Source organism: Paramormyrops kingsleyae, chromosome 1 (assembly GCF_048594095.1).
Source record: "Paramormyrops kingsleyae isolate MSU_618 chromosome 1, PKINGS_0.4, whole genome shotgun sequence".
NCBI lineage: Eukaryota > Metazoa > Chordata > Actinopteri > Osteoglossiformes > Mormyridae > Paramormyrops > Paramormyrops kingsleyae.
Genome location: NC_132797.1, coordinates 48,662,514 through 48,806,692, shown reverse-complemented (window position 1 = coordinate 48,806,692; position 144,179 = coordinate 48,662,514). Strand labels below are relative to the sequence as shown.

General features: G+C 42.9%; 2 protein-coding genes and 2 long non-coding RNA genes across 11 annotated transcripts; 2 read left to right on the top strand and 2 right to left on the bottom strand.

The window, feature by feature from the left end:
• Positions 1-54,608: 54,608 nt before the first annotated feature.
• On the top strand, positions 54,609-107,788 carry LOC111843181 (SLIT and NTRK-like protein 5). Of its 6 annotated transcripts, none has more exons than XR_011992938.1 (2): positions 54,609-54,745; positions 97,596-107,788. XR_011992938.1 is itself a non-coding variant. In XM_023810538.2 (2 exons), exon 2 carries the CDS (start codon positions 56,584-56,586, stop codon positions 59,182-59,184), a length of 2,601 nt encoding a protein of 866 aa, XP_023666306.1. In that variant the 5' UTR covers positions 54,609-54,745; positions 56,527-56,583; the 3' UTR covers positions 59,185-61,526. The 6 variants fall into 6 exon arrangements, 4 of the variants coding, with proteins under 4 accessions (XP_023666306.1, XP_023666307.1, XP_023666305.1 ...); XR_011992935.1 differs by having other exon boundaries at positions 97,581-107,788; XM_023810538.2 differs by lacking the exon at positions 97,596-107,788 and adding an exon at positions 56,527-61,526.
• On the bottom strand, positions 91,541-93,456 carry LOC140592587 (uncharacterized). Its single transcript, XR_011992929.1, has 2 exons — positions 92,907-93,456; positions 91,541-91,910 (listed from the first exon to the last, which is right to left on the bottom strand). It is a non-coding gene; the product is annotated as an uncharacterized lncRNA (long non-coding RNA).
• A 1,382-nt stretch (positions 107,789-109,170) lies between the features above and the next one.
• On the top strand, positions 109,171-118,161 carry LOC140592590 (uncharacterized). Of its 3 annotated transcripts, none has more exons than XM_072716256.1 (18): positions 109,173-109,456; positions 109,835-109,961; positions 110,563-110,649; positions 110,859-111,066; positions 111,481-111,650; positions 111,747-111,845; positions 112,345-112,577; positions 113,422-113,600; positions 113,692-113,785; positions 113,964-114,308; positions 114,489-114,606; positions 114,682-114,772; positions 114,874-114,991; positions 115,289-115,405; positions 115,920-116,111; positions 116,331-116,483; positions 116,855-117,051; positions 117,640-118,161. In XM_072716256.1, the coding sequence occupies exons 1-12, from the start codon at positions 109,355-109,357 to the stop codon at positions 114,768-114,770; spliced, it is 1,851 nt and encodes a 616-aa protein (XP_072572357.1). In that variant the 5' UTR covers positions 109,173-109,354; the 3' UTR covers positions 114,771-114,772; positions 114,874-114,991; positions 115,289-115,405; positions 115,920-116,111; positions 116,331-116,483; positions 116,855-117,051; positions 117,640-118,161. The 3 variants fall into 3 exon arrangements, with proteins under 3 accessions (XP_072572363.1, XP_072572357.1, XP_072572358.1); XM_072716257.1 differs by having other exon boundaries at positions 116,849-117,051; XM_072716262.1 differs by lacking the exons at positions 113,692-113,785; positions 113,964-114,308; positions 114,489-114,606; ... (5 more) ...; positions 116,855-117,051; positions 117,640-118,161 and adding an exon at positions 113,100-113,133 and having other exon boundaries at positions 109,171-109,456; positions 113,422-113,525.
• Positions 118,162-128,456: 10,295 nt separating this feature from the next.
• Positions 128,457-131,568, bottom strand: LOC140592585 (uncharacterized). The gene is made up of 3 exons (XR_011992927.1): positions 129,905-131,568; positions 129,147-129,308; positions 128,457-128,604 (listed from the first exon to the last, which is right to left on the bottom strand). It is a non-coding gene; the product is annotated as an uncharacterized lncRNA (long non-coding RNA).
• Positions 131,569-144,179: the final 12,611 nt, after the last annotated feature.

Sequence of the window (144,179 nt, the reverse complement as noted above, 5' to 3'; positions counted from 1 at the left end):
TTATGCCACAACAATAAGACTCGGTATTAAACCTCAGGCACCATCACCCAACATCTTAAGACCCCCATCCTGACCCGCACTCGTCCTTCATCCCTCGTTCTCTCACATTGACTTCAATGCATTTCTGTCAAAGTTTCATTATTTGGCCAATACTACTGCCACAGCAACAAGACTAAATAATTAAATCAATAAGTAAAAGCACCAGCTCTTCCAAGGTCAGCGGAATACGCCCATCTCAAAATTTCTTCAGGAATTTTCGTTTCTAGTTATTTATTATTATTATTTATTATTCTTCCGTGATTTTCGGCAATTAATGCGGGTCGTACCGTAGCGTGCAGCCAGGCAAGCTATATGTCAAAAGTGAGTCCTTCATAGTGTGAGGTGTGCTATTACTTTTCTGCGCAGAATATGTTACCATGGCGACGTTATTCACGTTAAAACACACTTAAAATCCCATAGGAATGCATTGAATGCTAACTTTTACCTAGCATTAGCCATGTGAATAGTAGTAAGACGCATCTTTTTTAATGGGAGTGAATGGCCCATTGACTTCAATGCATTTCAGTCAAAGTTGTCCCACTCGGCCAGCGTTCATACCAGAGCAACAAGACTTGGTATTCAACCTTAGGCCTCATCACCCAACACCCCAAGTCCAACATCTTGACCCGCACTCGTCTTTCATCCCTCGTTCTCTCCCATTGACTTCAATGCATTTCAGTCATAGTTTTACCACTCGGCCAGCATTCATACCATAACAACAAGACTCGGTATTCAAGCTTAGGCCTCATCACCCAACACATTAAGACCACCATCTTGACCCGCACTCGTTTTTCATCCCTCGTTCTCTCCCATTGACTTCAATGCATTTCAGTCAAAGTTTTCCCACTGGGCCAGTGTTCATACCACAGCAACAAGGCTCGGAATTCAACCTTAGGCCTCATCACCCAACACCCCAAGTCCAACATCTTGCCCCGCACTCGTCTTTCATCCCTCGTTCTCTCCCATTGGCTTCAATGCATTCCAGTCAAAGTTGTCCCACTCGGCCAGCATTCATACCACAGCAACAAGACTCGGTATTCAACCTTAGGCCTCATCACCCAACACCCCAAGTCCAACATCTTGACCCGCACTCGTCTTTCATCCCTCGTTCTCTCCCATTGACTTCAATGCATTTCAGTCAAAGTTTTCCCACTCGGCCAGCGTTCATGCCACAGCAACAAGACTCGGTATTGAACCTTGGGCCTCATCACCCAACACCCCAAGTCCACCATCCTGACCCGCACTCGTCTTTCATCCCTCGTTCTCTCCCATTGACTTCAATGCATTTCTGTCAAAGTTTCATTATTTGGCCACTACTTCTGCCACAGCTACAAGACTGAATAATTAAATCAATAAGTAAAAGCAACAGCTCTTCCTCGGTCAGCAGAATAGGCCCATCTCAAAATTTCTTCAGGAATTTTCGTTTCTAGTTATGGGCCTATTCATGTAATGAAAGGCCCATATTGTTCTTCACCTAGTAAACTACATTTTGCCAATTTGCGCTGAGCTCGTGAAAGTCACGGAGCTCACTTTGGTGCCAAATCGTAGGGCTTACTTAGCTGCACGGATTGACATATCGTTTGTCTCCGTACTCCTTAAGGATTGCGTGCAGTTGGCTCTCAAAGTGGGAAAAAAAACTTTATTATTATTATTTATTATTATTATTCTTCCGTGATTTTCGGCAATTAATGCGGGTCGTACCGTAGCGTGCAGCCAGGCAAGCTATATATCAAAAGTGAGTCCTTCATGGTGTGAGGTGTGCTATTACTTTTCTGCGCAGAATATGTTACCATGGCAACGTTATTCACATTAAAACACACTTAAAATCCCATAGGAATGCATTGAATGCTAACTTTTACCTAGCATTAGCCTGACTAACCATGTGAATAGTAGTAAGGCGCATCTTTTTTCATGGGAGTTAATGGCCCATTCACTTCCATGCATTTCAGTCAAAGTGGTCCCAATCGACCAGCGTTCATACCACAGCAACAAGACTCGGTATTCAACCTTAGGCCTCATTACCCAACACCCCAAGTCCACCATCTTGACCCGCACTCGTCTTTCATCCCTCGTTCTCTCCCATTGACTTCAATGCATTTCAGTCAAAGTTGTCCCACTCCGCCAGTGTTCATACCACAGCAACAGGACTCGGTATTCAACCTTAGGCCTCATCACCCAACACCCCAAGTCCACCATCTTGACCCGCACTCGTCTTTCATCCCTCGTTCTCTCACATTGACTTCAATGCATTTCAATCAAAGTTTTGCCAACTAGCCAGTGTTAATGCCACAGCAACAAGACTTGGTATTCAACCTTAGGCCTCATCACCCAACACCACAAGTCCACCATCTTCACCCGCACTCGTCTTTCATCCCTCGTTCTCTCCCATTGACTTCAATGCATTTCAGTCAAAGTTTTCCCACTGGGCCAGCGTTCATGCCACAGCAACAAGACTCGGTAATCAACCTTAGGCCTCATCACCCAACACCCCAAGTCCAACATCTTGACCCGCACTCGTCTGTCATCCCTCGTTCTCTCCCATTGACTTCAATGCATTTCAATCAAAGTTTTGCCAATTAGCCAGTGTTAATGCCACAGCAACAAGACTTGGTATTCAACCTCAGGCCTCATCACCAAATACCTAGCAACTGCCTAGCAACCACCTAGCAACACCTTAGCAACTACCTACAATTTCATAGCAACACCTTAGCAACCATCTAGCTATGCCTAGCAACCAGCTACTGAGCCCATAGCAACACCTTCTGACAACATAGCAACCACCTAGAATTGCATAGCAACACCATAGCAACCATCTAGTTATGTGCCTATTCATGTAATGAAAGGCCCATATTACTCTTCACCTAGTAAACTACATTTTGCCAATTTGCACTGAGACCGTGAAAGGCACGGAGCTCACTTTGGTGCCAAATCGTAGGGCTTACTTAGCTGCACGGATTGACATATCGTTTGTCTCCGTACTGCTTACGGATTGCGTGCAATTGCCTCTCAAAGTCGAAAAAAAACTTTATTATTTATTATTATGGGCCTATTCATGTAATGAAAGGCCCATATTGTTCTTCACCTAGTAAACAACATTTTGCCAATTTGCGCTGAGCCCGTGAAAGGCACGGAGCTCACTTTGGTGCCAAATCGTAGGGCTTACTTAGCTGCACGGATTGACATATCGTTTGTCTCCGTACTGCTTACGGATTGCGTGCAATTGCCTCTCAAAGTCAAAAAAAAAACTTTATTATTATGGGCCTATTCATGTAATGAAAGGCCCATATTGTTCTTCACCTAGTAAACTACATTTTGCCAATTTGCGCTGAGCCCGTGAAAGGCACGGAGCTCACTTTGGTGCCAAATCGTAGGGCTTACTTAGCAGCACGGATTGACATATCGGTTGTCTCCGTACTGCTTACGGATTGTGTGCAATTGCCTCTCAAAGTCGAAAAAAAAACTTTATTATTATTATTATGGGCCTATTCATGTAATGAAAGGCCCATATTGTTCTTCACCTAGTAAACTACATTTTGCCAATTTGCGCTGAGCTCGTGAAAGTCACGGAGCTCACTTTGGTGCCAAATCGTAGGGCTTACTTAGCTGCACGGATTGACATATCGTTTGTCTCCGTACTCCTTACGGATTGCGTGCAGTTGGCTCTCAAAGTGGGAAAAAAAACTTTATTATTATTATGGGCCTATTCATGTAATGAAAGGCCCATATTACTCTTCACCTAGTAAATTACATTTTGCCAATTTGCGAGGAGCCCGTGAAAGGCACGGAGCTCACTTTGGTGCCAAATCGTAGGGCTTACCTAGCCGGACGGATTGACATATCGCTTGTCTCCGTCCTCCTTACGGATTGCGTGCAATTGCCTCTCAAAGTCGAAAAAAAACTTTATTATTTATTATTATTATGGGCCTATTCATGTAATGAAAGGCCCATATTGTTCTTCACCTAGTAAACTACATTTTGCCAATTTGCGCTGAGCCCGTGAAAGGCACGGAGCTCACTTTGGTGCCAAATCGTAGGGCTTACTTAGCTGCACGGATTGACATATCGCTTGTCTCCGTCCTCCTTACGGATTTCGTGCAATTCCCTCTCAAAGTCGAAAAAAAACTTTATTATTTATTATGGGCCTATTCATGTAATGAAAGGCCCATATTACTCTTCACCTAGTAAATTACATTTTGCCAATTTGCGCTGAGCCCGTGAAAGGCACGGAGCTCACTTTGGTGCCAAATCGTAGGGCTTACTTAGCTGCACGGATTGACATATCGTTTGTCTCCGTACTGCTTACGGATTGCGTGCAATTGCCTCTCAAAGTCGAAAAAAAAACTTTATTATTATTTATTATGGGCCTATTCATGTAATGAAAGGCCCATATTGTTCTTCACCTAGTAAACTACATTTTGCCAATTTGCGCTGAGCCTGTGAAAGGCACGGAGCTCACTTTGGTGCCAAATCGTAGAGCTTGGTTAGCCGGACGGATTGACATATCTATTGTCTCCGTAATCCTTACGGATTGCGTGCAATTCCCTCTCAAAGTCGAAAAAAAAACTTTATTATTATTTATTTATTTATTATTCTTCCGTGATTTTCGGCAATTAATGCGGGTCGTACCGTAGCGTGCAGCCAGGCAATCTATATATCAAAAGTGAGTCCTTCATGGTGTGAGGTGTGCTATTACTTTTCTGCGCAGAATATGCTACCATGGCAACGTTATTCACATTAAAACACACTTAAAATCCCATAGGAATGCATTGAATGCTAACTTTTACCTAGCATTAGCCTGACTAACCATGTGAATAGTAGTAAGGCGCATCTTTTTTCATGGGAGTTAATGGCCCATTCACTTCCATGCATTTCAGTCAAAGTGGTCCCACTCGACCAGCGTTCATACCACAGCAACAAGACTCGGTATTCAACCTTAGGCCTCATTACCCAACACCCCAAGTCCACCATCTTGACCCACACTCGTCTTTCATCCCTCGTTCTCTCCCATTGACTTCAATGCATTTCAGTCAAAGTTGTCCCACTCCGCCAGTGTTCATACCACAGCAACAGGACTCGGTATTCAACCTTAGGCCTCATCACCCAACACCCCAAGTCCACCATCTTGACCCGCACTCGTCTTTCATCCCTCGTTCTCTCACATTGACTTCAATGCATTTCAATCAAAGTTTTGCCAACTATCCAGTGTTAATGCCACAGCAACAAGACTTGGTATTCAACCTTAGGCCTCATCACTCAACACCTTAAGACCACCATCTTCACCCGCACTCGTCTTTCATCCCTCGTTCTCTCCCATTGACTTCAATGCATTTCAGTCAAAGTTTTCCCACTGGGCCAGCGTTCATGCCACAGCAACAAGACTCGGTAATCAACCTTAGGCCTCATCACCCAACACCCCAAGTCCAACATCTTGACCCGCACTCGTCTGTCATCCCTCGTTCTCTCCCATTGACTTCAATGCATTTCAATCAAAGTTTTGCCAATTAGCCAGTGTTAATGCCACAGCAACAAGACTTGGTATTCAACCTCAGGCCTCATCACCAAACACCTAGCAACTGCCTAGCAACCACCTAGCAACACCTTAGCAACTACCTACAATTTCATAGCAACACCTTAGCAACCATCTAGCTATGCCTAGCAACCAGCTACTGAGCCCATAGCAACACCTTCTGACAACATAGCAACCACCTAGAATTGCATAGCAACACCATAGCAACCATCTAGCTATGCCTAGCAACCAGCTACTGAGACCATAGCAACGCCTTCTGACATCATAGCAACCCATTTCCAGCACCTAGCAACCACCTAGCAACACCTTAGCAACCACCTAAAATTGCATAGCAACACCATAGCAACCATCTAGCTATGCCTAGCAACCAGCTACTGAGACCTTAGCAACGCCTTCTGACATCATAGCAATCCACTTGCAGCACCTACCAACCACCTAGCAACACCTTAGCAACCGCCTAGAATTGCATAGCAACACCATAGCAACCATCTAGCTATGCCTAGCAACCAGCTACTGAGACCTTAGCAACGCCTTCTGACGCCATAGCAAACACCTTGCAGCACCTAGCAACCACCTAGCAACACCATAGCAACCACCTAGCTATGCCTAGCAACCAGCTACTGAGACCTTAGCAACGCCTTCTGACATCTTAGCAACCCACTTGCAGCACCTAGCAACCACCTAGCAACACCATAGCAACCACCTATAATTGCATAGCAACACCATAGCAACCATCTAGCTATGCCTAGCAACCAGCTACTGAGACCATAGCAATGCCTTCAGACGCCATAGCAAACACCTTGCAGCACCTAGCAACCACCATACAACACCATAGCAACCACCTAGCAACACCATAACAACCATGTTGCACCACCTAGCAACCAGCTACCAACACCCTTGCAATGCCTAATAACAACATTGCAACCACCTAGCAATGCCTAGCGGCACTACAGCAACCGCCTAGCAGCGCCATAGCACCAAACTAGCAACATCATAGCAATCACCTAGCAGTGCACAGACCAGCCACTTTATTAGTAGCACAGGCTCTTCCTCGGTCAGCAGAATAGGCCCATCTCAAAATTTCTTCAGGAATTTTCGTTTCTAGTTTATTATTATTATTATTCTTCCGTGATTTTCGGCAATTAATGCGGGTCGTACCGTAGCGTGCAGCCAGGCAATCTATATATCAAAAGTGAGTCCTTCATGGTGTGAGGTGTGCTATTACTTTTCTGCGCAGAATATGTTACCATGGCGACGTTATTCACGTTAAAACACACTTAAAATCCCATAGGAATGCACTGAATGCTAACTTTGACCTAGCATTAGCCATGTGAATAGTAGTAAGGCGCATCTTTTTTCATGGGAGTGAATGGCCCATTGACTTCAATGCATTTCAGTCAAAGTTGTCCCACTCGGCCAGCGTTCATACCAGAGCAACAAGACTCGGTATTCAACCTTAGGCCTCATCAACCAACACCGCAAGTCCAACATCTTGACCCGCACTCGTCTTTCATCCCTCGTTCCCTCCCATTGACTTCAATGCATTTCAGTCAAAGTTTTCCCATTCGTCCAGCGTTCATACCACTGCAACAAGACTTCATATTCACCCTTAGGCCTCATCACCCAACGCCCCAAGTCCACCATCTTGACCCGCACTCGTCTTTCATCCCTCGTTCTCTCCCATTGACTTCAATGCATTTCAGTCAAAGTTTTCCTATTCGGCCAGCGTTCATACCACTGCAACAAGACTAGGTATTCAACCTCAGGCCTCATCACCCAACACCCCAACACCACCATCTTGACCCGCACTCGTCTTTCATCCCTCGTTCCCTCCCATTGACTTCAATGCATTTCAGTCAAAGTTTTCCCATTCGTCCAGCGTTCATACCACTGCAACAAGACTTCATATTCACCCTTAGGCCTCATCACCCAACGCCCCAAGTCCACCATCTTGACCCGCACTCGTCTTTCATCCCTCGTTCCCTCCCATTGACTTCAATGCATTTCAGTCAAAGTTTTCCCACTGGGCCAGCATTCATACCACAGCAACAAGACTCGGTATTCAACCTCAGGCCTCATCACCCAACATCCCAAGTCCACCATGTTGACCCGCACTCGTCTTTCATCCCTCGTTCTATCCCATTGACTTCAATGCATTTCAGTCAAAGTTGTCCCACTGGGCCAGCGTTCATACCACAGCAACAAGACTTCATATTCACCCTTAGGCCTCATCACCCAACGCCCCAAGTCCACCATCTTGACCCGCACTCGTCTTTCATCCCTCGTTCCCTCCCATTGACTTCAATGCATTTCAGTCAAAGTTGTCCCACTCGGCCAGCGTTCATACCACAGCAACAAGACTCGGTATTCAACCTCAGGCCTCATCACCCAACACCCCAACTCCACCATCTTGACCCGCACTCGTCTTTCATCCCTCGTTCTCTCCCATTGACTTCAATGCATTTCAGTCAAAGTTTTCCCACTGGGCCAGTGTTCATACCACAGCAACAAGACTCGGTATTATACCGTAGGCCTCATCACTGAACACCGCAAGTCCAACATCTTGACCCGCACTCGTCTTTCATCCCTCGTTCTCTCCCATTGACTTCAATGCATTTCAGTCAAAGTTTTCCCACTGGGCCAGTATTCATACCACAGCAACAAGACTCGGTATTATACCGTAGGCCTCATCACTGAACACCGCAAGTCCAACATCTTGACCCGCACTCGTCTTTCATCCCTCGTTCTCTCCCATTGACTTCAATGCATTTCAGTCAAAGTTTTCCCACTCGGCCAGCGTTCATGCCACAGCAACAAGACTCGGTATTCAACCTTGGGCCTCATCACCCAACACCCCAAGTCCACCATCCTGACCCGCACTCGTCTTTCATCCCTCGTTCTCTCCCATTGTCTTCAATGCATTTCAGTTAAAGTTTTGCTATTCGGCCAGCGTTCATGCCTCAGCAACAAGACTCGGTATTCGACCTCAGACCTCATCACCCAACACCCCATGACCGCCATCATGACCCGCACTCGTCTTTCATCCCTCGTTCTCTCCCATTGACTTCAATGCATTTCAGTTAAAGTTTTGCTATTCGGCCAGCGTTCATGCCTCAGCAACAAGACTCGGTATTTGACCTCAGGCCTCATCACCCAACACCTCAAGTCCACCATCTTGACCCGCACTCGTCTTTCATCCCTCTTTCTCTCCCATTGACTTCAATGCATTTCAGTCAAAGTTGTCCCACTCGGCCAGCGTTCATACCACAGCAACAAGACTTGGTATTCAACCTCAGGCCTCATCACCAAACACCTAGCAACTGCCTAGCAACCACCTAGCAACACCTTAGCAACTACCTAGAATTGCATAGCAACACCATAGCAACCATCTAGCTATGCCTAGCAACCAGCTACTGAGACCATAGCAACGCCTTCTGACATCATAGCAACCCACTTGCAGCACCTAGCAACCACCTAGCAACTCCTTAGCAACCACCTATAATTGCATAGCAACACCATAGCAACCATCTCGCTATGCCTAGCAACCAGCTACTGAGACCATAGCAACGCCTTCTGACATCATAGCAACCCACTTGCAGCACCTAGCAACCACCTAGCAACTCCTTAGCAACCACCTAGAATTGCATAGCAACACCATAGCAACCATCTAGCTATGCCTAGCAACCAGCTACTGAGACCATAGCAACGCCTTCTGACATCATAGCAACCCGCTTGCAGCACCTAGCAACCACCTAGCAACACCTTAGCAACCACCTAGAATTGCATAGCAACACCATAGCAACCATCTAGCTATGCCTAGCAACCAGCTACTGAGACCATAGCAACGCCTTCTGACATCATAGCAACCAGCTTGCAGCACCTAGCAACCACCTAGCAACACCTTAGCAACCACCTAGAATTGCATAGCAACAGCATAGCAACCATCTAGCTATGCCTAGCAACCAGCAACTGAGACCATAGCAACACCATCTGATATCATAGCAACCCACTTGCAGCACCTAGCAACCACCTAGCAACACCTTAGCAACCACCTAGAATTGCATAGCAACACCATAGCAACCATCTAGCTATGCCTAGCAACCAGCTACTGAGACCTTAGCAACGCCTTCTGACATCATAGCAACCCACTTGCAGCACCTAGCAACCACCTAGCAACACCATAGCAACCACCAAAAAATGCATAGCAACACCATAGCAACCATTTAGCTATGCCTAGCAACCCACTTGCAGCACCTAGCAACCACCTAGCAACACCATAGCAACCACCAAAAAATGCATAGCAACACCATAGCAACCATTTAGCTATGCCTAGCAACCAGACACTGAGACCATAGCAACACCTTCTGAGGCCATAGCAACCACCTTTCAGCAGCTAGTAACCACCTAGCAACACCATAGCAACCACCAAAAAATGCATAGCAACACCATAGCAACCACATAGCAATGCCTAGCAACCAGCTACCAACACACTTGCAATGCCTAATAACAACATTGCAACCACCTAGCGATGCCTAGCGGCACTTCGGTAACCACGTAGCAGCACCGTAGCAACTAACTTGCAAATCTTAGCAATCACCTAGCAGTACACAGACCAGCCATTTTATTAGTAGCACAGGCTCTTCCACGGTCAGCGGAATAGGCCCATCTCAAAATTTCTTCAGGAATTTTCGTTTCTAGTTATTATTATTCTTCCGTGATTTTCGGCAATTAATGCGGGTCGTACCGTAGCGTGCAGCCAGGCAAGCTATATATCAAAAGTGAGTCCTTCATGGTGTGAGGTGTGCTATTACTTTTCTGCGCAGAATATGTTACCATGGCGACGTTATTCACGTTAAAACACACTAAAAATCCCATAGGAATGCATTAAATGCTAACTTTTACCTAGCATTAGCCAAGTGAATAGTAGTAAGGCGCATCTTTTTTCATGGGAGTGAATGGCCCATTGGCTTCAATGCATTTCAGTCAAAGTTGTCCCACTCGGCCAGCGTTCATACCACAGCAACAAGACTCGGTATTCAACCTTAGGCCTCATCACCCAACACCCCAAGTCCAACATCTTGACCCGCACTCGTCTTTCATCCCTCGTTCTCTCCCATTGACTTCAATGCATTTCAGTCAAAGTTGTCCCACTGGGCCAGCGTTCATACCACAGCAACAAGACTCGGTATTCAACCTTAGGCCTCATCACCCAACGCCCCAAGTCCCCCATCTTGACCCGCACTCGTCTTTCATCCCTCGTTCTCTCCCATTGACTTCAATGCATTTCAGTCAAAGTTTTCCCACTCGGCCAGCGTTCATACCACAGCAACAAGACTCGGTATTCAACCTTAGGCCTAATCACCCAACACCCCAAGTCCAACATCTTGCCCCGCACTCGTCTTTCATCCCTCGTTCTCTCCCATTGACTTCAATGCATTTCAGTCTAAGTTGTCCCACTCGGCCAGCTTTCATACCACAGCAATAAGACTCGGTATTCAACCACAGGCATCATCACACAACACCTTAAGACCACCATCCTGACCCGCACTCGTCTTTCATCCCTCGTTCTCTCCCATTGACTTCAATGCATTTCTGTCAAAGTTTCATTATTTGGCCACTACTTCTGCCACAGCTACAAGACTGAATAATTAAATCAATAAGTAAAAGCACCAGCTCTTCCTCGGTCAGCAGAATAGGCCCATCTCAAAATTTCTTCAGGAATTTTCGTTTCTAGTTTATTATTTATTATTCTTCCGTGATTTTCGGCAATTAATGCGGGTCGTACCGTAGCGTGCAGCCAGGCAATCTATATATCAAAAGTGAGTCCTTGGTTGTGTGAGGTGTGCTATTACTTTTCTGCGCAGAATATGTTACTATGGCGACGATATTCACGTTCAAACACACTTAAAATCCCATAGGAATGCATTAAATGCTAACTTTTACCTAGCATTAGCCATGTGAATAGTAGTAAGGCGCATCTTTTTTCATGGGAGTGAATGGCCCATTGGCTTCAATGCATTTCAGTCAAAGTTGTCCCACTCGGCCAGCGTTCATACCACAGCAACAAGACTTGGTATTCAACCTTAGGCCTCATCACCCAACACCCCAAGTCCAACATCTTGACCCGCACTCGTCTTTCATCCCTCGTTCTCTCCCATTGACTTCAATGCATTTCAGTCAAAGTTTTCCCACTGGGCCAGCGTACATACTACAGCAACAAGACTCGGTATTCAACCTCAGGCCTCATCACCCAACGCCCCAAGTCCACCATCTTGACCCGCACTCGTCTTTCATCCCTCGTTCTCTCCCATTGACTTCAATAGATTTTAGTCAAAGTTTTCCTACTCGGCCAGGGTTTATGCCACAACAATAAGACTCGGTATTAAACCTCAGGCACCATCACCCAACACCTTAACACCCCCGTCCTGACCCGCACTCGTCCTTCATCCCTCGTTCTCTCACATTGACTTCAATGCATTTCTGTCAAAGTTTCATTATTAGGCCAATACTACTGCAACAGCAACAAGACTAAATAATTAAATCAATAAGTAAAAGCACCAGCTCTTCCAAGGTCAGCGGAATAGGCCCATCTCAAAATTTCTTCAGAAATTTTCGTTTCTAGTTATTTATTATTATTATTTATTATTCTTCCGTAGATTTTCGGCAATTAATGCGGGTCGTACCGTAGCGTGCAGCCAGGCAAGCTATATGTCAAAAGTGAGTCCTTCATGGTGTGAGGTGTGCTATTACTTTTCTGCGCAGAATATGTTACCATGGCGACGTTATTCACGTTAAAACACACTAAAAATCCCATAGGAATGCATTAAATGCTAACTTTTACCTAGCATTAGCCATGTGAATAGTAGTAAGGCGCATCTTTTTTCATGGGAGTGAATGGCCCATTGGCTTCAATGCATTTCAGTCAAAGTTGTCCCACTCGGCCAGCGTTCATACCAGAGCAACAAGACTCGGTATTCAACCTTAGGCCTCATCACCCAACACCCCAAGTCCAACATCTTGACCCGCACTCGTCTTTCATCCCTCGTTCTCTCCCATTGACTTCAATGCATTTCAGTCAAAGTTTTCCCACTGGGCCAGCGTTCATACCACAGCAACAAGACTCGGTATTCAACCTTAGGCCTCATCACACAACACCTTAAGACCACCATCCTGACCCGTACTCGTCTTTCATCCCTCGTTCTCTCCTATTGACATCAATGCATTTCTGTCAAAGTTGTCCCTCTCGGCCAGCGTTCATACCACAGCAACAAGACTCGGTATTCAACCTTAGGCCTCATCACCCAACACCCCAAGTCCACCATCTTGACCCGCACTCGTCTTTCATCCCTCGTTCTCTCCCATTGACTTCAATGCATTTCAATCAAAGTTTTGCCACTTGGCCAGTATTAATGCCACAGCAACAAGACTTGATATTAAACCTCAGGCCTCATCACCAAACACATAGCAACTGCCTAGCAACCACCTAGCAACAGCTTAGCAACTACCTACAATTTCATAGCAACACCTTAGCAACCATCTAGCTATGCCTAGCAACCAGCTACTGAGACCATAGCAACACCTTCTGACAACATAGCAACCACCTAGCAACACCTTAGCAACCACCTAAAATTGCATAGCAACACCATAGCAACCATCTAGCTATGCCTAGCAACCAGCTACTGAGACCATAGCAACGCCATCTGACAACATAGCAACCACCTACCAACACCTTAGCAACCACCTAAAATTGCATAGCAACACCATAGCAACCATCTAGCTATGCCTAGCAACCAGCTACTGAGACCATAGCAACGCCTTCTGACATCATAGCAACCAGCTTGCAGCACCTAGCAACCACCTACCCACACCTTAGCAACCACCTAGAATTGCATAGCAACACCATAGCAACCATCTAGTTATGGGCCTATTCATGTAATGAAAGGCCCATATTGTTCTTCACCTAGTAAACTACATTTTGCCAATTTGCGCTGAGCCCGTGAAAGGCACGGAGCTCACTTTGGTGCCAAATCGTAGGGCTTACTTAGCTGCACGGATTGACATATCGCTTGTCTCCGTCCTCCTTACGGATTTCGTGCAATTCCCTCTCAAAGTCGAAAAAAAACTTTATTATTTATTATTATGGGCCTATTCATGTAATGAAAGGCCCATATTGTTCTTCACCTAGTAAACTACATTTTGCCAATTTGCGCTGAGCCCGTGAAAGGCACGGAGCTCACTTTGGTGCCAAATCGTAGGGCTTACTTAGCTGCACGGATTGACATATCGTTTGTCTCCGTACTGCTTACGGATTGCGTGCAATTGCCTCTCAAACACGAAAAAAAAACTTTATTATTATTATTCTTCCGTGATTTTCGGCAATTAATGCGGGTCGTACCGTAGCATGCAGCCAGGTAATCTATATATCAAAAGTGAGTCCTTCATGGTGTGAGGTGTGCTATTACTTTTCTGCGCAGAATATGTTACCATGGTGACGTTATTCACGTTAAAACACACTAAAAATCCCATAGGAATGCATTGAATGCTAACTTTTACCTAGCATTAGCCTATACCTAACTAACCATGTGAATAGTAGTAAGGATCGTCTTTTTTCATGGCAGTGAATGGCCCATTGACTTCAATGCATTTCAGTCAAAGTTGTCCCACTCGGCCAGCGTTCATACCACAGCAACAAGACTCGGTATTCAACCTTAGGCCTCATCACCCAACATCCCAAGTCCACCATCTTGAACCGCACTCATCTTTCATCCCTCGTTCTCTCCCATTGACTTCAATGCATTTCAGTCAAAGTTTTCCCACTGGGCCAGCATTCATGCCACAGCAACAACACTCGGAATTCAACCTTAGGCCTCATCACCCAACACCCCAAGTCCACCATCTTCACCCGCACTCGTCTTTCATCCCTCGTTCTCTCCCATTGACTTCAATGCATTTCAGTCAAAGTTTTCCCACTCGGCCAGCGTTCATACTACAGCAACAAGACTCGGTATTCAACCTTAGACCTCATCACCCAACACCCCAAGTCCACCATCTTGACCCGCACTCGTCTTTCATCCCTCGTTCTCTCCCATTGACTTCAATACACTTTAGTCAAAGTTTTCCTACTCGGCCAGTGTTCATACCACAGCAACAAGACTAGAAATTCAACCTCAGGCCTCATCTCTCAACTCCTTAAGACCACCATCTTCACCCGCACTCGTCTTTCATCCCTCGTTCTCTCCCATTGACTTCAATGCATTTCAGTCAAAGTATTCCCACTCGGCCAGCGTTCATACCACAGCAACAACACTCGGTATTCAACCTTAGGCCTCATCACCCAACACCCCAAGTCCACCATCTTCACCCGCACTCGTCTTTCATCCCTCGTTCTCTCCCATTGACTTCAATGCATTTCAGTCAAAGTTGTCCCACTCGGCCAGCGTTCATACCACAGCAACAAGACTCGGTATTCAACCTTAGGCCTCATCACCCATCACCCCAAGTCCAACATCTTGACCCGCACTCGTCTTTCATCCCTCGTTCTCTCCCATTGACTTCAATGCATTTCATTCAAAGTTGCCCAACTCCGCCAGTGTTCATACCACAGCAACAAGGCTCGGTATTCAACCTTAGGCCTCATCACCCAACACCCCAAGTCCAACATCTTGACCCGCACTCGTCTTTCATCCCTCGTTCTCTCCCATTGACTTCAATGCATTTCAGTCAAAGTTGCCCAACTCCGCCAGTGTTCATACCACAGCAACAAGACTTGGAATTCAACCTCAGGCCTCATCACCCAACGCCCCAAGTCCCCCATCTTGACCCGCTCTCTTCTTTCATCCCTCGTTCTCTCCCATTGACTTCAATGCATTTTGGTCAAAGTTTCATTATTTGGCCACTGCTCCTGCCACAGCTACAAGACTGAATAATTAAATCAATAAGTAAAAGCACCAGCTCTTTCCCGGTCAGCAGAATAGGCCCATCTCAAAATTTCTTCAGGAATTTTCGTTTCTAGTTATTATTTATTATTCTTCCGTAGATTTTCGGCAATTAATGCGGGTCGTACCGTAGCGTGCAGCCAGGCAAGCTATATGTCAAAAGTGAGTCCTTCATGGTGTGAGGTGTGCTATTACTTTTCTGCGCAGAATATGTTACCATGGCGACGTTATTCACGTTAAAACACACTTAAAATCCCATAGGAATGCATTAAATGCTAACTTTTACCTAGCATTAGCCTGACTAACCATGTGAATAGTAGTAAGGCGCATCTTTTTACATGGGAGTGAATGGCCCATTGGCTTCAATGCATTTTAGTCAAAGTTGTCCCACTCGGCCAGCGTTCATACCAGAGCAACAAGACTTGGTATTCAACCTTAGGCCTCATCACCCAACACCCCAAGTCCAACATCTTGACCCGCACTCGTCTTTCATCCCTCGTTCTCTCCCATTGACTTCAATGCATTTCAGTCATAGTTTTACCACTCGGCCAGCATTCATACCATAACAACAAGACTCAGTATTCAAGCTTAGGCCTCATCACCCAACACATTAAGACCACCATCTTGACCCGCACTCGTTTTTCATCCCTCGTTCTCTCCCATTGACTTCAATGCATTTCAGTCAAAGTTTTCCCACTGGGCCAGTGTTCATACCACAGCAACAAGGCTCGGAATTCAACCTTAGGCCTCATCACCCAACACCCCAAGTCCAACATCTTGCCCCGCACTCGTCTTTCATCCCTCGTTCTCTCCCATTGGCTTCAATGCATTCCAGTCAAAGTTGTCCCACTCGGCCAGCATTCATACCACAGCAACAAGACTCGGTATTCAACCTTAGGCCTCATCACCCAACACCCCAAGTCCAACATCTTGACCCGCACTCGTCTTTCATCCCTCGTTCTCTCCCATTGACTTCAATGCATTTCAGTCAAAGTTTTCCCACTCGGCCAGCGTTCATGCCACAGCAACAAGACTCGGTATTCAACCTTGGGCCTCATCACCCAACACCCCAAGTCCACCATCCTGACCCGCACTCGTCTTTCATCCCTCGTTCTCTCCCATTGACTTCAATGCATTTCTGTCAAAGTTTCATTATTTGGCCACTACTTCTGCCACAGCTACAAGACTGAATAATTAAATCAATAAGTAAAAGCACCAGCTCTTCCTCGGTCAGCAGAATAGGCCCATCTCAAAATTTCTTCAGGAATTTTCGTTTCTAGTTTATTATTATTATTCTTCCGTGATTTTCGGCAATTAATGCGGGTCGTACCGTAGCGTGCAGCCAGGCAATCTATATATCAAAAGTGAGTCCTTCATGGTGTGAGGTGTGCTATTACTTTTCTGCGCAGAATATGCTACCATGGCAACGTTATTCACATTAAAACACACTTAAAATCCCATAGGAATGCATTGAATGCTAACTTTTACCTAGCATTAGCCTGACTAACCATGTGAATAGTAGTAAGGCGCATCTTTTTTCATGGGAGTTAATGGCCCATTCACTTCCATGCATTTCAGTCAAAGTGGTCCCACTCGACCAGCGTTCATACCACAGCAACAAGACTCGGTATTCAACCTTAGGCCTCATTACCCAACACCCCAAGTCCACCATCTTGACCCGCACTCGTCTTTCATCCCTCGTTCTCTCCCATTGACTTCAATGCATTTCAGTCAAAGTTGTCCCACTCCGCCAGTGTTCATACCACAGCAACAGGACTCGGTATTCAACCTTAGGCCTCATCACCCAACACCCCAAGTCCACCATCTTGACCCGCACTCGTCTTTCATCCCTCGTTCTCTCACATTGACTTCAATGCATTTCAATCAAAGTTTTGCCAACTAGCCAGTGTTAATGCCACAGCAACAAGACTTGGTATTCAACCTTAGGCCTCATCACTCAACACCTTAAGACCACCATCTTCACCCGCACTCGTCTTTCATCCCTCGTTCTCTCCCATTGACTTCAATGCATTTCAGTCAAAGTTTTCCCACTGGGCCAGCGTTCATGCAACAGCAACAAGACTCGGTAATCAACCTTAGGCCTCATCACCCAACACCCCAAGTCCAACATCTTGACCCGCACTCGTCTGTCATCCCTCGTTCTCTCCCATTGACTTCAATGCATTTCAATCAAAGTTTTGCCAATTAGCCAGTGTTAATGCCACAGCAACAAGACTTGGTATTCAACCTCAGGCCTCATCACCAAACACCTAGCAACTGCCTAGCAACCACCTAGCAACACCTTAGCAACTACCTACAATTTCATAGCAACACCTGAGCAACCATCTAGCTATGCCTAGCAACCAGCTACTGAGCCCATAGCAACACCTTCTGACAACATAGCAACCACCTAGAATTGCATAGCAACACCATAGCAACCATCTAGCTATGCCTAGCAACCAGCTACTGAGACCATAGCAACGCCTTCTGACATCATAGCAACCCATTTCCAGCACCTAGCAACCACCTAGCAACACCTTAGCAACCACCTAAAATTGCATAGCAACACCATAGCAACCATCTAGCTATGCCTAGCAACCAGCTACTGAGACCATAGCAACGCCTTGACATCATAGCAACCAGCTTACAGCACCTAGCAACCACCTAGCAACACCTTAGCAACCACCTAGAATTGCATAGCAACACCATAGCAACCATCTAGCTATGCCTAGCAACCAGCTACTGAGACCATAGCAAAGCCATCTGACATCATAGCAACCAACTTGCAGCACCTAGCAACCACCTAGCAACACCTTTGCAACCACCTATAATTCCATAGCAACACCATAGCAACCATCAAGCTATGCCTAGCAACCAGCTACTGAGACCATAGCAACGCCTTCTGACATCACAGCAACCAGCTTACAGCACCTAGCAACCACCTAGCAACACCTTAGCAACCACCTAGAATTGCATAGCAACACCATAGCAACCATCTAGCTATGCCTAGCAACCAGCTACTGAGACCATAGCAACGCCATCTGACATCATAGCAACCCACTTGCAGCACCTAGCAACCACCTAGCAACACCTTAGCAACCACCTATAATTCCATAGCAACACCATAGCAACCATCAAGCTATGCCTAGCAACCAGCTACTGAGACCTTAGCAACGCCTTCTGACATCATAGCAACCCACTTGCAGCACCTAGCAACACCTTAGCAACCACCTATAATTGCATAGCAACACCATAGCAACCATCTAGCTATGCCTAGCAACCAGCTACTGAGACCTTAGCAACGCCTTCTGACATCATAGCAACCGACATGCAGCACCTAGCAACCACCTAGCAACACCATAGCAACCACCAAAAAATGCATACCAACACCATAGCAACCATTTAGCTATGCCTAGCAACCAGCTACTGAGACTATAGCAACACCTTCTGAGGCCATAGCAACCACCTTTCAGCAGCTAGTAACCACCTAGCAACACCATAGCAACCACCAAAAAATGCATAGCAACACCATAGCAACCATTTAGCTATGCCTAGCAACCAGCTGCTGAGACCATAGCAAGGCCTTCTGATGCCATTGCAAACACCTTGCAGCACCTAGCAACCACCATGCAACACCATAACAACCATGTAGCAATGCCTAGCAACCAGCTACCAACACCATTGCAATGCCTAATAACAACATTGCAACCACCTAGCAATGCCTAGCGGCACTACAGCAACCGCCTAGCAGCACCATAGCACCAAACTAGCAACATCATAGCAATCACCTAGCAGAGCACAGACCAGCCACTTTATTAGTAGCACAGGCTCTTCCTCGGTCAGCAGAATAGGCCCATCTCAAAATTTCTTCAGGAATTTTCGTTTCTAGTTTATTATTATTATTCTTCCGTGATTTTCGGCAATTAATGCGGGTCGTACCGTAGCGTGCAGCCAGGCAATCTATATATCAAAAGTGAGTCCTTGGTTGTGTGAGGTGTGCTATTACTTTTCTGCGCAGAATATGTTACCATAGCGACGTTATTCACGTTTAAACACATTAAAAATCCCATAGGAATGCATTAAATGCTAACTTTTACCTAGCATTAGCCTGACTAACCATGTGAATAGTAGTAAGGCGCATCTTTTTTCATGGGAGTGAATGGCCCATTGACTTCAATGCATTTCAGTCAAAGTTGTCCCACTCGGCCAGCGTTCATACCACAGCAACAAGACTCGGTATACAACCTTAGGCCTCATCACCCAACACCGCAAGTCCAACATCTTGACCCGCACTCGTCTTTCATCCCTCGTTCCCTCCCATTGATTTCAATGCATTTCAGTCAAAGTTTTCCCACTCGGCCAGCGTTCATACCACAGCAACAAGACTAGGTATTCAACCTCAGGCCTCATCACCCAACACCCCAAGACCACCATCTTGACCCGCACTCATCTTTCATCCCTCGTTCTCTCCCATTGACTTCAATGCATTTCAGTCAAAATTGTCCCACTCCGCCAGTGTTCATACCACAGCAACAACACTCGGTATTCAACCTTAGGCCTCATCACCCAACACCGCAAGTCCAACATCTTGACCCGCACTCGTCTTTCATCCCTCGTTCTCTCCCATTGACTTCAATGCATTTCAGTCAAAGTTTTCCTATTCGGCCAGTGTTCATACCACAGCAACAAGACTAGGTATTCAACCTCAGGCCTCATCACCCAACACCCCAAGACCACCATCTTGACCCGCACTCGTCTTTCATCCCTCGTTCTCTCCCATTGACTTCAATGCATTTCAGTCAAAGTTGTCCCACTCCGCCAATGCTCATACCACAGCAACAACACTCGGTATTCAACCTTAGGCCTCATCACCCAACACCGCAAGTCCAACATCTTGACCCGCACTCGTCTTTCATCCCTCGTTCTCTCCCATTGACTTCAATGCATTTCAGTCAAAGTTGTCCCACTGGGCCAGCGTTCATACCACAGCAACAAGACTTGGTATTCAACCTTAGGCCTCATCACACAACACCTTAAGACCACCATCCTGACCCGTACTCGTCTTTCATCCCTCGTTCTCTCCTATTGACATCAATGCATTTCTGTCAAAGTTTCCCTATTTGTTCACTGCTCCTCTCACTGCTACAAGACTAAATAAGTAAATCAATAAGTAAAGGCACCTGCTCTTCCTCGGTCAGCAGAATAGGCCCATCTCAAAATTTCTTCAGGAATTTTCGTTTCTAGTTATGGGCCTATTCATGTAATGAAAGGCCCATATTACTCTTCACCTAGTAAATTACATTTTGCCAATTTGCGCTGAGCCCGTGAAAGGCACGGAGCTCACTTTGGTGCCAAATCGTAGGGCTTGATTAGCTGGACGAATTGACATATCGTTTGTTTCCAGGCTCCTTACGGATTGCGTGCAATTCCCTCTCAAAGTGGAAAAAAAAACTTTATTATTATGGGCCTATTCATGTAATGAAAGGCCCATATTACTCTTCACCTAGTAAATTACATTTTGCCAATTTGCGCTGAGCCCGTGAAAGGCACGGAGCTCACTTTGGTGCCAAATCGTAGGGCATGCTTAGCTGGAGGGATTGACATATCGTTTGTCTCCGTACTCCTTACGGATTGCGTGCAATCGCCTCTCAAAGTCGAAAAAAAACTTTATTATATATTTATTATTATTCTTCCGTAGATTTTCGGCAATTAATGCGGGTCGTACCGTAGCGTGCAGCCAGGCAATCTATATATCAAAAGTGAGTCCTTGGTTGTGTGAGGTGTGCTATTACTTTTCTGCGCAGAATATGTTACCATGGCGATGTTATTCACGTTCAAACACACTTAAAATCCCATAGGAATGCATTAAATGCTAACTTTTACCTAGCATTAGCCTGACTAACCATGTGAATAGTAGTAAGGCGCATCTTTTTTCATGGGAGTGAATGGCCCATTGGCTTCAATGCATTTCAGTCAAAGTTGTCCCACTCGGCCAGCGTTCATACCAGAGCAACAAGACTTGGTATTCAACCTTAGGCCTCATCACCCAACACCCCAAGTCCACCATCTTGACCCGCACTCGTCTTTCATCCCTCGTTCTCTCCCATTGACTTCAATGCATTTCAGTCAAAGTTGTCCCACTCGGCCAGCATTCATACCACAGCAACAAGACTCGGTATTCAACCTTAGGCCTCATCACCCAACACCCCAAGTCCACCATCTTGACCCGCACTCGTCTTTCATCCCTCGTTCTCTCCCATTAACTTCAATGCATTTCAGTCAAAGTTTTCCCACTGGGCCAGCGTTCATACCACAGCAACAAGACTCGGTATTATACCGTAGGCCTCATCACTCAACACCCCAAGTCCACCATCTTGACCCGCACTCGTCTTTCATCCCTCGTTCTCTCCCATTGACTTCAATGCATTTTGGTCAAAGTTTTCCCACTGGGCCAGCGTTCATACCACAGCAACAAGACTTGGTATTCAACCTTAGGCCTCATCACCCAACACCCCAAGTCCACCATCTTGACCCGCACTCGTCTTTCATCCCTCGTTCTCTCCCATTAACTTCAATGCATTTCAGTCAAAGTTTTCCCACTGGGCCAGTGTTCATACCACAGCAACAAGACTCGGTATTATACCGTAGGCCTCATCACTCAACACCCCAAGTCCACCATCTTGACCCGCACTCGTCTTTCATCCCTCGTTCTCTCCCATTGACTTCAATGCATTTTGGTCAAAGTTTTCCCACTGGGCCAGCGTTCATACCACAGCAACAAGACTTGGTATTCAACCTCAGGCCTCATCACCCAACGCCCCAAGTCCACCATCTTGACCCGCACTCGTCTTTCATCCCTCGTTCTCTCCCATTGACTTCAATGCATTTCAGTCAAAGTTTTCCCACTGGGCCAACGTTTATGCCACAGCAACAAGACTTGGTATTCAACCTCAGGCCTCACCACCAAACACCTAGCAACTGCCTAGCAACCGCCTAGCAACACCTTAGCAACTACCTACAATTTCATAGCAACGCATTAGCAACCATCTAGCTATGCCTAGCAACCAGCTACTGAGCCCATAGCAACACCTTCTGACAACATAGCAACTACCTAGCAACCCCTTAGCAACCACCTAGAATTGCATAGCAACACCATAGCAACCATCTAGCTATGCCTAGCAACCAGCTACTGAGACCATAGCAACGTCTTCTGACATCATAGCAACCCACTTGCAGCACCTAGCAACCACCTAGCAACACCTTAGCAACCACCTATAATTGCATAGCAACACCATAGCAACCATCTAGCCATGCCTAGCAACCAGCTACTGAGACCATAGCAATGCCCTCTGACATCATAACAACCCACTTGCAGCACCTAGCAACCACCTAGCAACACCTTAGCAACCACCCAGAATTGCATAGCAACACCATAGCAACCATCTAGCTATGCCTAGCAACCAGCTACTGAGACCATAGCAATGCCTTATGACACCATAGCAACCACCTTGCAACAGCTAGCAACCACCTAGGAACACCATAGCAACCACCAAAAAATGCATAGCAACACCATAGCAACCATTTAGTTATGCCTAGCAACCAGCTACTGAGGCCATAGCAACGCCTTCTGATGCCATAGCAAACACCTTGCAGCACCTAGCAACCACCATGCAACACCATAGCAACCACCTATAATTGCATAGCAACAACATAGCAACCACGTAGCAATGCCTAGCAACCAGCTACCAACACACTTGCAATGCCTAATAACAACATTGCAACCACCTAGCAATACCTAGCGGCACTTCGGTAACCACCTAGCAGCACCGTAGCAACTAACTTGCAAATCTTAGCAATCGCCTAGCAGTACACAGACCACCCATTTTATAAGTAGCACAGGCTCTTCCACGGTCAGCGGAATAGGCCCATCTCAAAATTTCTTCAGGAATTTTCGTTTCTAGTTATGGGCCTATTCATGTAATGAAAGGCCCATATTGTTCTTCACCTAGTAAACTACATTTTGCCAATTTGCGCTGAGCCCGTGAAAGGCACGGAGCTCACTTTGGTGCCAAATCGTAGGACTTACTTAGCTGCACGGATTGACATATCGATTGTCTCCGTACTTCTTACGGATTGCGTGCAATTGCCTCTCAAACACGAAAAAAAAACTTTATTATTATTATTCTTCCGTGATTTTCGGCAATTAATGCGGGTCGTACCGTAGCATGCAGCCAGGTAATCTATATATCAAAAGTGAGTCCTTCATGGTGTGAGGTGTGCTATTACTTTTCTGCGCAGAATATGTTACCATGGTGATGTTATTCACGTTAAAACACACTAAAAATCCCATAGGAATGCATTGAATGCTAACTTTTACCTAGCATTAGCCTATACCTAACTAACCATGTGAATAGTAGTAAGGATCGTCTTTTTTCATGGCAGTGAATGGCCCATTGACTTCAATGCATTTCAGTCAAAGTTGTCCCACTCGGCCAGCGTTCATACCACAGCAACAAGACTCGGTATTCAACCTTAGGCCTCACCACCCAACACCCCAAGTCCAACATCTTGACCCGCACTCGTCTTTCATCCCTCGTTCTCTCCCATTGACTTCAATACATTTTGGTCAAAGTTTTCCTACTCGGCCAGCGTTCATACCACAGCAACAAGACTAGGTATTCAACCACAGGCATCATCACACAACACCTTAAGACCACCATCCTGACCCGCACTCGTCTTTCATCCCTCGTTCTCTCCCATTGACTTCAATGCATTTAAGTCAACGTTTTCCCACTGGGCCAGTGTTCATACCACAGCAACAAGACTCGGTATTATACCATAGGCCTCATCACTCAACACCGCAAGTCCAACATCTTGTCCCGCACTCGTCTTTCATCCCTCGTTCTCTCCCATTGACTTCAATGCATTTCAGTCAAAGTTGTCCCACTCGGCCAGCGTTCATACCACAGCAACAAGACTCGGTATTCAACCTCAGGCCTCATCACCCAACGCCCCAAGTCCACCATCTTGACCCGCACTCGTCTTTCATCCCTCGTTCTCTCCCATTGACTTCAATGCATTTCACTCAAAGATTTCCCACTGGGCCAGCATTCATACCACAGCAACAAGACTCGATATTCAACCTCAGGCCTCATCACCCAACACCCCAAGTCCACCATCTTGACCCGCACTCGTCTTTCATCCCTCGTTCTCTCCCATTGACTTCAATGCATTTCACTCAAAGATTTCCCACTGGGCCAGCATTCATACCACAGCAACAAGACTCGATATTCAACCTCAGGCCTCATCACCCAACACCCCAAGTCCACCATCTTGACCCGCACTCGTCTTTCATCCCTCGTTCTCTCCCATTGACTTCAATGCATTTCAGTCAAAGTTGTCCCACTCGGCCAGCGTTCATACCACAGCAACAAGACTCGGTATTCAACCTCAGGCCTCATCACCCAACACCCCAAGTCCACCATCTTGACCCGCACTCGTCTTTCATCCCTCGTTCTCTCCCATTGACTTCAATGCATTTCACTCAAAGTTTTCCCACTAGGCCAGCATTCATACCACAGCAACAAGACTCGGTATTCAACCTCAGGCCTCATCACCCAACATCCCAAGTCCACCATGTTGACCCGCACTCGTCTTTCATCCCTCGTTCTCTCCCATTGACTTCAATGTATTTCAATCAAAGTTTTGCCACTTGGCCAGTGTTAATGCCACAGCAACAAGACTTGGTATTACACCTCAGGCCTCATCACCAAACACCTAGCAACTGCCTAGCAACCACCTAGCAACACCTTAGCAACTACCTACAATTTCATAGCAACACCTTAGCAACCATCTAGCTATGCCTAGCAACCAGCTACTGAGCCCATAGCAAAACGTTCTGACAACATACCAACCACCCAGCAACACCTTAGCAACCACCTAGAATTGCATAGCAACACCATAGCAACCATCTAGCTATGCCTAGCAACCAGCTACTGAGACCATAGCAACGCCTTCTGACATCATAGCAAGCCATTTGCAGCACCTAGCAACCACCTAGCAACACCTTAGCAACCACCTAGAATTGCATAGCAACACCATAGCAACCATCTAGCTATGCCTAGCAACCAGCTACTGAGACCATAGCAACGCCTTCTGACATCATATCAACCACCTTGCAGCAACTTGCAACCACCTAGCAACACCATAGCAACCACCAAAAAATGCATAGCAACACTATAGCAACCATTTTGCTATGCCTAGCAACCAGCTACTGCGACCATAGTAACACCTTCTGACGCCATAGCAAGCACCTTGCAGCAGCTAGCAACCACCCAGCAACACCATAGCAACCACCAAAAAATGCATAGCAACACCATAGCCACCACGTAGCAACGCCTAGCAACCAGCTATCAACATCCTTGCAATGCCTAATAACAACATTGCAACCGCCTTGCAATGCCTAGCGGCAGTTCAGTAACCACCTACCAGCACCGTACCACCTAACTTGCAAATCTTAGCAATCACCTAGCAGTGCACAGACCAGCCACTTTATTAGTAGAACAGGCTCTTCCTCGGTCAGCAGAATAGGCCCATCTCAAAATTTCTTCAGGAATTTTCCTTTCTAGTTATGGGCCTATTCATGTAATGAAAGGCCCATATTGTTCTTCACCTAGTAAACTACATTTTGCCAATTTGCGCTGAGCCCGTGAAAGGCACGGAGCTCACTTTGGTGCCAAATCGTAGGACTTACTTAGCTGCACGGATTGACATATCGATTGTCTCCGTACTTCTTACGGATTGCGTGCAATTGCCTCTCAAACACGAAAAAAAAACTTTATTATTATTATTCTTCCGTGATTTTCGGCAATTAATGCGGGTCGTACCGTAGCATGCAGCCAGGTAATCTATATATCAAAAGTGAGTCCTTCATGGTGTGAGGTGTGCTATTACTTTTCTGCGCAGAATATGTTACCATGGTGACGTTATTCACGTTAAAACACACTAAAAATCCCATAGGAATGCATTGAATGCTAACTTTTACCTAGCATTAGCCTATACCTAACTAACCATGTGAATAGTAGTAAGGATCGTCTTTTTTCATGGCAGTGAATGGCCCATTGACTTCAATGCATTTCAGTCAAAGTTGTCCCACTCGGCCAGCGTTCATACCACAGCAACAAGACTCGGTATTCAACCTTAGGCCTCACCACCCAACACCCCAAGTCCAACATCTTGACCCGCACTCGTCTTTCATCCCTCGTTCTCTCCCATTGACTTCAATACATTTTGGTCAAAGTTTTCCTACTCGGCCAGCGTTCATACCACAGCAACAAGACTAGGTATTCAACCACAGGCATCATCACACAACACCTTAAGACCACCATCCTGACCCGCACTCGTCTTTCATCCCTCGTTCTCTCCCATTGACTTCAATGCATTTAAGTCAACGTTTTCCCACTGGGCCAGTGTTCATACCACAGCAACAAGACTCGGTATTATACCATAGGCCTCATCACTCAACACCGCAAGTCCAACATCTTGTCCCGCACTCGTCTTTCATCCCTCGTTCTCTCCCATTGACTTCAATGCATTTCAGTCAAAGTTGTCCCACTCGGCCAGCGTTCATACCACAGCAACAAGACTCGGTATTCAACCTCAGGCCTCATCACCCAACACCCCAAGTCCACCATCTTGACCCGCACTCGTCTTTCATCCCTCGTTCTCTCCCATTGACTTCAATGCATTTCACTCAAAGATTTCCCACTGGGCCAGCATTCATACCACAGCAACAAGACTCGATATTCAACCTCAGGCCTCATCACCCAACACCCCAAGTCCACCATCTTGACCCGCACTCGTCTTTCATCCCTCGTTCTCTCCCATTGACTTCAATGCATTTCACTCAAAGATTTCCCACTGGGCCAGCATTCATACCACAGCAACAAGACTCGATATTCAACCTCAGGCCTCATCACCCAACACCCCAAGTCCACCATCTTGACCCGCACTCGTCTTTCATCCCTCGTTCTCTCCCATTGACTTCAATGCATTTCAGTCAAAGTTGTCCCACTCGGCCAGCGTTCATACCACAGCAACAAGACTCGGTATTCAACCTCAGGCCTCATCACCCAACACCCCAAGTCCACCATCTTGACCCGCACTCGTCTTTCATCCCTCGTTCTCTCCCATTGACTTCAATGCATTTCACTCAAAGTTTTCCCACTAGGCCAGCATTCATACCACAGCAACAAGACTCGGTATTCAACCTCAGGCCTCATCACCCAACATCCCAAGTCCACCATGTTGACCCGCACTCGTCTTTCATCCCTCGTTCTCTCCCATTGACTTCAATGTATTTCAATCAAAGTTTTGCCACTTGGCCAGTGTTAATGCCACAGCAACAAGACTTGGTATTACACCTCAGGCCTCATCACCAAACACCTAGCAACTGCCTAGCAACCACCTAGCAACACCTTAGCAACTACCTACAATTTCATAGCAACACCTTAGCAACCATCTAGTTTATTATTATTATTCTTCCGTGATTTTCGGCAATTAATGCGGGTCGTACCGTAGCGTGCAGCCAGGCAAGCTACATGTCAAAAGTGAGTCCTTCATGGTGTGAGGTGTGCTATTACTTTTCTGCGCAGAATATGTTACCATGGCGACGTTATTCACGTTAAAACACACTAAAAATCCCATAGGAATGCATTAAATGCTAACTTTTACCTAGCATTAGCCATGTGAATAGTAGTAAGGCGCATCTTTTTACATGGAAGTGAATGGCCCATTGGCTTCAATGCATTTTAGTCAAAGTTGTCCCACTCGGCCAGCGTTCATACCAGAGCAACAAGACTTGTTATTCAACCTTAGGCCTCATCACCCAACACCCCAAGTCCAACATCTTCACCCGCACTCGTCTTTCATCCCTCGTTCTCTCCCATTGACTTCAATGCATTTCAGTCATAGTTTTACCACTCGGCCAGCATTCATACCATAACAACAAGACTCGGTATTCAAGCTTAGGCCTCATCACCCAACACATTAAGACCACCATCTTGACCCGCACTCGTTTTTCATCCCTCGTTCTCTCCCATTGACTTCAATGCATTTCAGTCAAAGTTTTCCCACTGGGCCAGTGTTCATACCACAGCAACAAGGCTCGGTATTATACCGTACGCCTGATCAGTCAACACCGCAAGTCCAACATCTTGACCCGCACTCGTCTTTCATCCCTCGTTCTCTCCCATTGACTTCAATGCATTTCAGTCAATGTTTTCCCACTCGGCCAGTATTCATACCACAGCAACAAGACTCGGTATTCAACCTTAGGCCTCATCACCCAACACCCCAAGTCCAACATCTTGCCCCGCACTCGTCTTTCATCCCTCGTTCTCTCCCATTGACTTCAATGCATTTCTGTCAAAGTTTCATTATTTGGCCACTACTTCTGCCACAGCTACAAGACTGAATAATTAAATCAATAAGTAAAAGCACCAGCTCTTCCTCGGTCGGCAGAATAGGCCCATCTCAAAATTTCTTCAGGAATTTTCGTTTCTAGTTATTATTATTATTCTTCCGTAGATTTTCGGCAATTAATGCGGGTCGTACCGTTACGTGCAGCCAGGCAATCTATATATCAAAAGTGAGTCCTTGGTTGTGTGAGGTGTGCTATTACTTTTCTGCGCAGAATATGTTACCATGGCGACGTTATTCACGTTCAAACACACTTAAAATCCCATAGGAATGCATTAAATGCTAACTTTTACCTAGCATTAGCCATGTGAATAGTAGTAAGGCGCATCTTTTTTCATGGGAGTGAATGGCCCATTGACTTCAATGCATTTCAGTCAAAGTTGTCCCACTCGGCCAGCGTTCATACCACAGCAACAACACTCGGTATTGAACCTTAGGCCTCATCACCCAACACCTCAAGTCCAACATCTTGACCCACACTCGTCTTTCATCCCTCGTTCTCTCCCATTGACTTTAATGCATTTCAGTCAAAGTTTTCCCACTGGGCCAGCGTTCATACCACAGCAACAAGACTCGGTATTCAACCTTAGGCCTCATCACCCAACACCCCAAGTCCAACATCTTGACCCGCACTCGTCTTTCATCCCTCGTTCTCTCCCATTGACTTCAATGCATTTCTGTCAAAGTTTCATTATTTGGCCACTACTTCTGCCACAGCTACAAGACTGAATAATTAAATCAATAAGTAAAAGCACCAGCTCTTCCTCGGTCGGCAGAATAGGCCCATCTCAAAATTTCTTCAGGAATTTTCGTTTCTAGTTATGGGCCTATTCATGTAATGAAAGGCCCATATTACTCTTCACCTAGTAAACTACATTTTGCCAACTTGCGCTGAGCCCGTGAAAGGCACGGAGCTCACTTTGGTGCCAAATCGTAGGGCCTGCTTAGCTGGACGGATTGACATATCTTTTGTCTCTGTACTCCTTACGGATTGCGTGCAATCGCCTCTCAAACACGAAAAAAAAACTTTATTATTATTATTCTTCCGTGATTTTCGGCAATTAATGCGGGTCGTACCGTAGCATGCAGCCAGGTAATCTATATATCAAAAGTGAGTCCTTCATGGTGTGAGGTGTGCTATTACTTTTCTGCGCAGAATATGTTACCATGGTGACGTTATTCATGTTAAAACACACTAAAAATCCCATAGGAATGCATTGAATGCTAACTTTTACCTAGCATTAGCCTATACCTAACTAACCATGTGAATAGTAGTAAGGATCGTCTTATTTCATGGCAGTGAATGGCCCATTGACTTCAATGCATTTCAGTCAAAGTTGTCCCACTCGGCCAGCGTTCATACCACAGCAACAAGACTCGGTATTCAACCTTAGGCCTCATCACCCAACACCCCAAGTCCAACATCTTGACCCGCACTCGTCTTTCATCCCTCGTTCTCTCCCATTGACTTCAATGCATTTCAGTCAATGTTTTCCCACTCGGCCAGTATTCATTCCACAGCAACAAGACTCGGTATTCAACCTTAGGCCTCATCACCCAACACCCCAAGTCCAACATCTTGCCCCGCACTCGTCTTTCATCCCTCGTTCTCTCCTATTGACTTCAATGCATTTCTGTCAAAGTTTTCCTCCTCGGCCAGCGTTCATACCACAGCAATAACACTCGGTATTCAACTTCAGGCCTCATCACCCAACATCCCAAGTCCAACATCTTGCCCCGCACTCGTCTTTCATCCCTCGTTCTCTCCCATTGACTTCAATGCATTTCAGTCAAAGTTTTCCCACTGGGCCAGCGTTCATACCACGGCAACAAGACTCGGTATTTAACCTTAGGCCTCATCACCCCACACCCCAAGTCCAACATCTTGACCCGCACTCGTCTTTCATCCCTCGTTCTCTCCCATTGACTTCAATGCATTTCAGTCAAACTTGTGCTATTCAGCCACTGTTCATGCCACATCATCAACACTTAATATTAAACCTTAGGCCTCATCACCAAACGCCTACCAGCACCGTAGCAACCACCTAGCGATGCCTAGCAACACCATAGCAACCACCTATAATTACATAGCAACTGCATAGCAACCACATAGCAATGCCTAGCTACCAGCTACTGACACCATAGGAACGCCATCGCACAACCTAGCAACCACCTTGCAGCACCTAGCAACCACCTAGCAACACCATAGCAACCACCTACAATTGCATAGCAACACCATAGCAACCACCTAGCTATGCCTAGCAACCACCTAGCAACCAGCTACTGAGACCATAGCAACGCCATCTGACATCATAGCAACCCACTTGCAGCACCTAGCAACCACCTAGCAACACCTTAGCAACTACCTACAATTTCATAGCAACACCTTAGCAACCATCTAGCTATGCCTAGCAACCAGCTACTGAGCCCATAGCAACACCTTCTGACAACATAGCAACCACCTAGCAACACCTTAGCAACCACCTAGAATTGCATAGCAACACCATAGCAACCACCTAGCTATGCCTAGCAACCACCTAGCAACCAGCTACTGAGACCATAGCAACGCCATCTGACATCATAGCAACCCACTTGCAGCACCTAGCAACCACCTAGCAACACCTTAGCAACTACCTACAATTTCATAGCAACACCTTAGCAACCATCTAGCTATGCCTAGCAACCAGCTACTGAGCCCATAGCAACACCTTCTGACAACATAGCAACCACCTAGCAACACCTTAGCAACCACCTAGAATTGCATAGCAACACCATAGCAACCATCTAGCTATGCCTAGCAACCAGCTACTGAGACCATAGCAACGACTTCTGACATCATAGCAACCCATTTGCAGCACCTAGCAACCACCTAGCAACACCTTAGCAACCACCTAGAATTGCATAGCAACACCATAGCAACCATCTAGCTATGCCTAGCAACCAGCTACTGAGACCTTAGCAACGCCTTCTGAAATCATAGCAACCACCTTGCAGCACCTAGCAACCACCTAGCAACACCTTAGCAACCACCTATAATTGCATAGCAACACCATAGCAACCATCTAGCTATGCCTAGCAACCAGCTACTGAGACCATAGCAACGCCTTCTGACATCATAGCAACCCACTTGCAGCACCTAGCAACCACCTAGCAACACCTTAGCAACCACCTAGAATTGCATAGCAACGCCATAGCAACCATCTAGCTATGCCTAGCAACCAGCAACTGAGACCATAGCAACGCCATCTGACATCATAGCAACCCACTTGCAGCACCTAGCAACCACCTAGCCACACCTTAGCAACCACCTATAATTGCATAGCAACACCATAGCAACCATCTAGCTATGCCTAGCAACCAGCTGCTGAGACCATAGCAAGGCCTTCTGATGCCATTGCAAACACCTTGCAGCACCTAGCAACCACCATGCAACACCTTAGCAACCACCTATAATTGCATAGCAACACCATAGCAACCATCTAGCTATGCCTAGGAACCAGCTACTGAGACCATAGCAACGCCTTCTGACATCATAGCAACCCACTTGCAGCACCTAGCAACCAGCTACCAACACCCTTGCAATGCCTAATAACAACATTGCAACCAGTTAGCAATGCCTAGCGGCACTTCGGTAACCACCTAGCAGCACCGTAGCAACTAACTTGCAAATCTTAGCAATCACCTAGCAGTACACAGACCACCCATTTTATTAGTAGCACAGGCTCTGCCACGGTCAGCGGAATAGGCCCATCTCAAAATTTCTTCAGGAATTTTCGTTTCTAGTTATTTATTATTATGGGCCTATTCATGTAATGAAAGGCCCATATTGTTCTTCACCTAGTAAACTACATTTTGCCAATTTGCGCTGAGCCCGTGAAAGGCACGGAACTCACTTTGGTGCCAAATCGTAGGGCTTACTTAGCTGCACGGATTGACATATCGTTTGTCTCCGTACTGCTTACGGATTGCGTGCAGTTGCCTCTCAAAGTCGAAAAAAAAACTTTATTATTATTATTATTATTATTATTCTTCCGTGATTTTCGGCAATTAATGCGGGTCGTGCCGTAGCGTGCAGCCAGGCAAGCTATATATCAAAAGTGAGTCCTTCATGGTGTGAGGTGTGCTATTACTTTTCTGCGCAGAATATGTTACCATGGCGACGTTATTCACGTTAAAACACACTTAAAATCCCATAGGAATGCATTGAATGCTAACTTTTACCTAGCATTAGCCTGACTAACCATGTGAATAGTAGTAAGGCGCATCTTTTTTCATGGGAGTGAATGGCCCATTCACTTCAATGCATTTCAGTCAAAGTTTTCCCACTCGGCCAGCGTTCATAATACAGCAACAAGACTCGGTATTCAACCTTAGGCCTCATCACCCAACACCCCAAGTCCACCATCTTGACCCGCACTCGTCTTTCATCCCTCGTTCTCTCCCATTGACTTCAATACATTTTAGTCAAAGATTTCCTACTCGGCCATTGTTCATACCACAGCAACAAGACTAGGAATTCAACCTTAGTCCTCATCACCAAACACCTTAAGACCACCATCTTCACCCGCACTCGTCTTTCATCCCTCGTTCTCTCCCATTGACTTCAATGCATTTCAGTCAAAGTTTTCCCACTGGGCCAGTGTTCATACCACAGCAACAAGACTCGGTATTATACCGTAGGCCTCATCACTCAACACCGCAAGTCCAACATCTTGACCCGCACTCGTCTTTCATCCCTCGTTCTCTCCCATTGACTTCAATACATTTCAGTCAAAGTACTCCCACTCGGCCAGCGTTCATACCACAGCAATAAGACTCGGTATTAAACCACAGGCATCATCACACAACACCTTAAGACCACCATCCTGACCCGCACTCGTCTTTCATCCCTCGTTCTCTCCCATTGACTTCAATGCATTTCAATCAAAGTTTTGCCAATTAGCCAGTGTTAATGCCACAGCAACAAGACTTGGTATTGAACCTTAGGCCTCATCACCCAACACCTCAAGTCCAACATCTTGACCCACACTCGTCTTTCATCCCTCGTTCTCTCCCATTGACTTCAATGCATTTCAGTCAAAGTTTTCCTACTCGGCCAGTGTTCATGCCACAGCAATAACACTCGGTATTCAACCTCAGGCCTATTCACCCAACACCCCAAGTCAACCAACTTGACCCGCACTCGTCTTTCATCCCTCGTTCTCTCCCATTGACTTCAATGCATTTTAGTCAAAGTTTTCCTACTCGGCCAGCGTTCATACCAGAGCAACAAGACTTGGTATTCAACCTTAGGCCTCATCACGCAACACCCCAAGTCCACTATCTTGACCGGCACTCGTCTTTCATCCCTCGTTCTCTCCCATTGACTTCAATGCATTTCAGTCAAAGTTTTCCCACTGCGCCAGCGTTCATGCCACAGCAACAAGACTCGGTATTCAACCTTAGGCCTCATCACCCAACACCCCAAGTCCACCATCTTGACCCGCACTCGTCTTTCATCCCTCGTTCTCTCCCATTAACTTCAATGCATTTCAGTCAAAGTTTTCCCACTGGGCCAGTGTTCATACCACAGCAACAAGACTCGGTATTATACCGTAGGCCTCATCACTCAACACCCCAAGTCCACCATCTTGACCCGCACTCGTCTTTCATCCCTCGTTCTCTCCCATTGACTTCAATGCATTTCAATCAAAGTTTTGCAAATTAGCCAGTGTTAATGCCACAGCAACAAGACTTGGTATTCAACCTTAGGCCTCATCACCAAACACCTTAAGACCACCATCTTCACCCGCACTCGTCTTTCATCCCTCGTTCTCTCCCATTGACTTCAATGCATTTTAGTCAAAGTTTTCCCACTCGGCCAGCGTTCATACCACAGCAACAAGACTCGGTATTCAACCTTAGGCCTCATCACCCAACACCCCAAGTCCACCATCTTGACCCGCACTCATCTTTCATCCCTCGTTCTCTCCCATTGACTTCAATGTATTTCAGTCAAAGTTTTCCTACTCGGCCAGGGTTTATGCCACAACAATAAGACTCGGTATTAAACCTCAGGCACCATCACCCAACACCTTAAGATCCCCATCCTGTCCCGCACTCGTCTTTCATCCCTCGTTCTCTCCCATTGACTTCAATGCATTTCAGTCAAAGTTTTCCTACTGGCCCAGCGTTCATACCACAGCAACAAGACTCGGTATTCAACCTTAGGCCTCATCACCCAACACCCGAAGTCCACCATCTTGACCCGCACTCGTCTTTCATCCCTCGTTCTCTCCCATTGACTTCAATGCATTTCAGTCAAAGTTGTCCCACTGGGCCAGCGTTCATACCACAGCAACAAGACTTGGTATTCAACCTTAGGCCTCATCACACAACACCTTAAGACCACCATCCTGACCCGTACTCGTCTTTCATCCCTCGTTCTCTCCTATTGACATCAATGCATTTCTGTCAAAGTTTCCCTATTTGTCCACTGCTCCTCTCACTTCTACAAGACTAAATAATTAAATCAATAAGTAAAGGCACCTGCTCTTCCTCGGTCAGCAGAATAGGCCCATCTCAAAATTTCTTCAGGAATTTTCGTTTCTAGTTATTATTTATTATTCTTCCGTAGATTTTCGGCAATTAATGCGGGTCGTACCGTAGCGTGCAGCCAGGCAATCTATATATCAAAAGTGAGTCCTTGGTTGTGTGAGGTGTGCTATTACTTTTCTGCGCAGAATATGTTACCATGGCGACGTTATTTACGTTAAAACACACTAAAAATCCCATAGGAATGCATTAAATGCTAACTTTTACCTAGCATTAGCCATGTGAATAGTAGTAAGGCGCATCTTTTTTCATGGGAGTGAATGGCCCATTGGCTTCAATGCATTTCAGTCAAAGTTGTCCCACTCGGCCAGCGTTCATACCAGAGCAACAAGACTTGGTATTCAACCTTAGGCCTCATCAGCCAACACCCCAAGTCCAACATCTTGACCCGCACTCGTCTTTCATCCCTCGTTCTCTCCCATTGACTTCAATGCATTTCAGTCAAAGTTGTCCCACTCGGCCAGCGTTCATACCACAGCAATAAGACTAGGTATTCAACCTCAGGCCTCATCACCCAACACCCCAAGACCACCATCTTGACCCGCACTCGTCTTTCATCCCTCGTTCTCTCCCATTGACTTCAATGCATTTCAGTCAAAGTTTTCCCACTCGGCCAGCGTTCATACCACAGCAACAAGACTAGGTATTCAACCTCAGGCCTCATCACCCAACACCCCAAGACCACCATCTTGACCCGCACTCGTCTTTCATCCCTCGTTCTCTCCCATTGACTTCAATGCATTTCTGTCAAAGTTTCATTATTTGGCCAATACTTCTGCCACAGCAACAAGACTAAATAATTAAATCAATAAGTAAAAGCACCAGCTCTTCCTCGGTCAGCAGAATAGGCCCATCTCAAAATTTCTTCAGGAATTTTCGTTTCTAGTTATGGGCCTATTCATGTAATGAAAGGCCCATATTACTCTTCACCTAGTAAACTACATTTTGCCAACTTGCGCTGAGCCCGTGAAAGGCACGGAGCTCACTTTGGTGCCAAATCGTAGGGCCTGCTTAGCTGGACGGATTGACATATCTTTTGTCTCTGTACTCCTTACGGATTGCGTGCAATCGCCTCTCAAACACGAAAAAAAAACTTTATTATTATTATTCTTCCGTGATTTTCGGCAATTAATGCTGGTCGTACCGTAGCATGCAGCCAGGTAATCTATATATCAAAAGTGAGTCCTTCATGGTGTGAGGTGTGCTATTACTTTTCTGCGCAGAATATGTTACCATGGTGACGTTATTCATGTTAAAACACACTAAAAATCCCATAGGAATGCATTGAATGCTAACTTTTACCTAGCATTAGCCTATACCTAACTAACCATGTGAATAGTAGTAAGGATCGTCTTATTTCATGGCAGTGAATGGCCCATTGACTTCAATGCATTTCAGTCAAAGTTGTCCCACTCGGCCAGCGTTCATACCACAGCAACAAGACTCGGTATTGAACCTTAGGCCTCATCACCCAACACCTCAAGTCCAACATCTTGACCCACACTCGTCTTTCATCCCTCGTTCTCTCCCATTGACTTCAATGCATTTCAGTCAAAGTTGTCCCACTCGGCCAGCGTTCATGCCACAGCAACAAGACTCGGTATTCAACCTTAGGCCTCATCACCCAACACCCCAAGTCCAACATCTTGACCCGCACTCGTCTTTCATCCCTCGTTCTCTCCCATTGACTTCAATGCATTTCAGTCAAAGTTGTCCCACTCGGCCAGCGTTCATGCCACAGCAACAAGACTCGTTATTCAACCTTAGGCCTCATCACCCAACACTCCAAGTCCAACATCTTGCCCCGCACTAGTCTTTCATCCCTCGTTCTCTCCCATTGACTTCAATGCATTTCAGTCAAAGTTTTCCCACTGGGCCAGCGTTCACACCACAGCAACAAGACTCGGTATTCAACCTTAGGCCTCATCACCCAACACCCCAAGTCCACCATCTTGACCCGCACTCGTCTTTCATCCCTCGTTCTCTCCCATTGACTTCAATGCATTTCAATCAAAGTTTTGCCAATTAGCCAGTTAATGCCACAGCAACAAGACTTGGTATTCAACCTCAGGCCTCATCACCAAACACCTAGCAACTGCCTAGCAACCACCTAGCAACACCTTTGCAACTACCTACAATATAATAGCAACACCTTAGCAACCATCTAGCTATGCCTAGCAACCAGCTACTGAGCCCATAGCAACACCTTCTGACAACATAGCAACCACCTAGCAACACCTTAGCAACCACCTAGAATTGCATAGCAACACCATAGCAACCATCTAGCTATGCCTAGCAACCAGCTACTGAGACCATAGCAACGCCTTCTGACATCATAGCAACCCGCTTGCAGCACCTAGCAACCACCTATAATTGCATAGCAACACCATAGCAACCATCTAGCTATGCCTAGCAACCAGCTACTGAGACCATAGCAACCCCTTCTGACAACATAGCAACCACCTAGCAACACCTTAGCAACCATCTATAATTGCATAGCAACACCATAGCAACCATCTAGATATGCCTAGCAACCAGCTACTGAGACCATAGCAACGCGTTCTGACATCATAGCAACCAACTTGCAGCACCTAGCAACCACCTAGCAACACCTTAGCAACCACCTAGAATTGCATAGCAACACCATAGCAACCATCTAGCTATGCCTAGCAACCAGCTACTGAGACCATAGCAACGCCTTCTGACATCATAGCAACCCGCTTGCAGCACCTAGCAACCACCTAGCAACACCTTAGCAACCAGCTATAATTGCATAGCAAGACCTTAGCAACCATCAAGCTATGCCTAGCAACCAGCTACTGATACCATAGCAACACCTTCTGACAACATAGCAACCACCTAGCAACACCTTAGCAACCATCTATAATTGCATAGCAACACCATAGCAACCATCTAGCTATGCCTAGCAACCAGCTACTGAGACCTTAGCAACGCCTTCTGACATCATAGCAAACCACTTGCAGCACCTAGCAACCACCTAGCAACACCTTAGCAACCACCTAGAATTGCATAGCAACACCATAGCAACCATCTAGCTATGCCTAGCAACCAGCTACTGAGACCTTAGCAACGCCTTCTGACATCATAGCAACCCACTTGCAGCACCTAGCAACAACCTAGCAACACCATAGCAACCACCAAAAAATGCATAGCAACAACATAGCAACCATTTCGCTATGCCTAGCAACCAGCTGCTAAGACCATAGCAAGGCCTTCTGATGCCATTGCAAACACCTTGCAGCACCTAGCAACCACCATGCAACACCATAGCAACCATGTAGCAACGCCTAGCAACCAGCTACCAACACCCTTGCAATGCCTAATAACAACATTGCAACCAGCTAGCAATGCCTAGCGGCACTTCGGTAACCACCTAGCAGCACCGTAGCAACTAACTTGCAAATCTTAGCAATCACCTTGCAGTACACAAACCACCCATTTTATTAGTAGCACAGGCTCTGCCACGGTCAGCGGAATAGGCCCATCTCAAAATTTCTTCAGGAATTTTCGTTTCTAGTTATTATTTATTATTCTTCCGTGATTTTCGGCAATTAATGCGGGTCGTACCGTAGCGTGCAGCCAGGCAATCTATATATCAAAAGTGAGTCCTTGGTTGTGTGAGGTGTGCTATTACTTTTCTGCGCAGAATATGTTACCATGGCGACGTTATTCACGTTAAAACACACTAAAAATCCCATAGGAATGCATTAAATGCTAACTTTTACCTAGCATTAGCCATGTGAATAGTAGTAAGGCGCGTCTTTTTTCATGGGAGTGAATGGCCCATTGGCTTCAATGCATTTCAGTCAAAGTTGTCCCACTCGGCCAGCGTTCATACCAGAGCAACAAGACTTGGTATTCAACCTTAGGCATCATCACCCAACACTCCAAGTCGAACATCTTGACCGGCACTCGTCTTTCATCCCTCGTTCTCTCCCATTGACTTCAATGCATTTCAGTCAAAGTTTTCCCACTCGGCCAGCGTACATACTACAGCAACAAGACTCGGCATTCAACCTTAGGCCTCATCACCCAACGCCCCAAGTCCACCATCTTGACCCGCACTCGTCTTTCATCCCTCGTTCTCTCCCATTGACTTCAATACATTTCAGTCAAAGTTTTCCCACTCGGCCAGCGTTCATACCACAGCAATAAGACTCGGTATTAAACCACAGGCATCATCACACAACACCTTAAGACCACCATCCTGACCCGCACTCGTCTTTCATCCCTCGTTCTCTCCCATTGACTTCAATGCATTTCAGTCAAAGTTTTCCCACTGGGCCAGCGTTCATACCACAGCAACAAGACTCGGTATTCAACCTTAGGCCTCATCACCCAACACCTCAAGTCCAACATCTTGCCCCGCACTCGTCTTTCATCCCTCGTTCTTTCCCATTGACTTCAATGCATTTCTGTCAAAGTTTCATTATTTGGCCAATACTTCTGCCACAGCAACAACACTAAATAATTAAATCAATAAGTAAAAGCACCAGCTCTGCCACGGTCAGCGGAATAGGCCCATCTCAAAATTTCTTCAGGAATTTTCGTTTCTAGTTATTTATTATTCTTCCGTGATTTTCGGCAATTAATGCGGGTCGTACCGTAGCGTGCAGCCAGGCAAGCTATATATCAAAAGTGAGTCCTTCATGGTGTGAGGTGTGCTATTACTTTTCTGCGCAGAATATGTTACCATGGCGACGTTATTCACGTTAAAACACACTAAAAATCCCATAGGAATGCATTAAATGATAACTTTTACCTAGCATTAGCCATGTGAATAGTAGTAAGGCGCATCTATTTTCATGGGAGTGAATGGCCCATTGACTTCAATGCATTTCAGTCAAAGTTGTCCCACTCGGCCAGCGTTCATACCAGAGCAACAAGACTTGGTATTCAACCTTAGGCCTCATCACCCAACACCCCAAGTCCAACATCTTGACCCGCACTCGTCTTTCATCCCTCGTTCTCTCCCATTGACTTCAATGCATTTCAGTCATAGTTTTACCACTCGGGCAGCATTCATACCATAACAACAAGACTCGGTATTCAAGCTTAGGCCTCATCACCCAACACCCCAACTCCACCATCTTGACCCGCACTCGTCTTTCATCCCTCGTTCTCTCCCATTGACTTCAATGCATTTCAGTCATAGTTTTACCACTCGGGCAGCATTCATACCATAACAACAAGACTCGGTATTCAAGCTTAGGCCTCATCCCCCAACACATTAAGACCACCATCTTGACCCGCACTCGTTTTTCATCCCTCGTTCTCTCCCATTGACTTCAATGCATTTCAGTCAAAGTTTTCCCACTGGGCCAGAGTTCATACCACACCAACAAGACTCGGTATTATACCGTAGGCCTCATCACTCAACACCGCAAGTCCAACATCTTGACCCGCACTCGTCTTTCATCCCTCGTTCTCTCCCATTGACTTCAATGCATTTCAGTCAAAGTTTACCCACTCGGCCAGCGTTCATGCCACAGCAACAAGACTCGGTATTCAACCTTAGGCCTCATCACCCAACACCCCAAGTCCACCATCTTGACCCGCACTCATCTTTCATCCCTCGTTCTCTCCCATTGACTTCAATGTATTTCAGTCAAAGTTGTCCCACTCGGCCAGCATTCATACCACAGCAACAAGACTCGGTATTCAACCTCAGGCCTCATCACCCAACACCCCAAGTCCAACATCTTGATCTGCACTCGTCTTTCATCCCTCGTTCTCTCCCATTGACTTCAATGCATTTCAGTCAAAGTTGTCCCAATCGGCCAGCGTTCATACCACAGCAACAAGACTTGGTATTCAACCTCAGGCCTCATCACCAAACACCTAGCAACTGCCTAGCAACCACCTAGCAACACCTTAGCAACTACCTAGAATTGCATAGCAACACCATAGCAACCATCTAGCTATGCCTAGCAACCAGCTACTGAGACCATAGCAATGCCTTCTGACATCATAGCAACCCACTTGCAGCACCTAGCAACCACCTAGCAACTCCTTAGCAACCACCTAGAATTGCATAGCAACACCATAGCAACCATCTAGCTATGCCTAGCAACCAGCTACTGAGACCATAGCAACGCCTTCTGACATCATAGCAACCCACTTGCAGCACCTAGCAACCACCTTAGCAACCACCTAGAATTGCATAGCAACACCATAGCAACCATCTAGCTATGCCTAGCAACCAGCTACTGAGACCATAGCAACGCCTTCTGACATCATAGCAACCCACTTGCAGCACCTAGCAACCACCTAGCAACACCTTAGCAACCATCTATAATTGCATAGCAACACCATAGCAACCATCTTGCTATGCCTAGCAACCAGCTACTGAGACCATAGCAACGCCTTCTGACATCATAGCAACCCACTTGCAGCACCTAGCAACCACCTAGCAACACCATAGCAACCACCTAGAATTGCATAGCAACACCATAGCAACCATCTAGCTATGCCTAGCAACCAGCTACTGAGACCATAGCAACGCCTTCTGATATAGCAACCAGCTTGCAGCACCTAGCAACCACCTAGCAACACCTTAGCAACCACCTATAATTGCATAGCAACACCATAGCAACCATCTAGCTATGCTTAGCAACCAGCTACTGAGACCATAGCAACAACTTCTGATATCATAGCAACGCACTTGCAGCACCTAGCAAACACCTAGCAACACCATAGCAACCACCTAGAATTGCATAGCAACACCATAGCAACCATCTAGCTATGCCTAGCAACCAGCTACTGAGACCATAGCAACGCCTTCTGACATCATAGCAACCAGCTTACAGCACCTAGCAACCACCTAGCAACACCTTAGCAACCACCTAGAATTGCATAGCAACACCATAGCAACCATCTAGCTATGCCTAGCAACCAGCTACTGAGACCATAGCAACGCCATCTGACATCATAGCAACCCACTTGCAGAACCTAGCAACCACCTAGCAACACCTTAGCAACCGCCTATAATTGCATAGCAACACCATTGCAACCATCTAGCTATGCCTAGCAACCAGCTACTGAGACCTTAGCAACGCCTTCTGACATCATAGCAACCGACTTGCAGCACCTAGCAACCACCTAGCAACACCATAGCAACCACCAAAAAATGCATAGCAACACCATAGCAACCATTTAGCTATGCCTAGCAACCAGCTACTGAGACCATAGCAACACCTTCTGAGGCCATAGCAACCACCTTTCAGCAGCTAGTAACCACCTAGCAACACCATAGCAACCACCAAAAAATGCATAGCAACACCATAGCAACCATTTAGCTATGCCTAGCAACCAGCTGCTGAGACCATAGCAAGGCCTTCTGATGCCATTGCAAACACCTTGCAGCACCTAGCAACCACCATGCAACACCATAGCAACCATGTAGCAACGCCTAGCAACCAGCTACCAACACCCTTGCAATGCCTATTAACAACATTGCAACCACCTAGCAATGCCTAGTGGCACTACAGCAACCGCCTAGCAGCACCATAGCACCAAACTAGCAACATCATCGCAATCACCTAGCAGTGCACAGACCAGCCACTTTATTAGTAGCACAGGCTCTTCCTCGGTCAGCAGAATAGGCCCATCTCAAAATTTCTTCAGGAATTTTCGTTTCTAGTTATTATTTATTATTCTTCCGTGATTTTCGGCAATTAATGCGGGTCGTACCGTAGCGTGCAGCCAGGCAAGCTATATATCGAAAGTGAGTCCTTCATGGTGTGAGGTGTGCTATTACTTTTCTGCGCAGAATATGTTACCATGGCGACGTTATTCACGTTAAAACACACTAAAAATCCCATAGGAATGCATTACATGCTAACTTTTACCTAGCATTAGCCATGTGAATAGTAGTAAGGCGCATCTTTTTTCATGGGAGTGAATGGCCCATTGGCTTCAATGCATTTCAGTCAAAGTTGTCCCACTCGGCCAGCGTTCATACCAGAGCAACAAGACTTGGTATTCAACCTTAGGCCACATCACCCAACACCCCAAGTCCAACATCTTGACCCGCACTCGTCTTTCATCCCTCGTTCTCTCCCATTGACTTCAATGCATTTCAGTCAAAGTTGTCCCACTCGGCCAGCATTCATACCACGGCAACAAGACTCGGTATACAACCTTAGGCCTCATCACCCAACACCGCAAGTCCAACATCTTGACCCGCACTCGTCTTTCATCCCTCGTTCCCTCCCATTGACTTCAATGCATTTCAGTCAAAGTTGTCCCACTCGGCCAGCGTTCATACCACAGCAACAAGACTGGGTATTCAACCTTAGGCCTCATCACCCAACACCCCAAGTCCAACATCTTGACCCGCACTCGTCTTTCATCCCTCGTTCTCTCCCATTGGCTTCAATGCATTCCAGTCAAAGTTGTCCCACTCGGCCAGCGTTGATACCTCAGCAACAAGACTCGGTTTTCAACCTTAGACCTCATCACCCCACACCCCAAGTCCAACATCTTGACCCGCACTCGTCTTTCATCCCTCGTTCTCTCCCATTGACTTCAATGCATTTCAGTCAAACTTGTGCTATTCAGCCACTGTTCATGCCACATCATCAACACTTAATATTAAACCTTAGGCCTCATCACCAAACGCCTACCAGCACCGTAGCAACCACCTAGCGATGCCTAGCAACACCATAGCAACCACCTATAATTACATAGCAACTGCATAGCAACCACATAGCAATGCCTAGCTACCAGCTACTGACACCATAGGAACGCCATCGCACAACCTAGCAACCACCTTGCAGCACCTAGCAACCACCTAGCAACACCATAGCAACCACCTACAATTGCATAGCAACACCATAGCAACCACCTAGCTATGCCTAGCAACCACCTAGCAACCAGCTACTGAGACCATAGCAACGCCTTCTGACACCATAGCAACCACCTAGCAACACCATAGCAACCACCGATAATTGCATAGCAACACCATAGCAACCATCTAGCTATGCCTAGCAACCAGCTACTAAGACCATAGCGACGCCTTCTGACATCATAGCAACCACCTTGCAGCAGCTAGCAACCACCTAGCAACACCATAGCAACCACCAATAAATGCATAGCAACACCATAGCAACCATCTAGCTATGCCTAGCAACCAGCTACTGAGACCATAGCAACGCCTTCTGACATCACCACAACCACCTTGAAGCAGCTAGCAACCACCTTGCAACACCATACAACCATGTAGCAACGCCTAGCAACCAGCTACAAACAGCATTGCAATGCCTAATAACAACATTGCAATCACCTAGCAATGCCTAGCGGCACTACAGCAACCGCCTAGCAGCACCATAGCACCAAACTAGCAACATCATAGCAATCACCTAGCAGTGCACAGACCAGCCACTTTATTAGTAGCACAGGCTCTTCCTCGGTCAGCAGAATAGGCCCATCTCAAAATTTCTTCAGGAATTTTCGTTTCTAGTTATTATTTATTATTCTTCCATGATTTTCAGCAATTAATGCGGGTCGTACCGTAGCGTGCAGCCAGGCAATCTATATATCAAAAGTGAGTCCTTCATGGTGTGAGGTGTCCTATTACTTTTCTGCGCAGAATATGTTACCATGGCAACGTTATTCATGTTAAAACACACTAAAAATCACATAGGAATGCATTAAATGCTAACTTTCTCCTAGCATTAGCCTGTATCTAACAAACCATGTGAATAGTAGTAAGGATCGTCTTTTTTCATGGCAGTGAATGGCCCATTGACTTCAATGCATTTCAGTCAAAGTTGTCCCACTCGGCCAGCGTTTATACCACAGCAACAAGACTCGTTATTCAACCTTAGGCCTCATCACCCAACACCCCACGTCAACCAACTTCACCCGCACTCGTCTTTCATCCCTCGTTCTCTCCCATTGACTTCAATGCATTTCAGTCAAAGTTTTCCCACTCGGCCAGCGTTTATACCACAGCAACAAGACTCTGTATTCAACCTTAGGCCTCATCACCCAACACCCCAAGTCCACCATCTTGACCAGCACTCGTCTTTCATGCCTCGTTCTCTCCCATTGACTTCAATGCATTTTAGTCAAAGTTTTCCCACTGGGCCAGTGTCCATTCCAAAGCAACAAGACTCGGTATTCACGCTCAGGCCTCATAACCCAACCCCCCAAGTCCACCATCTTGACTCGCACTCGTCTTTCATCCAACTCTAACTTTTTATGATTCGACCCGATGTTCTGAACGGATTAAATTCAAGTTCTGAGGTCCCACTGTAATAATACTGAGGTGGCGTGCCATAAAGAAGATGTATAGGGGAGAGCGGGGACAGTTGCTCCACTTTTTGCATTTCCTTCAGTATCTCAGAGATCATTTGCAATAGAAAGTCAAAATTTTAATACATTAAACCCACTTCTGTCACCTATCAACCGATACTGCTACAACATGTATAAATATTTTAACTATGGGTGTAAACCACAGCTTTTCTCGCGTTTCAATACAGTATCGATTCCTTAAGCTAATGGTTCGATTTTTTTTGATACCTCAGAAATTCCAACGATATGATGCGATACGATACGATTCGATTCAGTTCAATACTAGGGATAGTAGTCGAAATGATGTCATTTCATACAATCCTTTACATTTCAATGAGTTAAAAAAGGCAAATATAATTAGCATTTTATCAAATTTTATTTGGAACTGTAAACAATATCTAGTGTAGTCAAGTATGACCCATAACTCAAGCAAAATAAAGTACAATAAGGTAAAAATAAAAACTTTAGATGGATGTAGATTAACATGTTGAATAATTGTTATTTTCAATCAAGTCTTCTCCAGACAAATACAAAAGTATAACAAAAAGTAGACCTATGTCCATAACTGTCATGACCTGCTCGTATGACCCTCTTCTGTGCTAAGCCCCTCATTAACTATGCGTGCAATCCCGATTGTTCCCAGCTGTTTCTTATTGTTTCGTCTATTCCTGTGTATTTAAGTCCATGTCCAAGTCAGAATGATCTACTGTTATGATCGCTGGTTGGCGAACAGGTAGGAAGCGGGGAAGGACAAGGCAGGCAGGTAGGCGAGGATGCAGGTAACGGGGTTTTATTAGGGAAAGACAGGGCAGATGGTGACGAACATCAATGACGGATCTGGGGAAACAGCCTCAGATGCGGACTAAATACCCAAGACCAGCCAAAATAACAGGAAACAGGTGATCACAATCAAAGTACGCGTAGGTAATGAGGGGGCGTGGCACACACGAGGATCGGACAAGCAGGTCATGACATCTACCTACTATAAAAATGTAAAACACATATTAATGTATAAAAATATTGAGTATTCTTTAATATTTATTATTACCATTATTATTATTAATTTCCCTTTGGGATAAATAAAGTATTTTTGAATCGAACTGGGATTTTTAGTTCCTTCACCTTTCTATTTCTCAGCTCGCTTTTCGGAGGGAAGTTAATGTCGTAGTTTTTATGAACAGTCCGAAAATGCCACTCCACATTTCCCTTCTTCGGAATAGCAATTGTAGAGTGACAGATGACGCAAATGCACTTCGAATATGACATGGTGAAATAAACCAGTCCTCCTCCCATTCCGTATGGAAGTGGTCTGCTTTTGGCTTCTTAATTGGTCCAGCTCCCTCATTCATTTTTATACCCTTTCTTAAGTTTAGTAGAAATAAATTGGAGGCTAACTAGGCGACTCAGTAGCTTGCAGCAGCTGGCGCGGTTGAACGCGTCATCCATCCTCTATTTTTTATGCCATACAATCTACCCACACTACCTTTGCAATCGACCAGTAGATCGCGATCGACGTATTGGGCACCCCAGGTGTAGACCATGTATACATCGGAGTGGATCATGAAAACAATACTGGAGCAGGCCAGGAAATAAAAACGCATGTATCGATATTTATGGGGTCACATCGATGCATCGGATCGTTTGCCGTTGAATCGATATATCGATACAAATCGATGTATTGTTACACCACATTGAAGTAAATAACATTTTAATGGAGAGAGAGAAACGTTGCAACCGTCCCCACATACGGTGACGGTTGCAACACTTCTGAGGGGCAGTTGCATCACATATTAAAATGTAATAAAAATCATTCTTTACAAACATTATTCACTTTTTTTGTTTAATTTGATCTGACAGTGTTCATTGAGTTCACTGAGTTGATAACAAAGTTGAGAAGGCAATAATTGGTATTTACCATAGGCGTATGTAACATCCTTACAAAAACACAATGATAGACTTCTATTACTTATTAATGAAATTGTGATTTTAAGCAAATGATAATGGGAATCCATTTAACTTCCTAAAAATGACTTTGATCTACACACTACACATATTGATTGACTGAGAATTAGTGTTACATTCAGTAAAATGATGTGAAAACATATTTGGTTTTTTGATACAGCGCAACTGACATTACACTCACAACTCTTGAGTTAGCCTTGAGTTGCATTGTCTCTGCAGCTAAGTTGAGAATGCGTAGAGGGACACCCCTATCTGTTTTTTTCTTCCTGTCTTGTGTCATACTGAAAAAAAACAGGACATATATTTTGGAAAATATTGCAGCTGAGTCTGACTTTTTCAAAGAGCAAGTTATTGCTATACAGGAGGGAACATCTGACTATTGAAATGTATTCATTATCAAGCCAATAAAACCACATTTTATATACAGTAAAACCGGTCTAAGTCGACACCAGCGGGACTAGCTTAAAAGTGATGACTTAGAGAATTGACGAGATACACCTAAGTCGACACTTTGGCGACTTATGTCTATCTCGCCATTTTGTCGACTAGTAAATATAACTCGCCGTTTTGCCGACTTATAAAGTCGACACTTCAGCGACTCATGTCTATCTCGCCGTTTTGCCAACTAGTAAATATAACACCATACCTCTACTCATCACGGCCTCTGCATCCTTTCTTGACCAGTCAGTACATGCAGTATAGGTTCCTATAAAGCCTTCCAAGTCTTTTACAGACTGCCATGATGTTATTTCCCCCCGGTCTGTCCAATTTCATCTGAATGTTGAACACTCAAAACAATCTATTGTGCTCTGTCATGGATTGCTAACGGAAGAACTGACAGGTCTGCTGCATGCATTGGGTGAATCATGCTCTGCCGTTTATTGCATGGAGTGCTATACCTGGATTGGCCTCTGTGTACTTTATGATTTCATACTTCTCTTTATAAGTTTTTGTACTTAATTTACTCTTTGAACCACCACTAGCCATTTTGAATAACAGTGGCAAAGAACTGCACCCTTCCATGTGCTACAGGCCTACTGTGATACTACAACGCACTCTATACATGCGAGACTTAAGACCAGGGAGCAACTAGAGCGATAGGTGGGGATTCCCCATTTCTACATTGCCGTAGTGACAAGCAGGAGGTGTGAAGCAGGCGGCAGGAATGCAGCGATTGAGGTGTCGACTTACAGGTAGGAAAATCCATTCATTTGTGTTGTTCGGGACCGGGATTTAGGTCACGACTAAGGGAATTTGACGACTTACAAGCGGCGATTTACACAAGGATTTTAAAGGAAACATCATTAGGAAAAATCGGGACTTTTGCTTGAGCGTCGACTTGTGCACATTGACGAGTTACAAGCCGGCGTCTTAGACCAGTTTTACTGTATATTTTATCTAATTTTAATTATTATTGTCATGAGGGAGAGTTGCAATACAGTGTGGGGACAGTTGCAACAAAACGTTGCAACTGACCCCACATGGCCAGCCATTTTTAAACTAGCTATACTAGCTTAGCACATTAGCTTTGAAACATGGTAGCTAAGTCTGTTAAAAGCTAAGAAACTGCAGATTCAAATGATACAACTTTACAATACTTCATGCAAACAGTTTAGACACAGAAAAATTCTGATCATAAAAAAATTACTTTCTTAACTTGCTTTTTGGTTCCCCCAGAAGATATTATCAAAATTGGGTGCAATCTTGCAGAAAGATGGAGGGTGCAACTGAGCATTTGCAGTGTGATTGTCATAACTCTAGCTTGTTTCTTATTGGAGAAATCTGCAGTGTTGCAACTGCCACATGTTGCAAATGTCCCCGCTCTCCCCTGTCTGTATGGAGTATAAGATGTATCCTAACTAGTGCTGTCCCAAACAATTATTCTTTAAATGATTAATCTAGCGATTTTTTTTCTTCGATTATTTGACTAATCTAACAACTATTTTTTTCGATTGATCTGATGACAAAAATCTGAAATTCTCATTAACATTTCAATTTATTAAAACATTTCTAAAACAATAGAGCATTATGAACAAAAAAGGCAAATCATATGATTCAACAAGATTTCTATGTTAGACTGAAGTTAATCATCACTGCAATAGTTTTTACTTAATTATTTCAGTACACAAATTTGACTTTAATGATGAAATAGATGCTAAAACATGGAATGATTTCATAACTAGAGAAACATGTTTTTAACAAACACTAGCAAAGGTAGCTTAAAGTTAAGCTACCTTTGGCGGGCGGCAAATTTCCTTTTTGCAGAGTGGTAGGTGATGTGTCATTAATATTTATGAGAGAAATGCTACATGATTTGCCAGTGCATGCCTTACAAAATAGTGCAGCACTGCTGGCACCAATATTAGACAAAACTATATCGGAAGTCAGTCTGTAATTGATATAGTTTTAACGGTGCCAGCAGTGAAACAAGTAGCCAGCTTATTAGTGGAATAACTTTGTATTGTAAATAAAAACCATGCCGCAGGTCCAATAAATAAAATATTGTAGCTCTCGAGTGGTGAAGAGATCATCAGGTGGTGAAGTTCAGTTTTTAGCAGACTGTTTTATTGCACGATTCTTAAAAAGGACAACGTTAACGTGCTCCCAATAATATGTAGTTTTACACAACGCGTCGACACAAAAATTCCACATTAATGCATTTTTATTATCGACATTATCGATTACGTCAAATAATCATTCCAGCCCTAATCCTAACATACTAGTGTTTTTCAGTAGCTTTTTATCAATGTTGGTGTTTTTTGCAATAAAAGCAAGTGGGACCAGATACAGAGTTAACCATTCTCAACCATCAACCATTTAACCTCGGTACTACAGCAGGATTGTTACGTGCTCAGTTTCACATTTAATTACATCCACCAAAGATGTGTCATCTATAATTTGCCCGGTTTCTCAAAACCATTTTAATGCTACATCGTTTGTAAGTTCTACCTCAAGTTGTCTCAACACTCCAACCTGATTCATGAAACATTTTAGTTAAATATATCTTATGTAAGATATTCTTTCTCTCTTAGCTGTCTGTTATCGCTGTAGCCAGCTCATACTGCTAATTTAAAATAACACTAACATTGTTAAGGGTACAGTTTCATAACCAAACAAATTTATTTACATGTAAGTCTAATATATTTTCCCCATATAAACTTTGTAGTCAACACTGAAGCACATAGGACATTCTCGTGTTTAGACAGTAATACAACTTTTCTTTCGGCTATTGTGCCATTGCTCCTCCCGATATCAATGACATGCACACATATTGGTGCACACAGATATTTTATAGAACAAATAAAAATAAAATGGTGATGCCGCAATCTTGGAGAGGCAGGTTCATGCACACAATCAGCAAAAATCATATTTGCAATTAGATGATTCAAGTTGTTAATTTTGTATTTTGTTTTGAGGTTCTCCCCATGTTTGATTAATAATACTTCAAAGCATTCCTACAGTATTATATTTATAAAGAACACCACATTCTCTCATGCAGCAGTCAAGCAATTGCTGCATGGAGGAAATAATCAACCCTTGAGCCATCGAGGTCAACCAATCAGGTGTTCCGGCACCTATTAAGGTCACACTTAAGAAGCTCTCCCTTGAGCAGAACTCCTTAGAGATTGATCAAGAACCATACATAGAAAAACAAATACCTTTCTTAAGATAGATCTCCAGAGTCTTTGGAAGATGCTAAGAGTGATCGTTATCAAGAAACCAGGCCCAAAACTTTTACTAAACATGGTATGTATTAAAACATCCAAAAAGTCTTCATTGTCACACTTTTTCCTGAAGCATTCTCTGGAACTTTGTCAAACACTCCCCACGCCTTGAATCTTTTTTATCACTAGACTAACTAGACAAGTGACAACAGCCATTATAGATGCAGAATGACTTATATTAAAGACATGATTATTCATGTTCTTATTTTCACTAAACCAAAACCAATAATATGTATCATAATATTTATATATGTATTGCGGTTACTTGGTATATCTCTCATTTTAAAGTACCTCTGATTAAGGCTATTCAGAAATTTGCTGTGAAATCATTTGGTATGAACTGCAATAGCAATGTAGCATTTTTCCTTACAATACTTATTACCATTGTTTAAAAATGACAGAGCATGCTGGCTTTGACTGTTTCATTTGTAGTTGCAGACCATGGTGAAAGAACATGGTGGATTTATACAGCTGACATCACGAAACAATATGATACATAAAGTGGTAATTTTTGTGTTATTGAGCTGTAGCCAGGACAGATGTAGTTCCACTGTTCATGAGGCTATAGATAAGCAATTGAAATGTGATGTAAGCAAGAAAACCCATCCTGTGGAGACAGCATGTGATGAAGTGATTACAAAGCTGGACTAGTTCCAAGGATGTAGAACACTACTGTTATATCCTTGAAGAAAGTACAGGACTTGACCTCCTTCAATAAAAATCTCAATGTGGAATTATATAAAGATGTAAAAAAAAACATGTTTAATTTAGGTGCCCGTAAAGGAATAAAATTCCATGCAAAATGCATTTGGATAAAAACAAGTGACATTACACTTGTTCATCATCATCATCATATTATTATTATTATTATTATTATTATGCTGAATATTAAATATATCACCAGTATGTACATATACGATTTTTAATGTTATGTATACTGTATATCACAATGCCATCTATAAGCACGGTCCATCTTAGTTCAATCTCTTAATTAATTAATTATTTGTAAGTTTTTTTTCTGACATGTTGAATTCCCTGTATGTATATATACACACACACACACACATATATATACTGTATATATATATATATATATATATATATATATGTGTGTATATATATATATATATATATATATATATATATATATATATATATATACACACACAGTGGTACCTCAGTTCTCGAACTCATTAGAGCTCGAATTTCTTACAAGTCAAACCAACCAGTTCGGAAAAAAATTACCTAGTACTCGATCTAAATCTCAGAAGTCAAACCGTGAACGCTGACCTAAGATAACTTGTATGCGCAGGGAAATGAGTCACGCGGCACATCTCTCAGCAGAAACAAAGGGTAAGGCTTCAGTCTTAGCCTCGCATTCGCTGTGATAGCATCGTGCATGTTTACACAAGCTGAATAGTGAATGCATATATTTAGACAGTAAAAATACATATAGACAGTAACAGTAATTATTATTATATAATAAAATACATTTAAAAATAAATATTTCTCATAAATTATTTTAATATTAATAATAAACCATTAATTCATTTAATTACAATAATATTGTCGTGCCAAGCGGAGACGGAACGGAGATAAAGGCGCAGACGTCAGGGTATCAGGGAATACGAGGTTTAATTACAGGTAAGGCAGGCAAAAGGCAGACGGACAATACAAGGACCAGACTGGGGAAACAAACTGAAACGCGGACGAAATACAGAGGACTAATGACAACAACCAGAAACAGCTGATCGGGAATTCCACACGGGGTTAACGAGGGGGCGTGGCACACGGAAGGAGCGGACAATCGGGACAGGACATATTGTTTTTTTTAACTTTACACATTGTTTGAATACATTTATTTTCTTACTTTATAAATTACTGTTTTGATAAATGTCCTTAGATGTGTTTAGTACAGTATTTGCTCTTCTTGTTTTATCCGGTTCATTTAGAGTTTAAATGCTTAAAAATAAATATATATATTATATATATATATATATATATATATATATATATATATATATATATATATATATATATATATATATATATACAGGGGCGCCGTAAGGGGGAGAAAAGCTAGGACGAGTGACAGGGGCCCTAAAAAATTAGGAAAATAACTGGAATTGTTTGGACTGGGGGGCCTAATATGATATGCTGTGTGTATATATATGTGTGTGTATATATATGTGTGTGTGTGTATGTATATATATATATATATATATATATATATATATATATATATATATATATATATATATATATATATATATATATATGTATATTTAGGTGTAATTTCTTTGGGGCCGGGAACCATTTCCATTACCTTTTATGGGGAAAATTCGATCAGAATCCGAACTTTTTAGGATTTCATCCGGAGTTCTGAACGGATTACGTTCGAGTTCTGAGGTACCACTGTATATATATATATATATATATATATATATATATATATATATATATATATATATATATATATATAAAACCAATATTCATATTAAAGGTATTTCTCTGTCTCTTCAAGTCGAATCACTACTTTCCTGACAGTGTGATCTAATTGCATTATTTATAACGAGCTGGGGTGCTTAATCATTTTTATGTATAATCGAAACGCACGTTGCAATTAATGAATGCCTTCTCGTGGTGTTAAACTTACAAAAATTCATACAACAGCACTGTCGACCTTTGTCCTTAAAAAAATAAAATTAAGAATTCAGGAAGATCTGTTTGCAACGCAGCACAAATAAGCCATACCACTGGAAAGATGTTGGGGGTTCCATGCTTTCTTTTACCGTTTCATCTTTGTGTTCTACGGCAAAATAAGCCTTACCTTCATGCAACCGATGCTTTTTGTGATTTTGCGAGTATTTATAGCGCTCTTTTAATGTATACCCTTGATAAACTGCTTGTTTAAAATTGCTGTGTGGAGGTCAGATCTTTACTGAGAAACGCTGTAACCTGCTTTGTCCGCTTGACCGTCACGTTGCAGGCGTGAATGAGGCAATTCAACGCCTGGTGCACGGAGCATAGAAAGCTCGGAGGCTCCACTTGAAGGATTTGACAGTCAGGAAAAACGAGAGAGCAGAGAAGTAAATGTCAATCTGAGCGGTACGGGTGGAAACTGCTCCTATTGTAATGGTTTGGCATTCAGAGAGTCCGACCGGGTAAGAAATTCGAAATTTCATCCGAAGTAATTACCGGTTTCCCTTTGATCTTACCAAAACCAGAATAAGCTCTGTCTATGGTCCTGAAATGCAATCTGTCTCTGATTCTGTGCGCTTTGCAAAATTATATTATGTTACGATAGATTTTCCAGGTTTAGTTGGAATACACACATACAGATTTTTCTTTTGCCAAAGCAATGAAGACAATTGAATTGAGCCATTATTACTTCGTATTATACCATATACATGGATCACTACATGGTCAAACGGGGTTTAATATATGAAAAAGGTTTTTATATAGAAGTACTTGTACATCTCTCTTGGTGATAATGGAATTCTCACGATCTCAAAAACAACAAGAGAAAACCCTAGCACGTAAGAAATGAGTGGTTCGGTCGCACAATTTTGATAGTCTAATATGTAAACAGCCGAAGAAATTAATGTGCAGAGAAACAGTGAATAGGGATACCAGATTAAACGAATGGCTTTTGAAGGATACGAAAATGTTTCGGCTCTAAACTGTTATGCATGATGGAGACAGCCAGGAGCAATGGTCAGGTTTAACAGGGACTCTGGATTTAGTAGGGGAACTCGCACACACACACACACACACACACACACACACAAACACACAATATATATATATAAATATAAAATAAATAAATTCACTAGTTATTGTGTGTGCATCGCCCTGTGTGAACGAGCGTGTGAAGATATGTGCGTGCGTGCGAGCGCGTGTGTGTGTGACACGGAGACAGAGAGAGAGAGACATGAGGGAGTGGGTTTGTGTGTAAATCAAGAGGTTCTTCGGCCAAATCGGCACAAGAAAAACAGGTTTAATATTGTATTATTTCTGCCTGATCGAGGTGAAATGCTGCGTATTAAGACAATGACGTAGTATTTCCGTTTGTGCTTTTTAATGAACTCCGCTCTTTTTTTCTGGGGAGCTGTGACTGTCGTCGCTGTTATAATCAGCATTTCTTGCCCTTGTGAGATCGGCGATGCACATTTCTCTTGATAAATACCCTGATCTGCATGCTTTTCGTGGGCCCGTTTTACGACACGTTAAACTAAATAGTTTGCAATCGGAATAATGCAATGCCACTTTTAAGTCGTTGGATATGCATGGTGAGTGCGGCGAATGCATCTGGAAAAGGCTGCATTATCGAGGTTAAGTATACTTTCATCTGTAAGAATCACGTACGAATCGGAAAATTATTGATTTGCACGATAACGAAAAAATGTCGGGGGTTACCTGTGAGTTTTTGCATTTTTAACTAGTTGTTTCAAAAGATTATTCTAATAAGACAACTCACATTTTTCACGCCGGCTGTACATATTGTATAGCCACAGACCGCGTTGTAAAGCCATCAGTGTAGCATGCATTTGTTTCATTAGAATCGTGATGCTATATTCATTTATTTGGAATTTCATTTTATTACATGGGTGAATGTGTCGAAAATATTTATACTTATTTATGGCTAGTAGTCTAAAAATCTCGAATGCCTCCTTGCCATTTTATGCAGTAATAAGATAAAGAAAAATAATGTAAATATTCAAATTGTCGTTAAGGTTAAAGTTAATATTTATCAGGAATATTTTAACGTACTTTTATTTGTTTTATTGTGTTTGTGTTAATTGCAGAATCCTGACAGTCTTGTATTGCAAGGGTTTATATATAGGATATACTTGTTATGTTTCACTGTTTGCATTTTTATTATTATTATTATTATTATTATTATTATTGTTATTATGTTCATTGATTTATTTTTATTTTTTAGATGATGTTACGTACTGCTACTGCACTACAGTAAATCTGGCCGTCTATTTCTGTGAAAATGCCTATCTGGATATGGAAATTCACCCTGCTTGTTACCACATCTCTCAGCTTCGTGGAGATGTATGATGGTTATGGGGAGATTTGTAGAAATCTTTGTACATGCGAGGAGAAGGACGGGATTCTGACAGTGAGCTGTGAGAACAGAGGAATCGTCCGGCTGTCGGAAATTAGCCCTGTGCGTTTTCCCATGTACCATCTCCTACTGACTGGAAATCTCCTAAAGAGGCTATCTCCAAATGACTTCATCAATTACACGGCGGTTACTATTTTACATTTAGGGAACAATGACATATCTGAGGTTGAAACGGGTGCATTCAATGGACTTCAGGGATTAAGGCGGTTGCATCTCAACAATAACAAAATCGATGCCCTGAGGGATGATACTTTTGTGGGCCTTGAGAGATTGGAGTACCTGCAGATTGATTACAATTACATCACCCACATAGAACCCAATGCCTTTGGTAAACTTCACCACCTGGAAGTGCTGATTCTGAATGACAACTTGCTATCGGCTCTGCCTACCAATATTTTCCGACATGTTCCCCTGACTCACCTTGATCTGAGGGGCAATCGGCTGAAAATGTTCCCATATGTGGGCCTTCTGGAACACATGGATAAAGTAGTGGAATTACAGTTAGAGGAGAACCCATGGAATTGTTCTTGCGAACTCATTACTCTGAAGGCCTGGCTGGAGAGCATCTCCTACACTGCCTTAGTGGGGGAGGTTGTTTGTGAAACGCCTTTTCGGCTGCATGGGAGAGACCTGGATGAGGTTTCCAAGCAGGAATTATGCCCCAGGAGAGCCATTTCAGAGTATGAAATGCGGCCACAGCCACCTCTGAGCACGATTGGATACTTCCAGACCATGCCTGCAGTGGTGACAGTATCGGCTACATCATCCGCAGTTTTACGGTCTTCTTCAAGGCCAACAAAGGGCACTGGTCAATTGAGCAGGTCAAAGACCAAACCCACATCTCGCATCCCCTCTAATATCCCATACAACTATGGTCCCATAATTGCTTATCAAACTAAATCTCCTGTGCCTTTGGACTGCCCAGCGGCTTGCACGTGCAATTTACAAATCTCTGACCTTGGCCTGAATGTTAATTGTCAAGAAAGAAAAATAGAAAACATCTCTGATTTAAAGCCTAAACCATACAATCCAAAAAAGATGTACCTTACAGGAAATTATATTTCAGTTGTTCGAAGATCTGATTTCATTGAGGCCACTGGATTAGATCTGCTTCACCTTGGAAACAACCGAATAGCTATCATTCATGATAGAGCCTTTGGGGACTTAGCACATTTGCGTAGGTTGTATTTGAATGGCAATTTGATTGAGCGCCTCACAATAGATATGTTTTATGGCCTCCAAAGTCTGCAATACTTGTACTTAGAATACAATGTAATCAGAGAAATAGTGTCAGGAACCTTTCAATATCTACCCAATCTCCAGTTACTTTTCCTAAACAACAATGTTCTGAAAACCCTGCCTGGTGGCGTATTTTCTGGCTTGACACTAGCCAGACTTAACCTCTGCAGTAACCATTTCCAGAATCTCCCAGTAAATGGTGTCTTAGATCACCTGAAATCTCTTGTGCAGATAGACCTACATGAGAACCCATGGGATTGTTCCTGCGATGTGGTGGGCATGAAAATGTGGTTGGAGCTGCTTAATGCCGGCACAGTGGTGAATGGTGTGCTGTGTGAAACGCCAAAAAAGCTCACTGGGCAGGATGTGCGTTCTGTCAGTTCTGATCAGCTGTGTACAGACTATTCTGATGTGATTGTCTCAACACTGTCTCCAACTGAAGAGTCTTTATCAGAGAGCCCAACTACTATAGAAAGCTCCTTGAGATACACACCCTCCAGCACAGTCCCGCTGTCTGTGTTGATTTTGAGCCTCCTTTTGGTGTTTATAATGTCGGTTTTTGTTGCTGCGGGACTGTTCGTGGTCGTGATGAAACGACGTAAAAAGTCTCAAAATGAACGTACCAGCACAAATAACTCTGATGTGAGCTCATTCAACTTGCACTATAGTCTTTATAGTAACAGGTCAGTCCCAAAAGTTAAACCCCCTGCGGGACATGTTTATGAGTATATTCCACACTCGCTGGGTCACATGTGCAAAAATCCCATTTATAGGTCTAGAGAAGGCAATGCAGTGGAGGATTATAGAGACCTGCATGAGCTAAAGGTGTCGTACAGGAACAACACTGATGAAGAGAGGGACAGTGGTCTCAGGAGTCCCACATACAGTGTGAGTACTATAGAACCACGTGATGATCCCTCCCCTGTGCAAGATGCTGAGCACTTCTTCAGAGCCATTCTTGAGCCTGACAAACAGTCGCCCTCTGGACACAGTTACGAATATAAGTACAGTGGCCCTGCTTCTTATACCTATACACCGAACTATGATGTCAGGCGCCAGTTCTTGCATCCCGAGAGGATACGAGAGACTGTGTTGTACAGCACAACACCAAGTACTATTTACATTGAGCCCACCAGGAATGAATATTTGGAATTAAAAGCTAAACTTCAAGTGGAGCCGGACTACCTTGAAGTTCTTGAGAAGCAGACAACGTTTAGTCAATTTTGAACTGCTTGACTATACATTTAAATATATAAACATGAATTTCTATAAGTTGGAAGGTGCTTTGGCACTAGGGAACCATCGTTAAGGAAGATAAACCTGGGGTGTGCCGGACTATGTTATTCTTATTTTTAGAACCGCATTACATGACTGACATCAGATGCCATCAAAACGAAAATGGATGGATATAAAAGGTTGTGATTCATATCTGTCGATGCAAAATATATTTTTTTTACTTTTAAGATTACATACATATTAATGTAGATGTACAGGTAAATTTACCGAAATGAAGCTTAACAAGTATAATCATACATACAGTATATTGTGAATAACAAATGTTTATTATTCATCCTCTGATTTAAAGAAAAAGAAAAAAAAACATGCAAAATAACGGTGCACATTTTATTCTGTAGGACATTTCTGCTCTTGTCTGGTACTATTTATTGGTATATGCTCTTGAAATTCATCATGTTAACAGTTGATTCTTCCTTTATATTTCATAAGTTCTGTTTTATTGTCACACGTAAAGCCTCTGTGTTGTTTTGGATCATTTACAGTAGCTTGCATAGTCAGGTTGGCTTTATTTAAAGTTGGCACACCCCAATGTCAAATCAGACATTGTGTCAAAAAAGTGTCTTTGTATGCTTTCTGCACTTTTTGGAAGAGGTGGGGGGAGTGGTCTTCACAATATCTCAAAAGAAAACATAAGCCTATTATATATTAATAATGAATATCTGTATTCATTCTTAATATGTATTTTTAGTTGTATTTAAAACCCATAAATAATATTAAAGTAATAATTATGTTGTAGTACTGATATTTTAACATAACATCTATTTTTTATACAGGCATTGGAAACCTGTCCCTTACTGCTTTAGGTTTTGTTTGCTTTCATTTGCTTTGCACATATTGCACTACTTATATTGACCAAAATGTGTTTATATCAACAATAAATATGATATCAGGTTTTCATACATGCATACTATTTGAAACATTTCCACAAAAAAAATCTGAGGCAGCTATTGGAATTTAAGGTAGAAGAATTTTTGGTGTAATGGATATTTAATTTATGAATGACTGGTTCGGTGCAATTATTTTTCTACATTTTATTTGATTTGGCAATACATGTAAACATTTTCAGTGTACCATGAAATTACAACTGGCCAGACAGAAGCCGCTGATGTGTTTGATTCTTTAAGACTCAGTTAGAATGGGGTTGCTGAAGGTGTGTTCTCAGTGATATATTTGGGGTGACATAACATTAGGAAATACACAGTATATAGGAAATTCAGAATATTTGTAAAGATATTATTATTATTATTATAGTTATTATTATAAAAAATAATTAAAAAATTAATGATGGTGAAGGGGTAGATTAAACAATTGATATAAGATGGGCAAGAAAAAACAAAACAAAATATATTTGATTGATACTCTTACACCTTTCAGAAACATTTCATTTTTCACCTTTTCAGTGTCCGCTGTATATAGGCTCTGGCAGTGTGCATTTGTGTTTGATATGTGCACATTTTCCTGCTTAAGTTACTTGGTCTACTTTGGAGATATGTAGCACCAGCTAATTCCCTTCTTGCTTATTCTCTCAAGGATGTCACGTGATGGGTTCACAAAATTAACAATTCACTCTTGAATTGTAGAGGGTGCACATATCTGTATATTAACAGTTATATAGAAGTCATCTGAGCAATAACTCATCTTAACACCAGTAGGAGTTACAGGTGTTTTAATACAAAATAGCAATGTGCGTGTGACTGTTTATGTGTGTGGGGGCCCAAGAGACAATGTTTTCTGTTTATTATTAAAAATAATAAAAACCTTAATTTTTTGTAGCGGACACATATTTCCAGCTTCCTAACTGAATAAAAAAAAAAAGAAAAAAAGGATAGCATTTTTAAAAAGTCTGTAATTGCCTGTAGCTAATCCATCCATTTCAGGGCTTTGGCTAGCACTCTGGGGGAGGTTCAGACAACACTGAAAACCTGACCAGAATAACAGGAATACAAATATGTTAATGGAATCCAGGTTGGGCATTTTTTATCTTCACTTCTGAAATCAGAAACAGTACCTTTATCAAGCTGTGGCCTCTATAATTCTGTTGGCTGACAAAATGTAAAAAAATTTCATTTAAATATCTAGCTTAAGCCAGTGTGGAAGACATTGCAACCATTTTTTATTCTAAATCAATTTTAAAGCAAACAATGTGTATGAGAAACAGCAACAAGTTTATTTTTTTATTTTTTAAGAGTTAAAGGCATGAAAACAATTTGTTCATCTATAAAGTTGTCTTTTGTCTTTAATACTATGTAATTATAATTTTATAATTATTATTATTATTTTTTTCCAGATAAAATTGCAGTATCCATGTTTATTTCTATGTATGTACAATAATGTTCTGCTCTGTTTATTCTTACAATACAGTTATTTTGTAATTGAGCAATGGAAATGCAACCTTTTTAGGTATATTTAAAAAGAAAAACAAAAAAACAAATGTTTTCTGCTAATTTTATTTGCCGTCTTTTATTCCCTCACAAATTTTTTTTTCTTTATCCAATTACTAGACAGATAGGTATTATCTACTCTTTCTAGGAATATATATGTGAATGTACATTTTCTACTTTTACAAATTATATCTAACATAAAACAGAACTTGAAAGGGGGGAAGGGCTGAATTATCAGTAAAGTCTTTGGAATCAGCTGACTTTTTACTGAGTAGTCCTGTATAACGGGTTGTACCATTTACAAACCTAAATTGTCCCATAAGTTTGGCATGTCCCTGTGAGTGATTTTTCTTGTGGTGTTACTCTTGCAGATCCAATGCCATGGTGTCCCTGATTTTGATGAATTCCAGTCACAATGTTACTGACTCTCTAGGCATACCTCAGGATGTTTGCCCAAAAACAGGAAGCTGATTAATTGTTTCCACCATCGTGTCAATAATTTAACTAATGTTTTTTCACTATATTTTAAGAGCATCCCTTTTTCAGTGGGAGCTAAGTAGATTTGATTAAAAATGATGAGTGCCAGTGGCAGTAAGAATCAATGTTTTCAGGAGTCTCAAGCAGATATGTATGTAGATTGTGTACATACAAAATATTGTATGCCAATTGGCAGGTGGACGGGATGGTAGTATAAGATGGTTGGTGATTTGCCATAATCCGTAGTTCCATCCTGTTCAGTTTGGCTATGGGGAAAGGGAAATGAAGGCATGATTTTGTTTTTAGTTAATTAACCTTACATATCAAGATATTCTGCTAGCTTCTGCGCACACACCTAGCGGTGATTTTGCCAGGGCTATTTTTTATTACAGGGTGATAAAGGTATGTTTACTGCCACTATTTCTGTATTTCAACATGTGACACTGTGACAAATGGATTCAGTATCTGTGTTTTTGTGTGTTGATAAATATGAGCAGATGTGCTGAAATTAAAATTAGCTTCATTAGGAAATTCCTTGCAGCCTAAGATGCAATAAGGCTTGTAAAAGGAAGTGTCCTTTGATTGGTCTGATGGTGGACTGGAAGGAGGGACAAAATTAATTTTCTGCTTTTCCGTGGGGGATTTACTATTATTCTTGCATTATTTTGCAAGGAATTCTGTAAAAAAAAAAAAGGATATTTTTTATGTGTGCACTCACATATGGCACTATTGTTTTTCAGCAAATGGACATTATTTGGTTCCCTAGCAGACACTAATCAAAAGTAATCTGTCCGGCTGACTATTTCACTCTACAGAAAAAAAGGAAAGGCACACACTGCACTAAAGGTCAATAATTCACACCGTACACTTTTACATGATAATTATTTGACCAGATGAATGGTGACTGAATAAAAGTGTGACTCCTAATTTAATACCTTGCTTTGACCATTGATTTGTCACTGAATGCAGCAGTTGCAGATAAATTAGCAACAATAACAATGGATACTTTTTTTATTGATCCCTGTGGGGAAATTGTCTTTTTATGTTTCCCTTGACTTGCTCTTTGCAGAGTAAGCTGTCTGTGAAGGGCAGCCACCTGTTGGGGCACCCAGGGAGCAGGGGGTTAAGGGCTTTGCTCAAGGACCCACAGACATGCTGAGGCTGGGTTTGAACCAATGACCTTCTGACTACAGATGTACAGGCTTAGCCCACAGAGCCACACACTACCCCCAGCCCTTACTTATACTGTATGAGTAAGCTGAGCTTTAGCAAACATTCATTGCAAGGTAACAAGATGACTAATTCAGTACTTAAAACATAATGCTAAATTCAGACTACAGAAGTTTTAAATGTTGTGTTTTAAAAAAAGTGCATTCCAAATATATTGGGTTATGTTTAAAATTTATGTTATATATATTTTTGTATGATCCTTATACTATTTTCAAAATATATCATCACATTATAGAATATGCATTGCACTACAATTTATGTTTGGATTACAGTGTTATTCTAACTTTCAGGTGGTTTACAGTGCTATACCTTATATTTTGTGTAACTAATTATGAATCAACTGGGCTGTGATTACATATTTATGTCTGTGTGAGATTTTAATTTTTACAGGGGTTTGATATTGTAAAAGCTGATGCCCCACAAATATCTTATTGCATTTTTTTTGTTTGTTTTTGAATTTGGACTGGATTCTTAAGAAGAAACATAGGCTACGTTCACACTGCCATGCTGAAGTGACTCAAATCGGATTTTTTGCCTTAATGTGACACTGTTATGATCGCAGAGATCGAGCAGGCAGGAAGCGGCGATGGACGAGACAAGCAGGCAGGATTGCGAGGAACGAGGGTTTATTCGGGGAGACAGGGCAGACAGCGATGCACACAACTGGGGACTGGAGCAGGGACCGGGACAGGTTGAGACTGGGCAGGGATTTCAGGCGAGGGTGGACCCAGGACAGCAGGCGTAGCTGCGGGCTACGGGCGAGACGGGCAGGACAGGCGGAACTGCGGGCAGAGCGGCGGCCTCAGGCAGGGCCGCGGGCAGAGCGACAGTGGCAGTAGGCACCTCGGGCAGAGCGGCGGCGGCAGCAGGCACCTCGGGCAGAGCGGTGACAGCAGCAGGCACCTCGGGCGTGCGGCCAGCAGGGGGCGCCTCAGCAGGCACCTCGGGCGTAGCTACCCGGGGAGGTGGGGCTGCAGGCAGGACTGCAGCAGGAACCCCAGGCGTGTGGCCAGCAGGAGGCGCCTTAGCAGGCACCTCGGGCGTGTGGCCAGCAGGGGGCGCCTCAGCAGGCACCTCCGGCACGCAGCCAGCAGGAGGCGCCGCAGCAGCAACTGCTCCAGCAGGAGCCTCGTGCACGGCAGCAGGAGGCGCAGCAGCAGGGGCCTCGTTGGGCGGTACGACAGTCGCCGGAACAAGCGAGACAGGCAGATCAGGAACGATGGGCAGATCAGGAACGACGGGCACATCAGGTATAGGTGCCAGGGTTGGTGCCGGGAGAGCAGGCGCTGCCCCTTTAAGGGCCTTGGGGATCCGGGGAATTGCGTCCCAGACGGCCCTGGCCCCTTTAAGGGCTAGACGCGTTCCCCGGAAGGGGGAAGCTGCCTGCGAAGGTACCTTCGCGGTGGTGGTGATGTCCGGGGCGATCAGGGCTTCCCCCGATGACTGGCAGGGAAAGAAGCTGGGGAGAGAGAGGCAGCTCCCAGGAAGATTGTCAGGTCCTCCTTCTGTCTCTGCTCTCTCTTTTTCTTCTTCCTCCGGCTTGTGGTGATGGAAGGAAGCTGAGCCGTCTCTGTAGGGACAGGAGGCGGTACAGCAGCCCCAGCGCAGCACAGCGCGACTGACTGGGCTCTACGGTCCGTAATCCGCTGTATTAGCAGCCTAAGATTCTCGTGTACTTCCTGCAGGGGGTACGCATTCTGGACCTCGGGTTGGGACAGCCAGTACACCACCTCTTGCAGCAGACCGAGACACTGGTTTTCGGTCCGCTGCGGTGTGTCTTCTTGCGGGTCCGTCATTCTGTTACGATTGCGGCGATCGAGCAGGCAGGAAGCAGCAATGGACGAGACAAGAAGGCAGGATTGCGGGGAATGCGGGTTTATTCGGGGAGACAGGGCAGACAGCGATGCACACAACATCAATGACGGACACCCAACTAAGGAAGACGTGGACTAATATACATTAAACAAGCCGAAATAAAAGGCAACAGGTGATCACAATCGAGAAGAAACACGAGGTAACGAGGAGGGCGTGGCACACACGGGGATCGGACGAGCCGAGCGTGACAGACACAGACCTGATCTTTTCAGGGCTGTGTGGACACAGAAATCTGATCTTTTCAAATTGGATTTGTGTCACTTTCATATGTGGTACTAAATCGGATACATATCCGATTCGCGGCCATGCGACCTGAATGTGAACGCTCAGATCGGAATTCATGGGGCTTTTTGCTTATACGCATGCGCTGACATCAGCCTGCACCGGCAGCACAAGATGGTAAAAATGGAGGAGAGCTGCGATAAGTCAGTGGAAGGATGGAGAAGTTGGGGATTTAATTGATATTTGGGGAAATTAATCTGCTCAAGCTAAACTGGAAGGAACCTGTCATAATAGAGTAGTATTTGAAATAATTGCCAAAGAAATGGCACAGCGCGGACACAAACGAACGTGGCTACAATGCCAAAGAAAAATAAAGAGCCTGAAGTCAAAGTTTAAGGAGGCAAAAGACTCGAATCAGCGCAGTGGTCATGGCCGCACAACGTGCCAATTTTATGACCAGCTTTTTACCCATGTAAAAACGTATCAATGTGCGCATGTGTGATGTTTCGGAGGACCAATGCGTCCACATTACAGTCAGATACAGGTCACTTGTACTTATGAATGTGAACTGTCAAGATAGACAAATCCGATCTGAGCAAAGAATCGGAATTGAACAATATGGCTGGTAGTGTGAACACAGGCATAGTATCTGTTCAGTGATTCAGTGTGTACAGGGTTCATTGTGGCTTAAAACTTAACACAAAAGGAGGTCAGTGATAGCAATGGGACATGAAACACTAAGGAGCTCGGCAAAGTTTGTGGGGCACCCCGACAGAACCACGTCAATGCGTGTTAAACTGATCCATCATGCCTGACTGAATCTGCATTTGTGATAGACCCCAGTCAATATTACACCTACATAGTGTTTCAGAGAGAATTTCCCGAGAATACTGAATTTCCCACAGGAGTTCCTGGCAAAGGAAAACATTAATTTCAGCCTTTTCTTTCCAATGAATTACCCCTTTTCAACAGTCAGTGTTTTTTTAAGCTTGGGTTTTTACCCAAGTTTGAGTAATATCTTCCCAGACACACTGATGCATAGATTAAGCCCATCATAGAGTCCGGATAGCCTTATGATTGACATAACTGGTACACAAGTACGCATTGACCTTTAAAAGCGATACGTGCGGCAATAGATTGTTGTAGCAGCGTGAATGCGTACGTATTTTATGTGCATTTTAACAATTGAAGTACGACTTAGCATATAAAGGTTAAAATGCACTATAATTTCTTGTCATATCGGCGCAAATGCAAATAAAATAAGTATGCATTCATACTGTTACAACAATCAATTCCCGCACGTATAGCTTTTAAAGGTGAATGCGTACTTGCGTACCAGTTATGTCAATCCCTGCTTATAATAATTGATTTCATTATTTATTATTGTTTTTTGTTCTTTTGTTTTGTTTAATGTATAGCATATCATTCTTTATTTGTAGGGAAAAGTAATATTTTCTAGTAGAGAAAATTTATGTTTTCTGTGTAAACTAAGCGCCTTGATTGATGATTTCCACTCCCTCCATAATGAATTTAACATCATGCACTTGATGTCACGGCGTGTGTAGCACGGAGCGGGGAAGCAGGCGAACAGAAGCCAGGGATCGGGGAATACGGAGTTTAATGTCAGAAACACAGAGCACGAAAACAACAACGTCACAACGTCAATGACCGAACTGGGGATACAAACGGAAACGCGGACTAAATACACTGAACTAATGACAACAAATCAAAACAGCTGTAAAACACTGGGATTCCACATGAGGTTAACGAGGGGGCGTGGCACACATTAGGATCGGACGGAGCGGGATATGACAGAACCCCCCCCCCAAAGGCGCGCACACCGGGCGCGCCCGAGAGGAGGCGACGAACGAGACGAGACCGGGGAACAGGACCTGAAAGACAAAAACCAAAAACATCAACGAGAAACAGGAAACAAGACAGAGACACAGAACAGGAACAAGAACAAGAACCAAGACAAAACCCCACAAATGACAGGGAACGCAGACAGACAGACAAAGAAGGGAGACACAGAGGGCACAGAAGGAACACCGAACGACGACACAAAGGGGCTAGGAGGGAACACAGGAACCACAGAGGGACAAGGAGCAACAACAGGCGGGACGGAGGGAAAGGGAGGAGGAGCCAGGGGAGCCCGAGAGAGCCCCGGCGGGCGACGGGCAGCGGCCGCAGGGACCGCAGGCGACAGGGAGGAGGGAGCAGGAGGGAACCACACAGGGGCTGAGGGAACGGGACGAGGGAGAGACGGAGGGGACACGGAGGGAGCAGGAGGGAACACCAGCGGAGGAGGGTAGGAGGGGGAAGCCGCGGCAGGCGACAGCGCAGCCGGAGCCGGCGAAGGCGCCGTCCGACGCCCCACCGAAGCAGGGGGGCCCGGAGGCGACCGACATGGAGCCGGAGGCGACGCGGAGAACCGGCACCGAGGCACCGGGGGGGGACCCGGAGGCGACCGCCGACACAAAGCCCGAGGACCCGCAGGCAGCCACCGAGCGACAGCTAGGGGCCGAACGGGTGAGCCAGGGGGCAGGGCGGGCGGGACCCGGGCCCGACGCAGGTGTCCCCGCCCTTTCCGGGAGACTGATAGGCGGGGACCTGGCCGGGGTCTGTCACACTGGGGTGACGGTGGCAGAGTCACAGGGGAAGTAACGGGGGCAGTCACAGGGGATGCCAAGGCAATCCCCGAGGGGTCCCACTCAAGCTCCCCCTCTGACTCCGCTATGGAGGGAGGAGCGTCAGGGCAGCAGTCCGGGACCTCCTCGGGGACAGGGGCCTCGGGAGCCGTGGGGAGCTGAGCTGAGAGCTCAGGGGCCGCGGGGAGCTCAGGCTGGGCCGCGGGGAGCTCAGGCGGGGCCGCGGGGAGCTCAGGCGGGGCCGCGGGTGTGCGGCCAGCTGCAGGCACGGGAGTCACTGGGGGCGCCTCGGCTGGCACCTCGGGCGCGCAGCCAGCAGGGGGCGCCGCAGGGGCAGGAGACGACACAGGCGCCTCTGGGGGCGCCGCAGGGGCAGGAGACTGAGCTGGGAGCTCAGGCACTGGAGTCACGGGGAGCACTGGAGTCGCGGGGAGCACTGGAGTCGCGGGGAGCACTGGAGTCGCGGGGAGCACTGGAGTCGCGGGGGGCGCTGCAGGCGGCTCAGGAACCTCGGGGGGCGCTGCGGGTTCAGGAACCTCGGGGGGCGCTGCAGGAACCTCGGGGGGCGCTGCAGGAACCTCGGGGGGCGCTGCAGGAACCTCGGGGGGCGCTGCAGGTGGCGCTGCAGGCTCTGGAACCACGGGGGGCGCTGCAGTCTCTGGAACCACGGGGGGCGCAGAAGCAGGGGCCTCGGACGCGCGACCAGCAGGGGGCGCCTCGGCTGGCACCTCGGGCGCGCAGCCAGCAGGGGGCGCCGCAGGCAGAACAGGCTGGTCAGGCAGGACAGGCTGGTCAGGCACGACGGGCAGATCCGGAACGGGCGCCAGGAGGAACGCCGAGCGAGCTGGTGCTGCCCCTTTAAGGGCTCGAGGGACCCGGGGAATAGCGTCCCTAACGGCGCGTATCCCGCCATGACCCAGGCGCGCTGGCCGGTAATGGTATGCCCCCATCGGAGGTGGCTTCTCCGGATGGGAGCTGGCCAGGCGGGTAGCGGCGATGTCATCCCAGGCTGGGTGCAGAGAGCAAGCCCCCAGAATGACTTCCTGCATGTCCTTTGGTTTTTGTTTTCTCCGTTTTTTGCGGCTGGCTGCTTTCGGCGGAGTTGCGGGCACCTCTGGCAGCTCCGACAGCTGACCATATGGCAAGCCACGAGCTGAGGCTTCCTGTTTTAGGTTCGCCTCGGCTACCCCGCGTCTGTCGCTGCAGCGTCTCACGCACCTCCCCAGCCAGGTGCGCGTCTCCGGGCAGGGACATCGCTTCCAATAAGTCCCTGCACCGGGAGGCTAAAGCCTGAAGCAGGGGATCACCCTGAACTTCAGGCTGGGCGAGCCGATATAATACCTCATCCGTGCAGCTGAGGTATTCCTCCTCTGACATCCGTGGTGTCTTTGCGAGTTCGGTCATTCTGTCACGGCGTGTGTAGCACGGAGCGGGGAAGCAGGCGAACAGAAGCCAGGGATCGGGGAATACGGAGTTTAATGTCAGAAACACAGAGCACGAAAACAACAACGTCACAACGTCAATGACCGAACTGGGGATACAAACGGAAACGCGGACTAAATACACTGAACTAATGACAACAAATCAAAACAGCTGTAAAACACTGGGATTCCACATGAGGTTAACGAGGGGGCGTGGCACACATTAGGATCGGACGGAGCGGGATATGACACTTGACCTGTTGAACTTTAATTAGCTACAATATCTTGATCCACAGGATGGTCAGTCAGACTAATGTTACAGATGTTCATTGGTGAAATACTGGGTTTCACAGGAACGAAATGTCTTTAGATACAAAACTGTATGCACAATGAATTTAGGGGCTGGGTAGAAAAGTCTGGATGCACGTAGGCTGCTAAGAAATTGCATGTACACTACCATTCAAAAGTTTTTGCACACATTGAAATGAAAAATATGCATGCTTTATGATGGATGAAGATTTCAGAGATGTCCTTGTAATCCTAGAAACGCATATTACTGTTCCCATTTACAATCACTGGTGAAAATGTTGTTTCTGGTGAAGGCTCCCAGTCTCAGTGTTTGCCTATCTTGCAAGCAAGTCAAGAGCTGCGATGTAAACACTGGGTAATCATAAACCACTGGTTACAGAAAGAGAAGTATTAGTCACAAAACATTTTGTATTATGCAGTTAAATGTAAAGTTATGTAAATGCACACGTACACTCACCTAAAGGATTATTAGGAACACCTGTTCAATTTCTCATTAATGCAATTATCTAATCAACCAATCACATGGCAGTTGCTTCAATGCATTTAGGGGTGTGGTCCTGGTCAAGACAATCTCCTGAACTCCAAACTGAATGTCAGAATGGGAAAGAAAGGTGATTTAAGCAATTTTGAGCGTGGCATGGTTGTTGGTGCCAGACGGGCCAGTCTGAGTATTTCACAATCTGCTCAGTTACTGGGATTTTCACGAACAACCATTTCTAGGGTTTACAAAGAATGGTGTGCAAAGGGAAAAACATCCAGTATGTGGCAGTCCTGTGGGCAAAAATGCCTTGTTGATGCTAGAGGTCAGAGGAGAATGGGCCGACTGATTCAAGCTGATAGAAGAGCAACTTTGACTGAAATAACCACTCGTTACAACCGAGGTATGCAGCAAAGCATTTGTGAAGCCACAACATGCACAACCTTGAGGCGGATGGGCTACAACAGCAGAAGACCCCACCGGGTACCACTCATCTCCGCTACAAATAGGAAAAAGAGGCTACAATTTGCACGAGCTCACCAAAATTGGACAGTTGAAGACTGGAAAAATGTTGCCTGGTCTGATGAGTCTCAATTTCTGTTGAGAAGAGTCAGAATTTGGCGTAAACAGAATGAGAACATGGATCCATCATGCCTTGTTACCACTGTGCAGGCTGGTGGTGGTGGTGTAATGGTGTGGGAGATATTTTCTTGGCACACTTTAGGCCCCTTAGTGCCAATTGGGCATTGTTTAAATTCCATGGCCTACCTGAGCATTGTTTCTGACCATGTCCATCCCTTTATGACCACCATGTACCCATCCTCTGATGGCTACTTCCAGCAGGATAATGCACCATGTCACAAAGCTCGAATCATTTCAAATTGGTTTCTTGAACATGACAATGAGTTCACTGTACTAAAATGGCCCCCACAGTCACCAGATCTCAACCCAATAGAGCATCTTTGGGATGTGGAGGAACGGGAGCTTCGTGCCCTGGATGTGCATCCCACAAATCTCCATCAACTGCAAGATGCTATCCTATCAATATGGGCCAACATTTCTAAAGAATGCTTTCAGCACCTTGTTGAATCAATGCCACGTAGAATTAAGGCAGTTCTGAAGGCGAAAGGGGGTCAAACACCGTATTAGTATGGTGTTCCTAATAATCCTTTAGGTGAGTGTATATACCCTTGTAATATGCAGGTTGAGTACTTGACTGCTTTCTCCTTCTCACAAGTTTCTACTTTTCAAAGTTTCTCCTATTTTATTTGCACTTGACTGTTTCATCTTGCTATAAAGTACTGGTGGGAGAAATGAAGCTTTAAAGCCCCCAGGAATGGAATTTCCATTGGTTGTCACTGCCTAGTTTGACCCAATGGAAGCCAGCAAAGCAACCAGTGGAAGGCGGATTTAACCAGTTGGTGACAGACAGCATACGATAATTCCTCCTACTATTGGATTAAAACAAATGGTTTTAATTAATCCCATCACCTCTAAAAACACTGCTGACCTTTAAGCCCTTGATGTACTGACTGACAGCTTTCAGAAAGTTGTACCACTTGTGCTCACCTGCTGACTCAAACAACTGCAACTACTCTCCATGCATCTCTCGGTCCTAATCTTTGTACTGTCCTACATGGTGTGCTGCAAATGCCTTGCTGCAGGTCTCCCAGGCAACCATATTCAAGTCCTCCAAATCACAGAGAGCTCAGCAGCACGATTTGTCCTCATTTCTGACTTTTTTTTTTTTAACCCTCTGATCAAAGACAGAACAACATACAAGCATCTGCTAAATGAATAAATAATAATTACTGCATTATGTCACATTGCTAGAGTGTCATGAATTAGACATGCAAATTCCAACCTGAAGATCTTCAGGTTCTTTTGTCACATCATTATAATTTCTTGACATAAAAATATCTATGAACTGTCAAAGGTGAACTTTAATACAAACATTCAGGTCAATTAGTATAGGTTATAACATATTTAATTTATGTAGTTGTGTCATGCTTCACATGTTCTCTGTGCTGTTTTTATACAACTATTCATCCATGGCTCTTGGCAGGGGGGTTGTAGCATGTGTATTTATAACAACAAAGTTTGAGCCCATTCATTTCTGAAGCACTGACAAATTAAGTCTCTAAAAAGGAGAGAAAATAGTAATTAATCCCCTTGTCTCTTCACAGTTGAATTACCATCATGCATATTTCCCTACCCTCTAAACAGCTCTCTGATCTTTCTCATGCTGATCCAAAATACCACAGTAAGAGCTTTAGCCAAAAGTTAAACCGCAGACTCGGCTTCCACCATTGGCTTTAATAAAATTTTTTGCAAACTACAAAACTTTGCTGCTCACCTATAAAGCACTAAATGGGTTTCCTACATCATGCCTATCACATTAAACTCTGTAAGCCTTATGGTTACTTTTAATATTAAGATGTTGGTGTGCTCAATTCACCTCCATTTTCAAAATAAGAAGCACACAAATACTCACAGAGCACCAAAATATTGCGGAAACAAAGCTGAACTCATCCAGATTTTAAGTATTATAGTAATTATTATTCATAATTTTTTTTTTATTATTATTTGATATTATCTTCAGGAGGCACTTATTTTAACATTTGATTCTGGAGTGTATATACACATAACTGCTTACTAAGTGAACTAATTATGTCAACATAATGAAATTATGACATTGCTAAATTCAACCATATATTGCAGCATATATCAGTTCCAAAAAGGTATAAACTTCTGAAACGTGGAACTAAATAAAATGGCTTGCATGAGCCAAGGATTCCATTCCAGCTCATCACTGGCAAGACTCAACCTAGAGACATGTCATTATCTCATACAAGACTGGATGCCTTGGACTTTTAAGGAATGGCCTAGTCCCCTAAGGTGTTCTGCCTTTGAGTCAATTTTCTATTGTCCCCTGAGATTGAGGGGTTCTTTAAGATCCTTCTGCCTGAGGGCTCCTCTTTGGTGTGTCCTGCTCCACAAGAATAAAACTCTCCGACTCTCTGGGGTACTGCAGTATATTAATTAATTAAATAAAAAAAAACCTTACTCACTTGCTCTCTTGGTTGAAAGACTCCAAACCCTCTACTTTTGGAAACAGTTCTACCACCAGGCAAGAATAACTTTGTTATTTCACCATGTTTAGTGCATGATCTGTACACATCAATAGTGAGTCAAAGTGCTGCCCTGGGACATCAGAGCCACACTGCTCTATTGGTTTTGGCATATGAAGGCCAGAATAAACAAGCTTTGTGCTAGAATAGGAATATAGGAAAGGCTGAATTGCTTTCACATTATGCTGACACATCATTCATCGTGGTAATTGTACAGCAGTCTTTATGTATTTTTATATCACTGCAGACTGCATCTAAGCTCTTTTTTTATGAATGACATGGACAGATATTTATGCCATAAAATAAAAAGCCAATATCTGTGTTTTATCACCCTCTATTTTTTACATGGATATGAGGCCAAAGGCTATATTTAAAGACCTACTATGCTACCTCTGGGCAATTTGCCAGACATCCGTGTTCGTGTGTAATGAAATAAAAATCTAGAAACTTGATGAATAGAGATCACTGTACTTTGGCAACATGGAGGTTAAGTTGAGCATGCCATGTTGGGGTCTGGCAGTTCACCAGGATGTCGTGGTAGCCTTATACATGTCAAGTACTTTTCTTATCCCAGCCCAGCCTGCAGGTCATCTGACAGGTGGATAACTTCAGCACTTATTTCTAGCATGGAGGAGGGTAAAGGGATTTGGCAGAATCGAGGCAGGAGATTTCTGAAGATGACTGTCTGGCTTTTAATGCTTTAGAAGCCAACAGTTGGAGTGTTCTTACTGCAGTATCAGCTACCACATAAGACATGCCTGCTGTCTTTTAGTATTATCAGCCTGTTATATCTATTATTTATTTTAAACTGAAATTTCACCCTTTCATTTTCATATGCAAAATTTTATTTTTCATGAAATTTCGATACTGAGATAGGTACATAAAATTACACATATGTTACAGTATAATACTAATCAAAAGTTTGGACATACCTACCCATAGAAATGTTTATTTGTACTATTCTCTACATTTAAGAATAATTATAAACATTAAAACTGTAAAATAACATAAATGGAATTATGCACTGATCAGAATAGTATTAAACAAAAAACACTTTTGATGGTGGGGGCAGCACCTCTGTGGATTGGGATTCAGAAATCTGCGGTTGCCATGTGATGCGACACTGTCACACTCCTTTGTAGGTGGCTTGGCTTGTTCAGACTTTTGATTGGTAATGTACAGGACTGCAAAAGTATCCTGTGCATATTAAAATTCAGTTTGATTATTTACACAAATAGCTAATATTCCTATTATGTAATTTCCTAATCGCTTTACATATGTACAGTTTTTATCATTTTAACTCCCAACAACACAAGAGTAAGGAATATGTGTTTTCTATATCACCCCATCCAAGAATATGTTCCTAGTTAATCTGCTTCACTGCCCTCAAACCTGTTAATCCCATTTGGGGATTTACAGGACACAAGCTATTTTAGGAGTATCACAATTCAGAAGACAAACAATGATGTGCTACAGACCCACAGAAAAACATCACTGCAGTAAAATACGCACAAATATATGGTGTGAAGTGCATATACAAATACATAAATAAATCCAGAATAACATCAGACTTTTCAAGTGGCTTGATGATGATGTCATTGTTTTTATATAATATTGCCTTATGTAATGTTCCTATTTCAGTACCATATGCTCTTTTTACAAAGTTCATATAGTGCACAATGCATGGCATATTGTTGTGATGGGGTGAGCGAGCGAACCGGGAAGCAAGCGAAGCAAGCCGAGATTGCAGGCAAACGGGGTTTATTCCGGACAGGACAGAGACACCAACGAACATTAACCAACATTATTGACGGATCTGGGGTAACATACTCAGACGCGGACTAAATACAGCAGACAAGCCAAACTAACAAGGAACAGCTGGGCACGATCGGGAAAGCACACGTGGATAATGAGGGGGCGTGGCACACATCGGGAGTGGACGGAGCAGGGCGTGACAGGACCCCCCCCCAAAGGCGCGCACTCCGGGCACGCCTAAGAGGAGGCGACGGACGGGACGAGGGAACAGGACCTGAAAGACAAAAAGCAACAACATCAACGAGACACCGGAAACAGGACAGAGACACAGAACAGGAACAAGGACCAGAAAAAGGACAAGACCTGACAGAGGACAGGGAACGCGGACAAGCAGACAGAGAAAACAGACACAGAGGGAACAGAAAACGGAGGAACAACAGGGCAAGGAGTGAACACCGAAGACACCGAGGGACGAGGAGCAAAGACAGGAGGGACAAAGGGACCAGAAGGGGCCGGAGGAGACAGAACAAAGGGAGGAGGAAGAGCAGGGCGAGCACGAGGGAACCCAGGCGGGCGAGGGAAGGCAGCCGCAGGGGCCACAGGCGGAAGGGAGGCCGGAGCAGGAGGGGACCACACAGGGGACAAGGAGACAGACGGAGGGACCGACAAAGGAAACGAGGAGGGAGCAGGAGCGAACACCGGCGCAGGCAGGCAGAAGGGGGAAGCCGCAGCAGGCGGAGGTGCAGCCGGAGCCAGGGAAGGCGCCGTCCGACGCCCAGCCGAAGCGGGGGGGCCCGGAGGCGGACGACGAGGCACCGACGGAGGGACTGCAGGCGGGCGACGAGGCACCGGAGGGGGACCCGGAGGCGACAGCCGAGCCGGAGCCGCAGGACCCGCAGGCAGCCACCGAGCCACGGCCAGGGGGCGCAAGGGCGAGCCAGGGGGCAGGGAGGGCGGGACCCGGACCCGACGTTTGTGTCCCCTCCCTTTGCTGGACACAGACAGGCGGGCCTGTCGGGCTTCTCCTCTCAGGGGCACCGGTGTAGGAGACCGGTGCCCACCTGGGTCGGGGGAACCCAGCAATTGGATCCCCGAGGGGTCCCACTCAAGGTCCCCCACGGGGACAGGAGTCTGAGTCTCAGGCGGGACCCCGGGCGCGGCCGTTGCAGCCGGCGGAGCCGCAGGCGAGCAGGGCTGGACAGGCAAGCAGGGCTGGACCGGCGAGCTGCCAACAGGGGCTGCCGCGGGCAGAGCAGCGGCAGCAGCCGGCGATGCAGCCGGAGGCAAGACAGGCGAGACGGGCAGGTCAGGCGAGACAGGCGGGACGGGCGAGACGGGCGAGCGGCCAGCAGGGGGCACCGCAGGCAGAGCAGGGGCCACTGCAGGCGCCTCGAGCATACGGTCAGCAGGGGGCGCCTCGGCGGGCGCCGCCAGCACGCGACCAGCAGGGGGCGCCACCGCGGCCACCTCAGGCAGCTCAGGCGCCGGCAGGACAGGCGAGACAGGTAGTTCAGGCAAGTGGCCAGCCGGGGGCGCCGCCATCACGCGGCCAGCAGGGGGCGCCGCAGCGGGCGCCGCCATCACGTGGCCAGCAGGGGGAGCCGTGGGCGTGGCTGCTGGTGAGCAGGGCAGGACGGGCAGGTCAGGCGAGCAGAGCAGGACGGGCAGGTCAGGCGAGCAGGGCAGGACGGGCAGGTCAGGCGAGCGACCGGCAGGGGCCGCCCCAGCGAGTACCTCGGGCAGAGCGGCGACGGCCGGAGCTGCAGGCGGTGCTGCTGGCAGAGCGGCCTCAGCTTCAGCAGGCAGCGCAGCCGCGGGCAGAGCGGCGGCAGCTTCAGCAGGCAGCGCAGCCGCGGGCAGAGCGGCGGCAGCTTCAGTAGGCAGCGCAGCCGCGGGCAGAGCGGCGGCAGCTTCAGCAGGCAGTGCAGCCGCGGACTGATCGGCCGCAGCTTCAGCAGGCGGGGCTTCTCCTTTCCCCTTCCACTTCTTCTTTTTCTTGCGGCTGGGGCATGTCGCTTGCGGCGGGGTAACCTCGGAGAGGGCGAGCGGTTGAAGCCGCTTCTCCGTAACCCTGTCGACAAGCTGCCGGAGGTTCTCGCGAACCTCCGCTTGTATGCGCTCTGCTGAGAGTGGGGTGATTTCCTCCAGGAGGGTCCCGCTATTACTGGCTAACTTCAGTAAGCCGGAGTCCTCCCAGACCTCCGGCTGGTGAAGCCAATAGAGCACCTCCTGGAGCAGGTCGATGCGTTGTTCATCGAACTGCGGAGGTGCGTTGGAGAGATCCATCATTCTGTCGTGATGGGGTGAGCGAGCGAACCGGGAAGCAAGCGAAGCAAGCCGAGATTGCAGGCAAACGGGGTTTATTCCGGACAGGACAGAGACACCAACGAACATTAACCAACATTATTGACGGATCTGGGGTAACATACTCAGACGCGGACTAAATACAGCAGACAAGCCAAACTAACAAGGAACAGCTGGGCACGATCGGGAAAGCACACGTGGATAATGAGGGGGCGTGGCACACATCGGGAGCGGACGGAGCAGGGCGTGACACATATAATTTAACAAATCACACTGTTATGGTATATGATATTCTCATCTTTTTCATTTATATAAATATATATATTTATGTAAAAAAGGCTATATTTATATGTTGGGGTCTGGCAGTTCACCAGGATGTCGTGGTAGCCTTATACATGTCAAGTACTTTTCTTATCCCAGCCCAGCCTGCAGGTCATCTGACAGGTGGATAACTTCAGCACTTATTTCTAGCATGGAGGAGGGTATAGGGATTTGGCACAATCAAGGCAGGAGATTTCTTTGTGGTATCTCTTTGTCTCTTTGTTTATGTGGCATTCTGGATTTGTTTGCCTGAATATTTTATTAACATTTAAATATTTAACTAAGGTAAAATTTCATCATAAATTAGTCAGATGAGTGAATGTGATTCGCAGGGCAGGACATATTTGGCTTTAATGCATTTATTATGGCACGTATATGATTACAGAAGTTCCAGGTTATGCCCAAGAGGGACCAGCAACCATTAAATTACTTTGAGAATAATAATGTGCTGAAATACAAAACTTTTTTATACAAGAAACATTTAAGGTCAACTAATATGCAATACTGCAATATTTTTTAGATCAGTTACAAACCAGAAACGGTCCATTTGGTTGGCACATTGGTGAAATGCGGGGTTTCATACCTATGAAAACAATAAATTTAAGCAGTAAACGAGGTCCGATCCAAAATGTCCAACAGTGTAAATTGAACACATTCCCTCATCTGTTTGGGTTTCTGGTTCTTTTATATATGTGGTTCTCCTACAGATGTTACCTGTTTTTTTCATGCTGAACATATATGAGTATGTGTGACAGTGTATTTTATACACACGCATGCACGCACACAATTCTGCCACTTTAAATTGTCCCTCTTTAATTTCCTTTGGTTTCTTTTATTTATTTAATTTTTCCTCGGTGGAATTCTCCAACAGATAACTAATATGGTTTTGAGATATTGAGTAATTATAAAGAAGTAAACAAATCTTTTATCTCCCTGTCACCCTTTGAATTTCTGTCTCAGTCAGGGTTGGTTAGTTATATTTTCCATTATGTTGAAATACATTCTAATTGTGTCAGCAGTAAATACTGTCTATATAAATACCAGTTACTCTATAGCAGCTTAAAGGTGTTTCACCATAATAATTCACAGGACAAAACAGGATAAGGAAAATGAAGTCTATTTCATTTTAGCTGTTAATTGCATAGTGTGGCTCAGTGGGCTAAGCCTCTGTGCCTATGATTAGAAGGTCTCCGGTTCAAGCCCAGCTTTGGTATGTCTGTGTCTCCTTGAGCAAGGCCCTTAAGCCCCAGCTCCTTGGGTACCACAACATGTGGCTACCCTTTGTGGCCAGCTTGCTTTCACCTACAGAGTGCAAGTTGGAGAAGGTGTAAAGAGAATTTCCCCACAGGGGTAACAAAGTATCAATTAGTATTACAGACTAATTTTATGAGAGATTTTTGGCAGACTAAATCTTATGACACTATAAGGTGTTTTAGTCCCCTTTCAATTTGATAGTGTAAAAACATTATCACGCATGCACAGATATCCTGGGGACTGCCACATGTGGAGGAAAAAGTTTTTCTTGTTTTTTTATGGCAGAAAAATTAATAACACTTTTAGCAGTGCTATAATATCATTTTAAAGAAGTACTAATCATTACACCAAATTAGCCTAGCAGATTCAGTCTGCATGGACTCAACCTTGGAGAAAAACAAACAAGATAAAAGACTATTAAGTTCTCCATAAGCTGGCTGCATTGCAGGCTGCCAGATGAGAGCAGTAGTTGCATAGGGAGGAAGTGACAGCTGTAGAGAAGCAGATTAAAGCAGGCGTGAAGGCTCAGTCAAACAAATAGATCAACCAGAAATTTCAATATCCAACACCCTTCTGCTGAGGGATCGGGATGGATTTTGGCAACCTGGAACACCTAGAGTCAGGTAGAGTGCATGGGTGCTGCGCATGCCCATGTGTCAAGCCCCTGTGCACACACTCTTAAAGCTATGCACTTTGGCATCAAGGCTGTTGTTGCTTCTGGTAACAGTCCTTATGCTGTCACAGTATATTTACAAAGATGGAGAGCATCAGATAAGGAGCACAAACACTGACCTTTTTTATTTATGTATTTTCAATTGATTCCCTTGCATGAATTGCACTTTTATTATCATATTATATTATACAATTTATATCTGATCAGTTTATGCATGGAATCATAAACCTTATGTGAGCACAATTCTAACAAATTAATTACAGTATTTTAACAACATCTGTACTGCATCTGAATAATTTATAAAGGTTCAGGTTTGTAAATAGAATTTGGATTTACACACTTTTGTACATCGCAGAGATGAGCCAAATAAATTATGAGTCAACCTTCTTAATCTGTGAGTAGTGGAGCTGCCTACAGCTAATTATAAAACAGGGGAGAGTAGAGAATATGGTCACAACAAATGTGTGTGTAAGCTGAAAACACATTCAGCGCCTGATCCCTATAGTGGCACCAAGGGGAGCACCCTGAACAAGATGCCTCTCCTTCACAGGGCACATACACACAATCAGGCACTAAGGGAAATTTAGAAGGGCCAATTACCTTAACTTCATGTTTTTGGACTACAGGATGAAACAAGAGTACCTGGAGGAAATTGCTTTGATTTGCTCCAATTCTAAACTGGATCCTTTGCCAGTTTTTACAGTATTTAATGCTCAGAAATTGGTGGAATAGATGAGTGAAAGACAAGCAATTTCTTTTAAATTCCATTTAAATGTTATATGTAAGTAATATATATAATATCTAAATAAAATAATAATATAAATATAAAATATAAAATAATCTAAATAAAAGATAAATCAGTTGTCACGCTTTAAGGCATACGGAGAGTAGAAAACGGCGCAGGAAGTCAGGAATTGGGGAATACTGGGTTTAATCAAAGTGGTGACAAAAGGAAAAGGCAAAACACAGGTTGACAATACAATGACCGGACTGGGGAAACAAACGGAAACGTGGACTAAATACAATGGACTAACTGACAATGATTGGGAACAGCTGGTAAACACGGGGAATCCACATGGGGTTAATGAGGGGGCCTGGCACACGAGAGATGCGGATGATCGGGGCATGACATCAGTTTTGGTTGATGATAAAAGATTGCTTCCTTAATTATGACAAAATAGAAAGTTAAAGCTTTCTTTTCATTGAATAATTCGTTAAATAAATTAAGACAGAAATTGATTGATCTTTGAAAATATCTATCCTTGGAGAACGTCAGAATTTAATCAATTTAATCAGACTGAATACTGAGCCATCTTAAACAGTGATAAGGATATAAAAATAATTTATTATTCAAGTTCACTATTTTAGACATATTTAAAGGGCAATATTTTACTTGATGGGGTACAAATGCTTAGCATTAGCTCATTCACTACTGCAGTACAAATTATAAACAAATATAGTAACCACTTGAGATAAAAGATGTGTCATGATTCATAAATAATGAACAAGGCAACATCATATAACATTTAAAGTGTTAATATTGATTCCATTATTTACACCAATGCGAGCCAATGCCTACTTTGCTGCCGAGTAGCCAATCAGGGACTCCCAGCAGCCTTTGCAAGTTTACCGTGGTATCCAGCCGGTATGCAGCAGTCCGTCTATTTTACTCTCCCTGTGTTAATATTAACAATTTTGTTTCTAATTTTTTTTTTTTTTGGCTGAAGCATGTAGGCTGAAATTTAACTGTGCCGATCTGTCTGGGGGAGCAGTGATTCGAATCGTAAGCGGTGAGTAAAATAAAAATGTAATCTGCTGAAAACATGGAGCTGAAGTTCTCTAGCCTTTACGTTAATGCATAAAATGTAAAGAGACATAGAGAAATAGAGTTATGCTAATTATTTTAGCATGTGATAACAGTGGTTAGTAAACCGCATTTCGTTTGTCAGTGAACCATGCAGGGTTGCCAACTTCGGTCAGCTAGCTGGCTTGACATTTTCAATTTGAGAGATGTCTGCATGTCCATGTGTGTAGGGTTTGGAAACTATGCCAACACTTTTGATGCAGATAATTTTAGGTTTATAATGGTATAATATATATTTGTCGTAAGATTTCTTGTGTGAGCGTGAGAATCTCAAAGTGTCACACCAGATGTGTGAGAGCTGGCAACCCTGACCATATGATTGAATGCTAAATATTACAGCTGTTAAACCATGGGTTACTTAGATTATAACCATTTAAGTATATCCTGTTACACAGCTGTTTGGTTCTATGTATTCTGTGTCTCTATAAATCTTCAGTGATTCACAACTATATACAATTCAATTCAATAAATTTTTATATAGCGCCTTTCACAACAGAGTCATCTCAAGGTGCTTTACATGGATGTGTTGTGATACATTAAACATCATTAGAAAATAATACAGAACAGGAAAAAGGAAGGAAAGAATTTAAATAAAGAAAGCCAGATGACAACGGAGGAGAGGAACCAAAAACTCCCAAGTAAGGAGAAAAAAAAACCTCTGGGGGTCCAAGGTCAACTGGCTGCCCAACCCCCCTGGGCATGCTAGCATTACTGAAAACAGAAAAGAGTGGACTTGCTTGCTAAAAGATAGGTATAAGCTGTGATTAGGGATCAAGACAAAGTCCATCATTGAGTCCGTTATCCATGTTAGCCTGTGTAGGGTGGCCAAAGTCCACCAATAAGTCTGTTCTCCACTCTGGCCTGTGTTGGGTGGCACTGAAGGCTGCACCCACAATGATACAGTTCGTAGGTCCCATTCGTGATGTCACCCCTCCATGGGACTGAACCAGGACTCCAGCTAAGATGGTGCACACCGTGGGCATCATTCGGACATGTGGGAAGGTGGAAAGCATGGATGGTCAGAACATGCGTTGACACATACATGAACAAGCATAGTAGATAAAAATGACATGTACAGCAGCACCAGCAGCACCATTGTGTGCCATATGTAATGGAGGTCAATGGATGTAATTCTAAATCTTAAAGGTTAATTTTGGTTAAGGAGTATTTGAAGTCACATTACACTGAATTTGAGATTTTGGAAATATATTTGTTCTACAGCAGGGTCAGTTGACAGTGTGATTTGATTTACAGGTTGGTGATATTTCACAATAATTTGAAGTTAGTTATACCTATACTGATAAGTTTATGAATGTGATTGTATGGATGTGTGACCTTCCCATACAGCAGGTTTTGGTAAAGGAAGCGTTTAGATTCCAGTTAACTAGATGGTGAGCCAACCAAGAGCGTCCAGAAACAGGGACTGCAACGGACTGTTAAATTCCAAAGATGGAATCTCTTTCTCATTTCCTGGTGTGGTAGGACAGACCATTTCACTGATAAATTTAGGCTCCAACGATCAATCTCCAAACAATTTGTAGACTGAGCTCAGGGTCAAAAAAGGGGGTTTCTTTGTGCTCAGTTTATGGTTTTAGTTTGTTATTTTGGGGTAAATTGTCAATATCTGTATTGCTGTTTATTAATCCACATGTTCATATAAAGGCTATTCTGGTGTTTAAATCTCCTTACTGCTATTTGAATCTTGGGCTCATCCATTCTAGCCTTCTAATACTTGTCTATATTACTACACTGATAGGCATCAAAGTATAATTGGGGTTACATCAGTATTTCACTTGTGTTATTAATTACTTTTTCCTTCAGTAGTTCCTTAGTAGTTCCATCAGTAGCTTACAAAGATTTACAGAATTAACAGATATAATAACAAGTATAATAACTGCTTGGTATAAAGATGCATTACCATTCATTAATTAACTAAATATGGGATCAGTATTTCACTTATTTATGTTATTCAATATTTGTTATGTTTGTTATTCATTATTTGTTCCTTCAGTAATTCCTTGACTAGTTCACAAAGGTTTACAGAATTGACAGATAAAGTAACAAATTTTAGTAATTGCTTGAGATAAAACATGTCACAATTCATAAATGACTTAAGTTTGTGGTTAATTAATACATAAATAATAGCATAATACTACATTACTTGTGACCCCCCCCAAGTAAAGTGTTACCAGCATTAATGAAGAAAAGAGTGCATGTTATAATGCAGATCAGGGGTACAACCCTGTTCAGGGCACATAATGGCAAGCATGGCCGGCTTGGACATGTTAGTTAGCTTAAATACATGATGAAGTAATAAAGTTGTTATAATGGCCTGGAAACTCAGATCCATTATTACTGTGTATATCTTGTTTTATGATTATATGCATAACCCCATTAGGAAATTGGCATATGTTATTGCTCCACAAAGACACATTTTATGTCACCTGTATATTTCCATGGCACCAACCTTTCACAAATCAAAAAATGTCATGTTGTGGTCTTGTAGATATATAATATTATGAGTGCAGAAAGTGGGAGTAGACAGAGGAAGGCACAAAATCCTCTTTTTTCGGAAAATCTCCATGCAAATCTTTTTTTTTGTCACAAATGTGCAACAGTGACATCCCAAAGTAATCCACAGGTAACATAATCTGTCATTAGTATGGACAGGAGACATTTGTATAAAGATTTTATGGTACTAACAGCTCATACAAGTTGACCAGACTGGTTAAAGTTGCTATTCCTATCACAGTACAAGATACTTATATAAACAGTATGATCGGATTGCTTTCTGAATCATTTCATGCAATTTTTTAACTGTAACTTACCACAATGGTGGAGTTCCTATAGAATCATTCAGAATTTGTGTATCCTAAATCACCCTGAATAATTTCTTAATTTTATATGTAGGACATGTACATTTTTTTGCTGAAAAGTTTAATCTCCAATGAGATGCATGAATGGATGGATGGATGGAGGATTACTACTCATGGGGGCATTATCCCCCCTCTGTGTCTAAACTCTTTTCTCTGGGGTGTCCATGAAATCTATTTGCATACATCTGCTCATGGCACTCTTCTGACACTGTAAATGCACTGACATGGTGGCACTTTGCCTGGTCCCTGTACAGTCTCATTACGAATTCAGTTTCTAGCTCAGCCATATCATTTCCTGAGTTTAATGATTTTCCCTCCCTGTCATGTTGGTGTCCCGTATGTTGTACTGTTCTAGCCCAGAAATCTTTATCCTTTACTGTATCCATGTTCTTTTATTGACTGTTGTCTTCTCCACACACCTGTCATGGATCACATTGAGCTTTATTGTGTCTTTTACGGATGAGTCAGAATTGTCAAATATTCAAATTTGTATAGAAATTGTAGAAATTAAGACTTAAAATCAAAATAATAAAATCAATAATAAAAAGCTATTTTAAATATTTTGCATCAATATAATCAGATTTGAGTCAGTTATGAGGTATATTTTGGTGATTCATCAGCACTGCTTTGTGTTATGTTGGGGCATGGTGCAGGCTGGAAAAGAGTGTCATGATCCACAAATGACTCCAAGACAGAGGGGTTTATTAACAAAATGGAACAATGGAAGGCACAAAATAAAAGGACTGCATGGGGTCAAAACAAACAGGGAAAAATAACAGAGCAACCAAAGAAACTAATAACACAACCTGGAAAAACAGAACTAACCAGGACTAACTACAACAAAACTCAAGGAAACAAGGACAGGGAACAAGGCAACACTGGGAGTAAGAACAGACAAGGGAAGAGAACGACCAATATTCAGGAACACAGCACAACTAATGAACTAAGCAAAACACGGGGAATAGAACTAGGCAGTTGAACAGAGTAACAAACATATACTAACTAAAGAATAAAGCAGGGGGGTATTCCATGAAAATAGCTAAAGAAAGGCAGACTTTCCCGAAAAAGTCAGACTCAACCTAGCTCCATCTCTAAACTTAGCCTCATGTCGTTCCACAAACACAGTTCAGCCTTAACTAATCAAGGCTCATTCAAGACAGACTTGCATAGTATCACTTAGTGCGCACACCCGCGATATTTAAGAAGCCCAAATGAATGGATGAACGATAGATCGACCAAATGAGTCGGAAAACCTGTAAAATGAGAGTGGTATTTCTTTCCACCGCAGAACAAACGCCGCTGATGGAGCTGTATGAAAAATACAAAGATGTAATCATTTTAAAAAGGTAATACTGTGGCCATAAACACAGCCAGGGAGTTGACTTGGCAATGAATTGCAGACAGACTAAATGCATAAGTTACGTAAATGTTACAAGTGCTTAGTACAGTGGCACGGTTGTACAGTGGTTTATGCTGTTGCCTTATAACGCGAAAGTTGCTGGTTAGATACTGATAGCCAACGGGGAACCTTCTGTGTTGAGTTCACGTGTCATTATTACTGTATAATATTATTTGATCTCCGTAAAATACTTTCAATCACATCCGTGTGAAATGTTCTGCACAAATAACCGTATCATGTCTTTGCTATTTTAGTAATAAACTTTCAAAGTAGACAGTGACTAAACAAAATATAAAAATATCTTCCTGTTAATAATATTTTAACAGATTTTTTTTTTTCCAATTTCAGTCATTGCATTTCATGTTTGACCTTTGTAATATGCATACAATTTTATTTTACAGTAAAATACCATTATAACGGACTCAAGGGACCTGGCAAAACAGCTCGTTATATCCAGAGTTGCTGTAGGCCCAGAACACAACTACATGACACCATTTACTCATGCCACACCCCAGCAGACACACTTGCGGTATAGATTATTATATTGTAAATGTAGTAATCCAACTTTACCTGACCAGATGCGTGACTATTAATAATCCCAACTACATATCTACACTGGATATCACCAGCACGCCAGGCGCCTTGTAGGCGGAGCCTGTATGTCCATTATAGCCGAACAAAACTACAGCCAAAAACAGCCCTGGGGACCAAATTGTTTGTCCGTTATTAGCGAAATTCCGTTATATGTCAGTCCACTATATCCGATGCTTTTTCTGCATGTTCTTAAAGGCACACAGCAGGGACCAGTGGACCTCGTCCGTTATAGATGATATTCCATTATAAGAGAGTCCACTATAATGGGATTACTGTAATTATTTTGGAATTAATCGGAATGTTAAGACATGATTTTATAGGCTTTATTATATTGATTATATAGCAATCTCAGCTCTCTTCTCCATATTATGGAAGTATCACACAGAGGATTACTTCAGAAAAGATGGTTTTTATTCTCTGCTTTCTCGTCTTGCTTTTACTCACAGCACTGACTACAGGGTTCCATTTTTTTTATATACGTATATACAAGACTCATTCTCCCACTAACTCAACAAAATCATGTCATTTTGGTACACCTTACAGTTTAACAAAATAATTAAATCAGATAATATAAAATATTATGTCAGATGAGGACACATATTTCTTACATGACGTAAGTAGTAAGCGGAATTTTGTCTGACGGAACGATCTTTTGGGAATCTGTTCCCACACGTCGGACGTTCTTTGAGACAAACGCTAAACTAAGCGAGACTAACCTGGTCTGGAGCAGACTTATTCACTCACCTAAGTTACCATGGTAGCTCAGCGGGGATTCATTTAAGACACGTTGACGGAACAGAATTTCCACTTAAATTAGCCAGTCAGACTTTTTCCCTTAATCCTGCTTCGTGGAATGCCCCCCAGGAGCAGACACTTAAAGACACACAAAGCTAACAAGACATAATGCAGAACAGGTGTGAATAATAACTAAATAACCAATCAATGAAAGCACAGGACAAGCATCAGGTGGAACCAGAAACACTTAATTAATATAGAAATTAGGAAAGACAACAGACCCTAAAACTCAGAAACAAACCACACACTAGGAATACAACACAGGGATAATTTAAGCAAAACCAGAACATAACACAAACAGGGCAAACCTAGAACAAGAAAACAAGGACAGAAAAGAACATACACTGGGGAACAAAATCCTATAACTACAAATAAACAGATTCAGCTGGCCTGTAGTCAGCCTTGAACCCCTTACCACAGAATTCACAGTCTGTAAGCCACACACACAATCCACCAAGCTATGTGGCAGTCCAGGGAGTAGGGGAAACACACGGGTTATCAGACAGGGAGCGAAAAGGCGGGATGACCAGCAACACCTGTGGCCTGTACTACGAAACGGGGTTACTGGCTTATCGGGGTAACTTGTTGGATTTAAGGTAGTCTGGGCAAAATGTAAGTGAGCGAATATGAAGTCCATTTAAACTGTGGTACCTTAAATCCGACAAGTTACCCCGATAAGCCAGTAACCCCGCTTCGTAGTACAGGCCACTGCTGGCCAAACAGGGACAACAACAACAACAAATTTATTTTTGTATAGCGCATTATCACAACATTACATCGTCTCAAAGCGCTTTACAGCATCCCCACCCAAAGCCCCCAGTGAGTAAGCCATAGGTGACAGTGGCAAGGAAAAACTCCCTAGAAGGAAGAAACCTTGGGAGGGACCAGACTCAAAGGGGGAGCCCATCCTCCAGGGACCGGCAGGGAGAGTGAAATACAGTAAATTTTGAGACACAAACGGGGAGCAGGGGGAAGATGGCAAGCCGGTGCCAATGCTCCCTCCAATCGCCAGGCAACCAGAAGGCAGGGAGCAGGTCATACAAGGAAGATGACACAGGCAGAACGGCAAGCTGGATGCACGGACGTCATTGGTAGAGGCGACGTCACATGTAGCAGGGTGTGCTGGACATCTTGATAGATTGAGGGCTCCAGGCAGCACCCCCCAGGAGAAGTAGGGGAGACTATAGGCAGTGCCAAAAGTTAGATGAGTGCAATATGAAGTGCAATGCTCCGGCAGATATGGCTATGGCAGCATAAGTAGGAGGGAAAGGCAGGTGAGAATGCAGGCATGGGGAGTCCCTGAAATGACAGCAATAACACATGAGACAGGGACAGATGGACACCAGCCCTAACAGCTTTATGTCTGTTGGCACAACTGGTGGCAATAAATGTAAGAGAAGTGTAAGACATTAGATGGATGGATGGATGGATAACTTTATGTTCACTTCAGCTGTGCAGCTATTGAATAAAACTTTAGCAGTATGATTTTTTTTACATGTTTTAAAATTTACATTTTACAAGTTTTAAAATTCTAAAAAAGGGAAAATAATGGAAAAAAACATAGTATCAAATTAGGATATTCATAGAATCACAATACTTACAAAATCGCAGAACATATCAAATCAGCACCTAGGTATTGTGATAATATTGTATTGGGAGGTCACTGGTGATTCCCATCCATAGTAACTAGTCCAGTTTAGTCACCACAGGTCTGTCATGGACAGATGAGTTATAGAGTCTAATGGCATTGAGCAGGAATGATTTCCTGTATCATTCCTTAATGCAATGAATGTGTCGGTTGCTGAAGCTACTCTTGAGCTTCTCAAGTATTTTATGGAGTGGGTGAGAGGCATTTTCCATAATTGCCAGCAGTTTCAGCAATATTCTGTCCCTGGCCATCCTCTCCGGAGTGACAGACTTGGCCTTCCTAATGTTACAGCAGAGAAGATGGTGCTCACAACAACAGACTGATAACACATCTGGAGCATCCTTTTAGATACATTGAAGGTGCAGAGCCTCCTCATGAAATAAACCTGGTTCAGGCCCTTCTTGTAGACAGTCTTTGTGTTGGTGAACCACTCCAGGTTATTGTCCAGTTGAATGCCCAGGTACCTGTATGATGTCACAATTTCCACATCTGTCTCACCGATGCTGACTAGAGAGGGCGGGGACTTATTCTTGCTGAAATCCACCATCATCTCTTTTGTATTCGTCACGTTCAACTGTAGGTGATTCTACCCACACCACCTCACAAAGTGGTTAACCAGGTCCCTGTATTCATCCTCCCTTCCACTCTCCACACACCCAATAATGGCTGTGTCATTGGAAAATTTCAGCAGATGACATGACTTTTTTCCACTTTCGTGGTAGTCTGACATGCCTTGACATTTTAAAATATTTCACCTATCTAAAAAACATTTATCCCAAAGTGATACATTTGCTTTTATTCAGCACAAACTCAGCACCAACAATCTGAGACCTCTTAGAATGTTATTATTCTATTTTTTGTTAAAATCAACTTTAAACATATAGTTTTCAAAAACCTATTTTCAGACATGCTGAGAAATTGTAAAAAATCACATTATAGACATTTCTAGGTAAGACTTTTGAGCTCTGAAGCTTATAGACACAGGGGTTGGCTACACATAGGTGAAAGTGACATTCTGAAATTTTATGTAGTTTGATTACTAAAGTGTTAGCACTTTAGAGTGACACTCTTTTTCTCAAAGTCAGTGGCCTTCACAATGAATATCAATGAGATAGGTGTCCTCACACCTGTAGTAGTTTGCATGCTGTCAATGGCCCATCAGTCTGGAATGTCACTGCACCCCACACCCATCACTTTGGAAAGGCAGTTTGAAACGCAAGAAAAGTAGCAACAATAAAATCCCTTTCACAGTTTATTGGTAGATGAAATGAAAAATGAAAAACTGTTACTATATAAATATAGAAAGCGATAAATATGATGCAGTGACTATTATTAACGGTCTGGGGACGAGGGCATCGTCGACCGCGTATATTTCTCGTGTATTTCAGTTTATATCTCGCTGAAATCATTATGTAAAATCTTGAAAAAAACACTGACTAAATCCGTTATCTGTCTTCTTTTCAAAACTTCCATTGTCAGAAGTATTAAAGTTTTAAAAATTAGGTTAAATAGGCAAAAAAGCAAATCGTGTCACCTTTCTTTGTTTTACTTGAAGATCGCTATTCACGTTCTAAATACGCTGCGTTTGAATCGGTGACCACCAGGGCTTGACATTGGCACCCGCCCACCTGCCAAATGCGGATAAAATTCGGCTGTGGCGGGTAATGACTTTAGTCTCACTAGCCACTTTGGCGGGTAGTTTATTCTTTGGTATTACAATATATTTTTGTTGTAGTTTTCTCTAACGGCATCTGATATAATAAACGCATTGCAACGTAATATTACGCGCATAAAACTCCCATGAGCACCTATATCAACAATCTGATACAACTTGTTTAGAACGTGTGTTAACGTCTCTGTTAGCAGTGATAACCTGCGGTAAGAAGCTGTAAAGTTACTCTCAACTGATAGGCCTACTTGGACAGTATTATGTGGCGGCATATAACTGGCGTTTCAGACCCTGCTGGTACTGTTGTAAATAAACAAGAGGAACAAGATAAGAGGAAGGTAAGACCGTTTAATGAGAAATGGAAATTAGGGCGAGATTGGCTAGTTCATTGCAAAGAAAAAAACACCATGCACTGTTCAGTTGTACTGAATCTGTTATTTTTCAATTTCATGTCGTAAGAAGCTTGAATTTAAGTTCAATAAACAGAATATACTGTTCATGTTTGCATGTTTTTATTTTGGGAGCTATCTTAACAGTACTGAATACTTGACTACTACTATACCCAGATAGCAAAATTCTTTTGGGCCAGATCTGGCCCACACTATTCATTTTCCTTTGGCCCAGATACCGCAAAGAATGACGGCCCTGTGACGGCCCAGACCTGGATTTTCTGATTTGGGCCATAACAGGCCCAGTGACGGCCCAGACATGGTTCTTCCTGATTTGGGCCATAACAGGCCCAGTGACGGCCCAGACATGGTTCTTCCTGATTTGGGCCATAACAGGCCCAGTGACGGCCCAGACATGGTTCTTCCTGATTTGGGCTACAACAGGCCCAGTGACGGCCCAGACATGGATTTTCTGATTTGGGCCATAACAGGCCCAGTGATGGCCCAGACATGGTTCTACCTGATTTGGGCCATAACAGGCCCAGTGACATCATAAAGCACAATGGATACACAATTGATATCAATAAAGTTTATTTTTACTTTTACTATAAACAACATATAAATGCTTTTCAACAAACCACTGATTGATATTTAATTACACTTTACTTTGTAACATCAACAGACAGATGAGGCGTTTAAAGCACTTCACAACATACAAAATATCTAAGAACATGGCCCTGTAAAACTGGTTAATAAAATGTGAAATTTGGGTGGTCAAAAACACACACAAAAAAATCCAAATACAAAACAAGTAAATACATCACAAACAATGGAATTAAGTGTCATTTGCCCTTTTTGCATGTTCCTTCATTCCTCCATCCCTGTCAGGTGCCAACTGAAGCCATCTTTGAATGTTTTTCTCTGCCTCCTGGTCCGTTGCACTCCTAGTTAAGGAATTTTGCAGCCACAACACACAACACAAAACTATTAATGCCACCTGCTTCTAAGGCATAGAACATAAATCATACCATCAAGATCAAGACAGCACCCAACATTTATAGTATAAAACAATTCCAAAACACATACAGTAGTACACAAATAAGGAGATATGAATCATTATGTCCATGATAGAATATCATGAACAAGTAAACAATATTTAAACAGGGTTGTTAATTTCACCATTTAATTCACAACACGTCAAAGTTGTATGCATATATGTATGCAATCTGAAATGTAATATCTGTTCTGATCTGACATAAAAAACACTCATTGCTGAACTGTAACTGTCCAGAAGGCTGCTATATCCAATACTGCACAGAATATATGATTGTTCCATATGAATTTCATCCCTGTTTTTTTTTTACTGTGACTTTAATATGACACACAACTTTACCAACTTATGATCATGCATAACTGATAAATCTGTCGATTGATCAATTAGACGCATAAATATATAAGGATATATTTCCATCACTAGGAATTAAATGCACAAAGTCGTAAATTGGAACTTGCAGTGCTCATTTTTAACCAAACAAGTTTCAGATATCACCAGCAACAAAGGAGCAGTGGACTGAAGTGACATGTCCCCCATGAAAAGAAAAAAATAGAAGGTGCAGGTTTGGATTAGCTGTGGCGCGAGCTTTATGACTTCTCAGACAGAGAAATGTCGTTTGGCGTGGGAGATTGTTGTGTTAAATGTGTGTGTCCCACACACAATACGTGAGACTTGAGAGCTCTGCAGATGTAATCTAACGTTAAACATCTGATTTAAACTCGAGAGCCCTGTATTTAATATTATGTCAAGGCGTGTGACTTGTTTGAACCGACTTTTTAAAATGAACGATCATTCCCAACATACCGTTCCGACAGAATCTTAAGCTAAAATCTCTGACTAAAAAGGTTAAATGGAACTTTAAAAGTAACTGAAATATTTCACTTACCACAATTCGCTCGTTATTATTCAAACTGAATCAGCCATCTAAAGTCGATCGACGCCGTCAACAGCCTCAAAGTCCGGTGAAGTTGCAGTGACGTCTAAAGGACATTGATTGGTCTAAACTGAAACGTTAACGCCCACTTATTTCAGGATTGGTTGTTCAGCGTAGATGATCAAATACCGAACGGTCAATAGAAAAGCCCTATACACAAAGTATTCCAAACGGGTTTATATTTTTAAAAGACAAGATTTTAGAGAAGATAAATTAATGTTTTCATTTGTTTTTACTTTTCCTTTTTTAAGTAAACATGTCAGATGAAAAATAATGATTGACGATATACTGTAGTTAACAAAAAATATCCAATAAGTTTTAATGGTTTTCCAATGTTAAACAAAAAAATTATCATATCAGTGGGACTGTACTATGTCAACAGCTGGTGCTTGGAGTCTTTTTGTATGTCAGCCATTGGCCCTTTATTGTGTTTCTCATGATCTTTAGTATAGGCTTTATCCCAAACAGACAGTGGTTATGATATAATAGAGAGCAGAGCCTTCAGCCACTTTTATGCCAGATGAGGGTCAGGTATGGGACAAAGCATTACCAATGCTCGAACAGACCCAGGTGACATCTTGCAGATTTACATATACAACATAATGAAATGAGAACCTCATATATATTGCCTTAGAAAAGGTGCAACGAGAATGATTCCTGGTCTTAGAGGAATGTCTTATGAGGAGAGGTTAGTGGAAGTGAATCTGTTTAGCCTTGAGCAAAGGAGACTAAGGGGGGATATGATTCAGGTCTATAAGATTCTACCGGGTCTGGATGCTGTTCAGCCAAATGACTATTTCAGTATTAGTCTAAATATTAGAACTCGTGGCCATAAGTGGAAATTAGCGGGAGAACATGTTAAAACAAATTTGAGGAAGCCCTTCTTTACACAGCGTGTAGTTAGAGTATGGAATATTCTTCCTGCTAGTGTAACGGAAGCTAAAACCATGGGTTCCTTTAAATCCGAGCTAGATAAGATTTTAACAACTCTGAGCTATTAGTTAAGTTCTCCCCAAACGAGCTTGATGGGCCGAATGGCCTCCTCTCGTTTGTAAATTTCTTATGTTCTTATAGACTAAGACCAGGGGTCACCTTTTTGAAACTGGGAGCTACTTCACGGGTACTGAGCCTTACGAAGGGCTACCAGTTTGATACATTTTTCTTAAATCATGTATAATAAACGCGTTTTAAATGCTTTCTTTTAGATATTGCCATTTTCAAATCTATATAAATGCAAATGTGATTAAAGAAGAATATCAACAGGATAAAATTAAATTTTAGACGCCATGCTCAATGGTGAGTTGTGCTATTTTTAGAACAGTCACCGTGGGCAACTCATGTGGTCCTTGGGGGCGCCCTGGTGCCCACGGGCACCATGTTGGTGACCCCTCCTATAGACTGTAGTCAGAATGATCTTCCATGTTAAGACTAGTTCTGGTTCGAATTTTTTTGAGAATATTTATCTGACATCAGGCCAGAATTTTACGCCAGGTGAGGGCTAGGTACGACACAAATCATGTTACCAATGCTGAAATGGATGACTGTCAGCCAAAGTCGTCCGACACGCAAAATGCCGACTGTCAGCCAGAATCGTTCGCCGCGCTCAGAACGGTTCTGGCCCAGATTAAAAATGCCGACAGTCAGCCAGAAACGCTCGCCGCGCTCAGAACGGTTCTGGCCCAGATTAAAAATGCCGACAGTCAGCCAGAATCGCTCGCCGCGCTCAGAACGGTTCTGGCCCAGATTAAAAATGCCGACAGTCAGCCAGAATCGCTCGCCGTGCTCAGAATGGTTCTGGCCCAGATTAAAAATGCCAACAGTCAGCCAGAATCGTCGCCGTGCTAGGCCCACAATCGGCCCGCAATTTTTTACCGTTGCTGACAGTGAACCGAATGTGCCACAACTCAGCGAGAATCGGCCCACATGTGCTTGCTAACTGGGCAGCAGTGCCGGCTTGACGCCAGATCTGGGCCAGACCTGTCTTCTATGTGCCTGGGCCACATAGACCAAACCACAATCGGGCCACATCTGGCATGCCATAATGTAAACAGTGCCATCATTGCCAGACCTGGCCCATATCTGGTTGACATACCACTTGCCATGCCAGAACTCAGCCAGCAATGCCGGCTTGACGCCAGATCTGGGCCAGACCTGTCTGCTATGTGGGTAGTGATACTGTACATTGTATGCTGTCATTCATAAGTAAATCTAGATCTAACAAACATTAACGTATCATGGTGAAGAAAAAACTGCGATTTTCTGGGAACAAAATTGTGGCTAGTAAAAATGCTGAATGGCTAGTGACTCCGGAAATCCACTAACCACATTGGCCAGTGAGCAAAAAAGTTAATGTCATGCCCTGGTGACCACGTGATTGCAGGCACACAGGCTTAGCCCACTGAGCCATGAACGCAGTTATGAGCTTCGCTGCTGAAAGTGGCAACACTGGCGCAAAGCTTCAGCGGCAGAGACGTATCCGTGTGCTATATTGTAGCCGATCAGTGTAAACACTACCCAGACATGTGCTCTTGTTTATTTCGGTCAAAATGGGCGTATTCACATATTTCTTTACCTAATACTAACTGTCGGATTATCATGTTATTATCATGCGAATAGCGCGATTTGCAAGTGGGTGGGCGATCAGAGCCGCTTCGAGACGCAGACGCTTAAGTCAGTCACTCTTGTTCTTTCAATTCGTATCACGAAGCTGTAAAAATATATTTAGTTTCTACCTATATATATTTGAAAAGTAGACCGTCCAAGGTTTCTGAGAGTATTTTTAAAATGTGTATATGACAAAAACTCGCTGAGTTATTTAAACGGTTTTGCGAAATTTCTGTCAGATCCCGCCGGCGGGACCGCCGACCCCAAGGGGTTAAAGAATTCAGTATAGGGGGTGAAAAGGAAGGGAGATAGCACAATTACCCTGGGGGGCCCCGATGTTACTTATCAAATGCTCAGACACACAGCTCTGTGGCCTGCCCATCAGATAGTTGTCAGTCCATTTGACCAGGAGAGCCTTCCCCTGCATGTCCTCCAATTTAGCCCTCAGCACTCTGAAGTGAAAAGTGAAAGTGCTGGAGAAATCAAAGAACATGATGCGAACTGTGGTGTTGGGTCTGTCCAGGGAGGAGTATGCCTTCTGCAGCAAATATATTATTGCATCCTCCACACCCACACGGGGCTGGTATGCAAACTGCTGAAGGTCTTGTGATGCCACCACTTGTGATGAAGTGGTCTGAAGTCTCCCCATGACCTTCATTATGTGAGAGGTTAGTACTATGGGCCTGTAGTCATTTGGTGATACAGGCTGTCCCTTCTTGGGCACTGGAACCATAGCATTGTTTTCCATAGCATTGGGACTCTCTGGAGGTATAGACTCAGCGTGAACAGGTGCTGAATTATGGAATTCATGTTCTGTGAAATTCGTTTTTAAGAAAATTTTAAATGAGTAAATTGTCCGCATACCACTATAGACTTTTTGAGTTAACTAGATTATGAACTAACGACTTGTGGTATACCCCATTAATCGCCAAGGTGTGTGACTACAAAAACAACTGTTAAAAATCCCTACTTATAATACAATACACTCTCTTTTCCTAATGCCATCTGTTCATTGGTCTTTCTTGAAAGCATTGAAATTCAGCTTGTACTTGCTTGCAAATAGCATTTTTGTCAGAGACAAATAATCTGTACATCGCAAATTTAAATTAAACCATTAAACAACTACAGTAAAATCCCATTATAGTGGACTTTCTTATAACGGATTATCGTCTAAAACGGACGAGGTCCGCTGGTCCCAGCTGTGCACCTTTATGAGCATGCAGAAAAAGCATCGGATATAGCGGACTCGCATAAAACGGATTTTCGCTTATAACGGACAAGCAATTTGGTTCACAGGGCCACTTTTAGCTGTAGTTTTCTTCAGCTATAATGGACATGCAGGCATGCTGGTGATATCCAGCGCAGATACGTAGTAGGGATTATTAATAGTCATGCATCTGGTCAGTTGGATTACTACATGTACAATATAATAATCTATACCACAAGTGTGTCTGCTGGGGTGTGGCATGAGTAACTGGTGTCCTGTAGTTGTGTTCTGGGCATACAGCAACTCTGGATATCCTCCTGAAACCCAAGGAAAAAAGTGTCCTTCAATTTTAGGTTATTTGTCTTTGGGGGAAATAAGACATCTTACAATTTAAATTTTTTCTAATTTATTTTTATTTTTAATTTCACAGCATGTCCTCTTTAGTGTACAACAGGAATAAATATGTTTCCTTACATCAGTGAAAAGATAGATGCAAAAACAAAATGTCCACTACAATGGATATAAATGAATGGGTGGGGTCTCAGGAGGATATAACAGACTTTGGATTGTTCCCTTGTTAGTTCTGTATATACGTCCTGTGATCCACAATCCAGTCATTGACATCAAACCCTCTTGTTGCCTGGGCCCCTCCACACCTCCCGTTTTTGATCCCTCACAATCCTATTTCCAGTCTCTGTTCTTTGAGTTCAATGCAAGTTAACTTGGAATAACTGCCTTCCTGTTTTTGACCCCCCATGATCCTGTTTGTTTGGATCAATAAAATCCCTTTTCTTTTCCCAATGCCTGCCCTAAAGGCTTTTGTCTCTCAGATCTCAACAGAATGAGCAGACTTGCAAAGAAACTCCATGGTTCATACCTCAGTCCCGGCCTTCAGGCCGTCCTGCATCAAGTGGATTGGAATCCCACATGTTCCCTGGATCTGGAGACCAGCAAGGTCACCAGAGCTACCCTGCGAGCCAAGGAAAACTTCTTCCTCTTGGATGCCTACCTGGATTGGAGGTGAGATCCTGCTGTATGGAAGGTACCTGAGGCCAGCGCTCCCATCTTACTGGCAGGGCTCACCCCAGACATGGATACCCAGGGGGCAGAAAAGAGTGCCCAATAGCTGAAGTACAGAGGCTAGTGAAGCATGAAGTCCCTCAGCCTGCCATCTCTCCACAGTGGGAAGCCTTTCTGCCTGCCAGCTCCCCACAGCTCACTATAGATCCACCTGCTGGCTCCCTGCTGCTCACCACAGATCCACATGCTGGCTCCCCACTTCTCACCGCAGAACTGCCCTCCATTTCCAGTCACAGGAGAGAGAAGTGGAGGAAGCTACTTGTGCCTGTGGTTGCTGCCTAGCCTGCCCCAGTGCCTCCAGAGTCCTGCCCAGGGGAAGCTACGTACTGCTGTGCTTCCTGAACCGGCTCAGGAGAGGCTGCCAACATGCCTCCAGAGCCTCACCCAGGTGAGGCTGCCACTGTGCCTACCAAACCCAGCCCAGGAGGGGTCACTGCCGCGCCTCCAGAGCTTGACCCCAGTGAGCGAGCCACTGGGCCTCCAGAGTCCATCTTCTTCTCTGCTGTGCCTCCAGAGCCCGTCTTTGCCTCTGCTGCACCTCCAGAGCCTGGCCCAGGAGGGTTTGCCACTCAGTCTGATCTTCATGAGTCCGGCCAGGGAGGGGCTGCACCCTCTTCTCTCTAGCCTACAGAGCCTCGAACCTAATAGTCTGAGTCGCAGGCTCCTGACCCTGAGAGGGTGTAGAGGTGGGCAGCTCTATGTACAAATGGTAAGTACACACCCATACACCAGAAATCTGGGCGCAAGGCAGCCACTCTGCTCAAATCCCAGGCTGCCGGTCCAAGAAGGGTCACATCCCCCACACCTGGCCCCACGGCAGCTGTGCTTGGCCTGCTCTGCTTTGTCTACTGTCCTGCAGGAAACACCAGTGGTTGCTCAGGTGTCCCAGTTGCACCCTGCTCTCCTCCTGGTGCCCCGGCTGCACAATGCTCACCCCCGGTGCCCTTGGCTGCACCCTGTACATTTTACATTATTTATTTTGACATAATGTTACAGTTTTTCTTGATTGCTTTGGAGCATCTCTCACATGACACAGTAACATTTGCAAAACAACAAGTTAAACCACAAGAACCATAATGTCATTGACATCATTTTTCATTGCTTTTAACAAATATCCAAATATTTTAGTACATACTTGCAATTGGTTTTGTACAATTGTCATTATTTGGTACAATTTTTAGTTGCTTTAATCTAGTTGGTCAGAACAAATTAAGTAGTTTCCTATTCTAATAATTTTACACCCAAAACATATGCATAACATATGTTAGCCACCACATGCAAAACAGTTAACCAAGCTTTCAAAATTATTTAAAAATATATTCAAAATTTTATTTTTAGTTCCCACAGTACATGATTGTAATTTTGTTGTTCCAGTATTGTCGTTATATTGTTTTTTTTTACTATGTATTGGTTTTGTTTTGGTTTGTTATTGTACTGTGTACTGTGGGCTGGGATTGCTGCGAGGATTGCTGGGATTGCTGCGAGAGAGTGGTGTTGAGCTGCAGCGATTGTTTGGGATTGTTTTTTTGGAGTGTTTTGAGTGTTTGTGTGCTTTACCTGTTTACGTGGGTGGCTGTTTATTTCTATTTATTGTTCTTATTTCGGTCAGCGTGAGTGCTTGTCTGTCCTGTCTGTTAATCAACAGCGCGATTATTACCGACAGAGAGCTGCGGGTGTCGCGTGCGCGGCGTTTTTCTGTCCGCGTTTAAACTCCGTAACAAACACCCGCGGGGCGATTATAACTAATAACATCTAACGTCGGTATCGCTACCAAGCGTCGGAAAAGGACAGTTGCTCCTGAGCTTTGCTCGGTCGCCAGTCGGGGCCGGGAGGACATTTTCCACTTTTTTCCCGCTCCGGCAGTAGCCTGCTGTGAGGGGGTTTTTGTGGTTTTTCGACCTCCCAAGAGCAACTTCGATTTCGCCTTGTTTTTAGTTCATACTTGGTTCAGGCAGAAGTTCTTCTGGTAAGTAGTAGTAAGTTTATCAGGTTTAAAATTTTTAATAAAATAATAATTAAGTTCCGTTTTAACACAAGTAATAACTTATTTTAGTGTACTCCGCACGTTACTGCATTTATTGTTACGCAAATTAATCTTTATAGTTAAATACACTATATAAATTTACTGGGCTGGGAGTACGGGGTCATAGTGAGTTAGTTAATTATGGGGCCAGCTCAGTGTTGCGTTTGCAAGATGTTTGCCCTTCTGGACGTTAGTGTCCAGTCGGACTTCATCTGCGAGCGATGTAAGCTAGTGGACTCACTCATGGTCAAGGTTCGCGACCTTGAGGAGCAACTGGCTCGCATCCAATGCAACAGTGAGTTAGATGAGCTAGTTCATACGCCGTTTAGGGAGACGGTGTGTACGCCACTAACGGGGGGGAGGGAGAATGAAGAGCAGAGAGGTCGAGAGAGCTGGGTGACCGTAGGTCGTAGACGCAGGAAAAGGCGTACACACGTTACAGAGGCGGCATCACCTGAGGTGTCTGTGTCTAACAGGTTTCAGGTGCTTCCAGCTTTAGAGCCGGAAGGGACTGGGGAAGCAGGTGGGCCCTTGGGCACTGAGGAGCCCCCTCCCCCCAGAAAGAGGGAGGTTGTGGTAGTGGGGGATTCAATTATTAGGGGAGTAGACAGTTATGTGTGCACGCGTGATAGAGGGTCCCGTACGGTGTCTTGCCTGCCTGGTGCCCAGGTAGGAGACCTTCCAGATCGTGTGGACAAGCTTTTGGCCCCAGCTGGGGTGGATCCAGTTGTCGTGGTGCATGTTGGCACCAACGACATAGGCAAGGGTAGAAGGGCTGTTCTGCAGGATAAATTTATAGAAGTCGCCAATAAGCTTAGAAGCAGAACGTCCATGGTGGTATTTTCCGAAATACTCCCCGTGCCACGCGCAAGTGAGGCTAAGTTAGCTGAGATAAGGAGATTAAATGCGTGGCTAAAAGGATGGTGTAGGAAAGAGGGGTTTAGGTTTATGGGGCACTGGAAGACCTTCTGGAACAGGTGGGACCTGTTCAAGCCGGATGGGTTGCATCTGAACCGGAGGGGAACCAGTGTACTGGGAAGGCGTATTTGTAGAGTAGTTGAGGAATGTTTAAACTAGGGACTGGGGGGGCAGGGAGGTTAGTTAAGTATGTAACTGGGGGGAAACGGAAAGCCCAAAAAAATCATATTATAAGTAGGCACTGTAATAAGCCTACCCTTTGTTGTCTGTATTTAAACGCCAGGAGTATTAGGAATAAAATTCATGATTTAGAGGCTCTTATCTCATCGGACTCTTATGATATTATAGCAATAACTGAAACGTGGTTGAGTGATAAGGATGGACAAGAATATAATATGGATGGTTACACATTGTTCCGTAAAGACCGTATAGGTAAGAAGGGAGGTGGTGTTGCAGTATATGTAAAGGAAATCTTGCAGGCAAGGGAGCTTACTGATATAAGTAAAAGTACGGAAGCTATATGGGTAAAATTAGATGCTACAAACTCAAATAGCCTAATTGTCGGTGTTTGTTACAGAGCACCCAATGTAGCTGCTGAGGAAAGCAGATTGTTATACAGTGATATTAGGATTATGAGCAATAAAAATGATGTGGTAGTTATGGGTGATTTTAATCTACCGGGGATACAGTGGGACATTGTTGCTGGCTCTTCTGAAAATGAACTTGAGATGGTGGAATTAGTACAGGATTGTTTTTTTACTCAGTTTGTTAACACCCCTACCAGGGGAGATGCCATTCTTGATCTTGTTTTGTCTAATAACCAGGACAGGATTGGTAAATTAGATGTTTTAGAACCACTTGACAGTAGCGATCATAACATGGTTAAATTTGAGGTTAAGTTTAGTGCCCGAAGAGCAAAGTCCAAATCAAAAATATATAATGTTAGGAAGGCTAACTTCAATTGTATGAGATTAAAACTAGAAACCGTGAACTGGATGGAGTTAAATAACAAAACTGTTGAAGAGACATGGGAATTTTTTAAAAGCACATTATTGCAAGTACAAGAGGACTTCATACCTGTTTCTAGCAAGAATAAATCTAGGAAATTGCAACCTAGGTGGTTTAATAGGGACATAAAGTATAAAGTAAGGAGGAAAAGGGCTTTGTTCCAGAGATGGAAAATAACTGATGATGACATAATAAAGCAAGAGTATCTAAATCTACAGGCTGAATTAAAAAATGACATTAGACGAGCTAAAAGGAATGTCGAAAGGAAGATCGCATTGGAGGCTAAGGATGACGTTAAAAGTTTCTTCCAGTATTTTAACTCTAAAAGAGCTCTAAAAGCTGAAATTACTAATCTGCAGGATAGTAAGGGTCTTATAATTGAAAACGACATTGACATAGTAAATGAGTTCAATGATAGTTTTGCACGGGTATTCACTGTCGAGGACACTAGTAACTTACCAGTTCTTATTACTAATTCAACATCGTCTATAACTAATATATATATAACTGAAGCTGATGTTTTGCAAAGCCTAGCTAAGCTCAAAATAAATAAATCACAGGGCCCTGATGGCATCTTACCTATAGTGTTAAAAGAGATGAGGGATATTATTTGCCGACCCTTAACATTACTGTTTCAAAAATCCTTATCTGAAGGTGTGGTACCTTCTGATTGGAAGCATGCCAACATAACGCCCATTTTCAAAAAAGGGGATAGAAGTAATTTGTCAAACTATAGGCCAATCAGTCTAACTTGTATAACTGGTAAAGTTATGGAGGCTATAATCAAAGAGAAAATGGTAGATTACCTGGACTCAAATAACATTTTGAGGGATAGCCAGCATGGATTTAGGAGAGGTAGATCCTGTTTAACAAATCTGTTGGAGTTTTTTGAGGAAGCTACTCAGGAAGTTGATGATAAGAAGGCCTATGATGTCATCTATTTAGATTTCCAAAAGGCTTTTGATGTTGTTCCCCACAAGAGGCTCTCACTTAAACTCAAAGCGACAGGTATTTTAGGAACTGTAGCGACTTGGATTGATAACTGGTTAACGGATAGGAAGCAGCGAGTAGTTATAAGAGGCTCGATGTCACAGTGGGCCTGCGTTCATAGTGGGGTACCGCAGGGTTCAATTTTAGGACCACTTTTGTTCCTAATTTACATAAATGATATAGACACCAATATATACAGTAAACTGGTGAAATTTGCAGATGACACCAAGGTGGGTGGTGTAGCAGATACTGAACTAGCGGCTCAGCAGCTACAGCGGGATCTTAATTTAATTAGTGACTGGGCTGACATCTGGCAGATGAAATTTAACATAGACAAATGTAAGGTACTCCATGTAGGGAGCAGAAATATAAAGTACAGGTATTTTATGGGACCTACTGAAATAAAGGTAGCTGATTATGAGAAAGACCTTGGTGTGTATGTTGATGCTTCCATGTCTCATTCTCGCCAGTGTGGGGAAGCAATAAAAAAGGCCAATAGGATGTTGGGGTACATCTCCAGGTGTGTGGAGTTTAAGTCAAGGGAGGTAATGCTAAGATTATACAATTCCTTGGTGAGACCTCACCTAGAATATTGTGTACAGGTTTGGTCACCATATCTTAAAAAGGACATAGCGGCCTTAGAAAAGGTGCAGCGTAGGGCCACAAGAATGATTCCTGGTCTTAGAGGAATGTCATACGAGGAAAGGTTATTTGAGCTAAATCTGTTCAGCCTCAAGCAAAGGAGACTGAGGGGGGACATGATCCAGGTCTATAAGATTCTAACAGGTTTGGATGCTGTTCAACCGAATAGTTACTTCAGCATTAGTTCAAATACAAGAACTCGTGGCCATAGGTGGAAATTAGCGGGAGAACATTTCAAACTGGATTTAAGGAAGCACTTCTTTACACAGCGTGTAGTCAGAGTATGGAATAGTCTTCCTGATAACGTAGTGCAAGCTGAATCCTTGGGTTCCTTTAAATCAGAGCTAGATAAGATTTTAACAACTCTGAGCTATTAGTTAAGTTCTCCCCAAGCGAGCTCGATGGGCCGAATGGCCTCCTCTCGTTTGTATAGTTCTTATGTTCTTATGTTCTTAAGAAGTTACAGGTACATGCAAGTGCTTCCTCTTGCCAGTGAACTTTACATACTGCAGTGTAGAACCTTGCAATGCTGAAGCTGGTGTATTTGACATGAATATATAAAACATACATTCTCAAGACTATAAGAGCATTTCTCAAACCAATTCATGCATACAGCAAAGCATTATGGTTTAGCTGCAAAAGCCTGTCCTTACTCAAAACAATTAATTCATGTCTAGAAAGCAAATAATTGCATCAATGAATTAGTCAGCACCACCAAAATGAAAAGTACAACAAGCCTCGTTTTAGCCTCAAGAGTCAAAATGCTTAGATATAGTCAGTTTGTAGGTGTAAGTATGCCCCTGAGCTCCAAAATTCATGAAATGAGCCAAAGTAATCAAGAAAAACTGTAAGACACACTTCCCCAAATTTATCTTAATAATCGACAATAGGAACAACAGATCAGTGTCCGTGCAAAAAACTGTGCTGCTCTTGCTGACTCTGCACTACCCATCTGGTTATGTATGATCACATTTTTTATTTTTGCTTTTGCTAGATTCCGCAGACAGTCATCTGCCATGGTTGGATGGCACAGGTGATTTTTCAGCCTACTTTTGGCTAACATTACAGTAATGGCAAAGCTGTTTTTGCTGGACCAAAGATTGCATTTATAGTTAGATTTCTCTCCATGTCCTGTTTGTTTCCGTGATTTGAGCAGCTTATGCACATAGTGGGGATTGCGTTCTTATGAGTACAGTTTTAGCAACTGAAAAGTTTGGGCGGGCAGCTGGGGGTGGCAAGACATAGAGTAGGAGGGGCCCTCTGGGCCCACTGGCGCTTTGAGGCCCTAAGGCCCTGTGGTCTGGACAGGCCCTGCCTTGCCAGGGAGTGGGCCCAGGAGGACCCACATTCCACATTCACCGCCCAGTTCTCCAGGATCTGGAATGCTCCCCGGATGTTCCCTGTGCCCTCCATTTATAAATGGACCCCTGTCCTGATACCCAGTCTGGCTCCCGTTTTATCCTAGCCATAAATCACTAAGACAAAATATTTTTTTTTTTAATCTTGAACAATCAATTTGCTTGATAAAATGAATATTTCTTGTTAATTTTGTCATTTTATCTCATCTTAATAAATCTTGCCCTGGATTCAATCAAATACTTTTATTACAGAAATAGTAACATAAAACTGATTTATTGACAGTTTAGACAATGAAGTTCTATAATTTGGTCTCTCTAAAAAAAATTATATGTTACTGTAATGAATTCATGACAACAAGCCATGTACTCCACTATGGGGATGTATAAATATTTATGATTATAAATTTAGATATTAGGTAAGATTGATCATAATTAATCACAGAGATCTTCACAATCCTAGTTTTAACTTGTACTTTTGCAGCCACAAATGATGTCCCATTTTGTATCAAAATGAATGGAGTAGCCTATATGCCAGAGAAGAATGGTTCGTCAAACGACTTGTGGTAAAAGTTCTTAAGGTGTTGTTAAGAAAAAAAAATGTTCGCTGTAACTGGCCAAAGCACAGACCACTAAACTCTAGTGTATGGTACTTAACTTGAGCTATCTCCTTTGATAAAACAAATACGTTTTGTTAATAACCAATAACGCACAATTTATTCAAAATATTTTTATTAGATTATGATTTAAAAGTTTCCGTACAAACATTTAAATGCTGACATAAAGTACAATATTTCACGGCATAAATATGGCACAAGAAAATAATTATTAAAAGTACATATTAGCTATAGTCTGATGTCTCACAATAATAACACATACAGTAGCACTATATTTATTTATACACCTATGTACAATGGTATTGTTCAGGTTTGAAACGGAAATTACGTATTGGGGTTTGTGAAGACGGATTCTGACGTTTTAATGGAAATGACATAGGGGCTTGAGAGTGAATGAGGCCTGACAGAGGATGCGTGCTCTCAGGCCCCTCCTGCAGCCAGACCCTTCTCAGTTTTTTGGAGTTGAAAGAGTAACAAGAAGAAATTAAAAATGAAGGAACATCAATAATATGATAATCCAACCCAGTCTCACGGCATTTCGTGATATAGTCACGAAATTTAATCTATTGATTCGTGTTCATGGACACGAATTTCCCTTTTTTTTCGTGTCACTCTGCACGAATTTCGAGCCAATGTATTTCAATAGGAAATATCTTTCGTGCCTCCAGCACGTTTTTCTTTCTGACGCTGGGGTCCACAGACGCTGTATTGTCTGTCCGTCCCCCCCTTTTTTATTTATTTGTTTTAAGCGCTACTTTACTCAACATTTATGTAGGAGATTGTATCCTTGTTTTTATTGCATTTTATTCTGTAGGCTACTTACTATTGTAAACGATCGTCAGTGCTTCCAGTTAAAAATATAGTAAATATATTCTCCCGGTAAAATAACGAGACTGCACAGCTGTGCTACGGCCATCGCATCTAAATGTCGTTTTTACTGAGAAATACAGCTTTTCCATTGGTTTGGTGTGTCAAATCTAGCAGTAAATACTAGCCTACAGTACACATGAGCCTTATCGACCGTTTACTGGGTTAATTATGCCAGCTAAAACTGATATCATCCCGATATCCTCGTTTTTTCTATAATGGAAAAATAGTTTCTGATCATTTTAGAAGAAGAAATAGTGAAGTTTTGATCACTGTTGAGCCAATTTTGGATCATTTTGGCACCTAAAATGACCAGCTTCTAGCCATTCAGGAAGTGGCTTTTCTATGAAAACGCGATGAAACTGTCCTATCCAGAACTGTGTAATCAGGAAGTAAGCTGTGTTATGGTAGCGCTTAGCATACAGTATATTCTGCTTGTAATGATATAAACGGGCATTACGCACGGTAAGGAGCTGCTTTTTGCTTTCGGACTGAATGCTTAGGTGTTCGCGACAAGCCGCGACCGTAATGCCGTAATCTATTTCGGTAATGCTGCAATAAAACGCACGTGGCTGTGTTTACTGGCGCTTTACAGATTACGTCATCTAGAGCGATCACCGAGGGGCGAGGACAATTCCGAGTTGAGTGACATCACGTCCGACAAGCTCCCGTTCGAGCTACCCACATCTCGGAATAAACATGGCTGCCTCCATGAACACGTTGCTGCGTGTTGTTGCTTTATATTTTAGCAGATTTGGAGTTTTCCAAATGGAGAAAATTGAGATTTTTCCGAGAGACAAACAAGAAACACGAACTAGTCAAACCACAGTAAAAGCTTTATAAAATATTTTAGTACATTCATAGCGATATTCTTTTTTCGAACAGCAAAGAAACTACAAACAAACCAAGTCGCCATGTTGAAATTACGTCACAGGGGCAACTCGGACAACAAAATCTTGTCCGACTTCAACGTCATAAAAGAGGCGTGTTTCCGACGGGAAGTGACGTTTTTCGTGACGTTTTCATCCGAGTTCCGAGTTGAAGAGAAATAATCGAACGCACCATATTTCGAGGATCTAAACCCTTGGTAGTGCTGTCAGGAAGAGCTGATGTAACGCAAATGCAAACAGAAACACAAACTTTTGCGAATAAACTCTGAATAAAGTAAAGAAATAGGCTTTATTATGGATGTAATGCAGATGATGTTATTGTTTGTGGGCTTTAAAAGTTAAAGGGAACATTTTACTAACATTTTACTAACCCTAGTAAAATCATTCAGCATGTGATCGAGCGCGGGAGCCCCGGGTGAGAGTCGCGATACGTCAGATACACAGCGCGTGCATTATAGGCTGTAAAACAGGACTTTTAGTGAGTGCGTTTTTGCACAATTTCATATTTTTAGCTGTTTTTGCGCATTGAATTTCTCGCAAATACTTCCACACACATCAATATAATTATACCTGCCGTTTAGTTCACGGTCTTATGATTCTGATGATATCTGTATGATGTCTATACATCAAAGGGATCCCAAGTTATTAAAGTTAGATTAAAGTGGACGCAATTTGCACCCATTGATGCCAAAAGGTTAATATATGTATAAAATTAATATATTTTAAAAAAACTGAAGAAAAGAAAAGGTTTTGGATAGTGGACGCCAGCAATACCCATGAACCTCAGCCTCTGTTGCTATGGAGACGGAGCCAGCCTGCTTTGCGATTGGGTGAATTCTTGTCATTGCGCTCAAACCACCGTTCAGGTAAGGTACCACACTAAAAAATTATGACCACGTTTTGTTTAAATGTTATAATTGATCCCTTTCTTTGCACTTAGACTCACGTGGTTTTCATATTAGGACAACGATAAAAAGCCCAACCAATGGTTTCCTCATTATCAGCGGGGAAAAAAAAACATACACTTGTAAAATTAGCTCCATTTGCTAAACGGCCTAGCAAACTTTAGTGTAAGCTAACTCTCGGTTATATTAGCTGAAGGGTAACCTAGCGTGGAAGCCGTGGAGCACTGCATTATTGTGTGGGTCAAGGGTGATTTTATCTCAATCATCATGACCTTATGTTTCAGTCGTAGCCAAAATGACAAAATGTGAACTTTATGGAACGCTAAACACGCAGAAGCAGTGCGCTCTGGCGCAGAAAGTACTAAAAAAAAATAACGAGTGATAACGAGTCACGTGCCAGGAAATCCCTAATATTGATAAAGGTATCCAGCTATTGCTGTAGCTCTGCTGAATAAAAACAGAAACTTTGTGACTGATGAAAGGAAGAAAGACAAATATATGAAATATATGGTATGTGTTATATAAATAATGCAGTGTTTTTGACATAGCATTTATTACAGTATGAAAACTATGAAATATAAATTCTGCCTTATCCTGTGATAAAAATGGGAAAAAATACAGGAGAAAACTATAAAATATAGAATACAAATTATTTGTTATTTAGCCAATTAAAACTAAGATTGGGGGGAAAAAAAGCATTATGATATTATTACATTTGACATCTATGTCCCCTAACTTCTGATTCTGAACTGACATGAAATAACTTGGCCTAACATTACTACACATAACATTGCCTTTAAATCTGGGATGAGGAAGCCCCAGACACACATTAGCATACAGAAAATAACAAAAACATGATTTTTAAAAATTCATTTACCTTAAGTATTTATAAGAAATTCAGTCACTATAGGGGTACACTTTTTAAACCTTATTTTAACATAACTACTGAACTACATAATTAACATTTTCTGTTCTCCTTCCAGATCCTGTCAAATTAGTCACCTGTCCAAATCTTGTCCGAACCTGTCCGAATCTAACAGAACCCAAAGGCACTTTTAAGAGCCAAACTCTATCTGTCTATCTATCTATCTATCTATCTATCTATCTATCTGTAATCTATACATCAATCTCTATCTGTCTATCTCTTGCAACCTTTGTACTCATCTGTCTCACTAACCATATTTCTATCCATCTTTCACTCTTTATTATAACTTTACTCTCCATCTACTTGTCTGTCATATCCATCTTTGTCAGTCTGTCTGTCCTTAATCTGTCTGTATCTTTTTGTGTTGTAATGGCGACCAAACATAAACTTGACTCACAGGATACCCACTACCAAGAGGGGAGACGCATGGCTCTTGAACTGAAATTAGACCATGCTCTAGCTGAAGCCATGGTAAGATTTTTTTATATACCTAAATCATTTTATACTTGACCATGCAAATGGAGGATAACGTAAAGTAAAAATGTATTGAATGTAGAAGAAGGACGAGTGCAGGATATGCCATGTAAGTGTATTGCATGGTAAATTTAAGTAATTGACACCCTATAATGCTCATTGGCGAATGTAAATGAGAGAATTTTTTATTAAAGAATGGAGCTCCATCCCTCCGAGTTACAGAGCCTTGGATAATCTATGGCAAGGCTCATTTTAACACGTTCAAAACCTTACTAACACACTATGTTGTGTTTTCATTTCACTAATTACCTGTCTTTTGGATCCAGTACCTTTAACAACATCAGTTTTACAAGAGATTTTTACTCCAACACACAGACATCATCTGTGGAGAGGAAACGTGCATGCTCTGAAGGAGACCCTCCACAGACCTCCAGAAGGGACCTTTTAGGGCGCGGCAAGCCAAGGGGGAGGCAAGGAGGGCGACGGCAAGCTTCAGCTCCAGGTTATGTCTGAATTATGTAAATGGTGAACCAAATCAAATTAGAACACTGTAATTAATTGTTTAGAGTTTAAAATGTTCCAATATCTAAAAGACATTAAAACGTACATAAACCATTTGGTAGCACTATAGTGGTTATGCACAACAGACTTCCATATTCTGCTAAACAGTTTTCGTTGCTTCTGGTTCACGTTTTGCATATGTCTCGTTAAATATGAAGCTATTTTACTCAAGTTGCCTTCAAAGTAGACACTAAAGATGATCTTAACCAATGTCCATTTAACTAACATTTATATATAAAAATCGAAAAAAATGTCAACAATAAAAACAGCCAACTCGTTTAACTGATTACCTTAAAAGTCCATCGATATCTCCATAATACAGTACAGCTACTGTATTAACACGTTCTCCGACAAGCGGAAGCAATGATACCTGTTTTGAAGTTTGGTCAGGTGACATTCGGCATATATCCTGTTGTAGAAGACATTACCAAGTACTTAACAGAAATATGTCTGATTTTACAAAATTTTCAGCTTTGGGTTGAAAAAACAAAACATGAATACAATGATAGTATAACGTTATTCTTCTGTGTACTGTTTTACAGTCACACACCCTCCTCTTGAGTACTCCTCATCATCCAGTGTGGACGTCCCTGTACCCTCAGCAAAAGTAAATCCTCAAGAGGAATTTGGTAAATCACATCCATTTAGAAACCATGTATAATTAAAGACAAAACTGACAGTGCAGTAAATGGATTAAGAACACAATTTATTAAGTATTTAGGCTAGTTTGGAACTGAATCATGGAATCATGTGTTTATGCGAAATATTTATTAGTTGGCTTTTAATTGGTCCTCATCTAAATTGACCCTTATGACTTAATTTTATATTTTCCTTACAGAAAAAAATATGGAGAGGCTCTCTGATATTTTGGCATCTTATCCTTCTGCTGAGCCTCAAAGAAGCTCTGCATCATCATGGTCTTTTCGGCAGCAGAAAGCCTCAGATCGCTGGAAAGAAGCAAGACCGTACCACCTAAAATGCCTTATTGCAAAAGAGGCTGTTGGTCATCCATTGTGTTGGCTTTGCCATGAGCCTGCTGTTATTAGGTTGGTTTTCATGAATATTAAACTTTGATTACCCAGCTTAGGCTTGCTGAGAAATAAAGTGCTATATAGGCTAGGATGCATGTAATAATAATAATAATAATAAATTTTATTTCTAATGCACTTTTCATTAAAACAAATCTCAAAGTGCCACAAAAGTAAAATCAGCACATAAAAACACATAAAATCATGTGTTTTAGGGTGGTATAAGACTTGGTCACCCCACATTTATGGGAACCACATTTATGAGAAAAGTAAATCTAGGACCTTCTTGCTGTAAGGTGCCAGTGCTAAACACAGTACAGTTAAACCTAGTGTATAACTAAATTTGGAATAGCTTAAATTGAGTGTGTTATACTTTGTGAGTTATTCACCTGAAATAATATATTAGAATTCTTTATTTTTTTTTCTCCCTAGGTGCACAGAGTGTCTTCCCGAGGAGTGGTTCTGTGGGGAGTGTGATGTATTACGTCACAAAAAACAGCCACTCCACAACAGGGAATGTGTCATTCATGGATTTTTTGAAGCCATTCCACCAACCATGTATGCCATTAAAGGGAAAGATGGATATCGCATCCATGAGCAAGGTATAGTGTGTTCTCACGAAAGCCATCATTTTGCTGTTCATGTGTGTCTGCAGCCAGTTACAAATAATCTAAATTAGTGAGTTTTTTGTTTTCCAGCTTGCATTTTGCCGACTGTGAAGGTGCCAGATTGCTCCTGTGAAAGCACCAACTTCACCATTTTACCAGGCAAACCAGTAATTTTAATTACCATCAATGGTAAAAACAATTCACTATTTAGATTTCTATTGTAGATTTCATGTTTTTAATGTGCTGTGGCATTGTGCTTACAATTGCAGTCATGTCAAAACCTATGGTACTGTATAGTACACGGTATTGTCATTAGCCAAAACAAAGAGTTAGTCCAGTTATCACAGCTGTTAGAATTTAGTGAATTTGACAAATGTAAACGATGTGTGATACCAAAGCCACTGGAAGGCAAGCCTGCAACCTTTAGCCAAAAAAGCTGCGGTGTAGAAAAGGAGACCAGATGGCAAAGGAGGAGAGGCTTCACTGTGCTGAATAAACAGCTTTTTTGAGGAAATAGCTCATCATTTATTGAATCGACAGCCTATCTGCTAATCTTCAACATGTTTTACACTAAACAGTAGTTTTGAATTGAACTATTTTTAGAGTTTCAACCGAAAAAAAAATGTTTTATAAGTTTTATACGTAACTGTTGTAAAATTAATTTTTAAATGTACTTTTTTGTTTCAAGGACGTTTTGACTTGCATCAGCCACTATATGTATGTCAAACGTGCCAGCATCAGTGGACCCCTGAACTGAAGGACCTCCTTAGGAGTGGATATTGGCCAGCCTCTGTGACTAATTCCACACTTTATACACTGGACCTCCTGAGTTCTTTTCAGGAACTCAAGGTAATCTCTCCGGGATTCTCCAGACAAGCCTTCGCAAAGCTGCTGGAGCATCGCACTAAGATTGGCGGAAGAGTAAGTGTAATTACTCATATTATAAAATTTCTTAAGCAGACCAGTGTTGGGCTAGTTACTCAAAGAATGTAATGTATTACTCATTACTAGTTACTCCTTTCAAAAGTAATATTGTTACTTTACTTATTACTTTCTGGCAACAGTAATACGTTTACTAGTTACATTACTTTTTTTCTTCACGTCCCACAGCAGTTGTAACTGTGTATTTTCCACATAAAATTCTTCTAGAACAACATATTTCTGCCTCATCATTTGGCCAAAATCCACATTGGATTGCAGTTTTTACAGACACTCAATAGTGATTGGTAGTGACATTCAAGTAGAAGTGTTGTATTACTCTCATTTTTAATTATAGTAATATAATGTACCACATGCTGATCAGAGGGATGTAGGTGGGATATAATGCCAGAGAAAAGTAAAGTCACAACTTCCACAACAGTGCTCAGGTCATCTTTTTTTCCTGACAAAATCAATATAGCACAATATTTCTATCTACTGATTATAAGCTTTCCATATTTCAAGCTTGCCTGCTGCACTGGGGACATCACATGCATGTGTGAGTTGTGAAAATTATGAAAATAAATCTAGGAATTATTTGTTTGTTGGACTTTAAATCAGCAGTGTTGAGGCATCAAAAGTAACTAAGTAACTAACCATTTTTTTATGGATGATAACTGTAATGTTTCTAAAATCATTATTAATTAATCATCATTAGTAATTAGTTACACTACTAGTTACTGAAAAGGTAATATTATTACAGTAACTAAGTTATTAGTAACTAGTTACTGGCCAACACTGAAGCAGACATCATGACATATACTATTTCATTCTGTATATCTTCCAGACTGGACAAATCAATGGTGATGCACTACAGCGCAGCTTCTTGGAGTTTTCATATGCTTCATTTGAGGAAGACCAGCTCTGCTGTGGTGCTCCTTTCACCTGCCCAGCCTGCACGCCAGAAATGTTAGCTGTTTCTGCTGATGGAAATAGAAAGCTGTATCGCTTTCGTAGAGAGACAAGGTGGTCTTTTTATTTATTTCTAGTCTTTTTACTGATTTATTTAGTTACTTTATATATTTAATCAATGGATTTCCCATTTTTCCTCCTTCAGCTCTGATGATCCTGGCTTTTTTGAGGGGCTCTTTGTGGCTGAAGACAGTGCGGTGTCTAGATTTGTAGACACCATACATAAAGCAGTAAGAAATGTAAGTTTTAAATATAACTATATAAGTTTGACCATGATTTCCTTCCCACTTCAACTACTGTACCTCTGCATACCAACTTCTCCAAAATCAAAATGAGAGAAAAAATGCTACAGTATATATTGTATAACACCACTGGTTTTATTTGATTGTTGTGTTTGTTACTGTATCTGTGTCATAGACACAGGGAAAAGGCACATGTGGGGACTCCCAGTGGACAGCAGCAAGGGAGACATCGAGGAGGGCTTCCAAATTGGATGAAGAGGGCATGGAGGTTGCTGTGTGTCGCCATGGATTTCTTCTGAAAGCCCTTAATATGTACAGAGGGGAGATATTTGCCTACCCTCTGTATCTTCAGAAGGAGCTCATGCCAGCCAAAGCGCAGTTTTTTGCAATGGATGTGGCTTGCAAATATTGGCCATACTTGGAGAAAGCTGCTGGTGTCATTCCTGCTCTTCAGGAGCTGACCACAATGAAACCTTTCCTCAGTGTGATGCATGCTCGAGCCCATGCTACTAAGTGTGAAGTATGTATAATATTACATCATGTGTACATTTGTAATATTTACAAGCACATTAATAATATGAAATTGATATGAAGGGTTACACTGTACTATATTGCCTTTTAGCTTAATCATTTCTTGTATGGATTGTAAAGCCCTTTGAGGAAAATTGTACCCATGTAATTAAAGTGAATTTACTAATAGATTAAGTGGAGTGGTAGGAACCAGGAAGGAGCAGGGACAACCGCCGGTGAGGAGGTAGAGCAAGTGAACAGCTTCCTCTCACGTTGTGCCCTGACAACCAAATATATGTCCAAAGCAGGTAATCAGATTGTTTGCAATATTCTTGCATATTTTTTAGATTAAGCATCATGACCTCATTATATTCTTTAAACAGCACGGGTGGATATGCTTACATTGCATGCAATGGGGTGGAACCACAAAAAAGTCTCTCTCTACATCAGTCACTTTCCACAAGATATGTGAAGGTAAATCTCCTATTATGTGTTTTGTGTATCCTTTTGCTGTGTGCACTTGGCCTGTTTTGAATCATACAAAGTCCTGATTATTGTATATCACTGTTTATCAGACTTGTCAGAGACTCCAGGATGAAACAGCAAGGCTAGCTGAACTAAAAGCAGAGTTACTTTGCACAGATAAAGTGGTGTCACAGTGGCTTTCTGATGTGAAGGAATGGGCAGCTGGCGGTAAGCATGACAAGTTAAAAGAAACAGCAAATATCCTTTTCCACTGCTATCTGATTTTTTTTTTTATTAAAGAGCAGCTAAAGATAATAGGCTGATCATCTATGGATTATAGCAAACTACATGTCACCATCAGATGTTCTGCCACATATATGTTGGGTATTTCAGTTTTCCTGCAGGAAGTGCACATACCAAGTTCAGTGAAGTTGGATTAAGTTTTAAATACAAATACGAATTCAAACACTGAAACGGTTATGTGTTGTTTTAACAGTTAATTTGTTGTCACTATTATTTCTACAGAGACACCAGATACATCTAATGCCAGTCAAGGCGCCACACACAGAGGACTTCAGCAGTCAATTGAAGGGCTTTACCTTAGTGTGAGGCAGCGGAAGACAACCCTTTACCGTCAGAATGGTATAACTATAGAATATAATAGGTTGATATATTCAAGCTACTGTGTGCACCCTAATCCAAAAAATACATGTAATACATGTATGTAAAATAGTCCAGTCTGTAGGAATTAGTGGTAACTAGCGGTGAGGTTGTAGATTGCAAGCAACTCCCCTCACATCTCCCTTTCCAAGCTGTAGTAGAAGTACTGTGGCAGACGAGAAAAGGTGAGTGGTCCTATCTAGAGCCAGTGCTTGTTTGTCTGTTGTGGGCTACCATAGAAACATGGTGGCTTCCGTGGAAGGGGACTGTATTTAGATAAAAACTGCCCATTCTAAGGTAATTAAAGCACAGCAATTCTTATATTCAGGAATGTAAATGTTACACACTGGACTTTACTTGTTTGTAAATATAAATTGAAATTTTCACATACTTCAATTACTGTAGTTTGCTTTAAATTTCTTTGGGGTGCGGTATATTTTTCCTTATTGGAGAGTGCTGTCACAAACCTCTCCATCTATACCTCCTGTCTTTGTAGACAGCAGCAAGTTTCGCCACCGCCTTCGAAGGAAGCTGGCAGAAGACAAAAAGCTCCTTCTTCAGGAGATTGAGAAATACAATGGTCTTGTACTAGACTCTGCCAGTAACATTGATGTAGCTGTGGTGGAGCATTCCCTGGCTGGAGAGAGCACTGTGTCTCAAATATGGCCGTGGGAGGTTCATGGCAGTGGTATGTCAGTTTTCAGATGCTTCACAAGAATTTATTTACAGTACACTGAATTAAGACATGCATGTAACATATTGAGTGTTGTCATTTTAGTTTATGCACATATTTTCAGTTTTCTTTAGTATCAGTTTGACTTTAAAAAAAAAGAAGTACATGTTTGTATGTTGTTATGCTCATGAACAGATTGTCTCATGTATGTATTTAACTGTTGTTGATTTTTAGCAAACATTGTAATCAAGAAACAACTGCATGACCAAGTGATGTTGACAATGCGATTACAAGAGGAAAAAAGCATTTTGGTGTTGGAGATGGCACAACACTGCACATGGTTGCAGAGTCTGGCAGTGGTTCTCAAGAACAAGATAGCTGAGGAGGGTAAGTTGAATAAAAACTCTGTTCATTTAAAGTATGAATTAAAAAAAAAACTTTCAGTCTCGGTCATAGAACTCGGATGGAGTAGAACAGGTATTGTTCTATTTGCCATGGTCATTTGGCTTGCACATAATAAAAAGGGGATTATAGTTGTTCAATATGGTATCAAGTCTACATTTGCTTAAGAGATTTGTTCTGTGGCTGTTACAGGGAAGCTGAAATTAATCTTGATGTAACTTCTTGAATGCTACACAAGGTGTTACTTTAGCACATCTGTAATGAAGAAGAAAGATGTAAGCTATCAGACATTGGCTGCAGCACAAAACACTTTTTGTTTGTCCTTAATGGTATCTCTTTTGTTTTTTGAGATGTAGACAAGAGAAATGAGGGACTTTGCTGTCTCTTAAGAAGAAGACTGTCAGATGTGTCACAAAGGTTGCAAGTGGTCCTCCAACAGTACAAGACTGCTTTAGGCCCTGAGGCCTCTGCCCTTCTACATGTTGAAGCAGACGATCAAAGTGGCCTCAGTAGTCCAGACACCAGTGAGGATGAAGAAGAAAACACTATTTAGGTCATTAATTTATTCATATGTATGTTTGTTTGCTCTCAAAAATAGACCCGGGGATGTTCCATCAAGGTGAATTAAGGAAAAGCCTGGATTAGGAACATTGGAGGAACATCAACTGGCCTGTCTCAGGTCGACTCAAGATGGCTGATGTAGTCGCTGCAACTCAGCTTGTCAACTTTCAGATGGTGGTTATAGAATATAAGGCATGGCACCTGTTTCAACAGCCAGTCAGCTTGTAGCAAATTCAGCTGGTTAAGTCACTAAACTGTCAGCTGGTTGAGGTTTTGGACAGAGGAAAGAGAGGACACAAGCCTTAAAAGTTGACTCAGCTCTTGAGGGCTGCCTGTGTACTCCACAATACATGCTTATTCAAGCCTGGTTAAATTCAACGTTGACTCTACATGGCTAAATTATGGAAGTGGAACAGCTTGAGCCTGTAGTGAAAGTTATTGTTAATTCAAGCCATGCTTTTTCAAGAGATCAAAGCTTTGTTGATGGAAAATCCCCATTACTGTTACTCTTCATAATTTATTTGTGTATTTATTCATGCTTTACACACCTTGTTCATATTGTTTTTCTGTATTTCTCCAGATGGAAGCTGCACAAAGGACTGTGTTGAAGGAAATGGACTTGCCCAGTTTCTGTGTATTTGCCGATACTACGCTGATTGATTAACCACATCAAAATCTGAATGCATTATATATTGTTGAAAATAAGCCTGTATCTGTAGATTGCCAAGCAATTTATTAAGCACATGAATGTTTCTTGAAGATGCATAAACCTTACTATAGGAAAGGAAGGAAAAGAAAAGAAGAGACTCCCGTTGATTGCGGTGACCCTGCGACCTTTCCTATAGTGTAAAACCCAATGCTAAACTTTTGACAATGACTGTTGGGCAGATTGCCATGACATCTGGTAAGCAAATTAATGAAGATGACTGGTGACTCATGCTGTTATTCCTATCACCACATTTAGGCTGAAATGTAAAAGTTAATTCTTCATTACTTGCATTTTCCCCACATTCTTATTTTGCAGTGCATCAGCAGCAGAGGGTCTATGCCTTTTTTTCCAGAGGGGTGTTGTAGGATATAGGGGTATGGGGGTAGAGGTATTATAGGGGTATGGGGGTAGAGGTATTATAGGGGTATGGGGGTAGAGGTATTATAGGGGTATGAGTGTCTAATAGGACATAACTCTTGTGTAACATTATATTACAGCACCACTGAAGTAAAACATCATTTTTTTTCCTAAAGATTATTTTTTAAATAATTTTAAATGGTCACTGTCCGTTTTGTCCTTACACAGTTAAAAAATTAAATTAGCTCTGCTGAAGTTAAGACCATAAGTCAGTTCTAATTATCAAACGATTCATCAAGATTATTTGCATGCATGCATAAATAACATATTTCTCTTAAATATATACATTAATTTGTGCGTATTTATACATACATAATAATTACACACAGTACACACACATATATTAGCCAAACTTAAACTTTTATTTTGTATGCGATTAATCGTTTGACAGCCCTACTTTTTTTATTGAATAAATAATTCCTGCATGTTTCAAAGTCAGGTCCTGTGCTGCTCTGTGTAATGCCCTTAGTGTAGAAGCCTGCTGATAGAAAAATGAATTTGCATTTTTAATAAACCCGTCTGGATTTAGTTTAGACCAAATAAAAAAATCTACAAATATATTTATTCCGCAAACACACAGTTGTAAATGGGAACTGGTAGATTGACAGCTCATGCTAATGTGTTATAAGAATCGAAATAATAAATTGATATGAATAAATAATAAAAAATATTAATCATTTTATTATTATATTAATATAAATGATTGACAATAATGATTTAAATATGACAAATTATACTTTTGACTCATTTTTAGAAGTTTATCATTTTACAAAATTTTTGGTTTTTGTGAAAACCTGTATGTATCTAAATTAAATCGTGCTTTTTACAGTCATTTTACAGATTAATGCTACCATAGACACCCTGCCCTGCTTATTCATTAACTCATGGTTTTAATTTTATTTGTGCAGGTCTTAAAAAGCTTCTTAAAAGTCTTACATTTGATTTGGAAAATCCTTCAGATACTCTGTTATAAGCACATTCTACATTACACTTATATTAAGTACTAGAATAATGGATTAGATAGTATGTAATTGAAAAAATATGTTTTTTACTTTGTTGTATATTATTGCAGTTTACAAATAACTTGGTCGAGCCACATGGTCCATTGTTATTAAATACAGCCTTAAGGCTTGTTTAACCAATATGCATACACATAATGTGATGTATTTTCACTGGTATTGTTGTGAACGGCAAAAAATAAAGTATTTCCAAAGATGAGCACATTGTTTTCAATTTATTTCCAGTGTTATCGTAAACTTGATTGTACAGATACAGTATTTGAACTGAACTGAGCTGGATGATGGCATCACTGAATCAATAAACTATGAATGAAAATTGAGTGTTTACTGTTGTCCTTTTGCATTACTGACACGCTATTTTCCTATTTAATACTGTAAAACTGCTTTGAGACAAACTGTATTCTTAAAAGCAATGTATAAATGAAGGTGACGACTTTTCCTTACAATGTAAAAATAAAAATGTCAACAACCTGGTCTTGCATGCAATTAAACTTGAGTAATGTGTTTAGTAATGTGTATATGCATGTTAATGCTTGCAAAGCTTTTATTAGTATTTATTAGTATTTTATTGGTATTTTTAGGGGAACAAGTTAGTGTGGTGAGGAGTGGCTAGACCTGACAGAGTTTCTGTCTGTGTATGTGAGTGTTTTTGTATTTTTTCTGTTTTGCTTTATGTACAGTTGTTTCTGCATATTTTAAGGACGACCCCCATGAAAAATACACGGTCATCTCTAGGGGTTTATCCTTTTAATGAACTAGTGAGCTAAATGAACTATGAACTCACGAGCAGAAATAGTGAGCAAAATTAATCAACTTTTTGAATTAAAAGTGCATTACTACAGCGGTGTGGGAAGACCTGAAGTACTTGGGTTGAGGCTGAACACATAGATCCCTCATACCATCACGAAAATAAGGTTAAAAGTTTGGCCATGTAAGTTTTACCCTGAGTAATTTGACAAAGGGTTCTGTGAAGGTATGCCTGGGCAAAGTCATGTCCATTAAAACATTATTGTAGGACTAAAGCAAATACATTGGCTGATAAAACTTTTTCTGTCATTGTATAAACTCTGAAGGTGACCCATTTTGGCCACTATTTCGACATTAAATGGAAAAACAAACAAATAAACAAACAAAAGACGTATTTTTATATACTGGAACTTCAAAGTTGCTCTCTGAAACCAGGTCTGGGACAGCTTGTGTAAATGAAATGAGAACATTAAAACTTTTTTGTAGAGTTAAACCAAATACATAATTCGAAAGGTCTCAACCTGGGGAGTAATATATGTCAGTATAAAGATTCTACATGGCTCCTGCTTTCTAAATTCTGACCTTTGAACCTCAACCTCGGACCATGTTTGAAGGTTTATAATCCAGCAACAAGAAGGTCTACAGATATGGGAAATACTGTTATGGTGAGCTCTGGGCCCCAGCTATCATGTGAGCATAGTCACTATTGGGCACCAACTGGGGGCGCTGTCAAAAATAGCCAAAAAGCATTTTTCCCCATTTAAAAATTATACTTTTACAATCTGATAACACCAGTGTCTTTCCCACCCCCTTATATACCCTAGAAGTACATGCAATTTAATACTGCCATTCTCTAATTATGGGGAATATACCAATGTATTTAAAAACTACAATTCCCAGTAGAGACGCGTCATTGAACTTATTACTAAGCATACGAATCAGCGTCCATATTTGAAGTTCTTCCAGTTTCCAGAGTAGGGTTAGAATTAGGGTTATAAAATGCATCGTTATTATACATGTAGACAATCTCCTACAGCTGAAACATACATTATAATGCATTTAGATGATCAAGATGAAAAAAATCGTGAGGATGTCACTTCATCGGTGATATTTAACTGTTATTGTAGAACAACCGAGTAACAACCGAGTAAGGACCGTCTCCATTGTATTTATAAACTACAATTCCCACTAGAAACGCGTGATAGAACTTCCTACGGAGCGTACAAATCAGCCGCCATATTTGTAGTTCTTTCTGGTTTCAGGGTAGAAATGGGGTTATAAAACATATCTTTCAGCCGAAACATATTATTTAATTTCATATCATTTTTTTTTGTAATTATGGCCTGAAAATGTTTGTTTAGCCCACTCAAAAAATTAATAAATTGCCCCTGCACTTATAAATATGTAAGCATTAGGAACAATAAGCCAAACAAAACCCAAATAATAAAGACTTTTGAATGTGTGTAGCCTGCTCCCCAGACCTTCAAACGCTGTCTAGTGACAAAAACTGTTAAATCAATTCTAGTAGCTAGTAGTGATCCAGATAATTATCTTTATGATTAATTTATATGCCACTCCAAACTGTCATTTCAAAATAATCCACTTAAAACAACTGATGTAAAGTTAAACAAATACCTCAAATAAATATGCTCAATGTTGGTTGTTTCTTTTTTCTACTCTTTTGCCCAACAGTATCACTGCCATTTTTTATTATTATTAATATGTATAGGTGTTATAGTGTATTTGTGGTCTTTCTCAAAAATACAAGTGAAAATACACCAAATGCTTATTTATTGCTTAATTATTGACGGCAGGCTTAAAAAGCAATCAAACAAATATGGCAAGGTGCATAAGTTAAAACTATATAGTCTGGCAATTAGACCACATGGAGACGTCAGTATTTGAAAAGTAGAAGAGAAATGCATGATATGAAAAGGAATATTCCCATGGTGTCTAGACATTGGTGGTGGTGAAGGGGTGAATAGCAATGCTGACATCTGAATGAATGTAGAGCTCAGCTCCTAATGAGCACAGTGGAAGGACCCCTGCGAGCTGAATACGATGAGGACTGGAGGTGAATGAGGTGGAAGATCTGAAAATTTTTGTCGCATCGATTTGCCTGAAATGACAACTGTCAGCAGCAGAGAGTGGAACAGCTCTAAACTTTTTTTAGTGCAGGTCTTAACAGTGGTCTGTGATGTTGTTAACTTGAAAAGCAGAGACAACAGAACATGAAATCAAGTTGTATGTCAACTGTAATAAAACAACATTCAGTACAATGTATACACATGAAATATAAAACACGTTTCCAAATAACATCTGAAAATGAAATTGAGTTGGATTAAGTACATTTCTTTTTAATCCTACTTGAGACTAAACTCTATGGGCCAGTTTCCCAAACAAGGATTAAGCCTAGTCTTGGACTAAATTGCAGTATCAATGGAGATTCACCATTGAAACTCAAAGCTAGTCTAGGCTAAGGCTTAATCCTTGACTGGGAAACTGGCCCTATGTGTCAGATTTATTGGGGATTTACACCTTGTAATAAACAGGCAACAATGTAATAAACAGTAATAAACAGGCAGAAACCAAAATGTTAGTTTAAATTCTACATTTTATTTCTTCTCAATCTGAGGAGAATCCTTTGGCTGCCAGGAATGGGCCCACTCCTTGCCACTAAAAACAGAAGGGAATTTTTTATTTATTTTCATTACTGGGTGTTTCCAATAAATAAACATTTAACAATTGTGAAGCACACATCATTATAGAACATGCCTTTTAGAAGCATAACCGTTTCATTTTCCATCTATGAAGTACCACCACCATTTGTGACAAAACAGATTATTAAGAAATTATTGTAAAAAAAAAACAAAAAAAAAACAAATATAAAGTAAATGAATAATGCCTGTATTAACCAATAAAGCGGAAAAACAGAAGAATACGTGCCATATTGGACAGGGCTCCCAGTCAACCAATATTTCTGCCTTGCCCTATCAAGAAAATAAAGAATTAAAAAAGAATAGCTTCAGACACATACATACACACACTCATTTCATTCTTAGCATAAGGATATTATGTCTGGTTATAGGCACTGAGTTCCACTGATACAGTATAAAATGGGTCATTGTTGGTATTTACAGCATGTAATCATCAATTTTTCAGTACAAGCTCCTTCCTAATCTGTAATTCAAAAAGACTAAACACAAAAAAAGTACCTACCTAACAGTTATGGTATGTATTGCCAACACACAAGAAAGTTTCTAAATCATATATTACACTGCATACTGTCTACACCAGGGGTCATCAACTATATTTGTCAGAGGGCCAGAGTTTTACCAGACAGTCTCCTTGGGGGCTGGACCCCCAAGAAGAAAATCAAATAAAAATCTAATTTTGGCTTAACATTATGTTTAATGTTTATACTTTTTCCATTTCATTACAAAACTGAAGGCATTTGATTCAGGCTCCCATACCTATACCACAGTCAACCACTAGGAGTGATAGATATTTTGCCTCAACTCAATTTTGGAATCCAATCGCGGGCCGGATTGAACGGCTCAGCGGGCCGGATCCGGCCCGCGGGCCGCCAGTTGATGATCAGTGGTCTACACTATGTGTTTCTTTTATGGCTGTCTAACCTTTCTCACTCTTTCTCTTACTACACTCCTGATGGGGAAAGCCTCTAGACAAGTGTGGTAGGAGCAATCTGTAAACATCAAAAACATATTTCACATATTTCTTAGAGTAGGAACAAAATACACACAACTCTGAAGACATTAGTAGTGACCACACCTGCAAGGATGACAAGTGACGTTTATCACCAACCAAAAGTTGAACCAATTTTAACTTGTACCATGGAAACAAACTACTCTCATCGCCAATGTGGTATGCTTGCTTGACCATAACCATACTACTGCTGAGCAAAAAAGCTCACAATTGAGAATACTACACCACAGCTTTCTCTACTGCTTGGAAATGCATTTTGGTCATATTTTACACATTAAGCCAGCTGGATTTTATAGTTTGTCTGTTAGGACATATTATCTGTAGTAGTTATAAAAATAAACAATGGAATTGTTACGTGCGGCTGGGCAGGCAAGCAGACGAGAGAGTCCGGAAGTACGGCAAAACGAGAATTTAATGGGGAAATAGCCTAGAAGGCTGGCAAAACACTAACAAACATCACAAACATCAATGACTGACACTCAACACAGGAAGACGTGGATTAATATAGACGGGACCGGTTGGAATTAACTAGACACAGGGGTAACAAATCAGGAATCGACAGGAGGTAACGAGGGGGCGTGGCACACACGAGGATCGTTCGGGGCTGAACGTGACAGGTATAAACTATAGTAAATAACCAGGGGTAAAAATAGCAATGTGAACACATTGATGGAGGCAATGATTATTGCATTTACATGCACTTACTCTTTTGTAGCTTTTTCCTCTTAGGCATATGCCTTGGTCCCTCTGTGGGATAGAAGAAGAGTCAAATATACACATGGGAAAAAACAAAACAAAACAAAAAAGGACAAAATGCACTGTGTAATGTGTGTGTGTGTGTGTGTGTGTATTTCAACATGACTGGTTTGGTCATGGACAAAAATATTGGTATCCCTGCATTTCTGTCAGATAATGCACTACTTTTTTCAGATTGCCATTACAAATTGTTTGCATTGGAATAACACAAAAAAGCAGAGAAAAAAGCCAAATCTGAGACATTCTGTACAGAATTCCAAAAATGGACTGGACAAAATTATTGGCAGCTTTTCAGAATATTCAGAAATAATTATATTTCAAGCAGGTTTAAGTGGCCAGAAATGAGTCCAGATCAAAATCCCATAGAGCACCTGTCTAGAAATCTCAAAACAGCAGTTGGGAGAAGAAACCCTTTAAATCTGAAAGACCTGGAGGAGTTGGCAAAAGAAGAGTGGTCCAAAATTCCAGTAGAAAGCTGTAAGAAACCTACTGATGGTTACAGGAAGTGATTGATTTCAGTTATTTTATTTTTACAAAGGATGTGCTACCAAATATTAAGTTGAGGACGTCAATTTTGTTCAGTACATTTTTTGAGATCTGTGCAGTGTGTCTCAGATTTGGCTTTTTCTGATGTTTCAATGCAAATATTTTATAATTACAACAAGTTTCCGGGAGAAGTAGCGCAGAGGTGCCAATATTTTGGTTCATGACTGTATGTGTCCCTGGTGCGTCTACAGACCCCCAAAATATGAGAAAAGGCCATCCTCTGTCTTATAGTAAATGTGTGTCAGCATACACACTGTTTATATTTGGCTCCATATTTTACATCACATTGCAGGCTCATTAGAACTAGAACCTGCATATAATGTACATTAGAATAGTAACCATAGTTCCATGTAAAACGGCTTGTTTCTGACATACTATGTGCCTGCAAAAAGGCCCAGTTTAAGATAAATAAGGATTTTTTGTAACTGTGGATCATGTAAAATTACTCTAGTGGAGTATCAGAATAAAAATATAGAACTTGAAATGAGCATAATATGTCTCCTTAAATTCAATTTAATTAATTAATTCAATTCCTTAAGAATCTTCTTAACTAGTGAGCTATGGTAATATATAGTTACCAGAACCACCAATAATTACCCTACAAACATTTTACAATACCTGACTTTCTCTTTTTGCAACTGAGATCAACTGTGCCCATGGCTGACCCTGTGAAGAAAGCAGTGGTTTTGAAGAAAGAAAATCACTCATATACACAATAAAGCTTAAACATATTATTTTAAATACATCAACATCACAACATCACACCAGTGCAGCAGTACATGTACTAATAGGTGAAATGTACTTGCATTTTTATTGCGCTTGAATTAATGTTGATTCAGTAACCCAATGTGTTTGCTATCTTGCTTATGTCCATACTGTTTGTGATAATCCCAATTTGTTTTAACAAGTGCTGATCATTTGCTGGCAAGGGGTGGATAAATAATAGTGTTGTATAGCAAGACATAAATATTAAAATTATCCTAATATCGTTAATTCTGAAATGTAGTCTCATCGAAGGTTTGTAATAAGCAGTGGCCTGTTCCAGCATATTAACATCGGCAGCTACCATTGTGAGTGTGTGTCTGTAGAATACAAGTAAGTCCATACAAGTTTGACACATCTACGAGGGACCGACATATGTTGCTCAACCAGCAGTGAACTAACGGTAGGGAGCTGAAGAGATTAAAGTGACCCCATGATTGCAGTGTTTATTTATTTATTTAATTTCAGAGGGAATTTGTTAACAATGTTCGGTGTTTTCATACATGTGAATGAGACATGGGGAAGAAGTTTGATAAGGTTGGTGCACAAGCAGTAGTTACATAGAGCGCATTCATGTGTTTTGGGGGAGTTGCTTTGGTGTGAGCACTGATAGGATACTTTCAAAATCTAGCTAATCTGGCTGGTTTGTCTAATATTGCCTATCTAAGCTTTAACAGCTAAACAACAGTGTATGAAAAAAAACCCAAAAACATAAGAATAGAACTTCTAGCATTCGATTTAATGACAAAATTTATTCCAACACCCCTAATGCAGATAGATCATCATCATAATTCATCTAATTATGTAATATCACTTTTCTTGTAGATTGTGCATAGAAATTCAGAATCTTTTAAGTTCCCTGTTGGAAAAAAAAGCTGATTAGGTATGTTTTGAAGCATGGCTGATGGCATGACATGACCAGTTTAAACCAGCTCATACAGTAGCTAGCTAAGGACCAGCTCAATCCAGCAGCCATGCTTCAAAACACACCTATCCATTACATGATGGATTTTTCAACAATGTTTTACTTTAGTATCATGCAGCAAAAAAGATATAGCATGCAGTGTTTGAGTTATTTTCCCCTACTTAGCATTATGTGTCCTGCAATGTGACTATTTCACATGTGCACATTGCAATGTTGATGCTGAAAAGATATATCATGCAGCCCCTACCTGCACAAAGGTCTATGAGGAAAAAAACACTAGAAGTCAAGTAATGTTAAAGGTACATGAAACCCAACTTCTTTTTATGACATTTTAGTAGAGGTGTTTGTGTTGCACATCATAAAATACAATGTTATCATCCGTTAATATTAACTGTTAGACAAAACTGGTTCATTTTGAGTTTTTTTGCGCTATTTTTATCATCCGGCGTTAAAATGTACATTGTGTTGGCGTCACAGTTTGTGATGTGGCAAAGGACTATAATACTTCGATGACGCGTCAATCTCTCATAATTATTTTTTTTTTTTTTTTTTTTTTTTAAATGTGTCCTGTCCGGCAGCTTTAGCAAGCAGAATAATGGTCTGAATTATTCTGTAATTATTTATGAGACTGCACATTCTTATCCTATGGGAAGATGCTTCACTTAATTATTCACAACAGCATGTGTTGATTTGCTATGACAGAAGCTTCAGACTGTCAGACAAATGTTTAGTAAGTGTAATCAGTCTTTACAGCTCCTTGATGCAACCTAACAAAAGGATTACAAATGTCACAAAATAAGCCTTAAAAGTTAATAGAGGTGCAACAGCACATCCATATAGATGTTTTCGATACAGAGTGCAAATGGTTGTGCATTTATTTGTGTTTTTAACTCGATGGGAGTGAAATGCAACCGTCTGAACCTAAGGCTGTGTATGTTGTCTCTCTTCTCCCTCCCCTCCGCAGCGCACCATGCCCACATTCTGTAGCATTTTTTAAAACTGTGGTGAGAACTAACCGGTGCTGAAACAGATGGTTTCATGACCCTTTAAATGAGCAGTTCATTTCCAAAAATGTACAAATAATGTACTCACCCCCTTGTCATCCAAGATGTTCATGTCTTTCTTTCTTCATTGGGGAAAAAAAATCTATATAGTGGACTTCTATGGTGCCCATCAGTTTGAACTTCCAAAATACAGTTTAAATGCAGCTTCAAAGGGCTCTAAACAATCCCAGCCGAGGAAGAAGGGTCTTATCTAGCGAAATACAATACAAATAATAAAAAAATACAATTTACATACTTTTTACCCTTAAATGCTAGACCCTAATTCCTTGGCTGGGATCGTTTAGAGCTTTTTGAAGCTGCATTTAAACTACAGCACAGGAGTCCATTATATGGAGAGGAATCCTGAAATGTTTTTCTTAAAAAACATATTTTTTTTTACAACTGAAGAACGAAACATATGACCATCTTGGATGACAAGGGGGTGAGTACATTATCTGTACATTTTTGTTCTGGAAGTGAACTACTCATTTAAGGTCACACATGGTTCACATACTTCAAGCTTTTACAAATTTAAATTGTACTTTTTTCAATTTGTCCTAATTACCTTGGCCCTCTATACTGTTCATCTGCTCCTTAGGCCCCTCTGTAACGGTTGCCTGCTCCGCCTGCTCCTCCTGCCCCTCGGTAACGATCGCCTGCTCCTCCTCCCCCTCCGTAATGATCGCCTGCTCCTCCTGCCCCTCCGTAACAATCGCCTGCTCCTCCTCCCCCTCCGTAATGATCGCCTGCTCCTCCTGCCCCTCCGTAACAATCGCCTGCTCCTCCTCCCCCTCCGTAATGATCACCTGTTCCTCCTGCTCCTCTACTGGGTCACAGGATGTGAGGTGCAGTGTAATCAGTTCAGCATCACTGTCACTGGAATTCTGGTCCCAACCTGTGCAAGTTAAAGAAGTGTTATGTTTTGCTTACTTAAAACAGGCACGGTTCAAACTCATGGTTAACCTCTATGTTTCAAGTGTCAAGCTGTTTGAATCATACAGTCCAATTTTGTGGGTTTGTGGGTGACAAACTGCAAATATGGTAAACTGGAATTTGACATTCATGTGTTGTGCTCTTCCCATCATTCCCAAAATCTTGCACTCTTTTGAAAAGTGAATAAGAACATTGTTTAAGGGCTGATGGCTCACCCTAAAATTAAAATTCTGACTGATTACGAAAAGACTTAAAAAAAAAAAAAGGATTAAAAAACTTTAATTGTGGGAAAAGAATCAGTATTGTGCTAACGTGTTGGTTATATAAAAATTTAAACCTCTCCAAAGTTTCTACTGTCAAGAAGGTTAAGAGTTGATGACTGTTAACCTAGGTTGTAGGGGGGAGCCATTCCTTTAAGATTTAGAAAATATTAATACAAATCTTTTGCATACTCAACACAAGTTGTGAACTGTGACTTTATAAAATATAGTGCATGCATCTTACCTTCACAAAGGTATTCATAAAATGAACCTCTTCTGAAGGTAGTCCTTGGCATAGGTGGAAAGTGTGCATCGAGGGGTTAAAATTTCACACATTTTTTTTCTTTTTGGTCTCCTTGCCAAGAAGCAGAACTGGCTTGTATCCTATGGCATGGAGTTTCTCAAGCTGCAATGACAACATTGTGTATTTGCTGTTTAAAGTAATACAAAAACAACAGCAAATAAATTGAAAAAAATAAATAAATAAATTAGACAAAAAACAATTCTTCTATATAGAAAAAAGATAAATCTGAAACCATAAGGGTATCATATAGCTTTTTGCAACATTAGTAGCTCAGGTTTAGCACCTACTGTACACTAGCAAGACCGTGTAACCACTGTACAATTGGACAGTGACAATCTACAGACTTATTCAAAATAAGAACCTCTGTGATAATATGGCCAAATAGCTGAATGCTCCACATACATTTACAGCTGGCATGTGCACATTGTAAAGATCTTTGAATAGTACATTATAAATGTAGAATGAATGCAGTCTATTTGTTATATCTCATCCCCTTAATAAGAAAGTTTAATTATATTGTACCTGTGATTCTGTCATAATGCTCGGTTTTTATTAATGCAAAATTCCCAACTATCACTTATATTTGCTGTGTGTTCCAATTTTGCTGTAGTAGTTTAGGACTGTGATGTGTTAAGGCTAAGATTTGATTATTTAAGGGTATTAGCACTGAAATAAAAACAGTATATTAAATGACATACCATGACAATGGCTTCATCCTTGATTGATGCAATGTTGTGGTTTCTCTTACGGCCAACCACCCATTGTTCTCGCTTTTTATCAAACTGCTGAAGCTTCTTCTTGAGCCGCTGCTTCACAGGCTGTTCTTTTTTACAATTTGAACAGACCTTCTGGGCACAGAATAAAATGCCTTGACAGAAGGGGCAAATCTTTTTTGTAGACCCACCTGGCATTGCGAGAGATAGAGTCTGAAAATGATAGAGACAGACAGACAGACAGACAGAGATAGACAGATAGACAGACAGACAGAGATAGATAGATAGATAAATAGATAGATAGATAGATAGATAGATAGATAGATAGACAGATAGACAGATAGAGTTTGGCTCTTAAAAGTGCCTTTGGGTTCTGTTAGATTCGGACAGGTTCGGACAAGATTTGGACAGGTGACTAATTTGACAGGATCTGGAAGGAGAACAGAAAATGTTAATTATGTAGTGTTCAGTAGTTATGTTGAAATAAGGTTTAAAAAGTGTACCCCTATAGTGACTGAATTTCTTATAAATACTTAAGGTAAATGAATTTTTAAAAATCATGTTTTTGTTATTTTCTGTATGCTAATGTGTGTCTGGGGCTTCCTCATCCCAGATTTAAAGGCAATGTTATGTGTAGTAATGTTAGGCCAAGTTATTTCATGTCAGTTCAGAATCAGAAGTTAGGGGACATAGATGTCAAATGTAATAATTGTCAGGGCTCGGCAAGGAAGCAGCAGAGCAAGCCGTGCTTACGGGTAATCAGGGGTTTATTTGAGAAAGCGACAGACAAGCAGGGACATCCAACGTGACAATACAATGACGGAACTCCGGATTACTGACTCAGACAAGGACTAAATACACACGACAAGCTAGACTTAATAGGACACAGGCGAGCACAATCAGGGTTGAACACGAGGTAATGAGGGGGGCGTGGCACACATCGGGATCGTACGGAGCAGGGTGTGACAGAACCCCCCCCCAAAGGCGCGCACACCGGGTGCGCCAGAGGAGAGGCGACGGACGAGACGAACCGGGAAAACAGGACCTGGAAAACAAAACAGAACGTCAACCAAAACCAGGGAACAGGATGGAGACACAGAAGAAGACCAAGGACGAGAGGAAGGACAAGAGACGACACAGAACAGGGAAACAAGGAAGGGAGACACAGAAGGGGAGACAGGCGGAACAAAAGGGCCAGGAGTGAACGGAGGAGGAACAAAGGGACGAGGAGCAGAGACAGGCGGGACAAACGGAAAGGGAGGAGGAACAAGGGGAGCACGAGGGAGCCCAGGCGGGCGACGGGCAGCGGCCGGAGGGGCCGCAGGCGGGAGGGAGAAGGGAGCTGAAGGGGACCACCCAGGGGCCAAGGGAACGGGACGAGGGAGTGACGGAGGGGACACGGAGGGAGCAGGAGGGAACACCGGTGCAGGCAGGCAAAAGGGGGAAGCCGCGGCAGGCGGAGGCGCAGCCGGAGCCGGCGAAGGCGCCGTCCGACGCCCAGCCGGAGCAGGGGGGCCCGGAGGCGACCGACACGGAGCCGGAGGAGGGACCGAGGACCGGCACCGAGGATCCAGGGGGGGGCCCGGCGGCGACCGCCGACCCCGAGCCGGAGGACCCGCAGGCAGCCACCGAGCCACAGCCAGGGGCTGAACGGGCGAGCCAGGGGGCAGGGCGGGCGGGACCCGGGCCCTACGCCTATGTCCCTGTCCCTTGCTGGAGACGGAGAGGCGGGGTCCTGGGGGGCGTCGGCTTTGCCGGGGTAAGGGCGAGGGAGTCAGGAAGGAGGTGCCCGAGGGTGTAGACTCGGGCAGAGCAGGGGGCGTGGCTGCAGGTGATGCAGCCGGGGCCGCGGGCGTGGCCGCAGGCGGGCCGGGCAGGACTGGAGAGGCGGCCTCAGGCAGGGCCGCGGGCAGGTGTCCAGCAGGGGGCGCCGCGGTGGGCGCCACCTCAGGCAGTTCAGGCGAGTGGCCAGCAGGGGGCGCCGCGGGCAGAGCGGCGTCATCCTCCGCCGGTGCGACTGCCGGTGAGCAGGGCTGGCCGGACAGGACAGGCGAGACAGGCAGGACAAGAGCCGGCAGGGCAGGCGAGACAGGCAGGACAAGAGCCGGCAGGGCAGGCGAGACAGGCAAGACAAGAGCCGGCAGGGCAGGCGAGACAGGCAGGACAGGAGCCGGCATGGCAGGCGAGACAGGCAGGACAGGAGCCGGCAGGGCAGGCGAGACAGGCAGGACAGGAGCCGGCAGAACAGGCGAGACAGGCAGTTCAGGTGCCGGCAGAACAGGCGAGACAGGCAGTTCAGGTGCCGGCAGAACAGGCGAGACAGGCAGTTCAGGTGCTGGTAGGACGGGCGCCGCCGTCACGTGGCCAGCACGGGGCACCTCAGAGGGCACCTCGAGTGTGCGGCCAGCAGGGGGCGCCTCGGCGGGCACCTCATTCGGAGCTGCAGCGGGCACCCTTGGTTCCTGGTCTCCAGGGGGTGCCGCCATCACGCGGCCAGCAGGGGGCGCCGTCGTGGGCGCCGCCATCACGCGGCCAGCAGGGGGCGGCGCCATCACACAGCCAGCAGGGGGCACCGCAGCGGGCGCCGCCATCACGCGGCCAGCAGGGGGCGCCGCAGCGGGTGCTGCAGCTAGAGTGGTGGCAGCTGCAGGAACTGCAGGCAGGTCAGGCAGGACAAGCGGGTCAGGTGGGTCAAGCAAGACAGGCGAGTCAGGCTGGACAGGCGGGTCCGGCAGTGCCGCGGGCAGAGCGGCGGCATCAGCAGCAGGCGGTGCCGCGGGCAAAGCAGCGGCATCAGCAGCAGGCCGCGCAGCCGCGGGCAGATCAGCGGCGGCAGCAGGCAGCGCAGCCGCGGGCAGATCGGCGGCGGCAGCAGGCGGGTCAGGCTGGACAGGCGGGTAAGGCGGTGCCGCGGGCAGAGCGGCGGCATCAGCAGCAGGCGGTGCCGCGGGCAAAGCGGCGGCATCAGCAGCAGGCGGTGCAGCCGCGGGCAGATCGGTGGCGGCAGCAGGCAGCGCAGCCGCGGGCAGATCGACGGCGGCAGCAGGCAGCGCAGCCGCGGGCAGATCGGCGGCGGCAGCAGGCAGCGCAGCCGCGGGCAGATCGGCGGCGGCGACAGCAGCCGGCGGTGCCGCGGGCAGATCGGCGGCGGCAGCAGGCAGCGCAGCCGCGGGCAGATCGGCGGCGGCAGCAGGCAGCGCAGCCGCGGGCAGATCGGCGGCGGCAGCAGGCAGCGCAGCCGCGGGCAGATCGGCGGCGGCAGCAGGCAGCGCAGCCGCGGGCAGATCGGCGGAAGCTGCAGCAGGCGGTGCCGCAGGCAGAGCGGCGGCAGCTGCAGCAGGCAGGACAAGCAGGGCAAGCGGGTCAGGCAGGACAGGCGGGTCCGCTGGCAAAGCGGCGGAAGCTGCAGCAGGCAGGAAAGGCAGTGCCGCGGGCATTAGGGAGCAGGCACCCAGGAAGAGCGTTGCCTCTCCCTCATGCTGCGCTCTACGCGGCTTTCGCCGCTTCCTTCCGGAGCGGCGGGGGTGAGCGGCCGAAGCCGCTTCAAGCTCAGTCTTGCGCTGTGAGAAAGTCGTCTGTCGCTGGGCGGCTGGAGCCTTCGCAGTCTTGCTTACGACCGGGATGAAGGTAGGTGGCGAGCCGGGGGGCGGTTCCCAGTTGGCATACCCCAGGGGGGCCAGCCAAACCGCCGCTCTCTCCCTTAGCAGCAGTAGGTTTCTGCCTACCTCGATTCGCTGCTGTTGCTCACTGGGGTGGACCTTCCTGTGCAGGAGATCCCAACACCGGTCGACCAATCGACGGGCCACTGGATCCTCCTGCAGCTCGAGGAGGTTAGTCCAATGGAGGACTTCTTCTTCCGGGGGGAGACCTTCCCCAGAAGCGCTGAGCTTGTGTGAGAGATCTGTCATTCTGTCAGGGCTCGGCAAGGAAGCAGCAGAGCAAGCCGTGCTTACGGGTAATCAGGGGTTTATTTGAGAAAGCGACAGAAAAGCAGGGACATCCAACGTGACAATACAATGACGGAACTCCGGATTACTGACTCAGACAAGGACTAAATACACACGACAAGCTAGACTTAATAGGACACAGGCGAGCACAATCAGGGTTGAACACGAGGTAATGAGGGGGGCGTGGCACACATCGGGATCGTACGGAGCAGGGTGTGACAATAATATCATAATGCTTTTTTTTCCCCCAATCTTAGTTTTAATTGGCTAAATAACAAATAATTTGTATTCTATATTTTATAGTTTTCTCCTGTATTTTTTCCCATTTTTATCACAGGATAAGGCAGAATTTATATTTCATAGTTTTCATACTGTAATAAATGCTATGTCAAAAACACTGCATTATTTATATAACACATACCATATATTTCATATATTTGTCTTTCTTCCTTTCATCAGTCACAAAGTTTCTGTTTTTATTCAGCAGAGCTACAGCAATAGCTGGATACCTTTATCAATATTAGGGATTTCCTGGCACGTGACTCGTTATCACTCGTTATTTTTTTTTAGTACTTTCTGCGCCAGAGCGCACTGCTTCTGCGTGTTTAGCGTTCCATAAAGTTCACATTTTGTCATTTTGGCTACGACTGAAACATAAGGTCATGATGATTGAGATAAAATCACCCTTGACCCACACAATAATGCAGTGCTCCACGGCTTCCACGCTAGGTTACCCTTCAGCTAATATAACCGAGAGTTAGCTTACACTAAAGTTTGCTAGGCCGTTTAGCAAATGGAGCTAATTTTACAAGTGTATGTTTTTTTTTCCCCGCTGATAATGAGGAAACCATTGGTTGGGCTTTTTATCGTTGTCCTAATATGAAAACCACGTGAGTCTAAGTGCAAAGAAAGGGATCAATTATAACATTTAAACAAAACGTGGTCATAATTTTTTAGTGTGGTACCTTACCTGAACGGTGGTTTGAGCGCAATGACAAGAATTCACCCAATCGCAAAGCAGGCTGGCTCCGTCTCCATAGCAACAGAGGCTGAGGTTCATGGGTATTGCTGGCGTCCACTATCCAAAACCTTTTCTTTTCTTCAGTTTTTTTAAAATATATTAATTTTATACATATATTAACCTTTTGGCATCAATGGGTGCAAATTGCGTCCACTTTAATCTAACTTTAATAACTTGGGATCCCTTTGATGTATAGACATCATACAGATATCATCAGAATCATAAGACCGTGAACTAAACGGCAGGTATAATTATATTGATGTGTGTGGAAGTATTTGCGAGAAATTCAATGCGCAAAAACAGCTAAAAATATGAAATTGTGCAAAAACGCACTCACTAAAAGTCCTGTTTTACAGCCTATAATGCACGCGCTGTGTATCTGACGTATCGCGACTCTCACCCGGGGCTCCCGCGCTCGATCACATGCTGAATGATTTTACTAGGGTTAGTAAAATGTTAGTAAAATGTTCCCTTTAACTTTTAAAGCCCACAAACAATAACATCATCTGCATTACATCCATAATAAAGCCTATTTCTTTACTTTATTCAGAGTTTATTCGCAAAAGTTTGTGTTTCTGTTTGCATTTGCGTTACATCAGCTCTTCCTGACAGCACTACCAAGGGTTTAGATCCTCGAAATATGGTGCGTTCGATTATTTCTCTTCAACTCGGAACTCGGATGAAAACGTCACGAAAAACGTCACTTCCCGTCGGAAACACGCCTCTTTTATGACGTTGAAGTCGGACAAGATTTTGTTGTCCGAGTTGCCCCTGTGACGTAATTTCAACATGGCGACTTGGTTTGTTTGTAGTTTCTTTGCTGTTCGAAAAAAGAATATCGCTATGAATGTACTAAAATATTTTATAAAGCTTTTACTGTGGTTTGACTAGTTCGTGTTTCTTGTTTGTCTCTCGGAAAAATCTCAATTTTCTCCATTTGGAAAACTCCAAATCTGCTAAAATATAAAGCAACAACACGCAGCAACGTGTTCATGGAGGCAGCCATGTTTATTCCGAGATGTGGGTAGCTCGAACGGGAGCTTGTCGGACGTGATGTCACTCAACTCGGAATTGTCCTCGCCCCTCGGTGATCGCTCTAGATGACGTAATCTGTAAAGCGCCAGTAAACACAGCCACGTGCGTTTTATTGCAGCATTACCGAAATAGATTACGGCATTACGGTCGCGGCTTGTCGCGAACACCTAAGCATTCAGTCCGAAAGCAAAAAGCAGCTCCTTACCGTGCGTAATGCCCGTTTATATCATTACAAGCTGAATATACTGTATGCTAAGCGCTACCATAACACAGCTTACTTCCTGATTACACAGTTCTGGATAGGACAGTTTCATCGCGTTTTCATAGAAAAGCCACTTCCTGAATGGCTAGAAGCTGGTCATTTTAGGTGCCAAAATGATCCAAAATTGGCTCAACAGTGATCAAAACTTCACTATTTCTTCTTCTAAAATGATCAGAAACTATTTTTCCATTATAGAAAAAACGAGGATATCGGGATGATATCAGTTTTAGCTGGCATAATTAACCCAGTAAACGGTCGATAAGGCTCATGTGTACTGTAGGCTAGTATTTACTGCTAGATTTGACACACCAAACCAATGGAAAAGCTGTATTTCTCAGTAAAAACGACATTTAGATGCGATGGCCGTAGCACAGCTGTGCAGTCTCGTTATTTTACCGGGAGAATATATTTACTATATTTTTAACTGGAAGCACTGACGATCGTTTACAATAGTAAGTAGCCTACAGAATAAAATGCAATAAAAACAAGGATACAATCTCCTACATAAATGTTGAGTAAAGTAGCACTTAAAACAAATAAATAAAAAAGGGGGGGACGGACGGACAATACAGCGTCTGTGGACCCCAGCGTCAGAAAGAAAAACGTGCTGGAGGCACGAAAGATATTTCCTATTGAAATACATTGGCTCGAAATTCGTGCAGAGTGACACGAAAAAAAAGGGAAATTCGTGTCCATGAACACGAATCAATAGATTAAATTTCGTGACTATATCACGAAATGCCGTGAGACTGGGTTGGATAATCAAAGTGCCAGGTGCCCTTGGAATAAGTTGAAAATTTTTTTAATTGTTGCTAAAACACAAATAACAGAAATGTTGCTGTAATTGTGCAAATAGTGGTACAATAGAAAAGGAGATCCACTGGAGCAAGTGGAATGGTGAGAAAAACTTAGGGGTAGTCCTATTGCACATGTATCAGTTCAGCACTGAGGCCTACTGTGTGGTCTACCTTACTGGGAGACCCATATGCTTGGACTCTATAGAACCACTGTATATGGGATTCAGAAATATGAACTGGGAGGCTAGTAAATATATGTTCCATTCTAGAAACAAAGAAACCCGTACTGCATTTTTTCGCACAAAGCAGGGGTATACCCTAGACCAGGGGTGGACAATCTTACCAACAAAGGGCTGGTGTGTATGCAGGTTTTCGGGATAACCTTTGGGTCAGCTATTCAAACCCAGGTGTGAGGACTCTTCAGCCAATCAGTCCTCTAATTAGTAATCTATCTAGGGAGTTGCAGCAAAAACCTACATACATACTGGCACTTTGTGGACAAGGTTGCCCACCCCTGCCCTAGACCTGCTTTTTAGCCCATGATCCCCAAAATAACAGGGCCAGAGACTTGCGACCCCCACTAGGTCTATATATTTATAAATCTAACGACTGCTTTAGAAAAGTAATGTTTCAAAGTTTTTTTGTTTATCTTAATAGAACTAGCCACGGACTACACCAGAATCTCACACCCAGGGTGTGCCATTTAGTTTATTAGTTTATAGTATTTCACTGCACACTGAACTGTAACAAATAAAACTCTGATTAATCGATTGGATTATTTTTGATCTTGGCAAGTTTAACAAGGTATCCCTAATAGTCCTGTCTTAGATATAAATGATTTTATCAAGACATTTCGTAGGTGGGAATGAGGAAGCAGAAATGGGTGATAAATGTCATGTCACCTCACCTGGCACTTAAGCACTTATAGCACTTAAGAATTATAAAATAAACATCAATCAACAGTATAATAACTCACTGATATATAGTGTTCACATACTGCACCCCAGATACACAACTTTCTAAAAACAAAACTTTGATTGAACAGCCATTCTTGCACTTGTCACTTTCCAAGAGGGACTACAGGCAAGAGAATGCAATAATTTTTGGTGCTCTGCCCGTATAAATCTTCTGCTGAACTTTTCCCCCTACTGAAATTGTGCCAGGCGTTAATTGGTCTAGGAGAAAGAGTTGTGAGTCTTAAGGGGAATTAGGCACAGATTGCATAAGTTTAAATGCACACCTAGAGTGCATAAATTTGTTGATTTGAGGAAAAAAAATCTTAAAAAAACAATTATGTCTGAGATAACAGCAATATCATCATTGTTATGAGGAAGAACAAATAGTTATTGCATTTCATTTCACTGTACCTTTTTATTACTTGAATACACACAACTACTGATGACAGTTTGAGTTTGGGGTATGAAGTAAGAGTAGTAGTATTGAAGTAGTAGTATTGAACTGCTGCATTTTTTTGGAAAGTTAACTAATCATCTGGGGCCTCATGTATAACAAGGTGCGTAGAATTCACACTAAAACATGGTGTACAGACAAAACTAGGAATGTGCGTACGCAAGAAAAAATCCAGATGCACAAAACTGTGCATAAGCACAGATCTTCACACATTCCCTTTATAAATCCCAATGAGAGTGAAATTTTACGTACATGAAAGAGCCCACAGCCACCCCCCGACCCGCCGATAATTATGTATATTTGCATATGTAAATCTGTATAAATACCCGCTTTGTTTTATGTTTTTCTTAAAGAATAATGGATAAACCACGTGGGAAAAAGAAGTATTTCAGCGAGTGCGAAGTGGAGGTCAGTTAAAAGAAATCGAGAAAAGAAAAGTGATATTATTTGGTGGTTTAAGTTGTGCCATCAGCAATAAACGAAAGTTGACAGAGTGGCACAGTGTGGCGGAGTCAGTTAAAAGTGTTGGTTTTGAAATTTGCATCGTAGCCAAAATTAAAAAGAAGTGGTCGGACATTAAAGTCGATGTGAAAAAACGAGTCTTAACACCAAAGGCGGAGGTAGCGGAATTCCTGGTCTCACACCCTTTGAGCAACGAGTTGCTGCAATGATTGGGGACACACTTTTATCGGGTGAGGGGGACATCAATGTCAGTGCGAGTGAGTTTTTCTCGTACCATACTTGTTTGAATTACTTGCATGTTTATGAATAACAAGTAGGGAGCAGATGCGGTGTTATTTTTGGCGGAAAATTTGGTGGCTCAGGGTCAGGTTCATCTTGCCTAAGCTCTTCAGATACCGGCAAGCCACGATTTTATGTCAGATTATGCAACACGCTACATGCGTGTACAGTGCGACACACTTTTTGCAGACTGTATAGCAGCACCCCACCAGTCTTGTCCAGGCAGCACCAACAGCCTTTAAGCTGACCTATAATGCACTCTACCATCGCCTGAGCCCGAGAATGGGCAGCATAATAACGCCGCTCTTGTTCATTCTGTGGGTTTGTGAGCAGCGTGAGAAGCCACGACTTCAGTGGGTACCCACTGTCCCCTAAGGAGTTGTCAAATGGTTAAATCAAACAAAGTTTACAATATTGGGACAAATTATAAAATGGGAAAAATCTTCTTACCGCGCAGCCAGCCATCACTTACCACCCCATTTTCAAGTTTGTTTCCAACACTACATTTCTGAGAATGAACGAATCATGGGTTGAGGCAGGGCATCTAAGCACAACATTAATGCAGGGGCGTCAGAAGCATTTTGAATGTGGGGGAGACACACTGGCATAAAACTAATATTTTATGTTAAATGTGGGTGGATCCAAACGAATAATTATGAAATGTGAGGGGGACACGTCCCGCTCAGATTTAATGGCGGCGACGCCCATGCATTAATGAGATGCATGTTGGAATCGCACATAATTTGTACATTAATAGAGTGAAAGTGCTTTCTATTTACATAAGCAAATTTGTTCTCTGAAGGTGCCTTTATAGCAATGTGTGTGCAGTCGATGGCTCCGATTACATTGGGAAAACCGGACATCGCTGCAAATTGCACTTTAATGTTTGCCTGTTCAACCACAGTGTAAGGAAATTTTAGATATCTGGATGACAAGCGGATTATGCTGTCCCATACAGCTGGCATGGCGCGACTTGGTGTTGACTGAGAAATACCCGATCGCTCCGGGTATTTTCTCGCTGAAAAGCACATGTGGCTAAGATCCCGAGAGTGGACAGAACTTGTAAAGGAACAGGTATAGCACAATTCCTCATCATCTGCCTTTGTAATGCTGACCCCAGTTCATCATGGGCTAAGAAATCACTATGATCCCTGAATACGCGCTCTCTTCTAATTCTTCCATAAGCTATGTCTTCCAATAAAGCAAGAGCTGCCATGGTAGCTGTAATAGTTCGGTCATTTTCTGCACCGTTTTACTGTTACAAATTGATAAAAAATCAGGTGTCGTACATTTGTAAACAACATACAATTAATGTCGGTGTATTGGATAATGTCAGCGTCATGATTGTGAGTTTAAAAAGGGAAACCACAGTAGCAATGACTTGCCACTGGGTGCCGTCCATTTAGAAAACCAAGCAGAAACGTACGTTGTGTCTGGAGCTGCCGTGAGAATGTGCGTAGCGGTACGCCAAGTTTAGTTTTTATACATCTCCACGTGATAATGGAAACGGATGTATGCAACATTTTCGTACGTACGTACCATTTATACATGAGTCCCCTGGTGTACCAGAGAGATACTAGCTCTCAGTGGCCACATTTCCTGTGATCCCCATCAAGCAAGTTCACAGACCTTTGTTGTAGAAGTTGGGGAGTTACTGACAGACTCCTTAAAATAACTAAATAGGTGGCTCTTCCGTCACAACACAAAGGTAATTCAGGGATACTTTAGTTGCTTATGACTGAAGGGTAGACAAGCCCACTGACAGCTTCACAGAAAAAGTGTTTCTGACAGCTCTTTGTTTACTGTGTTGTTTGGAGCTAATCTAAGGCCTGAGAGCTGTCCAAAAACACAGGGTCAGCTACTTTTGCTCATTAAAGAGTTCTTGGAATATATAACAGAGAGAGAGAAAGAATAAGTGAATGAGATTCAAGTGTACTAAAATGCGTACCTTTTACCAGGGATGGCCTTACCATAAGGCAGCTGCCTGGCTCCCCTGACAACTAGAGGCCCCATGAAGACAAATTCCAGAAGTTACATTTATGGATATATGATCCAGCTTTACTAATCTAGCGGGATTGAATCAAAGACACAGAAGATGTAGTGTTAGTCTTGTATTTTTGCACTGTTTCTTCTTCTGTAGACAGATCGATCTGCCAGCACAGTTTTACCGGTGAAGTTTTACTGCACTTTGATTAGCGTATTATTGTTTTATCATTTTTTATGTGTGTGTTTTTTTATTTCAATTTTGGGTCTGCAATTCACAAAATCTAAATATACATCTCACGATTTAGATGTCAGGGTCAGCCCCTGCTGTGGTCCTTCCGTGTCCCTTCCCTGTTTGACCAGCAGGTGTTGCTGGTCATCCCATTCTTTGTGTTAGTTTTTGTTCTCCCCTGTTACCTGTCTGGTCATGTGGCTCAATGTGTTAAGCATGTGGTTGTCTGTGTACCCTTCTGTCCTGAGTACCCTTCTGTCTTGTGTTTGAATCCCACCTCCTGTTTTTGTATTTTGGTTTTGTTCCTTGTGCCCCTGCTTGTGTCTTTACCTGTTTAATTCCCTAGTGTTTCTTTGTATAAGTTTTTCTAGTTCCTGTGATTTGTATTTGGTTCAGTTCTATGTGCCCCTGCTTGTGTTTCTATCTGTCTGTTATTCCCCTAGTGTAGATGCTGTTTCCTTCTTTGTCAGTCTTAGTTTTCCCATCCCAGTTCCCTGAGTTAATTAGTTCCACCTGTTTCCTGTTCTTGTGCCTGCCCTTGTGTGTTTTCCTGATTGCTCGTTGTCCTGCACCTTCCCCAATTGGTTAATTGCTTGTCTCACTCCTGCTGCCTCGTTACTCTGTTCAGTTTTCCTATTTAAGTTCCTGCCTGAGTTTAGTTCTTTAGTGGTTAATTGTCTATGATTGTGATTGATTGTCTATGGTTGTTGTTGGTTGATGGTTTTTGGATATTTTCAGTGTTCTGCGTGCATTCAGTTTTTGTTATTTAGTCTTGTTTAATCCCCTTTCTGTTTTTGACCCCTTGTGGTCTTTTTGGTTTAGTTGTGTTTATAGTGTTTTCTCTTTGGTTTAATAAACCCGTTTTTGTTCTCGGAGCCGCAAGTGGGTCGTCCACCCTTTTTGCGCACGATGCCTCGTTCCCGTGCCCGAGCCGCCCGGATCCCTGACATTAGATTCCTTACCAGGCTACGGATGATTCAGTTCATCCCTCCTTGCTCATGCTACTGCCTCCATACACTCCTTTGTTGGCATCGGCACATGCAGTTCAGCATCATGCCTTCTAAAGTCTTTTGATGTGTCCTCATTTATGTTTAACAGACATCCATCACACATGGAAATGTTATGCAGCATACAACATACCACAAAGAATGCCACGACCTTCTGAGAGCTATATTGTAATGTTGCACCTGACTGATCTAAATATCTGAAACACATTTTCAGCAATCCAAATGTCCTTTCAGTTATAGTATGTGCTTAATTCTGATCGTGAACTTGAAAGATTTTTGAATGATATTGTTTGTTCTTTACTTAAGATATTTTGGTTTTTTTTTGTTTCATTGAAAAGTACGATTATGTTAAAGGTCCAGATGTACTCTATAATAAAATGTATATACACTCACCTAAAGGATTATTAGGAACACCATACTAATACGGTGTTTGACCCCCTTTCGCCTTCAGAACTGCCTTAATTCTACGTGGCATTGATTCAACAAGGTGCTGAAAGCATTCTTTAGAAATGTTGGCCCATATTGATAGGATAGCATCTTGCAGTTGATGGAGATTTGTGGGATGCACATCCAGGGCACGAAGCTCCCGTTCTACCACATCCCAAAGATGCTCTATTGGGTTGAGATCTGGTGACTGTGGGGCCCATTTTATAACAGTGAACTCATTGTCATGTTCAAGAAACCAATTTGAAATGATTCGAGCTTTGTGACATGGTGCATTATCCTGCTGGAAGTAGCCATCAGAGGATGGGTACATGGTGGTCATAAAGGGATGGACATGGTCAGAAACAATGCTCAGGTAGGCCGTGGCATTTAAACGATGCCCAATTGGCACTAAGGGGCCTAAAGTGTGCCAAGAAAACATCCCCCACACCATTACACCACCACCACCAGCCTGCACAGTGGTAACAAGGCATGATGGATCCATGTTCTCATTCTGTTTACGCCAAATTCTGACTCTACCATTTGAATGTCTCAACAGAAATCGAGACTCATCAGACCAGGCAACATTTTTCCAGTTTTCAACTGTCCAATTTTGGTGAGGTCGTGCAAATTGTAGCCTCTTTTTCCTATTTGTAATGGAGATGAGTGGTACCCGGTGGGGTCTTCTGCTGTTGTAGCCCATCTGCCTCAAGGTTGTGCGTGTTGTGGCTTCACAAATGCTTTGCTGCATACCTCGCTTGTAACGAGTGGTTATTTCAGTCAAAGTTGCTCTTCTATCAGCTTGAATCAGTCGGCCCATTCTCCTCTGACCTCTAGCATCAACAAGGCATTTTCGCCCACAGGACTGCCGCATACTGGATGTTTTTCCCTTTGCACACCATTCTTTGTAAACCCTAGAAATGGTTGTGCGTGAAAATCCCAGTAACTGAGCAGATTGTGAAATACTCAGACCGGCCCGTCTGGCACCAACAACCATGCCACGCTCAAAATTGCTTAAATCACCTTTCTTTCCCATTCTGACATTCAGTTTGCAGTTCAGGAGATTGTCTTGACCAGGACCACACCCCTAAATGCATTGAAGCAACTGCCATGTGATTGGTTGATTAGATAATTGCATTAATGAGAAATTGAACAGGTGTTCCTAATAATCCTTTAGGTGAGTGTAAATGAGATAAAATAAAAACCATTAGTGCACCTCGATGGCATACCTGTGTCCATAATGAGCATCATGCATCCACGTGTTTCTAAAACACACCACTTAAATACCATTTAGCAATATGCCACTGACTTTAGACATGGTTTTTGATGATAAAAAGCGCAATGTCATTTCACTGCCTTAAAATAGCAATGCGCCAACAATGCACCTGGCCACTCCTTATTT

What these genes read in the sequence shown, in the direction of transcription:
- LOC140592590 (XM_072716256.1), top strand. Translation starts at nt 109,355, where the DNA reads ATGGCGACCAAACATAAACTTGACTCACAGGATACCCACTACCAAGAG. An exon ending in GCACTAAGATTGGCGGAAGA is followed by an intron (nt 112,578 to 113,421) that starts GTAAGTGTAATT and finishes TATATCTTCCAG; the next exon opens with ACTGGACAAATCAATGGTGA. An exon ending in TACATAAAGCAGTAAGAAAT is followed by an intron (nt 113,786 to 113,963) that starts GTAAGTTTTAAA and finishes TCTGTGTCATAG; the next exon opens with ACACAGGGAAAAGGCACATG.
- LOC111843181 (XM_023810538.2), top strand. Translation starts at nt 56,584, where the DNA reads ATGCCTATCTGGATATGGAAATTCACCCTGCTTGTTACCACATCTCTC.